The 144,179-nt window shown below is 39.5% G+C and overlaps 1 protein-coding gene and 1 pseudogene across 2 annotated transcripts; one reads left to right on the top strand and one right to left on the bottom strand.

Moving 5' to 3' along the window:
- Positions 1 to 24,952: 24,952 nt before the first annotated feature.
- RYK (receptor like tyrosine kinase) lies at positions 24,953 to 138,779 on the bottom strand. 2 transcript variants are annotated; one of them, XM_055569646.1, is made up of 15 exons: positions 138,350 to 138,779; positions 106,614 to 106,735; positions 95,007 to 95,106; positions 93,094 to 93,228; positions 90,024 to 90,077; positions 86,380 to 86,524; positions 79,343 to 79,443; positions 75,878 to 76,012; positions 73,523 to 73,609; positions 66,691 to 66,760; positions 59,071 to 59,203; positions 58,076 to 58,185; positions 57,751 to 57,910; positions 26,891 to 27,027; positions 24,953 to 25,384 (listed from the first exon to the last, which is right to left on the bottom strand). In XM_055569646.1, exons 1-15 carry the CDS (start codon positions 138,576 to 138,578, stop codon positions 25,273 to 25,275), a joined length of 1,830 nt encoding a protein of 609 aa, XP_055425621.1. In that variant the 5' UTR covers positions 138,579 to 138,779; the 3' UTR covers positions 24,953 to 25,272. The 2 variants fall into 2 exon arrangements, with proteins under 2 accessions (XP_055425621.1, XP_055425622.1); XM_055569647.1 differs by having other exon boundaries at positions 75,878 to 76,003.
- On the top strand, positions 43,527 to 45,977 carry LOC129642915 (geranylgeranyl transferase type-1 subunit beta-like; annotated as a pseudogene).
- Positions 138,780 to 144,179: the final 5,400 nt, after the last annotated feature.

Genomic DNA, 144,179 nt, shown 5'->3' with positions numbered 1-144,179 from the left:
AAAATGCCAGAAATGAAAAGCACTATTAACAGAAATGAAAAAATGCCTTTGATGGGCTCATCAGTAGATTGCACATGATTGAGGACAGAACTAGTGAGCTCAAAAATATTTGAATAAAAACTTCCTAAATTGAAAAGCAAGGAGGAAAGGAAGGAAGGAAGAATATCCAAGAATTGTGGGACAATTACAGAGGGTTAATGTAATAGCAATAACAGAAGGAGAAGAAAGAAAGGAATAGAAGTATTTGAAGTAAAAGGACATCCAGTCTCCTTACTTTGATTTCTAGATTCATGAATTCCCAATCAAAATGTTCAATAGGCTGGTTTTCTTTGTTTGTTTTTCTTTCTTTTAGTGAAACTGACAGGTTGATTCTAAAATACACGGGGCTAAGAGCCAAAGAATCTAAAGGAAAACAAAATGGAAAATCTTGCCCTATCAGGTATTTAAGACACTACAAAGAGATAGTAGTACAGACAGTGTGAACACAGTGCTCACAGGAAAAGGAGGACATCAAGGCTGTATATTGTCACCCTGCTTATTTAACTTATATGCAGAGTACATCATGAGAAACGCTGGACTGGAAGAAGCACAGGCTGGAATCAAGATTGCCAGGAGAAATATCAATAACCTCAGACATGCAGATGACACCACCCTTATGTCAGAAAGTAAAGAGGAACTAAAAAGCCTCTTGATGACAGTGAAAGGAAAGTGAAAAGGTTGGCTTAAAGCTCAACATTTAGAAAACTAAGATCATGGCATCTGGTCCCATCACTTCAGGGGAAATAGATGGGGAAACAGTGGAAACAGTGGCTGACTTTATTTTTCTGGGCTCCAAATCCAAAATCGCTGCAGATAAATGATTTTGGATTTGAAGCCCAGAAAAATAAAGTCAGCCACTGTTTCCCCATCTATTTCCCCTGAAGTGATGGGACCAGATGCCATGATTGCAGCCAGGAAATTAAAAGACACTTACTCCTTGGAAGGAAAGTTATGGCCAATCTAGACAGCATATTAAAAAGCAGAGACATTACTTTGCCAACAAAGGTCCATCTAGTCAAGGCCATGGTTTTCCCAGTGGTCATGTATGGATGTGAGAGTTGGACTGTGAAGAAAGCTGAGCACCGAAGAATTGATGCTTTTGAACTGTGGTGTTGGAGAAGACTCTTGAGAGTCCCTTGGACTGCAAGGAGATCCAACCAGTCCATCCTAAAGGAGACCAGTCCTGGGTGTCCATTGGAAGGACTGATGCTGAGGCTGAAACTCCAATACTTTGGCCACCTCATGCGAAGAGTTGACTCATTGGAAAAGACCCTGATGCTGGGAGGGATTGGAGGCAGGAGGAGAAGGGGACAACAGAGGATGAGATGGCTGGATGGCATCACCAACTCAATGCACATGAGTTTGGGTGAACTCTGGGAGTTGGTGATGGACAGGGAGGCCTGGCGTGCTGCGATTCATTGGGTCGCAAAGAGTCAGACATGACTGAGTGACTGAACTGAACTGAAACATAGATCAATAGGCTAGTTTCAAGACAAAGTTAGCACTCGAACAATGGAGAATGGCCTCTTTGATAAATTATTCTGGATTTATCTATAAAATACTCATATGAAACACAAATGAGGCTCAACTCCTATATCAAACCATGCACAAAAGTCAATTTCAGGTGGACTATAAACCTAGATGTAAAATGAAAACAACATATAAAGTTTTTAGGAAATAATAGGTGATACTAGTGGTTAAAAAAAAAATACCTACCTTACAGTGCAGGAGCCATAAGAGATTGGGTTGGATCCCTGGGTTGAGAAGATCCCCTGGAGGAGAAAATGGCAACCCACTCCAGTATTCTTGCCTGGAGAATCCCATGGACAGAGGAGCCTGGCGGGCTACAGTCCACAGGGTCACAAAGAGTTGGACACAACTGAAGTGACTTAGCATGCATGCACTGAGGAATCGTTTCTGTCGGATGAAGATTTTATTTTAGAATAAGGCACAGAAAGCACTACCACAAAAGCAAAGACTGACAAAATTTGACTACATTAATGAAAAGAATTTGGTTATCAAAAGATGCCCTTAAGGCAGTGAAAAGGAAAGTACAGAATAGGAGAAAATATTTGTAATATTTTCTGACAAAGGGCTTTATATCTGAGAAACAAAGGATTCCTACCATTCATTTATCTAATTAAAAAGTCAGACAAATAGAAACATGAGCTAAAGGGTTGAAGAGATATTTAAAAGAGAATATCCAAGTGACCAAAAAAGAGACAGTAAAGTGTTCATCCTCATTAGTAATCACCACAGTGAGACACGACTATACCCCATGTGACTGGTTGGAATGCAAAAATTTCACAAAACCAGAGTGATATAGACCACCAATGCATAGTGGAATATGAAAAGATCAAGTTGCAGAACAGGAGACATACCAAAGAAACAGTGATAACATGTGATGGGAAATATCAAGGCCATGCTGGTATAATTTATTGGCTTACAGCTAGTCTGCCTCACTGCAGAGCCATTATGCATGTGAGTGCAAATTCTAATGTAAACAGCACTTCAAGAAACTGGCCCAGGTCTTGGAATCAACATCTGAAGGCTAAGGTGGAGAGTCTGAAATTCCCTCCCATGAATTCTCCCAGAGCCCTTGATTCAGTCCCATGAAGAGTGTGGAAGTTCCCCTGACATGGGCACCAGGGGAGACCCCTTCGGTCTTCGCCCCAGGCACTGAGATGAGCGTTTCACAGTGGAGGGCCTTTCAGAACTAGGACAAGGTGAACGTGTATTGGGCTTCCCAGGTGGTGCTAATGTTAAAGAATCTGCCTGCAGATGCAGGAGATGCAGGTTCAATCCCTGGGTCAGGAAGATGCCCTGGAGAAGGAAATGGCAATCCACTCCAGTATTCTTGCCTGGGAAATCTCATGGACAGAAAAGCCTGACAGGCTGCAGTCCATGGGGTCACACAGAGTCAGACACGACTGAGCACACACATGCAAGTCTTTTATTAACTGATCAAAATCAATTTATTCTTTAAGCAATACTCCTCCTCAAAATGTGTGATGAGTTAATGATTGTTGTTAACTGGAGGATAATGAGAGAAGGGCTGGCTTTCATTCCTTTAGGTAGGCTGAGGCAATTTGTAAAGAAACCAAAGAAACCACTTGATTTGCACTTCAATCCAATCAAATATGCAACTTGCAATGTATCTGGTATATTCTTATCTCTTCCTAAAAGTGAGGTTTCAAAACTCTGCGGGAGGTTTCCTACTTTTGGAAACAAGGGATAAATGTGGACTTCCTGACAGGACCTGGACCAATAGGAGGCAAAGAATTCTATTAATAGCTTGGGTAAGAGAGCAGAGAAAGGCCAACTGAGGTTGGAGAGGACTTCCCACAGCATAGGATGTGATGGGCACTCAGGGAACGGTGGTGGTGGTGTTGGGATGGTGTGGATCGTTCTGAGGATGGCAGGGGGTGGTGGTGGTGGAATTGATATTGGTGATGGTTAATAGTGATAGTGGAGGACAACAAAGATGGTGGGGAAGGGCAAGTTGAGGCAGTGGAGGCAGGTGAGGATGCATGGTTGGTGATGATGGTGGTGCAATAGGCTTGATAGTGATGGAAAATCTTTGATCCCTCATAGAAGAATGTGACTGGGCCATCAAGGCCACACAGCTGGGACAAAGAAGCCAGGTTAGACTTACACTACCCTGCTAGGGCTGGGGAGCCAAATCCACGATGAGAAGCTTTATTCCAAGTAAAGGGCAAGCTGTGCAATGTAAAGTTAGTTATTCTGGTGAAGCGGATTGAGGCGCAGTGTCCTCAGGATTACTCAGAAAACTTTCTGGCCAAAAATAGATGAAGAAGAGAGGCTATTCCAATGCACACTGTCTCTCTTCTTTCATCCAATCAACCCCACGTCCTGAAGTTGCTCCCTCTTCCAGTCTTCCCAGTGACTCCATCCCACTTCAGGCCCTATCTTGCTCATAATGACACCCAATTCCCTCTGCTTCACAGTCTGTAGTCTTCCAGTCTGTGGCTTTCCACAGCCAGAAACCCAACTCTTTAAGTCCAGAGGCTTGTGGAAAGATCTAGAGAGGGAAAGGGACTCCTTGCGTGGGGGTCATAAGGCACTTGCTGGGGGAGAAATAGTACCTGGTGCCTATTCTGGGTCTCTCCATGAGTTACAAACCTCATAGCCCAAAGGACCTGAGCAGAAGCCTGGAGATTCTATGGTTTGACTGGGTCTGCCCCACAAGGCCATTGGCCTCTGAGCAAGCACACCTTCATATTAACTGAAATTGGCTCCTATGTGGCTCCCATGAACCTCTCTGGGCCACACAGAGCCAGCCTGTCTTCAAAGCATGTAGCTGCAGCTGAAAGGAACAGCAAGTTCAGTCCCAGGGCTCAATGGCTGGCGGATATGATAACATTCTTATCATCAGGAACTGGGATTGCCAGGTTCCCCTATGGTTCAGGTCCAGGGTGGTGAGGTGCATTGGCTCTGGGGAGGCTGGGAATTCCGGGTGGGAAGAAGGCGATCAGCAGCCTCCCTTAAGGTCTAGTTATGCCTCTCCAGGAAGCTTAACCCCTAGACATTTTGGTACTGACATAGATGGGGTCATTTTGGTTTTTGTCCTCAGAGAATTGCATATTTTCAGTGGTATTTATTAAGCATTATAATGAATTTACCTCTTACCTTGAACAAGTGAGACTAAAGAGAATAGAAGCAGAAAACACCTTTATTCCTGCCCCTAGTAAAATCTTCAGCAGGTCCCATGGCTTTCTGATCACTCTTGAATAATAAAAAGCTTGTAGTCTCAAGAATCCTATAATAAATACGACCATTACAGTGCAATAATCAAATCTTTCTCTTTACTGTCAGCTTCTCTGTCAGTGCATGGAAAACAGTGCTGATCCGTAAGTGCTTGTGGAATAGATTCTCTGAGCCCCAGTTTCCTGATCTGTGAGAGGTATTTCACACTGTGCTGCTTACCTTGTACAGCTGAGGTGTACAATAGCAGAATAAAGTGACCCCGTGGTGTCTCTAGAACTCTGCATACCATGCTCTCTCTGGCTGGTAAGACTCCTCCTAAATCCCCCTTCCTGGCCAGCTCTACTATTCCTCCTGACTTAGCTGCTGAGAAGCCTTAGCTCCTGGGATACCCCAGGCTGAATTTGGGGTTCCTCCTTCATGTTGCCCTCTCTTGGAGCTTGATCACACTGTTTGTGCTTGTGTGTTCTTATCTCCTCTTAGATCCACCACCACAGTCTGCAGTGGTGTTTGCTGAATACACAGAAAGAGAGGGGAAAGAGAGGAGTGTAATAGTCCCTGATTAATAGTGATGAGAACTTAGCAATGTGAGGCTGGTATCAGATCAGATCAGTCGCTCAGTCTTGTCCGACTCTTTGTGACCCCATGAATCGCAGCACACCAGGCCTCCCTGTCCATCACCAACTCCCGGAGTTCACTCAGACTCACGTCCATTGAGTCCGTGATGCCATCCAGCCATCTCATCCTCTGTCGTCCCCTTCTCCTCCTGCCCCCCATCCCTCCCAGCATCAGAGTCTTTTCCAATGAGTCAACTCTTCGCATGAGGTGGCCAAAGTACTGGAGTTTCAGCTTTAGTATCATTCCTTCCAAAGAGATCCCAGGGCTGATCTCCTTTAGAATGGACTGGTTGGATCTCCTTGCAGTCCAAGGGACTCTCAAGAGTCTTCTCCAACACCACAATCAGCAATAAATGAGAGAGAGGAGAGGTAAAGGATGAAAGCAGGAAGAAGAAAGAGGCAGGGTGGGAGAGAAAGGAGAGTGAGGACCAGAGACAGAGCAGCTACCAACTCACAGGCTTCCTGTGGTAGTTCAGGGGGCCAGGGGGTGGGGCCAGCTCATCCCCATCTCCTACTGAGCTGCTGGAGGAAGGAGAAGGTAACAGCGTTAGCTGGCTGCTTCCCTTTCCCTGCTCCCCACTCTAGCCCAGCCCTTCTACAGGTGGCCTGTAGGCAGGGGGAGGGGGTAGGATTTAGAATAAGATGGTCTCCAAAGAAATTCTCCCATCTTCCTTGCTCTTCCTTCATTTTCTTGAAACAGAACATTCCCTGGACATTTTCTTTCAAGTTTTGTGTGTGATGATCTGTCTCGGACTTGGTGGAATCTGATTGTCTATCACGTTGGTGACTCAGATAAACTGAAGAGTCCCGTTTTAACACTGATTACACTAGTTTAAAAAATGGCAAAAGGAAATATAAATTACAGCACTAAGAATGGGAGAGGGGCCACCAGAAGAGTTTGAAGAAAATCATATGGGACCATCCTGATGGGCAGAGCAGAGAGGCAGCCAGAGATGTAGATGCCTGGGAGGTGAGAACCGCTGCTCATGGGGACCTGGGAAAAGTCAGTGGTCAGAAGTACAGGTACAGAGGTCAGGAGACAGCAGTGAGGAGAAATCAGGGTGAGTCCTTTGCCCACCTGGAAAGAGTTGGGTCCAAGAGAACATCCACTGTATGCTTGCCCTCTGTATTGAAGGAAGAACAGTAGGCCAAGATGGTACCCACCCTAGGCCAAACCAGAGGGTGCCTTATAAAAGAAATTAGAATTTTGGGAGAAGGCTGGGAGCTCCTGCAGCCAGTGCCACCATCCCAGGAAAAGGCTTCCCCATTTTATTGGGGGCTGGGAGAGAAGTGGCCCTGGCCATGACCCTTAAATGGAATCTTGCCTGTTGATATGCCAAAGGTTCCAACTTGGAGGAGAGGGCTGTTGAAGAAATAGATTCTATGATGGTAGAGAAGATAAATACCAGCCACCTATATTAAAACACAAATCCTTCATTCACAGATATAAAGGTATAGCCAAGGATCCCCAGATCTTTGAGTAAAACCAACAACCCCTAAAAAAAGAGCCTAGATAAACAAACAGAACCATGAACCCAGAAGAAACAGAGATAGTGTAGGGAATAGAAAATAACTTAAAAAAAACCTACTTGGAATCCTCAGGGAGATTTTTAGGAGGTTTTTCTTTTATAGACAAAGAAAAAAAAGTCATCAGAAAATAGAAAACAATGAAAATGTTCTTGGAAATTAAAACTGGAATTTTCAAACTTAAAAAATGCAAAGAAGTAGAAGAAATACCTGCAAACGGTAGGTCTCAAAATGTGAAACCCGACTAGCAGCATCAGTATTACTGGGAAACTTTTTAACATGAAAGTTTCTGAGTTCCAGTCCAGACTTACTAAATCAGAAACTAGGGGTAGGGCCCAGCAATCTGTGTGTTTTCACAAGCCTTCCAGAAGATTGGGGTACACCTCAAGTTTGATAATCACTGTGACCTAAAACATAGGGAAAAAAACAGAGAGATGAGAAACATGAGAGAAAAATTAAAAGATCTAGAGACTGAATGGAGGAAGAGTCAACGAAAAAGAAAACAGATTTCTGGGGAGTACACAATCAAATACATAATTTCAGAGAATGTCCTTAAACCGAATAAAGATATAGAACTTTATATTTGAGAGTCTTCAGAGTTGTATCTTCTCAGAATTGCTGGGAAGATTAGAGCTAGTACATGTAAAGAATGTGTAACATCTCATAGCACAAAGCAAGCACTCAGTGGCTATTATTCCCTTCTCGTTCCTTGGTTACTTGCTATGTGCTCTTCCAGACCTCTCTCTACACCTTTATAGAGTTCTGCTTGTAGTTTATTTTTTTCATAGGTTCATCTTACTGTATATAGTGTTTTGCAACTTAGTCTTTTGTGTTTAACAAACAGGATGTTCTCCAAGGTCAGTTCCCCCAGATTTACTTCAATTACTAGGCAGTATCCACACTCCACCTGCCTCTTGTTGATAAGCTTATGTCTACCTTTTTACAGTTGTAAATAACGCTGTGCTAAGTTTCAGGTCTTTCAGTGAAGGTACCAATTTCCTTCATCAACACTTGATATTAAAAATGAGTTTAATTCTTGATACATGTTATTAAAAAGAAAAGATCTTCCTGCTGCATTTCACTGCATCTCCTTGACTTCAGAGGGGGTGACCTCTTTCTTGTGTTTGTTGAACATTTATGTTTTCTCTTCTATAAACTTTATGTTCATATTATTTGTCTAGTTTTTTTTCATATCAAGTTCTTTTATTTATTGTTTCATATAGTATGAAAATTAACTTTTTCTTCCAGGAGACCCCAGTTCAATTCCTGGGTTGGGGAGATCTGCTGGAGAAGGGATAGGCTACCCACGTCAATATTTTTGGGCTTCCCTTGAGACTCAGCTGATAACAAATCCACCTGAAATGCAGGAGACCCGGGTTTGATCCCTGGTTTGGGAAGACTCCCTGGAGAAGGGAAAAGCTACCCATTCCAGTATTCTGGCCTGGAGATTCCATGGACTGTATATTCCATGGGGTTGCAAAGAGTTGGACACAACTGAGCGACTTTTACTTTCACTTCATGTAACATATTTAAATTTACAGCACAAGGTTAATATTAATTTTTGAGGTTATAACTTTCTAATTTTATTTTTTTCATATAGATAATTTTTGAAAACTAGCGTTTGAATAGTTTTCTTATCCTAAGAAAATGTTGTTTAAATCATTCCCCCATTTTCACATGTAAATATGCCCATTTCGGGGCTCTCTATTCTGTTTCAGTGATACATTTTTCAAATCCTTAGTAATCTTCCCCACCCTAACCATCATCACTACTACCAATCTCCATAATCCTGTGTCTTTTTCAAAATATTCTTATCTATTCTTGAACATTTTTCTTTCAAATTTTAGAATGAGCATGTCAAGTTCATTTTATTTTACACTCACTCACTACTTTTTCAACATTCTCCCTCTGTGTAGATCCAAGTTTTTGACCTATATTATTTTCCTTCCCTCTAGAACTTCCTCAAATATTTCTTGTTTAAAAATGTCTACTGGGAACAAAGTTCCTGAATTTTTGTCAGAGAAAGTCTCTATTTCTCTTTCACTTTTGAAGGAAATTTTGCAAGGTAGGGAATTCTAGGTTGGTGAGTTTCTTTTTTTTTTTTTTTCTTGACACCTTAATTTCACTCCACTGCCTTTTTGTTTTGCATGTTTTCTGAGGTGAAGTCCGATGTTAATTTTTACCTTTGTTCCTCCGTAGGTAAGGTGTTTTCTTCTGTCTTCTTTCAGAATTTTTTTTTTTGATTTTCAATACTTTTAAAATGATATGCCTAGTCTTTCTTTTGTTTTTCCTTCCTTCCTTCCTTCCTTCTTTCTTTTTAGCATTTATCCTGCTTGATGTTCTCTGAGCTTCTTCCCAGGTCTGTGGTTTGGTGTCTGACAGTAACTAACAAACAAAAATGTTTGTAACACAAACAAAATTTTTCAGTAATTATTGCTTCAAGTGTTTCTTCTGTTCCTTACTTTCTTCTCCGCTGGTCCTCCCATTACAAGTATACTACACATTATTGTTGTCTCACAGACCTTGAATATTCTGCTCATTTTTGATTGATTGCTTTGTCTTTTAGTCTTCATTCTCTTTGCTTTTCAGTTTTGGAGGTTTCTATTGAGATATTCTCTAGCTCAGATTCTTCCCTCAGTTGCTCCAGTCTACTAAGCATCAAAGGAATTCTTTATTTCTGTCATGCTTCTTATCTCTAGCATTGGTTCCTCTGCTTACATTGCTCATCTGTTTTTGCATGTTGATACTCTATCCATTAGTTTCCTTAGCATATTAGTTGCTTTGAATTTATGGTCTCATAATTCTAATATCCTCCCCACTCCATGTCCAGTTCTGATGTTTGGCCTGTCTTTTCAAGCTGTTTTTTGTCTTTTAGTATACCTTGTAATGTTTCTTTTGAAATATCCAACTCTGGCCAGCTCTAGTCTTCCACAAGGGAGAAGGGAAATTCCCAACTCCAGCCCCCTCTACCCATTCTGTCCCACTAGAAGTGCCCCCCCAAATTCATTTAAAAAGCCCTTGTTTATAACTGCATTGAATCTATTAGTTAATTTGGGAAGAACTGACATGTTTATAATTCTGCATCTCTGTATCCAGGAACATGTTTAACATCTCCATTTATTCAGGGTTGCTTTTTAAAAAGTTCAGTAACTTCTATAATTCTTGATAGATTTTTGTATAAGTCTTGCACATTTTAAGACTTGCTTATTCCTATTTTGTATAATTGTTTATAAAGCTATTTTTATAAAACTCTTTTTAAAAAGTCAAGTACCCTGTTTAGGTATTGTTGGCTTCTTGAAATGTTAATGGTTTTAGTAAGCTATTCTATACTAGGCCTCTTTTTTTTTTTTTTTTTTTGGTTGTTTTTGCTTTTTTTCTTTACTTCTAATAGTTTGTCTAATAGCTTTATTAGTTCTAATTGTCAGCTGAGTCTCCTGCATTTTCTAGCTACTTGATGAAAAAACCTGGTGATGATTTTTGTCACCCTTCCTGCACCACCACCTGCCTTCCTATATTATTTCTTATTCATGTCTTACTGTATCATGAGATTTTGACAAATAAGGCCTGGAAGAACATGAAGTCACAATCCAAATTTATGGACCACACGAGAAAAGAAACCACCATAAATCAAAGTCAGCAAAAACATGAGCAGCTTGAGACTAAGAGATTTAAGAAATGGAATTAATAGATCCAGATTATTAAAAAGGAATGTGTAAAATGATTAAAGAAACAAAAGGTGTAATGAAAAACATAAGCAACTACTTACATAAAAAGAGATTTTTTTTTCCCAAAAAAAAGGATAACTTTGGGAAATGAAAAAAAAGAGACACTGAACTTTAAAACAAATTCCATTAGAGAGCAGAACAACTATAATTGAAAAAAAAACAAACTGGTAAATCAGAAGCTAGGTTACAAAAATCTACCCAGAATGCAGTGCAGAAAATTAAAACAAGGAAAAATTTTAAAGAGAGGTTAAGAAACATGAAAAGGGGAATGGGTAGGTAGGCAGATTTGGTAGCTCAGTCATGTCCGACTCTTGTGACCCCATGGACTGTAGACTGCCCAGCAGCCCCTCTGTCCATGGGAGTCTCCAGGCAAGAATACTGTAGTGGGTTGCCTTTTCCTTCTCCAGGGGATCTTCCCAACCAGAGATTGAACCTGGGTCTCCTGTATTGCAGGCAGACTCTTCATTGACTGAGCCACCAGGAAAGGGGAATAGGAAAAGATAAAATTAGACTTCAAGATATTTTTTTCCCCTCTTATTGTTAAGGATTAATCTAACACTATACTCTAGTCCTGTATCCACAACTTGGCATTTCCTCCCAGATAACAGGAAGTTAATCAAATGCTTACTGTAGCAAGTACATTTACACACAAACATATTTTCCTTAGATCTTCTAAAACAATTTCAAGGCTGCTTCCTGGTATCCTGTGCCTAGATGAGAAAGTATATTTGTAACAAAGGTACTGTGTGCTTTCTAATTTTGCTGCATAAATTTTTTAAAAATAAAAAAATAGATCAAGGAATCTAATTCCTGGGTATGAAGGAGTGAGGGAAGGCATTTGTCATGAAGTCACCATGGTGGTTGCTGGTGCCTCTCTTCCATGGTAGGTCAGCCAACCATGTCAACTCTTCAGGATGACATTCTAAGTGATGTTTGTGCTGGTGAATTAGAGCGGAGAGTGACGATGTCTAGGTCATGGGTCATTTCCTCAGTGGCTCACTACCACAGGCAGCAGCCCAACCCCAGTAGGCGCCTTGTGGTCTCAAGTCTGGGTCCAGAAGTCAGGGCCATTGGGCCGAGGTTGCTATCACTACTAGAAAAGCAGCTCCAGGGACTCTACCTGGACCGTGCACATGCTTAAATATAGGCTGAGTGAATGCATAAACATATGAGCCAGCATGATGCTATGCAGTGGAAAAGGGACCCCATCAGTGGGTCTCATGTAAAAACTTCGTACACATGACCATCTCGCCCAGTAGATTGCATTAAGTGCATTCCATTCTTCTGTTTCTTTCAGGAGGGTGTGTCTTAGAAAACAACCTTGTCTCTCACATACCTTCCTCCAAGGCTTTTGAATACATTTAGATTTTTTTCTGCCAGTAGGAACTCTTAGAATAATGAATTCCATATGTGCATATTTCTCAGTGGGAAGATTACCTTTATTTGGTCAGTAAAATTTACTCTTTGCTCCAATAAATCATTATATTTCATAAGCCCTAAGTGCTAGAAGAAGTTGCAGACAAGAGGGTGGAGTGATCCTTCATCGCTTAGGAAGCTTACAATGTAACAGACTCCAAAATATATATCTTTGCTATGCATCCATATTTGTTATTGGAAAACATTTCTCATACCAGTTTTTCAGAATGCTTGAAATAAATGCTTGAGTGATTTTCAAAAAAAAGAAAAAGAAGGTTAACTCTGGCAGCCAAGGTAAGAGTGGGAAGAAAATGGAGGGGGAGGGAGCAGAAGGTACAGGAAAGGTTGGCCTACAGACAAGACACTCTTAGGAGGATGGGGGCTGGAGCAGGCTTGGTCAGAGAGATCCAAAATTCTGCCCCTGGTTGACTCAGTAAGAACCACAAGAGAAGGAGTGAAAGTGGCTCCCTGGTCATGCCCTGATGGAGGACTGAAAATGAGGATAAGTTTTGTGTTGTCTGTGTTGGTTTGAGGTAGCTGAGTAACATCCATGTGGGAATGCCCAGGAAGAGATATTCAAAAAGGCCTGGATCAGAGCTCCAGGTGGGGGCGGGGGGTGGCTTGGCATGGAGCAGTTATCTGAGGATAGATGGAATCACAGAGTAAGACAATGGAGAGAGAAGGCTGGGCTAGGAGCCTCAGGAAGTTCCACATTTGAGTGAATGGGAGAGAAAGGAGCCTGAGTAGAAGACTAGAAGAAGAGGAAGAAAGGGCCCAAGAGAGAAGCACTGAGGGAACAGTGTTTTGAGCAGGGTGATGTGGCTGAGGGGTCAGGAGGAGGACACTGAGTCTTGCTGCTTCAGGAGCATTGGAACCTGCCGAGGGAGGCATCCCAGAGAATAGACACTGGTCACAGGTTGGGGTGCTGACACCTGAGCAAGCCATGAGATGGCCCAGGGGTGCTTGAGCAGCCTCTTCCTGTGATGCTACCCAGCAGGGGCCACTGAATGGAGAGCAGAGGGAAGTCTGGACAGAGGAGGGGCCATTAGAGATGGGAGAATCACAGGGGATGAAGACCACCCTGAGAGAGGACCCAGGGCGGGAGGGGACAATAGTGTTGGGAAGAGCGAGAGATGAGAAAGCTCTTCTGAGAAAGGGGAGGGGCACCTGAGGAACACGAGAAGGATTTTCTCCTAGGGCTAAGTCAGGGAGCTGCCGGGAAGGGTCAGCAGGAGGGAGAAGGTAAGATGAGATGGGAGGACAAGCAGGGCCAGAGGGAAGGCGAGGACAGTCGTGGGACACCAGCTGGACAGACCATACACAAAGTGGGTCCGGACAAGTGAGGGAGAGCTAGACTTCTGAGAGGTGCCCTGGCCTAGCCTGCAGCTTTGAAAAGGAGCCCAAGGTCATACCATGGTCAGTCTTCCTTTTTCCTGAGCCCCAGGGAACTCAAGGCTTCCAGGTGACCACCCAGACAGTGGTGGCTTCTTTTCTGGGAGCACTCCAGCCCAAAGGTCCTCTGTCTAGTGTAACCTGGCCTTGCTCTGTTTCCTGTGGTTTCCTCCCTTCACTCACAGCTTCCAGGGGAAGGAGGTGATACATCCTGTGCTATTCCTTCTGGAATTCCGACCCAGGCTTTTGGGGCCCACAGATGTTCTGGAGAATCAAGTTGTGCCATACTTGCCCACTGGGATGATCCAATGGGCCTTCAGCTCAGACAGCTGGGAGGACTATGGCCTGAAGTAGGGGAGGCTGGAGGGCAGCTTCGTTAGGAAGGGGTTGAAGTGTTCTAGCAGGAGTAATGGGGGCCTGGACAACAAGGTTGGTGAAGGAGTGGAGAAGTGGCGGCGGCGGAGTTGGGGAGGGGGGTGGGCATGGAGGGTGCAGGGGCACATTTTAGAAGGAGTGGATTGAGTACGGGGGTGAGAAAAAGAGAGGAACCAAGGCTGGTCTCTCGGACTAAGTGGCACTGAATGTTGTCATCTGACCAGCAGACTTCCTAGCAAGAAAGGTACTAATGAGTGCATGGCAGCCCAGAGGGTTTTCCACAAAAGAGCAGGGGTCTGTTTTCCTGAGAGGGCCAGAGGGTGGGCAGGGCCCATCGCTGAGGGCTTGAGAGGGGCCACTTCTCCTGCACAGTCATGCAGGGACTTCCCTGAAAGGTTCAGGGTCAAAGTCTCTGAGCCAGCTCCGGAGAGGCTGGGGGAGGTCCAGCCTCATGGGACCACCTCAGGCCTGTGCCCTCAACTTCTCCCAGTTCCTGCCCTGGGTGCAACCATGCTGTGTGGGCTGGGAGGCCAGGCTAGACTCCGCTCACCATCCTAGGAAGAGAACTGGCCTAACGTGATATAGCTTTCCACAAGATGGACATTTTTGGTTTTTATCTCTGGGAAATGGAGCATTTGTTTCGCAACAAACAGATTTTTGGATAGAAAGAACTGGATTTGCAAATAAAAGTTTTAATAAAAATGGGGGGAGTGGGGGAGGAGGTCAGCCAGACTATTTCTAGCTGATGTCATAAATGATCTCCTTACCGTGAGGATGAGGCTCAGCCTCAGGGTGTGTGTGCAAAACTGCAGTCAGACTCTGGGACCTCAGTGGTCTGAGCTACTGGGTTTAGAATATAGGCTCTCCTCACACCAGCCAGAAAACCAAACTCCAGGACAGAAGTGATGGCCACTCAGACGGACAAGGGCCATGCATGTCCATGTAACCCACACACTAGCCCTTAGCAGCATTCCGATCCCAAAGGAGTGGCTTGAGCAGTTCTCTCTTAGAACAGGAGCCACTGCCCCTCCTGGGATCACCCCACAACTCTGGAGATGCTGGCGATGCCCTCCCCTAGAGTTCAGGTTTTGCTGGTTTTACTGGGCCCTGGGGTAAGGCTCTGTGGGGCTGGAAACCTGGGGGTGCCTCAGCTTCAGAGCCTTTCCTCTCATATACACTGTACCATAACTGGCTGGTTATCTGCCCTGCACCCCCTCTTCTGTCCTCCCCTTCCACCCACACCAGACTGTGAGAACAAGATGTCTTCTTAGCCTTCTCCATTCCCAGGGACTGGCAGAGCTCCTCAGTGTTCTTGTGGAAGGAAGAGACCAACAACCCAATACTCAACCAGCTCATCCCATCCCTTTGGTACAATAAAAACTTTATTCCTAAAGTGAGGACAAACAACTTGTATCTCCCTAAAAGCCCCTCCTACACCCAAGGCCTGGCAGGACAATAAGGCAATGAGGAGCTTGCCTTTCTTCCCATTACTGTAACCACGGCCACAGCCGCAGCACTGAGCCCAGCACGAGAAACAGCTGGGCTAGCTGTGGGTCTCCTTCTGTTCTCCTGCACATGACTGGTTGGCTGATGGCAGGTAGCACACAAGTTAGCTACGGTGTGGCATGAAAAGATGAGATGGGCAGGGCCAAGCAGATGGCCTGTCTTGGAAATTTTTCATGAACATAAGCAAAGAAACCGCCAGTTAGTTACAGATATGCGGTGTGTACACAGAGGGCTGGAATGGCCAAACTGGCCATATGCAAGCTTCAGTCATAAACTATAAATAAGAGAGGAGGAAGCTAGCTGGTACCCAGACAGAAGCCAAGAGGAGGCTTTAAAATTCTAGGGTTCAAGAACAGCCTCTTGGATAAGAGAAACAAAAGCAAAAATAAAGAAATTGGACTACGTCGAACTAAAAGCTTTTACACAGCAAAGATTATGATTAACAAAACAAAAAGGCAGCCTGTGAATGGGAGAGGATATTTGTAAACCATAAGTATGATAAGGGGCTAATATCCAAAATATAAAAAGAACTCATACAAGTCAACATCCAAAAAACAACCCAATTACAAAATGGGCAGAGAACCTGAATAGACATTTTTCCAAAGACAAAGAAATGGTCAACGGAGACAAGAAAAGATGCTCAGCATCATTAACTGTCAGGGAGATGCAAACCAAAACTACAATGAGATAGTACCTCACACCTGTCAGAATGGCTATAATGAAAAAGATCACAACTACCAAGTGTTGGCAAGGATGTGGAAAAAAGGGACCCTTCATGCACTACTGGTGGGAATGTAAATTGGTGCAGCAGCTACTATGGAAAAGAGTACAGAGGTTCCTCAAAAAATTAAAATTGAACTACCATACAACCCAGCAATTCTACTTCTGGTATTTTTCCAAAGAAAACAGAAACACTAATTTGAAAACATATACGCATCCCTACGTTCACTGCAGCATTATTCACAATAGCCAAGATATGGGCGCAACTGAAATGTCCATCCATAGATGAATAAAGACGTGGCGTGTACACACACACACATGAATATTGTTCAGACATAAAAAAGAATATCTTGCCATTGCAGCAACATGGATTATACTATGTGAAAAAGGTCAGAAAAAGATAAATACTATGTGAATTCACTTACATGTGGAACCTGAAAAACAAACAAACAAACAAGAGAAACAAACTACAGATACAGAGGACAAACAGATGGTTGCCAGAGGGGCAGGCAGTGGGAGTGGTGAAAAAAAAAAAGGTGACTGAAGTAATAATGCATGCTAAGCCGCTTGACTGTGGTGATCATTTCAAAATGTATATTTATATGACACCATCAGATGTATACCTTAATCATATACAACTTTTGTCAACAAAACTGAAAAAAGATTTTAAAAATTAAATTTTAAAAGGACAGTCTCTTGGGAGAGATGAAATGTGTGGTGGTTTCTGCAAGTGAGGCTTTACCTAGATGGAAGGGAAGTATGGTGTGGTGCACATTTACAGGAAGGGAGAGAATGGGAGAAGTCACATAAAGGGTGTATGTGTAAGAACAACTGGCTTCGTGTGGGGGGTAGAAAGCAAGGGAAGGGAAGAAGGTGCATGTGAGCAGAGGGCAAGCCCAGATGGTGGAGGGTCCTGTGTGCTGGCTGCTGTGCAGGGTTGAATATGCTCTGGGTGGCCTCACCTCTGGGCACCACCATGTCACCATGTCCCCCTCCCAAAGCCATGGCTCCCCCATCCCCCAGAACTAAGCCACTTCTAGACCCAACATCAAGCCTACTCTACCCACAAAACACCAACTCCTATTCCAACCACTTACTACTTAATCTCACATCTACTCTGCAGCCTCTTTGACGCAAGGCTCCAGGCCCTTAATATCCTGGCCTAACTACTTTGCCCAGCTGGGACTCAGCTGACCATGTGAAATAGATCTCACCAACACCTGAAGCTTCCTCACACTGCTGCCCTTACACCTGTCCAGAAAAACTACAATCCTTCATCAACCCCACCTTCAGCCTTCTCTCCTGTGGTGGGCTCCGAGCTGGCCCCCAAATCTATTCTCTTCTCCCACGATAGTGGAGTTTCATTTGGGAATGGTGGAGTTTAGTTTAACTAGACCCATTTCCCAGAATTCCTTGCAGCCGGGTGTCTAAGGTCCCACCAATGGAATGTAAAGAGAAGTGATGTGCACAACTTCCCTCTCTCTTACCTGAAAGGAAACTATTTGCTTTCCACTTCTGCTCTCAGGAGCTGGAACACTGATGTGGCAAAGACCTGGCTGTGGCCACATTAGCAGTTGATGGAATGGTGGAACAAGACAGAAGGACTGAGGACCCTGAGAGGTTCTGGAAAATGAGTCACTCCACTCTCCTCCCTTTGGATTGCAACATGAGAGAAAATCAATGTTTATCGTATTTAACCCACTCCTTGTTATAGTAGATTCAAGTACAATCAAAAGTGAGCAGAACAATGCTGTAACGGATCAGGGCAGTCCTGTCTCCAGGCCTCAGCTAAGATCCACCTTCACTTGATTCTGATCAGCTCCCTTGCGAAATTTCCCATAGTAAAAGCTTCCAGCTCTCATGTTTATCAGGCCCCCATTCGACTTTCACTCTCAACAATCCTGTCCCTTATGCACGACAAATGTGGAGATGAGCAAGCAGGGTCCACCATGTCCCACGCACCCCTGCAATACTCTCCTCTATCCCAGTGGCTGGAGTCCTTTTCCCTGAGCTCCGATCAGACTCCCTGGATGGAATTCACAGCTCCACCACATACTACCTGTGCAACCCACCTCAGCATTCCTTTCCTCCACTGCAAAATGGAGATGACGGTACTACTTAATAGGAGATAACTGAGATAATGCCCGGTGTTAGTCAGCAATGGCCACCAGCCACTAAAACAAATGTGACCACACCAACTCTGATGGAGGCCTTTCACTGAATCTCCATCACCTACAAAACTCAGTCTAAACCTTGCAATAAATGAAGTCCTTCATGACACATTGGCCATTTAATGGCCTTCTTGCCATTTTTCCTTGAATGCTATGTTCCAAAAATACCAAAACTGCCCACAGATCTAAAAAAATAAAACATTCACTAACTAGACAGACAGATATTAAAATGCCCACTTTTGGAATATTAGTGACTACTTCAATATTAGTGTCTACTCCCCTTGCTGGAAAAAAACACCCACTCCCTAAAAATCACCATGAGAAAAAGCCTATTTTTTATCCTTTGTCTGGGATGTGATACTGAATTCAGTTTCCTAAAATAGAAGTTAGGATATTCGTTTTTCAGCTCTAAAGTGTGATCATCAGCTCTATGTTAAGATGACTTGGGGGTGGGGGAAGTAATCTTTACATCTACTTTTAAATCTTATTCTATTGTTTACATACATTTGAAATGTTGCCTCCTGTGGAAAGGGAAGGATGTTCCTTTCAGAGGGACATGACACATGCGTCTGATGTTGAGGCTGGCAGTAAGACGGCCAAGGTGGCCAGCAAGCACTGTGGGGATGGGGCAGGCCCTCAGGGCAGAGCCAGCCCCAGGTTTCCACAAAGCCCAGCGGTGCCTGGCTGCAGCCTTCTGTCTCTTCCTCTTCCTGCCTTCCCAGAAGAGGCTGGAAGGACCCCCTAGGGAGTACTTACCCCGAGACAAGAGTCTGATGAACTGACCAAGAATGCCTGGCAGGTCAAATAAAGCTGCCCTCCTTTCAGTCAGGTCATCTTGTGGGTATCTAAGGCGGGGGGAGAGCAAAGGCCAGAGGGACACTGCCTAGAGATTCCAACACAAAACTTAAAACACAGGTTTATCAAGACACTGCACTTCCTGATAAAGAGATTACGGTCAAGCCAAACCTATTTTGGCCTGAGCAAGTCAGAGTTAGATGAGCTTCATTCAGAATATGAAGTCCAGCACTTTTCTGGGGCCAGGGCCTATGACCAATTCCTCCTCAAGTCCACCAGTGTCCAGAATGTCCTGTTCTCTGAGTTATGCAGACAACATCTAAGATGTTCTTTAGATGTATATTAAGTAACACTGTCACCAAATACTTTCAATTCAAAATTAACAAACCTTACATGAATGCAAATAGTCTTAAAAAAGCATATAAAATATAGTCCAATAAATTCACGTGATATTTCATTAAATGAATAAACAAATGTTTAAGCTCTTTTACTAAGAATTTTAATGGACAGACAGCTAATCCCAAAGGCTCTAGGTAGTGAGACTGAAGCTAGAGGAAAGGCACCTGGTGGGAAATACTGCAGGCCAAACACTGAGAACAAAAATATCCCCACAAGGCCAAACCTATAAAGTGGCGGCAGAATTATGGACTGGTGGAAAATAGTAGGGCTGAGGCCAAAGGAACAGCAGTCATGATGGAATAGTAGGGTTTTCTGGATATAGAGGCTCAAATGTTAGGCAGTTGTCCAGATCTGGCTTTCTCAAATAACAGCAGTACTCACCAACCCAAAAACAAGCTGACTGGGCCGTCCTTACACTGGGCAAGGCTTCACAACCACTGTACCTCCTCTCATACTGACAGAACTCTGAAGCAGTGATGCTGCTGCTAAAGGAGCCCAGGGACCAGCCTCTTACCCCATTTCTGCACAGGGGCAGACATTGCTAGCTGCCCAACAGCCATCCCTACTTTCTTACCAATGGAAGGTACATCTTGTCAATGTATGTGCCCAAATGTGCATAAACTGATGAATAGTATATGTTTACATACATGCATGCATACATACACACATATATATTCATTACAATGAAAAATTTTGCATAAAAAGAAAGTGAATATGCTAACATATGCATGAACCCCCAAATGTTATGCTACATGAAAGAAGTTAGACGTAAAAAGTTAAATGTTATATGATACCATTTCCATCAGAGGTCTAGGACAGGCAAATCTAGAGAGACAGAAAACACACTTGTGGTTGCCGAGGGCAGGGTAGGAATGGAATTAGGAGTGACTGCTGATGGGTATGCGGTTTCTTTCTTTTTGCATTGGTAAAAATGAATTCAATTGTGGTGATGACACAAGTCTATGAATATACTGAAAATCAGGGTTGTACACTGGAAGGGTGATATGCAAATTAAATCTCAATACATCTTTGAAAAAAATCCAACAAAACTTTATTTCCCAAGATGCGGGACTGCTGGGGTGCCCATGTGCTCTGGCCAGTAAGATGCTGGTGGAAGTATACTACGGGTAAGTTGTCTCCTCAAGAAAAAGACTCAACTAACTCATGCCTTTTGCCTTTCATCCTTCTCTCATCTTTCTGCCTACTACAAATCTAGGCCTCGGGGGTCTCTTACAACAAAAACACGTTGAAGCTGACAGAGTAGCCAAAACGGAGGTAGTGGGTAATGGGTGATATCCTGGGATCCCTGCACCAGCTCTGGCTTCTCTCTCTCTCGAGTTATGTGAGAGAAATAAGCCTGTATTTCGTTAAGTGATTATAATCGTGTTTCGATCGCTTGCAGCCATATACTATTCCTAATGATGCATGCTAGCTAACATCAGCAGGACTGATTCGTGGAGCCAAGAAGGCAAAAAAAAAAAAAAAAAAAAAAGTTTAGAAAGACACAAAAAAGTGGATTCCAAATGGAACATTCAGATGCCATGCAGTGGGCCTTAATTTTTTTTTAAAGGGTAAATAGCTATTTTATTTTCAAACTATATGTGTTTTTCCCAGTTTTATATATCCCCATAAAGAAAAGGGTTAGAGTTAGGGTTAGGTGCTTACCCCTCTCCAAAAACAAATTGCCAAAAAATGTTTTAGTTTTGAAATATTGATAAACCAAATATGAACAAATGGCATACTATTATTTGCTCAGAGGAATAATTTTAAATATAATCAGTTTCCATCTTTTTTTAAAAGAATAATTCTACTCATTATTTGGCTGTACTGGGTCTTCGTTGCTGCAAGGACTTTTCTCCAGTTGCAGTGAGCGGGGCTCCTCTCCAGCTGTTGTGTGCGGGCTTCTCATTGCAATGTCTCCGCTTGTTGCAGAACACAGGCTCTAGGGCATGTGGGCTCAGGTTTTCACATGATGGAAATGTTAAAAGTTCTGTGCACCACTTCCCTTCACCCTCACATTCTTGCCCCCCTCCCGCCCCCCAGTAAAAACATAACCTTTACCACAAGGAAAGAGATTGGTGGCTAGAGAGGTTTTCATGGTTGCAGACCAAACGATACGAATGAAGAGGACTCCACACCCAAGGGATTTTTTCTCCCTCTGCTTAGTCATTCCCATGAACAGGGAAACGTTTCCTGATACTGTATCTTCACCTGGAAAACAAACATGCCCGTGCCCACTCCCCGCATCCGCTTGCCCCAATACTTCTCTGATCTCCTCTAATTACAGCGCCATTTCCCTTCACAGCAAAACATTCAAGTAAGGTCTCCACTTTCCCTCCTATTGTATTTACACTTCAACTTGCTCTAAGCCCTACTGCTTCTGACAGTAATTCCATAATGCCAAATCCCACACAGGTTTCTTCTTCCATTTTGAAATACTTTCTTTCCTTTTTCCTGTTTTTGTTGTTGTTGCTTTTTCCAAGTAGAGTGGTTTCTTCTCAGTCTTTTGTTATTTTTTCTTCTTTCACTAGACCATTACAAGTTGGAGTGCTCAGGACTCAGTCCCAGGATCTTCTCTCCATCTGTAACTGCTCCCAAAGCAAGTTCATCCAATGCCATGGCCTTAAATATGATCTACATGTTACACTCCTACATTTACATGTTCATTAAGACCTCCTCCCTGAGCTGCAGGTTCTCATCTATCTCCTTAACAATCTCCACTTAGATTACCAATTGGCATCTCAAACATGGCTTACACAGTTATTGATTTCCCCTGCCAAAGCATAATCCTGTTCTGAGGTTTTGTTTTTTTTCTCCATTTCAGTGTATAGTTTGGCCATACAGATTCAACTATACTTTCAAGTGTCAAATTATCATTCCTGATTGTGCTCTTTCTTTCTTCACCCTACCCTCCAACATCCAACAAATCAGGTCCAGTCTTTCCCTCCTGATTTCCTGCACTACTCAGATTAGTCCCAAACCACTATCTTGTCTCTCCTAAACTATACAACAGTTTTTTACAGTCTCATTACCTTCACCCTTGCCTCCCTACAGTCTAATGTTCACAAAAAGTTGGCATAATATTCTGTAAAAGCCGAGCAGACCATGTCACACCCTTATTTAAACACTCCTTGAATGAAATTCCATTGTATTTAGAATATAAATGTGTCGCCTGGCTTACAATCTACCCTCCCCACAGAGGTCTGTCTCTGCATCTCCTCTGCAGCCCTCTTCCCTAACAACATTCTGGCCACACTGACCTTTACTCTCTTCTTCCAGTGGCAGCAGCTGGAGAATGAACAGGGATGGCTGACACTGGAGGTCAGCTTGTTCCTGCTTTAAGGCTTCTAAGGATGTCCCTTCTGTCTGGATTGTCTCATAGCTGGCTTTTTGCCATTCAGATCTCAACTCAAATGCCAGCTGCCCAGAGAAGCCTGACTAAAGACATTTAAAGTTACTCTCTATGATACCACCCTGTATTTTTTTCTTTGATAACACTTACCAAAATCTTGCTTATGTTCATTATCTGAGTCTTCTAAATAGAACGTGAGACCTAAAATGGGAGGGACATCAATGTCTTATTCCCTGCATATCTTGAAGGCCAGATGTATAGTGGGCTCTCAATAAATACAAACTGAATGAATAACCCAAACTTACTTACTTTTAAAAAGAAAATTTTCTTACAATGGGGTTATTACAAGAAAGGAGAGAATGTAACAGTGCTCTTGGTCACTAGAGTCAGCTTATACCACATCAGCACTTTGCCAATTTGCTTCTTTCCTATAAAAATTACATTTTCTACAAAATCTATTCAGTAATATCCACAAACCACTGGAACGAGACCAGCCATGGAAATCTTACAACTGCTGTTTGCGTTGAAGTCAATGACTCCAAGCAGTTCAGCAAGAAAAACCTATCTAAGTCTTAAACCACCTCTAAAACAAATATACATACATAAAATAACTTATAAACAGAAATACGCTTAAAGGCACTACACATTCAAGCAAACTGAGAGCACCTCTTACTACATGCTAACTTAGGGTAGAAGTCAATGACAGCACTTTTTTTCTCTGTACTTTTTTCTCTTGTGTACCGAACTGTGATATCTAAACAACACACTATCCCGAACACTTAAAAACATGCACTGAATGTTAGAAGTGATGCCAGAGCTTAACCACTCACTTCATGTGCATAATGATACACAGTAAGTGCTATAAATATTTGTTGACTGAATGCCTTCCAAGATTGCAGGTTGTGAACCCAAACTTCTATGACTTACAAAGTTCAAAGAGCTTTAAAAGAGCTGGCCCTTTAGGGGGCTGAGTATTTCATAAAACCAAAGAACCAGTATTAAAAAGAAGCACACAGAGAGACCATGGTCTTGGCTGCTTGTAGCAGAGCACAAACCATGTGAGCTATTTTCCCAAATGAACTGCTGATTCATAAAGCTCCTTTTAACAGCAGCAAAAGCCTTCACCTGCTACGTACTCACTCTACTCTCTCGTGAGGATGGGAGCAGAGGCAGGCACCTGCAGGCCTAGCTATTAACATTTAAGAGGCCCATCCACCTCTGCCTTAGGCCAACTATAGCCAAGCATAAACACATATACCCTGAATTTAATGGCTCTGGAGAAAAGCTTTAGCGTTTTAATACTGTCCTGTAATAATAATCTCAACTTTTTATTAGAACCCGGTGGCTGAATAGAGTCAACTGCACTCGTGTTAGGGCTTGGGAGCCTGAGTGAGACATGCATGAAACAAAACAGGGTATCCAGCTGTTGTGGGTTCAGAGACTTATCAGACACAATCAATCATTCATTATGAAGAACATTTTCAATACTATCATAATATAAAACAAATATTTTAATTTTTCAAGTGTTTTCTTTAAAAAAAAAAAACATTTTATACTTAAGTCAGCCTTGAAAATAAGCACAAAATCTACCTGTTTACACTTTTTAACTCACAACAATTCAAGCACCCATTCTGTGCATAGCACTATTCTAGGTGCAAGAAAAGGGAGTCTTAACTATAAAAACAGGATTTCACTTTCTGGAATTCTGTTATCTCCTTTTCCAAAGAGTAAAAATAAATAAAATCACCATTGTTTACAGTTGACCTGCCCCCAAGCCCACTCCTGGTTCTCAGAAATGCTAGGTTCTGCCAAATTTGAGATGTTTCAATGAACTCAGTTCCTACTTCCCCCAAAATAAGAAAGCAGAACCCTTTTTCATTAAAAAAAAAATTTAAAAAGAAACAATTTTCCATGAAAGGCCAGTTTCTATTTCTAGTAAGTATTTTTCTTTTTTCCTCTCTAGCTTTTCTTTAAGTTTTCTTCCTCCAACATTAGGTTTTCCTGTACAAGGCAAACCAACATCTTTTTGTGTTTTTCTTTTCCTACGAAAAAGTACTGCATCTTGAAGACAAACCATTCCCAAGACTGGTGACATTAAAACAAACAAAAAACTTTAAAGGTGAATCACCTACATTGATGAAGTAAAAAAATAAAAAGCAGTTGGCACTAAGATAGCTATTCCAAATATCCATGTTTAAACAATTTTAAAAACTGTTTATTTATTTTGTAACAATGTACCCTAGTCCAAAGTTAACTATGTTTAAAAAAAATTTTGGCCAAAAAATTTACACAAACATTTTCAGTTCAATCTAATAAAAGTGATATCTAGAAAATATTCCGTATCATTAAGTCTGTCTTATAAAGTTCAAATTCTAAAGCATTCCTAAGGCACGGTGTTCTGGAAGACAAATGTGCTTCTGTGGCGCTGCGTGACGTATGTGGCATCCAAGATTGGCTCCAAGCAGGCCCGGCAGGCACCTTCCTCCTGACGCTGTGAGACTGTGACGGCAGAGTCAGACATAGGCCCCCAGGGCTGCATGGAACTCTGTGAGACACTGGACCAGCTGCTGGAACTTGGGCCTCTCCTCCGGATCTAAGGCCCAGCAACAAGCCATCACGGCAAATCTGCAGTGACAAAACCAGAAAATTTGCCTATTGACGATATACAGGGTTGGCCAAAAAGTTTGGGTTTTTCCACAAGGTGTTACTCTTAACCTTTTGATCAATATGATACCAGCTACGTTTTCAGTCTAAATGTGGGTGTGGAGAGGAAGACATATTAAAAATCAATCTCTTCGCAGAGCAAAAATGAGTTATCTGGACATTACATGTGGATTTCAATTCTGAAACATGTCAAAATATACCAGCAAGTAGAGATTTTATGTAACTATTTAAAACACAGTCAAAATAATAATCTGCTTTATCCTGCACAGTTAATTCTTGAAGAACACAGGGGTGAGGGGAGCTGACCCTCTGCACAAGTCAAAAATCTGCATATAACTTACAGTCAGCCATTCATATCCCCAGTTCCTCCACATCCACAGACTCAACCAGCCACAGGCTGTGTGACACTGCAACATTTATCACTGAAAAAAAATCTACATGGAAGTGGACCTGCAGAGCTCAAACCCACACTGTTCAAGGGTCAACTGTATGTAAGCTGTGAGAGAAAAAACTTGGAGGAAGAGGAAGCTGTAACTAAGCTGTAAGAACCCTGGATCTATAGTAAAATCTATACAAAGCTGCCCCCTCACCACAGTATAAAAACCTCAGGGGATTCTGGAACTGAGACTTAATCACTGTGCACTGCATCACCCCTGAAGAGCCTCCTGCCCACTCTGATCCCATTGTATGGGAAGACTAGCTATGTGGTAAAAGCGGGAGACAGGAGACATTTCACTCACTAGACCAGAATGTCTTCCTTACACGTATATCAATTCACACCAGCTGGCAAGGCCAGATGGCAAAGGGAAAGGCTCTATATAGAAGCAGAAGAGGGCATCAGAGGATGAGATGGTGGGACGGCATCACCAATGCAAAGGACGTGAACTTGGGCAAACTTTGGGAGATGGTGAAGGACAGAGTTCTGGCATGCTGCAGTCCATGGGGTTGCAAAGAGTTGGACATGACTGGGTGTCTGAATAACTAACAGCATGTTCAGTGTTTTCTCACTATGCAAATGAGTATCTTGGATTAATCACTACAAATATGACACAAAAAAGTCCTAATGTCAAATGCACTCAAGAGTGAATGAGTTTGGCTGACTTTGTGGTTTCTCTGTGTGCATGCTCACTTAGTCGTGTCCAAGTCTTTGTGACCCTTTGGACTGGAGCCCACCAGGCTCCTCTGTCTATGGGATTTTTCAGGCAAGAATACTGGAGTGGGTTATCATGTCCTCCTCTTCCTCACCGAAGGATTGAACCCGCATCTCCTGCATTACAGATGGATTCTTTACCACTGAGCCATCAGGGAAGCTTATGGTTTCTCTACAGGATTATAATTCAAGTCCAAAGAGGTATGATTCTCATAAGAGTAGTCTCTGTATTAGTATGGACACCTGTTCTTATTGCTTTCATCCAATCATTGTAAATGAAATCCAACCCATGTCTTCAAGCCCAGAAAGAAACTTACAGTTCATCAGGACAGTTGATTGGCTGGGCTATCCGGTAACCGTCTTTCAAGTATGCGGCCATCTCAAACGGGTCGATATCCACGTAGGGTGTCTGCCCCAGAGTCATGAGTTCCCACAGCGTCACTCCAAAGGCCCACTGAGAAGAAGGGCAGCAACACCATGAGGGGGTATTTAACACAGTTGTCAGAATGCTGCTACTTGTGGCCAGGTACGGATAAAAAATAACAAATCAATCAACTCTTGACACATCCAGTTAGTCGATTCTCTTGTTGAACAGAAAAGAACACTTCAATGAATGCATCCTTTAATATGAATATTATTATTGTATATTGTAAAGTAATTAGAGCCACTGGAAAGAATTATTGTTGATTACAAGCCCCACCACTCAAAATTGTTATTTCTAAAATTTTCCTAATATTTAAATGTGTTACTTTAAATACCATGGCTAGCCTGCATAGTTGAGAAGTAGAAAATGTAAATCGTGTAAAATACAATGTCATGGATTTTTACTATATTCAAATAATTTAAATTAACAGAAATTCAGGAAATTTCAGTATTCGGGAAGAATATCTTTCAACCTTGCTTGAGTAAAAGACCAGATTTATTTAAAATCAACACGTAAACTATTGGTAGGAGCAGAAATCATAAGCAGTGGCAACAGTGCTTAGTCATGGTCCAACCGGGCTCCTCAGTTCAGCTGCGGCTTCTGGGGAGGATGGAGGGCATATGGGGAGTGCCTGGCAGGAATATGTCTACATGCAGCTGCTGCCATGAGGCAGGGAAGGACTCAGACTGGGATACCCACTCATCTGCTACCACGCGTGAGCCTTGAGATCAGGAGAGCTGAAGGTGCATAAGGAGGATGATATCTGTGTACCATGCTATCATGTTTATGAATCCCTTCAAGCTCTAGACTTTCTTTTTTCATTTTTTCTCATTTTTTTCATTTTTCCTTCACAACAAACCTGGTAGCCTGATATTACAGATGAGGAAACAGGTTCAAAGAAATAACTTGCAAAAAATACACTTTTTATAAGTGATGGGGGGAAAAAAGGAAAGGAAAAAAGAGGAGAGGAAAACACAAGAACTGGTCTGTTTAAAACATTTAAGCACAATGCATTAAATTTTAAGCTATTTTTTTAAAAATAATAAAATCTAGAAATATTATCTAAAGTATACAGATTTTTAAAAGATATATTAGTGAACAATAGCTTTATTTCTTATTATAATCTAGACAAACAAGAAAACAGTAGAATGGTATCTTTTAGAGTATTTTTTAAATTGTCGAAGAATTCTATAGTAAGCAAAAATATACTTGAAACATGAAGACAAAATACAGGTTTTCAAACAAAAGCTGAGAGAATATGCCACTGGCAGACCTACACTGTGAGACACATGAGAATAGTTCTTCATGTGGAAAGAAAAAACACCGATGGGAATTTGGATCTAGTCAAAGCATGAAGAAGGCTGAAAACATATGAACCAGGTATTTTTTCCTCATTTAAAAATTTCCTTAATAGACTGTTTAAAGCAAAATCCCATGTACTGTGGGGTTTATAATAGAAATGGAAGTTTTAGGTTGATGCAAAAGTAACTGCGGTTTTTGCATTGCTGAAATTTACCATTTGATACTGGAATACACTGTTAAATAAATGTCGTTATGTCATACATCATTTTAACGTACACTTATTTATTTTTTTTGCTAATGACTTATTACTTGCTGTTTCATATTTATTTTAGACTAGGGAAATGATGTTAGATAAAAAGCAAATTCGAGGAGTTTTCTTATTCAAGTTCAAAATGGGTTGTAAAGCGGTAGAGATAACTCGCAACACCAACAACACTTGGCCCAGGAACTGCTAACAAATGTGCAGTGCAGTAGTGGTTCAAGAAGTTTTGCAAAGGAGACAAGAGGCTTGAAAATGAGAAGCGCAGTGGCCGGTCATCGTCAGTTGACAACTACATGAGAAGCTGCTGGAGAACTCAACATGGACCATTCCACAGTCATTTGGTATTTGAAGTAAATTGGAAAGGTGGAAAACTTGGTAAGTGGGTACCTCATGAGCTGACCAAAAATCAAAATAATTGTCATTTTGAAGTGTCATCTTCTCTTCCTCTATGCAACAATGAACCATTTCTCAATTAGATTGTGACATGCAATATAAAGTGGATTTTATACAAGAACCAGCGATGATCAACTCAGTGGTTGGACTAAGAAGCTCTAAAGCACTTCTCAAAGCCAAACTTGCACCAAAAGGTCACAGACATTGTTTGCTGGTCTGCTGCCTGTTTGATCCACGACAGCTTTCTGAATCCCAGCAAAACCATCACATCTGAGAAGCATGCTCAGCAAATCAATGAGATGCACCAAAAACTGCAATGCCTGCTGCTGGCACTGGTCAACACAAAGGGCCCAATTCTTCTCCATGACAACGCCAGACCTCACGTCACACCATCGATGCTTCAAAAGTTGAACGAATTGGGCTACAAAGTTTTGCCTCATCTGCCGTATTCACCTGACCTCTCACCAACCAACTACCACTTCTTCAAGCATCTCTACAACTTTTTGCAGGGAAAATGCTTCCATAACCAGCAGGAGGCAGAAAATGCTTTCCTGAGAGTTTGTTGAATCCCAAAGAATGGATTTTTACGTTATAGGAATAAACAAACTTATTTCTCACTGGCCAAAATGTGTTGATTGTAATGCTTCCTATTTTGATTAACAAAGATGTGTTTGTGTCTAGTTATAATGATTTAAAATTCATGGTCCGAAACCACAATTATGTTTGCATCAACCTAATAAAATGTATGTCCAGAACAGCATAAAGGATGGGTAGGGATGAGTGAAAACAATGTATTGTAAGCTGCTTATATTAAATATGAAGTAGCATAATATTTGAAAGCAGGATGTGTACATTGTAAATCCTAGAACAGGTTTCTTAACCTCAGCACTACTGACATTATGGAGTGACTGAATTTCCTTTGCAAGAGGCTGCCTTGTGCATGGCAGGATGTTTAGTTCAGCAGCATCCCTGGCCTTCAGCCACTAGATGCCCCAAGTAGTGATAACTGAAAATGCCTCTAGATACTGCCAAATGCCCAAACCCCCAGGACAGAGGGTACAAAATGGCCCCCAAGTGAGGAAACCCTAAGCTAGACTGATCAAAGAAAACAAAAAGATAGAACCAAAATGAGGAATAAAAAAGGAAACATCATTACAGACCCTACAGATGTCAAAAAATATTACAAGTAGCTCAACTTTATGCCAATAAATTCAACAACTTAGATGAAATGAACAAATTCCTGGATATACACAAATTACCAAAACAGACACCAAAAAAGAAAATATATATAGCTCAGTAATGTTTTTTAGAGAAACTGAATTCACAATTTAAAATGTTTCCACAAAGAAAACTCTATATCCAAACAATTTCACTGGGTGAGTTCTATTAAGCTTGAAAGAAAAGAATAATACAAGCCTATTATTCGTTTGCTAGGGATGCCATAAAAAGCACCACAAACCAGGTGACTTGAACAATGGTATTTATCTCACAGCTCTGGAGGCGAGAAGTCCAAAAGCAGGGTGTCAGCAGGGCTCTTCTCCCTCTGAAGCCTGTAGGGGTGAATCCTTCCTTGCCTCTTCCTCACATCTGGTGGTTTGCCAGCAATCCTAAGTGTTCCTCAGTTTGCAGCTGTAGTACTTCAATTCCTACCTCTATTTCACATATCATTCTCCCCTTGCAGGCCAGTGTCTCTTCTTATAATGACATCAGTCATACTGGATTAGGGTTTACCTTAATTATGACTTCATTTCAACATTATATCTCTAACAATTCCAAAAAGTCACATTTTGAGGTAAAGGGGTCAAGAGCTTCAATGCATCTTTTGGGGGAACACAACTGAAACCACAGCACCATCATATACAAACTCTTTCAGAAAACAGGGGCCGATGAAACACTTCTCAATTCTTATTTAGACCAGAGTTATCCTAAATAACCAAACCAAAGAGTTAAACTTTTTGGAACTTAATATCTTTTTCATTAATTGTTACCACTAGGTAGAGCAATGGCCATCCTTGAGATCTATACTTTGGGAGGAGGAAAGAGAACAGGATCAGATGCAGATGGGTCTGTATTTTTAAGATCTCCACAGAGACAGAGTCTATTGAAATTTCCATAAACTTACCAGTTTAAGAGTAATATTCTATTCTGCTTAAAAATGGAAAAATTATTTCAAATTAATAAAGTTAAAAGAAAGTGCCAGCTTACACACAGGTATTTGTCTGCCTTTAAACTTTATATGGCAAATAGATGGGGAAACAGTGGAAACAATGGCTGACTTTCTTTTTCTGGGCTCCAAAATCCCTGCAGATGGTGATTGCAGCCGTGAAATTAAAAGACGCTTACTCCTTGGAAGGAAAGTTATGACCAACCTAGACAGCATATTCAAAAGTAGAGACATCACTTTGCCAACAAAGGTCCATCTAGTCAAGGCTATGGTTTTTCCAGTGGTCATGTATGAATGTGAGAGTTGGACTATAAAGAAAGCTGAGCACCGAAGAATTGATGCTTTTGAACTGTGGTGTTGGAGAAGACTCTTGAGAGTCCCTTGGACTGCAAGGAGATCCAACCAGTCCATCCTAAAGGAGATCAGTCCTGGGTGTTCGTTGGATGGACTGATGTTGAAGCTGAAACTCCAATACTTTGGTCACCTGATGCGAAGAGCTGACTCATTTGAAAAGACCCTGATGCTGGGAAAGACTGAAGGCAGGAGGAGAAGGAGACAACAGAGGATGAGATGGTTGGATGGCATCACCGACTCGATGGACATGGGTTTGAGTGAACTCCGGGAGTTGGTGATGGACAGGGAGGCCTGTGTGCTGCGGTTCATGGGGTTGCAAAGAGTCTGACACGACTGAACGACTGGACTGAACTGAACTGAAACTTTATATAAACTCTATTAATAATGACAGTAATTAGTCAATGCAATGATTAATTTTTAAAGTAGTGTCCTATTTCCACAGGGAAAGTAGTTCACTACACAGATGGAGCAGAGCCCTTACAAGATGAGACAGATCTGTTATTCACTCATGGGGGCAGCAGCTGTGGGGAAGGAATAATCAATCCAAACAACCTTGGAGGAAGAAACAATGAGAATTGGTAAGAACTGGATGCTGCCACTTCAGTAACCCCATCCACTGACAAGAGAAGTTCTAACAACTTCTGACTGTAAGACAGTAATGCTGGTGGTATCTGTGACCTAGAGTGTACACAGGTAACAGTGTAACATATATAAGCTTTAACAAGTACTTCTTTCACATTGTTTTGTCCATATTATCACTAAGCACCATCTACAGTTCCTGTATTACAAATTGCAGCACTAATAAACACCAAAAAAAGAACAATAAAGCCAAATGGAAAGTTGCAGTTTCATTTCCTTAGAAGCTAACAACAACACAAAAAGTGATTAATGTTGGCTCACCAACCCTCTTTAAAAAAACAAAAAAAATCAAGACCAAATAGCACAAGGACGATTTGTGGAAAATTTGTTCTCTAAAGTCTTCTGATAACTGAACTATTTTAAATTTAGACAGACATTCTATAATTTCCACTTGTTTGATGTTGTTGGAAAGGGGGCAGTAAGAAGGTCAGGCTGTTTTCCCCCGAGTTTTATGTAAAATGTATTGCTATGTCCATTTAAGGAACATGTAGAGAGTAACAATGTTTTTCTATTTCTCTTAATCCTCTTCTCCAACTTGTGTTATTTTATAGCTTAATACACAAAAGATATAAAATACCTTTTCTCACTAATAACATGTGATGTTCACTAACACACTGATGTGACTTGTCAACAGGTATATAAATAAAATTCTTTTTTACTCTTTGATAGAATGTTCACTAATGTTGGGACTATTCAGAGATTTTCATTTTGTTACTTCAGGTATTTATAAAGCAAGGCTGATCTCAATATATTATATATGATGAGAAAAAAAATTTGTCCAATTCTGAATGATCTCATCTGACCACAGTAGAGCATCAAGTGTTCTATGGCTAAAAAGTCTGTTAACACTAGAAACTTAACATCCTTTTTTCATATATGGAAATAGGTTCAGATGACCAAAGTAGCATTAATTTAATCTGGGACAAGTGCTTTCCAAGCTTGAGTAATAAGAAGAGTCACCTGGAATGTTTGTTAAAAATACAGATTCCCCAGCCCCATCTTCATACTTTGGAGGCCTAGAAAGTCAACATTTTTAACAGATATTTAGACTCGTCTATCTTTAGACCTAGAGATCCTGCAAATTTAGGAAATAGTCTTAGATGAGGTAGCAGTGATGGTCAGACAGCAAAGACAGATGACAGTTTTTATTTTTACTGTAGTATGGCCAACATATAATAAACTGATTTGCTATATTCTCACACATGTATATTTATACCTCTGAAACAAGTCCCATAATCTAGACAATAAACAAATCCATCACTTCCAAAAGATTCTTACAGCTCTAATCCTTTCCCCCTCATCCTCTCCACTACCACCCCTACTATTTCCAAATAACAATCTGCTTTCTGTCATTAACATTAGTTTGCATTTTCTACTGCATGCATGCTAAGTCACTTTAGTAGTGTCCAACTCTTTGCAATCCTATGGACTGTAGCCTGCCAGGCTCCTCTGTCCATGGGATTCTTCAGGCAAGAATACTGGAGTCGGTTGTCATGCCCTCCTCCAGGTGGATCTTCTTGACCCAAGGACTACAGAATTTTACATAAATGGAATTATTCAAACTGTACACCTTTCCTAGCTTCTTTCACTCAGAATAACAATTCTGAGATTCATTCATGATTGTAGCATGTATCAACTTTTCATCGTTGAACAGGATATGAATAAAGCTGTTTTTACCTGTTGATAGACATTTGGATTATTTCCTGGTTTAGCTACAAAAACAAAGCTGCTATGGATATCTATGTACAAGTATTGGTAAGGACACATGCTTTCATTTACCTAGGAGCAAAATGACTCGATGTGGTATGTATATATTTAACTGTTTAAGTAACTGCCAAACTGCCTTCCAAAGTGAATGGACCATATTACATTCCCATCAGCAGTGTAAGAGAGCTACCATTTTTCCATATCCTTGCAAACACTTTGGTCTAGCCACAGTAACGGGTGTGTAATAGTATTTCATTGTAGTTTTAGTTTGTATTTTCCTAATGACTAATGTTAATCATATTTTCATATGCCTATTTGTCATCTATGTATCTTCACCGGTGAAGCATCTGTTTAGATATTTTGCCCCCCCCCCTTTTTTTTTTACATTGAGTTGCTTTTTTTTCCTTTTATATTTACTTATTTGGCCCTCCAGCCTGCATGTGTGATCTTAGTTCCCCAATCAGGGATGAAACCCAAAACCCCTGCATTGGAAGCACAGAATCTTAACCACTGGACTGCCAGGGAAATCCCTTAGGTTGCTTTTTTATTACAAGTTTCCCCTGCTGTCTTAAAGTAGAGCATTCCTATGAAACAGTTTATACACTGAAATGGTATAAAGTGAGGCAGTAATTACTTTAGGACCAGTTTACTAACACATACACAATATAAATCAAGATAAATCACAGATGTTCACAAACACAGTTAAGAGCTATGGTGGCTTGATGCTGATATGCTAAGTGTAGTGCCTGGGTAAGGAGCTTGGCAAGGCCACTCTTGGTTAGGGTAGTTAGGGTGAGAGATGCCTCTATAATTGCTGCTGCAAAACACTTGAAAGCTATTTTGATTTTTACCTTTTTTTGTAAAACCAAAATTCTCTTTGGATTTCTCTTGGTTTGTGAAAATCCGTATACTAACAAAGGTCTTTTGTAAAAGCAAAGTCACATAAAGCGAACTTCTGAAAAGTGGGGAATGCCTGTATTGAATGTCTAGAGTTCTTTATATATTCTGAAAATTTGTCCTTTACCATAGATATACGATTTGCAAACATATTCTAAGTGTGACTTGTCTTCTCATTCTCTCAACACAATTTCAAAAAGAACAAGTTTCAAATTTTGATAAAGTCTAATTTGTTCTTTTACAGATCTTTACTTGGTGTTTTATCTAAGAAATCTTTGCTTAATGAAAAGCCCCACAGATTTTCATCTACTGTTCTCTTCTAGGAGTTTTATAGTTTTAGGTCATGCATGCACTTAGGTCTGTGATTTACTTTGGGGTAACTTTCGTACATGGAACAAGTTATGAATTGACGTTCCTTTTTTTTTTTTTCCTGGTAGCTGGATATCCAGTTGCTCTAGGGCCATTTACTTAGAAGATAATCCTTTCTTCACTGACTTGCCTTAGCACTTCTGTTGCAAATTAACTGTCCATACATATGTAGGTCAAGTTTTAGACACTCTATTCTACTCCACTGAACTACCTATCTTAGTGCCAATACCAAACTGTTCTGATTATTGTAATTTGAAATCAAACCCATAATGTCCTTTTTTCAAAGTGTTCTGTGAAGTGAAAAGTTATCTTTTCATATCAATCTTATCAACTTCTACAGAAAACATTTAAAGTCTGCAAATATTTTCTTTGAAAATGTGTTGAATCTATAGATCAACTTGGAGAACATCTCAATATTGAGTTTTCTGGCCAAAAAACAAGGTACGGCACTCCATTTATGTAGGGTGTTAATTTCTCTCAACAATGTTTCCTAGTGTTCATCATAAAAATCTTTCCCAATTTTTGTCATATTTCTAAGAATTTCATACATTATGCTATTTTTTTTTCAAAAAACTCTAATATCTGATTTTTATTAGTATATAGAAATACAACTGATTTTTGAACACTGATCTTATATTTTTCTAAACTCATTTTTCTAAATTTTTCTAAACTCATTTACTCAATTTTCTTCATAGACAATTAAGTTGTCCACAAATAAAGTTCCTTTTTCTATCCAATCTTTTCTTGCCTTTTGTTTCCTTTTCTTGCCTCAGTACACCGGCTAGAACCTTGAGAACAATACTGACGAGAGTAGGCGTCCTTGTCTTGTTCCTGGTATTAGGTAAAACGAATTCAGCCTTTAAGCATTAAGTACAGTAATAGCTATAGTGTTTTGTTTTGTGTAGATGCCCTTTACCAGACTGAGGAATTTCTGTGTCTATTCCTAGACTGCTAGAAATTTTTATTAGAAATGAATTTTGGACTTTTTTCTAATACTTTTTCTGCATCTACTGAGATGATCATGTGTTTTTCTTTTTTTAGTATGTTAATATGGTATATTGCACTGCTTGATTTTTCAAACGATAAAAAAGCTTGTATTCTTGGGATAAAGTTTATGTGGTCATAATATTATTTTAAAATATACTTATGGAGTCTAAACTTTCAATTTTTACATTTGTGACCATGATAATGATATGTAGTCTTCTTCGGTGATGTTTCAAGGTACTGCTGACATCAGAGAATGAGTTATTAGCGTTAGTCGCTCAGTCATGTCAGACTCTTTGTGACCTCATGGACTATACAGTCCATGGAATTCTCCAGGCCAGAATACTGGAGTGGGTACCCTTTCCCTTCTCCAGGGGATGTTCCCAACCCAAGGATCAAACCCAGGTCTCCCGCAATGCAGGTGGATTCTTTACCAGCTGAGTGACAAGGGAAGCCCCAGCATGAATAGAAAAGTATTCTCTCAACTTTCTGAAGGAAATTGTATAGAATTTGTATTATTTCTTCCTTAAACGTTTCAAGGCATTCACCAGTGCCCCAGTTTAATACAGACCTAAAGTTTTCTTTTGGGGCAGCCTTTTAACTAAAAATTAAATTTTGGGGAAATTCCCTGGCAATCTAGTGGGTAAGACTCTTGAGCTTTCACTGTTGACGGCCTAGGTTCAAGACAGTGCAAGCCACACGGCATGGCCAAAAAAAAAAAAATCATCTTTTAAATAGATATGGGGTATTCAGATTATCATCTTTTAGGATTTTAAATAGCTCTGCTGGAATTCCATCACCTCCACTGGCAGTGGGGGAACTCTGTTTTAATTATTTTCCTTTAGCAGGTATTCCATATTTACAGAATTGAAGTTGATAATGTGTGTTTGTGCACACACATGGGCATGTGCCTTTGGGGGCATTTATTTATTTTTTTTTTTAAATTTTATTTTATTTTTAAACTTTACATAACTGTATTAGATTTGCCAAATAGGGGGCATTTATTTTAAGATCACTCACACCCAGCAGTGTTAGTCTTATCCTTGGAGAGCCGCATATATAAAAGGATCTCAGAAGGCCTCACACTGTCCTCTTCTACCCTCTATTTCCATGTTGAATCTTCCTATTTCTCTTTGTATTACTCGCTTTGTCAGACTTCCCTTCGGAGATCCCATCTGCTCCCTCGACTACAGTTGTTATTTATGAGTAAATGATTTATTAATTGACCTTTGTGGCCTAAGGTGTCCCTCTTAACTATTAGATACATTGCATAGATATCTACTGTGCTTTTGTACCCAGGGCCCATGTTTCTGAAAATGTCAGTATAATCTTTGCACTGTGAAGATGCAACTCAATTGACGACAACAAGTAGACTGTCTGGTTTGGGGAGAAAACATGATTGATTTGCTATAGGGCATGTTGAGTTCAAGATACTGATGGGTGGAGTGTAGGTCTGGACTTCTAGAAAGACACAGAAGCAGGATATTATAAATTGGGCATCAGCTTCATGAAAGTGGTGACTGAATAAACAGAGAGCTTATGGTTCTCAGAGGTATAAAGAAGCAAATAGAAAGAGAAGAAAGCCAAGAGAAGAACATAGGGAATGTTGACTTCTAGTTAGTGAGAAAGGAAAGATGAACAGTGAAATAAAGCAGAAAAGTAAGAAGAGAATCCAGAGAATGCTGTGTCTCAGAAACCAAGGAGGGAAATAATTTCAAGGAGATTCTAGTCTCTAAACATACCTGCAATGGTCAGAAAGGATGAAGAAATCATTGGGGGCTTTTAAACAAGCAGGTTTAGTAAATCAATAAAGATAGATATGATTGTCATGGCCCTGTGGGAGATGAGAAAGTAGAGACAATAAATAGATTACACTTTGAAGAAGTTCAGTTATGAGGAGGAGTGGAAGGATTGTACCTTAATGGGCTGGTAAGAGCGAGAGGTTTTATTGTGTTTTCTTTTATTGAGTTTGTTTGGGTTTTAGGCAAGGAAGCAATAGGAACAAAGAAACTGGACATATGATTACTGGAAGAGAGGTCCAAGCAATGATAGGTGAATGGGCCCAGAAATCCAGGTAAAGGTATAGTTTGGCATAGGAGGAGGTATACCTCGTCTGAGATGGGATTAGAGCAAGAGATAGGAGAGAGAAGGTACAGAAAATTCTTAAAGAAGGATCTCTCATTGACCTGTGGGACAACTTCAGGTTGCTGAATATATTTGTAAGTGGGGTCCTCAAAAACATGCAGTGGAGATATGGGGCAGGGAACAGTGGACAGAAAGAATGATGAAGAAATAGCAACTGAAATGTTTCCAAATTTGATTAAAATTATAAAGCAACAGATCTAAGAGCTCAACAACCCTCAAACACTATAAGCATGAATAAATTTACGGAATATATCAAATTGTTCAAAACTACTGATAAACAGAAAATCTTAAAAGCTGCCAGAAAAAAGAATGTTAATATACAGAGGAACCAAGATACTTTCTCAAAGGAAGCTATTCAAAGGGGAAGACAGGGAAGCAACATCTTTAAACATCTTCAACATCTACTGTAAGAAAAATATCCAGCTAAAATATCTTTCAAAAAATGAAGGAGAAATAAAGACTTTTCCAGAAATAAAAAAGCTGAAAGAATTTATCACAAGCAGATACACACTATAAGAACTGGTAAAGGAAGTCCAATAGGAACCAATAATGTCAAATGGATATATGGCTCTAAAAGAGGAACAAAGAGTACCAGACATAGTAACTGCATGGGTAAATATGTGCAACCTTTTTTTTTCATTGCTTAAATCCTTTAAAAAGATCATTGAACATATTCCCATGCCCTTTTTACAGTAATTGATAAAACAGAAAATCAGTAAGGATATAGATTTGAAAGACAGTATCAACCATCTCGATCTAACTAACAATTATAGAACATTCCATCCAACAACAACAGAATGTGTATTTTCAGGTCCACATGGAATATTTACTACTAAGGTGGACCATATTCTTGACCATGATGAAGTCAAAAAATTTAAAGGATTTAATTCATGCAAAGTAGGGTTTTGTGAATACAATGGAATTTAGAAATCAGAAACAGAAATCTAGAAAATCTTCAAATATTTAGAAACTAAATAATACATGTCATCCAAATAGCTCATGTGTCAAAGAATTAATCAAAAGGAAAATTACAGAGTACTTAGAACTGAATGAAAATAAAAACACATTTCAAAATTTGTGGGATGCTGCATGTATACTATTAAACATAAATATTAGAAAAGAAGAAAAGTCTTAAATTAGTGACTTTCATTTTCACCTGAAGAAACTAGAACAAGAAAAAATTAAAGTCCAAGTAAGTTGGTGAAAGGAAATAATGAAGATTAGATGGAAGTCAATGAAACATGAAACAGAAAAATTAGTGAAAACAATTCTTAACTCTGAGAATATCATTAATGATAAATCTTTTGCCAGATTAAAGGAAATAAATGTTATAAATTAACAATATAATGAATGAGAAAGGTGATAGCATTAAAGGTTCTTACAGGTGTTAAGTAGTAAGACAATATTATGAACTTTTTCTCAATAAGTTTAGACACTCAGATGAAATGGACAAATTCTTTGGAAGATAAGAATTCTCAAAGCTCAGTCAAGAAGCAGATAATCAGAATGTTGTTCAGCTGCCAAGTCATGTCCCTAAAGACTGCAGCACACCAGGCTTCCTTATCCCTCACCATCTCCTGGAGTTTGCCCAAGTTCATGTCCATTGCATTGATGATGCTGTCCAGCCATCTCATCCACTGTCGCCCTCTTCTCCTCCTGCCCTCAATTTTTGCCAGCATCAGGGTCTTTTCCAATGAGTCAGCTCTTCGCTTCAGGTGGCCAAAGTATTGGAGCTTCAGCTTCAGCATCAGTCCTTCTAATGAATATTCAGGGCTGATTTCCTTTAGGATTGACTGGTTTGATCTCCTTGCAGTTCAAGGGACTCTCAAGAGTCTTCTACCGCACCACAGTTTGAAAACATCAATTCTTTGGTGCTGAGCCTTCTTTATGGTCCAGCTCTCACAACTGTACGTGACTACTGGAAAGACCAGAGCCTTGACTATATGGATGTCTTCGCTTTTTAACATGCTGTCTAGGCCTGTCATAGCTTTCCTGCCAAGAAGCAGTCTTTGTCTAATTTCATGACTGCGTTCACCATACACGGGAGACCCAGGTTTGATCCCTGGGCTGAGAAGATCCCCTGGAGAAGGAAATGGCACCCCACTCCAGTATTCTTGCCTGGAAAATCCCATGGACGGAGGAACCTAGCAGGTGACCGTCCATGGGGTCGCAAAGAGTCAGACACGACTGAACAACTGAACTTCACTTCAGTCACCATATGCAGTGATTTTAAAGCCCAAGAGGAAATCTGTCACCACTTCTGCCTTTTCCCCCTTCTATTTGCCATGAGTGATGGGACTGGATGCTGTGATCTTAGCTTTTTAATATTGAGGTTTAAGCCAGCTCTTTCACTCTCCTCTTTCACTTTCATCGGGAGGCTCTTCAGATCCTCTTTGCTTTCTAACCATTAGAATCGGTATATCTGAGGCTGTTGGTATTTCTCCTGGCAAACTTGATTCCAGTTTGTAACTCATCCAGTCTGGCATTTCTCAGGATGTGCTCTGTGTACAAGTTAAATAAACAGGGTGACAATAAACAGCCTTGTACTCCTTTCTCAATCCTGAACCAGTTGTCCCATACAAGGTTCTCTAACTGTTGCTTCTTGTCTGGCATACAGGTTTCTCAGGAGAAAGGTAAGATGATCTGGTATTCCCATCTCTTTAAGAGTTTTCTACAGTTTGCTATGATCCACACAGTCAAAGGCTTTTAGCGTAGTTGATGAAACAAGAGGTAGATGTTATTCAGGAATTCCCTTGCTTTCTCTATGATTCAGCCAATGCAGGCAATCTTGACACCTGGTTCCTCTGCCTTATCTAAACCCAACTTAGACATCTGGAAGTTCTCAGTTCACATAATGCTGAAGCCTAGCATGCAGCATTTTGAGCATAACCTTACTGGTATGGGAGATGAGTGAAACTGTCCAGAGGTTTAAACATTCTTTAGAACTGCCCTTCTTGGGAACTGGAATGAGGATGGACTTTTTCAGTTCTGTGGCCACTACTGGGTTTTCCAAATTTGGAAAGCCTTCCAAAGGAGGCTTTACAAATAGCTGAAGAAAGGAGAGAATTAAAAGCAAGGGAGAAAGGGTAAGATATACACAACTAAATGTAGAGTTCCAGAAAATAGCAAGGAGAGAGAAGAAGGCCTTCTTCAGTGAACAATGCAAAGAAATAGAGGAAAACAACGGATCTCTTCAAGAAAACTGGAAATATCAAAGGAACATTTCATCCAAAGATGGGCACAATAAAGGACAGCAACAGTAAAGACCTAAAAGAAGCAGAAGAGATCAAGAAGAGATGGAAAGAATACACAGAAGTACTGTACAAAGATCAATATGCCAGCAGATTTGGAAAACTCAGCAGTGACAACCTGGAAAAGCTCAGTTTTCACTACAATCCCAACGAAGGACAATGTCAAAGAATGTTCAAACTTCCACATTATAGGGCTCATTTCACAGGCTAGCAAGGTAATGTTCAAAATCAAGCCAAGCTTCATCAGTATATGAACTGAGACCTTCCAGATGTACAAGCTGGATTTAGAAAAGGTAGAGGAACCAGAAATCAAATTGCCAACATCTGTTGGATCATAGGAAAAACAAGGGAATTCCAGAAAAATATCTACTTGTGTTTCACTGACTAATTAACAACTTTGTGTGGATCACAAAAAACTGTGGAAAATTCTAAACAGATGGAAATACCAGACCACCTTACCTGCCTCCTGAGAAACCTGTATGCAAGTCAGGAAGCAACAGTTAGAACCAGACATGGAACAACAGACTGGTTCCAAGTTGGGAAAGGAGTACATCAAGGCTATATACTGTCACCCTGCTTATTTAACTTATATGCAGAATACATCATGAGAAATGCCAGGCTAGATGAATCACAAGCTGGAATCAAGACTGCCAGGAGAAATATCAATAACCTCAGATATGCTGGGCTTCCCTGGTGGCTCAGATGAACTCAGTAAAGAGGAAAGAGTTCACCTGCGATGTGGGAGACCTGGGTTCCATCCCTGGGTTGGGAAGGTTCCCTGGAGAAGGGAATAGCTACCAACTCCAGTATTCTGGCCTGGAGAATTCCATGGACAGAGGAAATAGGCAGGCTACAGTCCATGGGGTCACACACGACTGAGCAACTTTCACCTTCACCTTCAGATATGCAGATGACATCACCCTCATGGCAGAAAGTGAAGAGAAACTAAAGAGCCTCTGGATAAGGGTGAAAGAGCAGAGTGGAAAAGCTGGCTTAAAATTCAACATTCAAAAAATGAAGACCATGGCCTCTGGTCCCATCATTTCATAGCAAATAGATGGGGAAAAAATAGAAACAGTGACAGACTTTACTTTCTTGGGCTCCAAATCACTGTGGATGGTGACTACAGCCAAGAAATTAAAGGACACTTGCTCCTGGGAAGAAAAAGTACAACAAACCTAAACAGCATATTTAAAAACAGATATCATTTTGCCAACAAAGATGCATATAGTCAAAGCTATGGTTTTTCTAGTAGTCATGTACAGATATAAGAGTTGGACCATAAAGAAGGCTGAGTGCCAAAGAATTGATGTTTTCAAACTGTGGTGCTGGAGAAGACTCTTGAGAGTCCCTTGGACAGCAACAAGATCAAACCGGTCAATCCTAAAAAGGTCAACCCTGAATATTCATTGGAAGGACTGATGCTGAAGCTGAACCTTCAATACTATGGCCACCTGATGCAAAGAGCGGACTCACGGGCAAAGACCTTGATGCTGGGGAAGACTGAGGGCAGAAGGAGAAGGGCTGACAGAAAATGAGATGACTGGATGGCATCATCGACTCAATGGACACAAGTTTGAGCAAGCTCTAGGAGGTAGAGGACAGGGAAGCCTGGCATGCTGCAATTCATGGGGTTACAAAGAGTGGGACACAACTGGGGGACTGAACAACAACAATAGATAAAACAAGAAGATAAGGGACAGGAAGTTCTGAAAACCACAGGGAAGGAGTTTGGATCTCTCTTTACCAGTTCTTTTAAGAGTTCACTCTGAAGATCAAAATATCATGAAGTAACATTCCTGGAAGTGGAGGCTTGAGTTAACTCAATTTTCATAGACATTAACTAAACAATTTTCACAAATTTCCAAAACTAACACTATGCTGTATTCAAGATATAGGTTTTATTAATATATACCCCTTTTTGAATATCCAATTTTTGAAGTTATAATATTCTACCAAGTTTAATTTTTCAGACATATTTTTAACCCCTTTCCAACTAACCACAGCTGAAACAAGTATCTATAGCATTGTGTTACTTTAAAAAAGCTTTACTGGCAGCAGCATGGCAGCCATGGAAGATGAGCGGCTGGATCTCCTATGGGACCAACACATGCAGTTCTTCCAGCGCTGCCTGCAGGAGGTAACTGGTGGCCACAGTGAGTGTGCAACATAGGTTGGTCCTGTGGAAAGGTGCTGTGGAGCCACGCAGCACCCTCAGGGGGGCTGCACAGCCACCCACCTGGCACTGTCTCTACTCCCTGCCAGCCTGAGGTCACCCATGCTCCCATGAGCTAAGGTGCAAGGGCTGAGGTGAGCAACTGACTATTGCATTTTTTGCACTCTCCATGCTTGAAACGTTGGACTCCTTGCATGTGGTGAACAGGGATGATATAATTGACTGGATTTACTCCCTGCAGGTCTTTCCCACAGAAGACAGATCAAATCTAAATCACTGTGGTTTCTGAGGCTCTTCGTATCTGGGTATTCATTCAATCCATCAAAGAATCCTTGAACAGTTCACCCTCACAATAGTGGCCACATAGCAATGACCTACATTGATCTTTCATTCCTAGTTATTCTTGGAGATTGACTTAAGGCAAGTAAATGAAGATGCTTGCTTAGCAGGTTAGAGAACCCTTCAGCTAAAAGATGAAAGTTTTTACCTGAAGGCAGTAAAAATGACATGTAATTTGTATACCCAGGCTTCAGCAATACGTGAACCGAGAACTTCCAGGTGTTCAAGCTGGATTTAGAAAAGGCAGAGGAACCAGAGATCAAATTGCCAACATCTGTTAAATCATAGAAAAAGCAAGAGAGTTCCAGAAAAACATCTATATCTGCTTCACTGACTACACCAAAGCCTTCGAGTGTGTGGATCACCACAAACTGGAAAATTATTAAAAAGAAGGGAATACCAGACCACCTTACCTGCCTCCTGAGAAATCTGTATGCAGGTCAAGAAGCAACAGTTAGAACCAGACATGGAACAATGGACTGGTTCAAAATCGTGAAAGGAGTACATCAAGGCTGAGTATTGTCATCCTGCTTATTTAACTTATATGCAGAGCATACCATGTGAAATGCCAGGCTGGATGAAGCAGAAGCTGGAATCAAGATTGCTGGAAGAAATATCAATAACCTCAGATATGGAGATGATGCCACGCTAATGGCAGAAAGTGAAGAGGAACTAAAAAGCCTCTTGATGAAAGTGAAAGAGGAGAGTGAAAAAGCTGGCTTAAAGCTCCATGTTCAAAAAACTAAAATCATGGTTTCTGGTCCTATCACTTCATGGCAAATAGATGGGGAAACAACGGAAACAGTGAGAGACTTTATTTTCTTGGGCTCCAAAATCACTGCAGATGGTGACTGCAGCCATGAAATTAAAAGACACTTGCTCTTTGGAAGAAAAGGTATGACAAGCCTAGACAGTATATTGAAAAGCAGAGACATTTCTTTGCTGACAAAGGTCTGTATAAGTCAAAGGTATGGTTTTTCCAGTAGTTATATACAGATATGAGAGTTGGACTATAAAGAAAGCTGAGTACCAAAGCATTGATGCTTTTGGATGTTGGAGAAGGCTCTTGCAAGTTTCTTGGACTGCAAGGAGATCAAACCAGTCAATTCTAAAAGAAATCAAACCTTAATATTCATTGGAAGAACTGATGCTGAAGCTGAAGCTCCATTACTTTGGCTACCTGATACGAAGAACTGACTCACTGGTAAAGACTCTGATGCTGGGAAAGATTGAAGGCAGGAGAAGGAGACAACAGAGGATGACATGGTTGGATGGCATCACTGACTCGATGGACATGAGTTTGAGCAAACTCCAGGAGATGGTGATGGATAGGGAGGCCTGGTGTGCTGTAGTCCATGAGGTCACAAAGTATCAGACACAACTGAGTAACTGAACTTAACTGTGCTTCTTGTATTTGCCATATACTCAACAATTGGTCTGGCATGGATATGAAAAAAGCCATCAACTATACTGAAAGTATGTCCTATGCAATGAGTTTGCACAGGGAGCTGGACTTAAATCTCATGGAGGGTCAACTTTTTGTGGCATTGCATCACTGTGCCTGATGGGTAAACTAGAAGCTTTTCCAGAAATAGCACTGAACAGGATGAAGAAGTGGTATATAATGAGACAACAAAATGGTTATCATGAAAGACCTAATAAGCCAAAAGATACCTTTTTTTTTTTTTTTTTGAGTGGGAGCAACTCAACTCTAAATTTCCAATATTCTAACTTTGAGGTAAACAAAAATTACATCTCATCAACTCAAGATCGACTCATAGGGGGATTTGTCAAGTGGCCAGATAATCATTTAGATGCTTTGCATGTACACTTTGGAATCTGTGGCCTGTCACTAATGGAGGAAAGTGGCATTCACAAAGTTCATCCTGGCCTGAATGTAAGCACACGGACTTCTGAGCGCCTTTGAGATCTCCATCAGAGCTAGAAAACCAAGGACTGTCTGAACAGTGCTCAGAGAATGTACACATCTCCACATGACTAACTTTGATTGGGAAACAGTGCTCAGAGAAGGTACACATCTCCACATGACTAACTCTGATTGGGGAACAGTGCTCAGAGAATATACACATCTCCACGTGATTAACTTTGGGGAACAGTGCTCAGAGAATGTACACATCTCCACATATTAATTCTGACTGGGGAACAGTGCTCAGAGAAGGTACACAGCTCCACATGACTAACTTCGATTGGGAGGGTAGGAAGGATTTGTAGCATAACTGTAGCTCAAGGCTAAAAACCATGTATAACCAAGTGTAGGGCTTCCCTGGTGGCTCAGTGGTAAGGAATCCACCTGCCATTGCAGGAAATGCACTTTCAGTTCCTGGGTTGGGCAGATCTGTTGGAGAAGCAAACGATAACCCACTCCAGTATTCTTGCCTGGGAAATCCCATGGACAGAGGAGCCTGGTGGGCAACAGTCCAAAGGGTCGCAGAAGAGTTGGACATGACTTAGCAACTGAGTAACAACATAACCAAGTGTGCTCTTTTTTAAAGAAGTAGAGTCTTACAACAGAATCTTGTGCTGATGTCACTCTGGAATATGGTCTTGAACCAGTAACCTCTGTACAGGTTCAAGAAAATCTCCATTCAAGTTGAACCACAGTGGACTCTTGTGGTTCTTAAATGTTTATACCGTATCTCTAAGTTCTGTGAGGCAAATTAACTATATGTACTGTAGGTTATCTTTAAAAAAAAAAAAATTCTTCAGTACAAAATTGTATCATATTATAAAATGTACACAAATCTTCAAAAGAAGTTAACAGTGTACACAGCATTGATAAACTTCACGTATTTGAATACTTAGTGATCATTTAAAAAGCCTGACTGCTTATGGTAGAACACTGATATAATGAACAAAGTATCTGGGACTGTTCTTTGAGAATGGAATATCCCATAATTTTTAAAAAGAAGAATGACTTACTTTGTTTTATTCTTGTGTAAAATGTGCCAATTAAACTTTTGTGGCCTATCAAATGAAACTAACTTCACAGCAAGAATAAAGAGCTTAACTAATACAATAATTTTCTAAAGGGAGATTTTTGTGCTGTGTGGTTCATGTATTTTTGATGCTGCTGGAGTAAATAATAGTTATATTGGATTATAGTTGCAAATTATTAGTTGCTTTTTTTCCCCTTTCTGCAGAGAAAACAGTCTTATCTAGAAGGAAAGATATTTAGTGGTTTTGTTTCTTTTACTGAGATAAATGATACTATAAATTGTACTTTTATAACTGAGTTATTTTTAGCCATTTGACTTTTTTAGTTTGTTACCCCTTTGTGTTAACTGCTCTAATTTCAAACTGATGGTTCTTTAATTTTTTCTAATTACATAAGTAAACATTTAAGTAAGAAAAAAAATGACACTACTCAAGTAAATTTAATGGTATAGCTCCATACACAGTCATTCATATATTTGTATATTTGGGTAAGCTGGAAGGAAATGTAACATTTAGAGGTTAAGGACTGGGGATTTGCTTTCCTTTGCTTTCTTCATTCAGTGACCTACTTGAATTGTAAGGAAGTTAATATAAAACTTACTTTTATTAGTAATCAGTTTATCAATAAATCACATCCATCACTGTTAAAACAAAAAATAAAAAAGCTTTACTGGATGCACAGTGGTGGCATGTTGAACAGAGAGAGGCAAAGGACAGAGGCAGGGATCTGATTAATAAATTTATGCAAGTGAGCTTTAAAGGGGTCTTTTTAATAACTCTTCAGTGTAAACTATCACCTAAAAATCTTAATAATCTTTATATGTATGCCACAATATTTTATATTATGGATATTATTCTACTACAGTTAAAAAAAATGTCCCCAAGTGTACAATGACTGTATATAAATTGCACTGACAAAAAATACACACTGACTGCAACACATCAAATTTAGTCCATGTTGTTAACTCAACTTCAAAAGTTAGCAATCTTTGGGCACAGAGTTTTGTTACACATGACTGAAAAGAGACCAAGTCTACCATAAATCTGTCCTCAGATCTAATACTGGATGCCTACCAAGCCATCACATATATCTGCTATAGACAGTACTTTCCTCCAGGGTATCAGATGCTTTGACATTGCTCCATCAGAACAATGGGGCCATTTGAAGGGAATATTAAATAGAACGATAAGGATAAGGCAGGAAAGGAAAGAGACATTCACAAGATCTCTTAAGGAAAATATATATTCTCAGCTCAGTTCAGTTCAGTCGCTCGGTCGTGTCTGACTCTTTGTGACCCCATGAGCCGCAGCATGCCAGGCCTCCCTGTCCAACACCTACTCCCAGAGCCTACCCAAACTCATGTCCATCGAGTCGGTGATGCCATCCAGCCATCTCATCCTCTGTCGTCCCCTTCTCCTCTTGCCCTCAATCTTTCCCAGCATCAGGGTCTTTTCCAATAAGTCAGCTCTTCGCATAAGGTGGTTAAAGTATTGGAGTTTCAGCTTCAACATCAGACCCTCCAATGAACACCCAGGACTGATCTCCTTTAGGATGGACTGGTTGGATCTCCTTGCAGTCCTAGGGACTCTCAAGAGTCTTCTCCAACACCACAGTTCAAAAGCATCAATTCTTCGGCGCTCAGGCTTCTTCATAGTCCAACTCTCACATCCATATACACCCACTGGAAAAACCATAGCCTTGACTAGATGGACCTTTGTTGGCAAAGTAATGTCTCTGCTTTTGAATATGCTGTCTAGGTTGGTCTTAACTTTCCTTCTAAGGAGTAAGCATCTTTTAATTTCATGGCTGCAATCACCATCTGCAGTGATTTTGGAGCCGAGAAAAATAAAGTCTCTCACTGTTTCCACTTTTTCCCCATCTATTTGCCATGAGGTGATGGGACCTGATGCCATGATCCTCGTTTTCTGAATGTTGAGCTTTAAGCCAACTTTTTCACTCTCCTCTTTCACTTTCATCAAGAGGTTCTTTAGTTCCTCTTCACTTTCCGCCATAAGGGTGGTGTCATCTGCATATCTGAGGTTATTGATATTTCTTCCGGCAATCTTGATTCCAGCTTGTGTTTCTTCCAGTCCAGCGTTTTTCATGCTGTACTCTGCATGTAAGTTAAATAAGCAGGGTGACAATATACAGCCTTGATGTACTCCTTTTCCTATTTGGAACCAGTCTGTTGTTCCATATCCAGTTCTAACTGTTGCTTCCAGACCTGCACATAGGTTTCTCAAGAGGCAGGTCAGGTGGTCCAGTATTACCATCTCTTTCAGAATTTTCCACAGTTTATTGTGATCCACACAGTTAAAGGCTTTGGTATAGTCAATAAAGCAGAAATAGATGTTTTTCTGGAACTCTCTTGCTTTTTCGATGATCCACCAGATGTTGGCAATTTGATCTCCGGTTCCTCTGCCTTTTCTAAAGCCAGCTTGAACATCTGGAGTTCACGGTTCACATACTGCTGAAGCCTGGCTTGGAGAATTTTGAGCATTACTTGACTAGCATGTGAGATGAGTGCAATTGTGCGGTAGCTTGAGCATCTTTGGCATTGCCTTTCTTTGGGACTGGAATGAAAATTGACTTTTTCCAGTCCTGTGACCACTGCTGAGTTTTCCAAATTTGCTGGTATATTGAGTGCAGCACTTTCACAGCATCATCTTTCAGGATTTGAAATAGCTCAACTGGAATTCCATCACCTCCACTAGCTTTGTTCGTAGTGATGCTTCCTAAGGCCCACTTGACTTCACATTCCAGGATGTCTGGCTCTAGGTCAGTGATCACACCATCGTGATGAACTGGGTTGTGAAGATCTTTTTTGTATAGTTCTGTGTATTCTTGCCACCTCTTCTTAATATCTTCTGCTTCTCTTAGGTCCATACCATTTCTGTCCTTTATTAAGCCCATCTTTGCATGAAATGTTCCTTTGGTATCTCTAATTTTCTTGAAGAGAGATCTAGTCTTTTCCATTCTATTGTTTTCCTCTATTTCTTTGCATTGATCGCTGAGATAGGCTTTCTTATCTCTCCTTGCTATTCTTTGGAACTCTGCATTCAAATGGATATATCTTTCCTTTTCTCCTTTGCTTTTCACTTCTCTTCTTTTCACAGCTATTTGTAAGGCCTCCTCAGACAGCCATTTTGCTTTTTTGTATTTCTTTTTCCTGGGGATGGTTTTGATCCCTGTCTCCTGTACAATGTCACGAACCTCTGTCCATAGTTCATCAGGCACTCCATCTATCAGATCTAGTCCTTTAAATCTATTTGTCACTTCCACTGTATAATAAGGGATTTGATTTAGGTCATACTTGAATGGTTTAGTAGAGAAATAATTTAATGGATTTAGTGGAGAAATCCACTGAATGGATCAGTGGAGAAATAACTTAAGAAAGAATGAAGGGATGGAGCCAAAGCAAAAACAACACCCGATTGTGGATGTAACTGGTGATAGAAGCAAGGTCCAATGCTGTAAAGAGCAATATTGCATAGGAACCTGGAATGTCAGGTCCATGAATCAAGGCAAATTGGAAGTGGTCAAACAGGAGATGGCAAGCGTGAACGCTGACATTCTAGGAATCAGCAAACTAAAATGGACTGGAATGGGTGAATTTAACTCAGATGACCATTTTATCTACTATTGTGGGCAGGAATCCCTTAGAAGAAATAGAGTAGCCATTATAGTCAACAAAAGAGTCTGAAATGCAGTACTTGGATGCAATCTCAAAAACGACAGAATGATCTCTGTTTGTTTCCAAGGCAAACCATTCAGTATCACGGTAATCCAAGTCTATGCCCCAACCAGTAACGCTGAAGAAGCTGAAGTTGAATGGTTCTATGAAGACCTACGAAACCTTTTAGGACTAACACCCAAAAAAGATGTCCTTTTCATTATAGGGGACCTGAATGCAAAAGTAGGAAGTCAGGAAACACCTGGAATGACAGGCAAATTCAGCCTTGGAGTACGGAATGAAGCAGGGCAAAGGCTAATCGAGTTTTGCCAAGAGAATGCACTCGTCATAGCAAACGCCCTCTTCCAACAACACAAGAGAAGACTCTACATATGGACATCACCAGATGGCCAACATCGAAATCAGATTGACTATATTATTTTCAGCCAAAGATGGAGAAGCTTTATACAGTCAGCAAAAACAAGACCGGGAGCTGACTATGGCTCAGATCATGAACTCCTTAATGCCAAATTCAGCCTTAAATAGAAGAAAGTGGGGAAAACCACTAAACCATTCAGGTATGACTTAAATCAAATCTAGTGTCAAGGAGAACCAAATACAGAAAATGTATCGAGGGCAACTACTTGATCACAAGACAAGAACTGGTCACTCTAAAACTAAATTAACTGTTCCCAAAGTAAATCCATGTATTCCTCTTTCTCAGGAAATATTAGGACTATTTCATAAAACTAAATAATATTTTTCTTAATGTTAATATTAAACTTTAAATCCTTATTTCCTACTGTCTCAATGATCTTTTCATTTCTCCAGCTTTTTCCTAACATATTTTAACCAATTCATCTTAATATAAATTTAATATTTAAATAATAAGTCCAGGATTTCCCTGGTGGTACAGTGGTTAAGAATCCACCTGCCAATGCAGAGGACACAGGTTCCATCCCTGGTCTGGAAAGATTTCACATGCGACAGAGCAACTAAGCTCGAGCGCCACAACTACTGAGCCCGTGTGCTGCAACTGCTAAAGACCATGCATCCTAGAGCCTGTTGTCTGCAACAAGAAAAGCCACCTTAGTGAGAAGCTTACACGGTGTGACTAGAGAACAGCCCCCGCTCACTGCAACTAAAGAAAACCTGTGCAAAGCAACGAAGATCCAGTGCAACCAAAAATAAATGAAAAATACGTCTATAAGATTGTTGATGTATAAAATGTCAACCATAATGGAAACAAAATAAGTAATGGGACTCTAATGGAAACAAAATAAGTAATGGGACTCTTAAGTATTATTTGAAAATTAATAATGAAGGAATAGCATAAAATGGAACATTTTCTGTTCTTTTAAAAATAATAAGCCTTCTCTGAAAACTACAGCTTTCTCTGTGATACCACAGTATCACAGCAGTTCAGAAGACCACTCTTCCTGGGCATGTTACGAACATGAGTTTCTCCTGCTTGCGTCTGTTCAGGATTGTGGCAGTGACTTTCCATGGCACTGGGCAAATAGGAGTAATAAGAAGCACTCTGCACCAAACAGAGTATCTGGATAACTTACAGATTTCTCTCCTTCTTCTAGAAATAATCTCTAACGTTCACAAAAAAAATTATGTCAATGAATACATTTTAATGTGTAAAAAGTGAAAGTGTTACTCACTCAGTCGTGTCCAACTCTTTGCAACCCATGGACTGTAGTCTGCCAGGCTCCTCTGGCCATGGGATTTTCCTGGCAAGAATACTGTTACCTTCCCCAGAGGATCTTCCCAACCCAGGGATCGAAGTCAGGTCTCTCATATTGCAGGCAGATTATTTACCATCTGAGCCACCAGGGAAGCCCACTTTTCATATGCCCTGCACCCTAAAAACTGTTCAAATACCTTAAAGGATCTCCTAATTTCCACAAACTACACTGCTAAGACTAGCATGGAAATCATTTCCTTGATTTGTTTTTTCCCAAGAAAATGCTTTTTAAACACTATGTAATACCACAAAGACAAGAAAACTACCATGAAAAACTCTTAATTGTGCATTCCTGATTGCATTTGTCTCTTAACAGAAGGTAGCCTCTTAGCAGAATTATGTTAGCTACTATAATTAGCTAAATAATTCAAAGATATAAATCAAGAAATCTGTTTTCAAATAAAGAAAAAGAAAGCCAAAAAAAAAAAAAAATCTGTGGCAGTACCACATCTGATGAAAACAGAATAAAAACAATATCCAGAAATTCTTAAGAATGGTTAGGATGACATCATATCTTAGAATAATATTAGAGATTTATAACTAGTCAAATCTAATTGTGCATATTTCCTACATTCAACAGTTAAAAGCTTATATTAACATTCTAAGAATGTCGACATAGTGAAATATTGAATCCTTCCAGTAAAAACTGGTAAACACAAGCCAGAAATGCAATGTATTATTTTTAAGATGGAAAACATTAATGTATTTACAAGGAGAACTTTTAAATATAAAGGAATGCAAAAATATTAAGGGTCTTTTAAAGGGCAGAGAAAATGTCACTTCCAAAGCAGTAATATCATTTGTTGCTGCTGCTGCTGCTGCTGCTAAGTCACTTCAGTCGTATCCGACTCTGTGAGATCCCATAGACGGCAGCCCACCAGGCTTCCCCATCCCTGAGATTCTCCAGGCAAGAACACTGGAGTGGGCATATCATTTGTTAGATGTTACATTAATAGCTAAAACAGGTATTTTACATGCATAGATATTCTGGTGGGAATGGAGGTTACATTATTTATTTTGCATTTGACTCTGAATGAAGTTTTACAGCCCAAAAGTAGACTGTTAAATTTAGTTTTTTAAAATCCCAACTCCAGGAGAAGGACACATGTATACGTATGGCTGAGTCCTTTTGCTGTCCACCTGAAATTATCACAACATTATTAAACGGCTATATGCCAATATAATACAAAAATTTTCAAAATTAAAAAACAAAACAAAAACAACTCCATCCATAAAGGAAAAGTGGGATCAGAATACATGATTATACATTTTCAATACCAAAGTTAAAAGGCAATTTAATACGTGTGCTTTAATATAAGCATTCAAAATATATTCAATCTCACCAAACTGAAAGGCTGGATTTTTACACTAAATAAGTCCCATCAGAGTCATAGGAAACAGAAAGGTATTTCCACTCCTTTCAATCTCAATTATCCAAGACAAAAGATACTTAAGGGAAAAATATATCTATCTTAAAAGAAATGACATTATAAGAATCTAAAGAAGAAAAATCTGAACCTTTTAGGATGTGACCATGTTAAATGTAAATTGACGGGTATGTTCACTATCATGTTCTAAATACTGCTCTGAAGAACTTGGGTCACACAGATATTTCAAGTTTATGCTGACACACTAAAAGTAGAGATGATTTTAAAGTAATCTTCCTGTTAAGCTTCTTACCAGTAAGACTGTGGTGATTTTTAAAAATAAAGCCATCAAGAGATCAAGTAACAGGGTATTTGGTATGACTATATCCTGACTGAAGGCAAGTTCTTATATATGAACTCCTGTAAAATTTGTAAAATATAGTAACACTAAGAATAACTGATCCTAACTATGACTGCAAGGAGATCCAACCAGTCCATTCTGAAGGAGATCAGCCTTGGGATTTCTTTGGAGGGAATGATGCTGAAGCTGAAACTCCAGTACTTTGGCCACCTCATGTGAAGAGTTGACTCATTGGAAAAGACTGTGATGCTGGGAAGGATTGGGGGCAGGAGGAGAAGGGGACGACAGAGGACGAGATGGCTGGATGGCATCAATGACTCGATGGACGTGAGTCTGAGTGAACTCCGGGAGTTGGTGATGGATAGGGAGGCCTGGCGTGCTGCGATTCATGGGGTCGCAAAGAGTCCAACACGACTGAGCGACTGAACTGGACTATGATTTTGAAATATTTGCTTAACTAAGCAATGTATGCTCTACATGGACTCTGCCAGCTAATGCAGCACAGTGTACCAAGCTGAAGAGATGTAGATCATATAGCCTAGAAATGTATTATTAACTGAAACCTCAGTAGTTGAACTGTATCATCTAATTTTTGCTCTGGAGTTCCTGTGAAATATGTGATAAGTGTTACTAAAAATATTTCCTTAAAAAATTTCCTAATATGGCTTAAATATACAACGGAATACTTACACAGAAATAAGCAGATACATTAAGTTAAGCATGCATATTTGGGGGTTTTCATTGTGCAACCAAGCAGTACCATCATGCATACCCCTCTGAAAATTTTTCTAAGAGAATAATCAAACAATCCCCAGTTCCTTGAAGTTATATGGCATTCCTGAAGATTGTAATCTCAAAAATATCTTCAGGTTTCCTGCCTGTTAGACTAGTTTTGAGTTCACCATGACTGCCACCTCATGTCTGCTAAGGCAACTATGCTATATTTCAATGAGTAATAAAATCATAAAATTTTAAAATCAACCATTGAAAAGAATATTAACATACGAAAGAGATGAATAAATTAATCTTTTAAATCAACTATGGAATGATATTTTAAAAGAAAATGTAAGGAAAGTTTCTTTTACTTTTCTGCATTCAAAAGTGTTCATATGTAGGCTTTCCTACTACAGGGGTGAATTTGAAAACCATACAGCTCTAATTCAACCAATATTATGTTTTAGAATTATGTTCTAATACCAAAGTTAAACTCAATTTTTGCCCCCATGAAAACAGTTTTGCTTAGTGTAGAAACTGGTATTTCATCTACTATTCACAACTTCTGAACATAGGTTTGGCAACCTGAAAAACAAGCACTTGAGTATAACTGGTCTTATGTCATTCAAGACAGCAGCTGTGTGCTGGCCTAAATTCTGCCTTCCTTTTTAAAAATATCATTTGAGAAACATAAACATAAAAAACAAAAAAGCCACCCCTCCTTCCCTGCAAAGAAGTCCAGGTTCTCTTTACGTAACTATGGAATTATGTAAGCTGCTTTGTGTATCTGTACTGCTTTACTTGGAATTTTAACTTTGTGACATTAATGTTAGAGAAGTTTTATTATCACAGCTCTGGAAGAACAGACTAGACCTAGTTCCCCACTGCATACAAGCTGAACCCTCAGGGCTCTGTATCTAAGAATCAACATTTATTTCTCCCACTTCCACCCATTCTCCAGCAGAACCCACGCCTCTGGCTGGGAAAGACTGTGGCAACATGAAGCTAGTTTCTATCCACTATTAACCTTAGCAGCTGCTCCATGAAGCAGAAAGCATCCTTCTTATCATCATCCATATTTTTTTTTAATATTTATTTTTATTTGGCTGCACTGGGTCTTAGTTGCATCATGGGGAATCTTGAGTGGTAGCCTGTGAACTGTTTGTTTTGCCATGTGGGATCTAGCTCCCTGACCAGGGATCAGAACTGGGCCCCTGCACTGGGAGCAAGAGTCTTAGCCACTGGACCACCAGGGAAGTCCCCATCATCTGTATTTACTCTGCCCATCTGACAAGTGTCAGAGAAGCTGTTTTACTTTATTTTTCCAGAGAGTAGCTGACTTTAAATTAAATTTAAAAAGAATTTTGTAGATATGCATAATGAAAGACCTTCATTTACAGGAGAAAAAAAAAAAACCTTTAAAAAGTACATATGTAAATTGTTCATTCATATCAAGTGAGTACATTTTATCAAGACACCTGGTTTGCAGAAAGGCACAATATATCAAATAGCCAACCTAACTTCTGACAAAGAAAAAACAAATTTTAAGTAAAAGATTATAATAAGAGAGGGTTTCTCCCCAAATAAATCATTCTCATTTCAAGGGTTTAAACTGGAATACCTGCTTTCAACAAGGAAATATTAAATAACTTCAATTACTGAGGGGTGGATTGAATAGTGGCAACAAAGATATGTCCACATTCTAATCCCTGAAACCTATAAATATCACCTTATATGACAAAAGATGTGATTAAATTAAGGACCTTGAGAGTAGTAACTTCTGGATTTTGAGGTGAGTCCTAAATGCAATCATATGTATCACTGTAAGAGAGATAGAGGGAGTTCTGAGAGACAAGCACGTGGAGGATAAGAGGATATGAACATGGAGCAGAGAGATGGAACCACAAGCCAAGGAATGCCAACAGCCACCAGAAGCTGGAAGAGGCAAGGAAAGTTTCTCCCTTAGGAGCTCTGGAGGGAGCATGGTCCCGCCTATACCCTGATTTCAAACATGTGACTTCCGGAATTCAATTGTGAGAGAATAAATCTCTGCTGTTTTACCACCAAGGGTGTAAACAACAGCAATCACAGGTCACTAATACACTGGAAAAAAGTGTGTATTAAATGAGAAGTCCTTAAATGACACAAACTTAGTAAAAGGGTAACCCTATATTATAAATAAATCGCTGAGACCCAGGATACAATGATATGGTGAGTCCGATTTTTACAGCTGAAACTTTGAAGCAAATTACCCTACAAAATTTTACATGCAACACTAACAGATCCCGGTTGATACAGGGGACTTGGAAGCAGAAGTTTTACCTAATCTCTAAATATTCAGCTATAATAATAAAGCACAATAAGTGATAGACAGAAAAATAATTTTCTAAATCAAACTAAAACGTGACAGAAATTAAAAATTAAAATATCTGCAAAATACACACCAATAAATGTGGCTTCTGAAACTACACATTGCTAAGTTTAAAGGATCCCACTATATGATCTCCTTGAATGAACAGAACCACCTAGACACTGAAAAGGGGGAAGAGAGTGACATCTGGGGAATTATAAATTATACAGGCCATAAAACCTGGAAGAGGTCATTTGAAAAAAAAAAGAAAACAATAAATCTTTACTATCTGACAGCCACTTGGTCCTCGGAGACTTAAATAGCCTATCTTCAATATCATTATCTTTAAAACTGGGATGGTGTCTACCTCTCGCTCACAGGTTATTGTGAGGATGGAATGAGATTACACACAGTGATGGTCCATGGTTTGGGTCGCAGCTTGTCTCCACAAATCAGCTGACAGGGAGCTAACTACACTTGCCTTCTGAATAAAAAATTTGGGGGAACAGATACTAGATTAAAAAAAGTGGAAGACACTCTAAAAGTGTTTGGAGCCTCTTCTATATTTTGCTGCTATATGGGCATCTCAGCACTTACCACATCACTAGCGCTGGAGAACTCATTATTAACCAGACTTTCAAGAGCCATCCACCGAACCGGCCTGTTTTCATTGTCTCCCAAACAGTGATAGTCCATGGGGAACAAGTCTCTAGAGAGGGCATTGTCTGTGATCTTAACCTGAAGTGTGTCATCAATGCTGAAAAGGAAAGACATGAACATCAAATACAATCAGCATATTGAAAAAAACTAAGGAGCACAGTCACTCTTAAATACAACACAATTCCCACTGTGACTCCTCGAGAGAACCCCAAATCCAGGGAGCGCTGAACATCAAACCACAGTGACAAGTCATGGCACCTACACGCAGTTCCTAGCAGCCAGGTCTTTGTGGATGACTTCCCTTCTGGCCAGATAGCTCATTCCACAGGCAATCTGAATAGCCATGTGGACCAGGTCTTGTTGAGAAATTGCCTGAGGTAACAGAAAATGACAATGCTTGTGGTTAGCACAAAAACATTAATGGTAGTTGTTTATTTTATCCCACATCTTACTCCATCCCCAAATACTTTCTTTATACCTGCACACTGAGTTTTAAAAAGCTACTTCTTGACTAAGAATATGTTCCCATAGCTTCTTATATCTACTCTAGTCCTTATTGTTGACCATTTAGTTTACTACCTCTCATTTGTTAGGCATATCACCCCAATATCCAGGATATACAGTAGTGGCTCAATAAATATCTGATCAATGAATGCTGAATTCTCCAGGTACTATTTCTAATGTTTATAATTCAATAACTTGTTATTTTATAGGAGGTTATCCCCTAGGGACCATTTTCAAACTAATGCAAGTTTACAGCTAACTCTGATGTGCTCTCTGAAGCCAGTGTGCCCGAATTGTAGGTTAAGGAATGAAATTTTTCCCCAGATGATGCTGAGGGACACAGCCTCCAACAACTTGTTGGAAATCCTGGTTATCACCTTATTCCCCACAATGTATACCTCTGGCTATCACCAGTTTTGGGGGGGAGTACGACCTCTGTAAGGTCTATTTTCATTTCTAGAAGGAAGATCTAGTGCAAGTACCTTCAAAGAATTATCAGGAAAATGACTGAGATGGTGATACAGAGGGTTTGAGGTGGTTATGAATAACACACAATGGGAAACCTTCAGCACCAGCCTCAAGACAAGATTCACAAACCATCCTCCTCTAAATCAACAAGTTAGCAACACCTTCTGGTTCAGTGTGAGTTTCTTTTTGCAGTCTTCTAAACAGTTTGTATGTTAACATCTACTTTCAAAGATATTATTTAGAAGCTACTGGCAAATAATTGGTATTTGGGCAAATTTTTCTCACCTGCGGATTATTGGCCTCTACTAATTTGCACTGCCGTAAAAACAATTTAAGATTCCCCCAATTCATGTAAGGCAATATCACCATGGGCTTTTCTCCTTCTTCTATACACACATTGGTAATAGGAAGAAGATTTCTATAAAATAATAAGAAATCAGGAGAACACAAGTGAAATCTGAAACTTCAGGGGGCTATTTTTAATTAAAAGTAGTAAAATAAAGATAACCTAAAAGAAAACAAGAAAAGCTCAAACTTATTTAAAGATATATAACCATTTAAATTGTAAAATTATAAAGCTCTTTTGGAATAGACTTTAATGCTTCCCATGTATCCACTTTCTTGATAGGGAAAAAACTCAAAAGCTATTTCCTGTGGACTAGATTCTTCTAAGATACTACTCTAGCCAGACTAAATCGTTACTCTAAAGGGTAATCAGAGAGAGACCCAAAAAATGACTTGATCATGAGCATATGATAATAGCTTACTTGGTTCATTAGCAACACTTAAAAAAAAAAGGGAACCAATGCAGTCTACAGAAAAGAATATGATAATCAAGAGCCTAAAACCATCTCACAAAGCCAAAGAGTTCTTAGCAGTTCACATGAGATTTCTAAATCCTAAATTTACCATTTACTGTCTGTGTGACCATCTTTCTTGGCCTTAGTTTCCACATCTCTAACACAGGGACACCCCCAACCATACAAAGTTGCTGTGATATGCAAAAAGCCAAGCATGTAATTTAAAAAAAAAAAAAAAAAAAAAACTTGTTCCTTTTAAAATCTCCAGGGCAGACATAACTACATACATCCTATGCCCAGTGACATCTCTTCCATTGGTACTGGAAATAATTTTTCCCAAAGTTACATAACTTTTTACATAATTATTAATACTTCATTTCCCCCACTAAGCTGAAAATTCCTAGATGGCAAAAACTAAAGTGAACTTTTTAAAATACCCAATGCTTTGTATTCTGTGCCACAGAAATAAGCATTTAATAAATATCTAAAAAATAACACCAAATGACAACCTTAAAAACACTTCTCCTCCTTAACTTAGAAAATTGTCTCTAAGCATATAAATAAGGAAACATTATTTAACATAAAGCTATATGAACAAGGATAGTTAATGCAGGATTATTACTTAAAAGTTGCAAACAACATGACTGTCCAAAAGTAAGAAAGTACAGCCAAATAATAGGCTAGTATACAAAACAAATAGTCACAAAGAGATGCTATAAGAATATGAGTAAAAGCTTACATTATAGGAAAGCAAGATACAAAATTCACACATTTGCAGGATAATTACAAATATAGTAGAAAAATAACAAAACTCTGCACAGAAATGTGCCAAGAGTTGTTGTCTGAGTTGTGGGACTTTAGATTATTCCTACCTTGCTTTTCTGTATTTCCTAAGTTGTTTCAATTGAGTATATATTTATTAAAACCGCAGTCACACAATTTTGGCCTAACAGTGCACAAGTGAAAGCTATGGGCCCCCCTTCTGCTGTGCAGGAGCTACTAAGACGGAAAGCACTGATCCTGAGGAGCCAGGAAAATGCAGACTAGATCAGTAAACTTGTATGTGGTAACCTCTCTGTAAGGCTTCTTGCTTGTATTACACCTGGGAGTGGCAGCGATGATTAGTTCCACTTCACAGAGGAGGTAATCCATGCAGGGGTAAGTGATAAGGTTATCTGCCAAGAACAACTGCAAGCACATGAAGGAAAAAGTCAAGTCTTCATCTGATTCTAAAACCCTGTTTTCCCCTGGATCACTGGATATTCCCTACCAGGGGAGCAAGACAGAGATTCTTTTCACACCAAGTCCCATACATCCTAAAATGACTGCAGCAGGAGGATTGGAGGGAGGTGATCCAAAGGCATGGACTTCTCATTATAAGTACTGAAGTGAAGTCACTCAGTCGTGTCCGACTCTTTGCGACCCCGTGGACTATATCCCACCAGGCTCCTCTGTCCATGGGATTCTCCAGGCAAGAATACTGGAGTGGGTTGCCATTTCCTTCTCCAGGGGATCTTCCCAACCCAGGGATCGAACTCAGGTCTCCTGCATTGCAGGCAGACACTTTACCCTCTGAGCCAACCTGATGACTACAGCTAACACTGCTGTAGAATGTATAGGAAAGTGGTTAAGAGAGTAAACCCAAGAGCTCTCATCACAAGGTGGAAACTTTTTTCCTTTATTCTTTCTTTCCCTTTTATTGTATCTATATAAGAAGATAATGCTAGCTGAATGTACTGCAGTAATCATTTCACAATATATATAAATCAAACCATCATGCTGTATGTTTGAAACTTATACAGTGATATGTCAATTATTTCTCAATACAAGTGGAAAAAATGATGAACAGGTGTGCACTCAGGTTTAAGTGAACCTACTATGACTTCAGAGGTATGTGAAGAGGTGTTCAATCTCTTTAACTTTCAAAATTATTTTTCTGCTCTTTTCCTCATGACTGAAATTCACTAAGCAGAGTTAAAGGAATCTGACTCAAGCACAGTAAGTTTGCTGGATGAGATCAAAGCATTTATTCTTTATTTAAAAGCCCTCCAGGAGAAATAACAGGCTGCACAAAATTCTTTCAAAGAACAGATGGCTGCTCTTCATTTTGCCCAGTTTATAAAGAGAAGGATGATAAAGAGGAAGGTCTGGGATCTATAAAACGAGTGGATGGAAGAAAAAAAAAAAAAAAAAGAGTGGATGGGAGCAGAAGCAGGTGTATAACGGAAAGGTAGGTTCCAGGGGAAGTCGAGACAAGAACTAGTACAACTCTCCATCCTGCCGAGTGGGCCTGCAGAGTGAGAGCCGAGAGGCATTCAGCAAAGTGCCTACCATCAGGCACTCTTGGGCCAATGGAGAGTCAAACCACAAGAAAAATAGCTCAAGTACTTTTTATGAAGCAGTCCTAATGGAATTTAAGTAAACCGATAGCTATCTTTTATTTATACAGCTATTTTAACTTACAATAAAAATTATTCTCAAAAATTCCACTGGAAAAAGGAGTGAACAGAATTTCAAAATGCTTTAAAATATTTCAGTCCTTTACAACTCTTAATCATAGAAGGTAAATAATGAAGTAAATATGATGAATTACACACCTAGTTTTTTAAAAAAGGTAAAATCAGAAACCAGGCGTCATCTGTTGCTGAGTATATTGAATCTGCTTGATAAATTCTATAATCTGATTACTGAAGATCATTATCTCATTTTTAACCCTCATGCCTGGCAGTGTTCCAAGTGCAAAATGGGCACTTAATACGGGAGAACAAAACAATGAATAAACAAATGCATACACATAGCCACGAGCAGTCTAGACAGTTCAGTTCAGTCGCTCAGTTGTGTCTGACTCTTTGCAATGCTATGGACTGCAGCACACCAAGATTCCCTGTCCATCACCAACTCCTGGAGTGCTCAAACTCATGTCCATCAAGTCGGTGATGCCATCCAACCATCTCATCCTCTGTCATCCCCTTCTCCTCCTGCCTTCAATCTTTCCCAGCATCAGTTCATCATTCCAATGAGTCAGTTCTTCACATCAGGTAGCCAAAGTATTGGAGCTTCAGCCTCAGCATCAGTCCTTCCAATGAACAACCAGGACTGATCTTCTTCAGGATGGACAGAACTGATCTCCTTCAGGATGGACTGGTTTGATCTCCTTGCAGTCCAAGGGACTCTCAAGAGTCTTCTACAACACCATAGTTTAAAAGCAATAATTCTTCGGTGCTCAGCTTTCTTTATAGTCCAACTCTCACATCCATACATGACTGCTAGAAAAACCATAGCTTTGCTAAACAGACCTTTGTCAGCAAGGTAATGTCTCTGCTTTTTAATATGCTGTCTAGGTTGGTGATAGCTTCTCCCAAGGAGCAAGTCTTTTAATTTCATGGCTGCAGTCACCATCTGCAGTGATTCTGGAGCCCAAGAAAATAAAGTCTGCCACTGTTTCCATTATTTCTCCATCTATTGGCCATGAAGTGATGGAACCAGATGCCATGATCTTCGTTTTCTGAATGTTGAGTTTCAAGCCAGCTTTTCCACTCTCCTCTTTCACTTTCATCAAGAGGCTCTTTAGTTCTTCTTCACTTTCTGCCATAAGGCTGGTGTCATCTGCATATCTGAGGTTATTGATATTTCTCTCGGCAATCTTGATTCCAGCTTGTGCTTCATCCAGCCCAGGATTTCGCATGATGCACTCTGCGTATAAGTTAAATAAGCAGGGTGACAATATACAGCCTTGACGTACTCCTTTTCCTATTTGGAACCAGTCTGTTGTTCCATGTCTGGTTCTAACTGTTGCTTCTTGACCTGCATACAGATTTCTCAGGAGGTAGGTCAGGTGGTCTGGTATTCCCATCTCTTGAAGAATTTTCCCAAGCTTGTTGTGATCTACATAGTCAAAGGCTTTGGTGTAATCAATGAAGCAAAAGTAGATGTTTTTCTGGAACTCTCTTGCTTTTTCGATGATCCAATGGATCTTGGCAATTTGATCTCTGGTTCCTCTGCCTTTTCTAAATCCAGCCTGAACATCTTGAAGTTCACGGTTCATGTACTGTTGATGACTGGCTTGGAGAATTTTGAGCATCACTTTGCTAGCGTGTGAGATGAGTGCAATTGTGCAGTAGTTTGAACATTCTTTGGCATTGCCATTCTTTGTGATTGGAATGAAAACTGACCTTTCCCAGTCCTGTGGCCACTGCTGAGTTTTCTCAGCATTCTCAGCATTGGACTTTGCATTCCAAGATGTCTGGCTCCAGGTGAATGATCACACCTTTGTGGTTATCTGAGTCATGAAGATCTTTTTTGTATAGTTCTTCTATGTATTCTTGCCACCTCTTAATATCTTCTGCTTCTGTTAGGTCCATGACATTTCTGTCCTTTATTGTGCCCATCTTTGCATGAAATGTTCCCTTGGTATCTCTAATTTAGGGGTCAAAAAGAAATGTAGACCCTAGTCCCCTTATAAATGAAATAAATTCCTACAATGAGTAGAAAGAACCATATACATTCTACATATTAACAATGTGTTTTGCTAATTTAAAACCTAGGAGTCCTGGTATCACTTTATGACTGGAAAGAAAAATTAATCAGGATCAAACCATAACCTATCTTTAGAAGACTGCTCCTAATCACTGAATGTGCAGTAACAAATAACACTAATTCAGTAAGTCATCCCATTCCACCATCTAAGGGTATCTTGCTAAGTCGCTTCAATCGTGTCCGACTCTGTGTGACCCCATGAACAGCAGCCCACCAGGCTCCTCCATCCACAGGATTCTCCAGGCAAGAATACTGGAATGGGGTGCCACTTCCTTCTCCAGAGGGTATCTTGTGGCTACTAATTCATCCTAGTCGGATGCTGGAAAATCCTGTAGCTTAAAGCTGCCTTAGAAAATGCTACAAATGCTTGCTCTGAACATTTTTCAGCCAAAGCACCTTTGGGCTACCATGGATATAAAACTGCTTCATGAGAAAATTCTAGCTTTGTCTATTTTTATCCCTGCCACCCACTTTTGTGCTGATGTGGTGTAGATCTTTCATCAGGGTTAGAATACTAGCTAAGCACCTAAGTATTAGGTTAATATTATACACTAGTATTTAACATTTTGCTTCTTCCTCCGAGGGTCAGCATGATAAATCAAGTACTCCCAACACTGTCAACAAGAACATTTCCCAGTTCATCATTACCCAGTTCTTATCTTGTTACTCAGAGGAAATAAAATGTAGCTTTTTTCAGAAAATATAATCTAAGGAATGAGTTATCTATCCATTCCTCTTCAAATGAGTTCTATTCTTAGACTAAATCAGTGAATCAGGCCAATGGAAGGTAATATTCTTAAAAGTACACAACTTTAATCCTTCAAAAGGACATTTTTAGCCCTTCATTACTGTGTGGTCAATTTTTTTCAAAAGTCTCTGGCTGCTTTATTTTCAATGTTCATTAACTTAATCAATGTCCCAAATATATGATAAACCTAATGAGACATTTGTCTCAGAGTATGAAGCCAGAAAATCTTTTCTCCACCAGGAAACATATACATTTCCTTCTCTTCTAATACTGAGATTTAACAAATTTTAATACTTCCTTCAGCCTTGCTTGCCCAGAAGCTAAGAGTTGCTTTGTCTCCTTATTGTTGGCTTTTCCAGCATCACAATGCCAAAAAACTCAGTTTCGTTTTCATTACCATTTTTTTGATCTTACTATAGCTGCCTTTTTAGGTCCTCAAATTCTTTTGAATATGAACTGAAGTATAAATAAAATTCAAAAATAAAACTGCACAGTCATTTTTTTTGCAGAACTCAAGTAACTGCTCAAAGTACACAGAAATTACACTGTATAATGCCTTTTGCACATATTACTTTATTTTTTCCTAGAAGTCTATAAATATCTTCCAATAAGGATGGTCACCCTCCCATTTTTCAAACATATGTGACCAAACTTCCAGTAGGCACACAAATTAAACTGACTCTGTACAGTGCTTTAAAACAACAAACACCTTGCCCAAACACTGATACCGCTACATAATGTGATAGTATAATTATGCCCTTTTTGGCTCAGAAGTTAGAATATCTTGTTATAGCTCTGGAAAAGGACTGCTATCAAGCTTTTAAAAAAATTTCTTCATATAATAGAACTATATGTATCTTTAAAAAAAATCATACTGAAAATTAATGATAAGAGTCTGGTTAAATAAAATTTGATGCACCATTTAATGAACTATAAGTAGTCTTTTTAAATATGGATATGAATCTATAGTTACTTACATGAAAAGTTAGATACATTGTTTTGCTATAACAAGAAGGATGCTAACCTTATTAAAGATAATAGTATTGTGATTTTGTAGGAAAATATTCTCAACGTTTTGGAAAAATGCATGCTGGAAATGCATTAAAAGTGCTGAGATATCCAATTTAGTTTAAAATATTTCCACAATCACAAATACCTATCTATCTATATCTATCTAAATAAATGAATGATACATACACACGCACAGCACAAACAGTAAAATGTAAACTATCAATGAATGTAAGCTGCGGGCTTACTGGTGTTTATATTCTGGTCTTTGGTACTCTACATTGGAGGTCCCCAACCTGTTTGGTACCAGGGACTGGATTTGTGAAAGACAATTTATCCACAGACGCGGCAGGGGCGGGGGGATTCAGGTGGTAAACCGAGCAATGGGGAGCGGGAGATGAAGCTTTGCTAGATTACCCACCATTCACTTCCTGCTGTGCAGCCCAGTTCCTAACAGGCCTGGGGACCCCTGCTCTATATGCGCAAAATTTCCTAACAAATTTTTTTTAGCATATGTATATCATTATCCTACTTTTTAAAGGGAGATATACACATAAATATAAGCCTTTTCCTGAAAGCTCAGCTATAATTATCTAGATGTGGGCTTATATACTCTTCTTTACATTTTATTATGTTTTTAAATTTTGTGCAATGAGCATGCATTTCATTTTTATATTTAGGAAAAAAATTAAGCTATTCCAAAAAGGCTTTCAATTAAGAAAACATTACAACATTTTTTAAAAAGTAGCATACTATGTTACAATATATTAAGTGTAATTTAATACTTAAATGCTGAGTGGTTTCTCCTCTCACCTGTGATGAAGACCTCGGAGCTTACAACTTTCAGTGAGCATCATTGTCACCTGAATTTCAGAAGCTTGATCTGTATATAAAGAAAAAAATATTGTCATATATGGTATGATAGTATTACCCTTGTGACACCAATATTTTCTGATATTAGTAAGGAACTATCTCAAAGAAGGCTGAGAGCCAAAGGACTGATGCTTTTGAATTGTGGTGCTAAAGAGGACTCTTGAGAGTCCCTTGGACTGCAAGGAGATCAAACCAGTCAATCCTAAAGGAAATTAACTCTGAATAATCACTGGAAGGACTGTTGCTGAAGCTGAAGCTCCAATACTTTGGCCACCTGATATGAAGAGCTGACTGACTGGAAAAGACCCTGATGCTGGGAAAGATTAAAGGCAAAAGAAGAAGGGGGCTGCAGAAGATGAGATGGTTGGATGGCATCACTGACCCAATGGACATGAATTTGAGCAAACTCTGGGAGATAATGAAGGACAGGGAAGCCTGTCGTGCTGCATTTCATGGTGTTGCAGAGTGTCAGACACAACAGAGCAACTGAACTGAACTGAATCTGTTCCATCGATCTTGTCTATATAACACTTTTCTTGATTAGTAGCTTTCTACATCTGAAAATCAAGTATAGTATAAATTGTCCAAATTTGTTTTCTTTCAAGATTATTCTAGCTGTTTTTCATCTTTAACATTTCCACATTGATTTTAGCATCAGTTTTTCTATTTCTATGAGAAAAACCTGCTGGAATTTTGATCAAGATGAATTTGAGCCAACTCCAGGAGAGAGTGGTACACAGAGGAGCCTGGCGCGCTATAGTCCATGGGGTCACAAAAAGTCAGACGTGACTTAGTGACTGAATAACAGACTATATGGTAAATTTTCATTAAAAGTTTCAGGTAAATCTAAACAGGTCTAGCCTAAAATTCTATTGTAGTACATAGAATCTCACTGACAAGGTTAACATTTACAAACGCCAGTAAGGATAAGCTTGACTACATAAAGTTGAAATGAAATAAGGTTTCAGAAACAAAGTAGAGAAAGTAATAGGCTGGATAAATATCTGTAACACATAAGGCATGCTGCTGCTGCTGCTGCTAAGTCGCTTCAGTCGTGTCCGACTCTGTGTCAATTTCCTCCCCTTAAGAGTTCATACAACAGGAAAAAAAACATTGAAAAATAGGCAAAGGATATAAACAGTTTACTTAAAAAAGAAACATAAAGAATCAGCAAAATTAAAAAAGGATTTTCTGCCTCATTCCTAAATAAAGAAATGCAAATTAAACTGTGAAAGTCGCTCAGTTGTGTGACTCTTTGCGATCCCACAGACTGTAGCCCGCCAGGCTCCTCTGTCCATGGAAATTCTCAAGGCAAGAATTCTCAAGGGAGTGGGTAGCCATTCCCTTCTCCAGGGGATCTGCCCAACCTAGGGATTGAACCCGGGTCTCCTGTATTGCAGGGGGATTCTTTACTGTCTGAGTCATCAGCAAATTAAACTAGGAGATGCCATTTTCCTCTTAAGATTGGAAGAGACAAAAAATCAGCTACCTGCCAGTTTGGGCAAGAGTGTAAGGAAACAGGCTCAAGATGAACAGCATCTTGGTTAGGTAGAGGAAGCAACATCTAACAAAATTTTTAAATACATATACTATGTACTATCATCAATCCCACTGCTAAAAGTCTACTCACAAAAACTCATCTATACATAACTTAACAAGAATACTGTTCAGTTGTAACAGCAAAAAACTCAAAACAACCAAAAACCAAAGTGCCCATCAACAGAGACCTCGTTAAATGTTAGCATGCAAGAACATTAGGCAGATATCTTAATTTTAAAAATCAGACTTATATGCACTGACACAGGAATATTTACAAGATACATTAAATTTTAAAAGCAAGGTAAAAAACTGTATTTATGTGATCAGCTATATTACAAAATCAAATTTATTTGGATGTCCATCAACAGAGGAATGGATAAAGATGTGGTACATATATACATGGAATATTACTCAGCCATAAAAAAGTATGAAATAACACCATTTGCAGCAATAAAGACGGACCTAGAGACAGTCATACAGAGTGAATTAAGTCAAACAGAGAAAGGCAAATATCACATGATAAGGTGGAATCTAAAAAAAATCATACAAATAAACCTCTTTACAAAACAGAAATAGAGTCACAGATGTAGAAAACAAACTTATGGTTACTAAGGAGAGAAGGGAAAGAGGGATAAACCATTGACTTACACACACTATTATATATAAAATAACTAATGAAAACTTACTGTATAGCACAGGGAACTCAAATCAGTACTGTGTAATGACCTACATATATGGGAAAAGAATCTAAAACGGTGGACATATGTGTATATATAACTAATTAACTCTGCTACACAGCAGAAACTAACACAACACTGTGAATCAACTATACTCCAATAAAAATTATTGTAAAAAATGGTTTTTGAAAATTAGATATATTTGGATGTTTTTCTTCTTACTGGTAAAGAGTCATAAGAAATTCTTTAGGGTGGCTACTTTTAGAAGTAGGAGAGCTACATTTTGTACTTTTCTGTGCTGTTTAAATTTCCTAACTTTACAAACAAACTAGAAAAAAATGACCACAGGAGACTGTGGTGCATTTTATTGTTTCCTTCTTACCTCTATGTAGCTAGACAAACAAAAAGAACTACCACTACATTAGTAGAAAAAGATTTTCATATAGTAGTCAAAATTAGTAGGATTATTCCATTTTATTTTTAGCTTCTGAACTCATGGTTTTCTCTCCAGGTAACAAACAGAACTAAAATTGGCTTTTAGTTCAATGTTTTAGAAATAAAACACAATAATGCAATTTATTAATATCTTTACACCTTCAAAAGAATCCAAAGCCATCAAATATTTGTACAAATCTATAAGGATTCCTCTATCTTAATAGAATAGAGGATGTTCTTTCCTGTTTGAAAAGAACATTTCCATTAAGTGAATAGTATATTTTCATTATGTAACTGAAAATGAATTTTAATTTTTTAAAATGGTTTTTAGATACTAAAAACTAAGTCAAGAGTATATCTTTAAAAATAATTTCAAAGAAACCAATAAGGTATGTCAACAGTAAAAAAAAATAATAATAATTTACACATCTTATGATCAATCCAGTAGGAGGGAGAAGAAGATACAAAGACTGGAAAAGCCAACATCCAGCTCCCAGTCCTACCTAGGAAAATGCTGAACCATCAATAAAATCCAGACCACTAAACACAAGCACCGTGATTACATACACATTCCTTAAAAGTGGAGCTGGCAAAGCTGAGAAATTATTAATTTCACTTACTTCCAAGACTAACCCATGGAATCACTCCAGATGGCTTCACTTAAAACTTTTGTAGGTATACAAAATGGGTAGACACAAACCCAAGGACTTGAAACACTTGCTACTTTGGAAAAATCACTTTACCCCAATGTCTGTTGAAATAAATTTTAGTTGTTTAGAAACTGTTTAAAATTTAGGATCATTCAGTAAATGGCAGAATATGTCTTTTTTACTCTTTTTGTAATATAAATAATTTTTAATGAAATTATGGTCAGAACTATCAGTATTTGGGGGCTGGAAGGATTTTTTAGAATTTAAAACTAGTAATAGTTGGAGGTCTGCACCTAATTAGTAAGAGTTTATCTTCCTGCCAGCTAGTACAGAGATCCAAGTAAAATAAGAAGTAAATTTCACAGTGTCATGTTTTGCATAATTTTTCAAGTTCTTAACTTTGATAAGCATGTTCTATTAAGCAAGGGACACTTGAGCTGGATAATGAGCTAAGAAAACTTTGAGGGAAAATAATTTTATACATTTAGTAAGAAAAACTACTTTCCTGGATTCTTTACCTAGTTTGGCCCTAGCCTTTTAACTTTAAATACTGAAAGGTCTAACTCAAAATGAATGTATTTGAAAAGAAGACTACACAATAATTTACATTCTAAAAGTTTCTAGAAAGAACAAAATGATTTTTAGAAAGCCTACTTATTTCTAAGAAGTTACAAAAGAAAATAATAACTTAATTAACCTCAAATTAATTCATTTATTTTATGGAATTCAATTTCACAATATTCAATGTGTGAAATTCAGATTCCTAATTTCAATCTCTGGAAATTTATATTAGCATATCCATTAAGTTTCTGTGAAAAATTATGAACTTTTTAAGAAGCCAAACTCCAATTTTGTGCTTATGCCTAAAGGAAAGGTCACTGATCTTTTAAAAACTAATTTTTGTATTTTTAGCTGTACTTCTAATTGTACAGCATGTAACAAAGCACACAGATTTGCGAGAGAACTTTGTCAGCTCTATGTGGCTTCAATTAAAAAATAAATATAACATTCCAAAAGAATAAATCTCAGAGACAATCATGTGGAGCTATAAAACAATTTTAAAGCAAATACTGTGGTCAGTACACTTCCTCTGTGTTTCCCACACAAACCATGACTGTATCTTGGCTAAGGACTCACTGTGCTTTCTCTGGTTTCCGTATAACTCAGAGAGAACATTATAATTACAGTGGTAAGATACAGAAACAAGCAAGTGACTACAATGCAAATGTATACAGACAGAGAAATCTTATCTTGTGAAACAGTCCCAGTATCTGCATTGTGTTTTCTTATCACTATTATTTCCTTCTTTCCCCTATTCCAATCCTAAATCAACCCAATTCTGTATTGAAACCTCTTTAGTTAATTCTACATTTATTCAGAACAAATTAATATTAGCTCAGGTCTAAATTATCCATAGAATATTTACAAACCTCAGAAGAAATATTAGAATTAAGGGGAAATGTTTCCTTTAAAAAGTGGAGAAAGTGTAACAAAAGACAGATGTTATTAAAATTAGGGCTCAAATTTTACATTTACAAAGAGTAATATGTAAAGTACCCTTCAACACTAGTCAGAAAACCTAGTGGGACCAAATTTAAATATCCATTTTTAAAAGTGTTTTACGGTTAGGAGAAGTGAATGAATAAATATTGAACGCAGTAAGTTAAATCATTTGTTTAGAAAAGAAAAGTCTAAGTTTGTGCTTGTAGCATCTTAAACAATTTTGCTAAATTAAAAGAAAGCAAATTCCTAAGATTTTTTTGGTTAGATTAGTACAATCCAACTTTTTAGAAATGATAAACATAAGCCCTTCATACTTTCCAAGAATTCCTTTAAGTAGATTTAAAACATAAATTCTTATAAATTAACATTAAACATAAGTTCTTATAAGTTAACGTTGTCAACTTCATAAAACTGTCAGCTCCTACTCATAAAACTGAATTTAGTTTTGCCCTTAATTTATGCATTTGAAATGCTAAATTTGTTTTTCTAAAATATTCTAGTTATCTCACCTTAGATCAGACACTGTCAGGCATTAAGCACTCTTTAAATTACCACATTTTTTCCTTCTCTTAGAATTAACAAATAGACTCAACTAAGAATTATTTTAGTTCAGTTCAGTTGCTCAGTCGTGTCTGACTCTTTGAGACCAACATGGACTGCAGCACGCCAGGCCTCCCTGTCCATCACCAACTCCCAGAGTTTACCCAAACTCATGTCCAGCAAGTCGGTGATGCCATCCAACCATCTCATCCTCTGTTGTCCCCTTCTTCTCCTGCCCTCAATCTTTCCCAGCATCAGGGTCTTTTCAAATGAGTCAGCTCTTTGCATCAGGTGGCCAAAGTATTGGAGTTTCAGCTTCAACATAAGTCCTTCGAATGAACACCCAGGACTGATCTCCTTTAGGATAGACTGGTTGGATCTCCTTGCAGTCCAAGGGACTTTTAAGCTTTTACAAATACCAATCATAAATCATTAAAATTTTAATATCATAAAAAGGTTTGCTAATTTACCAGTATTAGGCAATAAACCATATTAAAAATATTCTAGTATATTTTTATAGGGAATCTCTAACTGAAAATTTTATATAAATCAGTAAGTGAAAATCTAAGCAATATATTTCTCCAAAAGGTGAACATGTGAAAATAGATATTCTGTTCATGAAAATATAAACTAAGCACTACCTTTTAGAAAACAATCTGGCAACTATCAAAATTTTCAATGTAAATACCTCATGGGGCAGCAATTCTAACTATGGCTGTATCTGTAAAACTCTGCCAAGACAGAACACACACAAATGGATACTTTCTGCAAATTATATGTAATAGCAAAAAAAGGGGGTACTAGGAGTGAGAGGAAGGCAAATAACAGCTATTCACATAGGTACAGTGGTTCATCTTTTTCTTTACAATTCCTCAGTACTAAGGATAGGGGGTGCTGAGATGTTTTTTAAGAAGGAAAAACCAAATAATTGGAACCTAGGAAAAACATAATATTAGATACAGGAAAAAAGAAGTTAATTGGATGCAGTTTAACTGGAAGCCTGAGTACTATCTGGGGCTCCCCTTGTGATTCAGCTGGTAAAGAATCCACCTGCAATGCGGGAGACCTGGGTTAGATCCCTGGGTTGGGAAGATCCCCTGGAGAAGGGAAAGGCTACCCACTCCAGTATTCTGGCCTGGAGAATTCCATGGACAATATAGTCCATGGGGTCTCAAAGAGTCGGACATGACTGAATGACTTTCACTTCTGAGTACCATCTAACAAATGCATAATGTCTTAACTATTAGCTTCTATTTTCTATACCTTAATGAGAACAACACAAATCTCCTAAAAGTTAGTCTGTATGAACTAAATTAACATGGACTGACTGAAAGGTATGTCACACTTTGAATATCTGAAACAATTTCACTGGCATAAGCCACCTTAGACAGAAAAGTGTTATGGAGACAGGATGGGAACAAATCCTACCTTTAACTGTTTTCACAAATGCTTGTTTTTCTTTATTTGGATCTTTTTCATCTACTAAAATCCCATGGAAAATACGCCCAAAAGTACCTAGAAGGAAAAACAATAATTACTGAGATCATATGATAATGCTCATAAAATTATAAGTACAAAATTTTCTGGCACAATACAACTTAAATATAACAAGGCCAAATGTGATCAACATTACTCCAGCCCTAGCATAAAAAGACTCAAATCTTTATTTTTCTTCTTTTTAAACTACAAAACATCTTAACTGGTTTTTAGAAAAGATGTATTTAAACTATGAGAATTCATTCTGAAATAGCCTAAACAAACTAACGATACAGCTAGGAGCACTGGAGCTCAGTAATGGGCTGTCCACAGAGACATTTATGAGTTTCTAGACTTAGCCTCAGAGCAATGACAAAGGAGAAAAATGGACTCTACTTATACATTCAAAAACACACAAAAAAAACCTGCTTCCGTTAATGACTATTTGCCTCTGGGACAGTTCAAGCCCCTCCCTTAGCTGTGACTGACAAACAAGCACCTCTAACTGATAGATGAATTCAGAATGACTCACAGGCATCCAAAACACTTCAAACTGAGTTATGGAAGGGGAAAGTTACTGTCTATTGAACAACCTGAAGAGTTCAGTAAAGCATTTTATTATTAATTTCTGTCCTCTTCTTTCAGCATTGTCCCCAGTCAATACCCTGAAACTCAAAAAAGAAAGCAAGGACCAGCAAACAGGGAAGGGCAGGGTCTTATCTCTGAAACACTTATCATGTGTTACTTCATGTAATGTACATCAGTTCATCTAATCTTCCTGTCTAAAGTAGAAAACATAAGCCCATATTTACAGATAAGGAAACTAGCTATGGAAGACAGGAAATGATTTCTCTAAGGTCATCTAGGTAATAAACTGTGGGACTGAGACTGGAATTTGGGCATAACTCCAATACCAATGCATCTCCTTCTGCTGGAACCCCTATACTTTCCATCACAGAGAAAATTACTTAGAATGTTTCAAAAAGGCCTGTGAGCAAGTGATCATCTTTGGACAAGAACTAAACAGGAAATATCCTTTTAAAGGTGATAAACACTAATAATCATGCTTTAATATACTTGAATATCAAAATTGTTCCAAAGCTTAATAAGGCAAGTTAAAAATCTAAAGAAAGGGAAAATAAAGATCAGTTTTATAGAGGAAATAAACTGTGCACTGCTTTCTACCTGACCTGTCTCTTGAGAAACCTGTATGCAGGTCAGGAAGCAACAGTTAGCACTGGACATGGAACAACAGACTGGTACCAAATAGGAAAAGGAGTACATCAAGGCTGTATATTGTCACCCTGCTTATTTAACTTATATGCAGAGTACATCCTGAGAAACGCTGGACTGGAAGAAGCACAAGCTGGAATCAAGACTGCCAGGAGAAATATCAATAACCTCAGATATGCAGATGACACCACCCTTATGGCAGAAAGTAAAGGAGAACTAAAGAGCCTCTTGATGAAAGTGAAAGAGGAGAGTGAAAAAGCTGGCTTAAAACTCAACATTCAGAAAACTAGGATCATGGCATCCGGTCCCATCACTTCATGGGAAATAGATGGGGAAACAGTGGAAACAATGGCTGACTTACTTTTTCTGGGCTCCAAAATCACTGCAGATGGTGATTGCAGCCATGAAATTAAAAGACACTTACTCCTTGGAAGGAAAGTTATGACCAACCCAGACAGCATATTAAAAAGCAGAGACATTACTTTGCCAACAAAGGTCCGTCTCGTCAAGGCTATGGTTTTTTCAGAGATCATGTATGGATGTGAGAGTTGGACTATAAAGAAAGCTGAGTGCCAAAGAATTGATACTTTTGAACTGTGGTGTTGGAGAAGCCTCTTGAGAGCCCCTTGGACTGCAAGGAGACCCAACCAGTCCATCTTAAAAGGAGATCAGTCCTGGTGTTCATTGGAGGGTCTGATGTTGAAGCTGAAACTCCAATATTTGGCCACCTGATGCAAAGAGCTGACTCATTTGAAAAGACCCTGATGCTGGGAAAGATTGAGGGCAGGAGGAGAAGGGAACGACAGGGGATGAGATGGTTGGATGGCATCACCGACTCGATGGACATGGGTTTGGGTGGACTCTGGGAGTTGGTGATGGACAGGGAGGCCTGGGGTGCTGAGGTTCATGGGGTTGCTAAGAGTCGGACATGACTGAGCAACTGAACTGAACTGAACTGAACTGCTTTCTATCCTTAGGGATGAAATGAGATGAAATTCTTAAAATTTGAAACAAAAAAATATTTATACTAACAGTAAATCTTCCTTGAAAACCTGATTTTGAGAGAATAGGTACCTTCTTGGAGCACATCTTTTAGAGTTATCCTCTCCCTGGATATTGCGATATCCTTCACCTTAGCTTTTGCCTCCAAAAGAGTGACACTTCTCAGGTCGTTCTTCTCTATCCGCAAGGTAGGATAACCTGAGGAGCCAACAAAGCCAAACCAAGAAATATAAATACCTTCTTATGGCACCAGGATCAACTAGTTCAGTTAGAATCCCAGGAGGAGTCAAGTCACAGGAACAAATAAAGGTAAGAATCAAAAAGGGAAAAGGCACACACAGGGAGAATTATTTATGAAGGCCATACTAAATTTTAAAGAAACACTTTCCCACCTACCCCAAAACCTTAAAATGCAGAATTAAAACAAGAAATACTAAAAATAATATTTTATTAATACCACTTCAATTGCTTTTCTGCCAAATGAAACAAGCTTTGACTCATGGAATTACTCTAATCCCTTGAATGAACTGCTTTTTTCTCCAAAGATTTTCTAATATAGTCTCCTAACAAAAAAACTTCAAATGAAGAGATGTTTGCAAAAATAGCTTTTCTTAAAAAAAAAAATATATATATATATATATAATTGGTTTAATCATTCTAGCATCCATACAGCCAGTCATACCATTGTGAGATCCATATTCGTTTTTCAGTTCTCTTGATTCATATTCATTCTTAATATGATGCTAGCAAAACAAAATTTCTGGCCATAAATTAAAATTCTCATTGCAACAAAAAAAAGTTAGAATAAAAGGAAGATCTAGTGTTATTAGCAAGCAGAAATTGGAATGGTATTTTAGGGAAGAAAAATCCCGAAAGAAAGGGTGGACTCAGACAATGATTATCAGTGGCTGCTGGAAGAACCACATGAAAAGCTTTGAAAAACTTTATTATAAAAGGATGCATTAGGATGACAAAACCTTATCCCACTGATCAGCAATTTGACCATGATACATCTAGGTGTGTCTGTATGTCTAGTATATATGAGTGTGTAATCCTTCCTGGAGTTCTCTGAGTTTCTTCCCTCTGTATACTATTGTGTTTTGTTATTTTTGAAAACTCTTGGCTCTTTTATCCTCAAGTGTTTTTTTCTGCTCCTTTCACTTTTTTTTTATTTACAGGCAAATATATTTCTGTTGGTTTTTTAAAAAAAAAACACTATTTATTTTGTATCATACGAAGTATCTATCTCCTTAAGGTAATGTCTACAAAAACAAGTAAACTTATTGGTGGTAAACTTATAAATCTGTCAAAAAATAATTGTACTTCCACTGACTTTTTAAAATGCATTTTGCTTTTAGCATATATAATAATTTGCTTATCTACCTCTTTAAGGTTATATCCACAATCAAGAATGACTCTAATGAGCAAAGCTAAACATTTAAAGCAATGATGTGTTTCTTAGGAATAGTCTGAACTACCCTCACATCTATCATTTTATATCCTGAGGGACATACATCTTTCTTTCCTTGGTGGAGATGTTAACTGCTGCTATGATTTCCCTTAGATTTCTTTTAAGCTATAATGCCCACTTCTTTCCCCTTTCATTTTTCTTGCCACATCTTACTAAAGAACTAGATCAACTATCCTGGACAAAGTCCAGCATCTGACTCTTCCAGTGTCATCTAACTCATTCCTCTATCCCTGTAAACTGAAAGTCAGTCTTATAGCCTCGATTAGATCCAGGTTAACTCTCTGCAGGGGACGAAAACAAGAATATTCCACCTGGGAATACAAACTACCTAGCTATCCTACTTTTAATGATGCTAAGTTCCAGGAGCGGATTCAGGCAGTAACACTATGATCCCTCAAATGGTAAAGCTCCCTGCCTCCCTTTGTTCGTATAGTTTAAAACATGGACAATCCTTTCCTGAATCAAGTATTTTATTAGGGGATACAAGTATGATATTCTGATTCTATCATTCCTTCTGCATTTATTAGCTGGGATTTTTCTGTTAAAAAAAAAAAAGTTCCCTTCATAGCCAGCACTATCTGGTTACTGCAAAATAGTTTATGCTCAGCTGTCAGAGTAAGGTATTATTGGTGCCTCAGTTAACTCCCATAATGAACTTTTTAAAAAAAAGTATCACTACAAATTTGTGGATTTTTACACATTTCTACATTTTACTTTTATATCACTTCAATCTATTGCAGTCATTATTCTTTTTGATGCTCAATGGTTCCATTTTGGAAAGCTCTTGTCTTTAGTAGTTTCCTTGATTTTTGGCTCAACAAATGTCTGAGGTTATCTTACTTATTCCTGACCCAGTCCTGAGATCATCCATTTCTCCAAAGAATCCTGATTCTTCTAAATGAGAAACAATACTGAAAGACCATAGGAGGGCACTGGGTGAAGAATAGATATTCTTATTTTTTAAATAATGTTGTTTATCATTTTTTTTTAATTGACTTTACATTTTGCATTCACTCCTAGGATCATGTGTTTATTTGGGGGCTGTGCTGGGTCTTGATTGCTGTGCCTGGCCTTGTCTCTAGTTGTGGTGTGTGGGAGCTGCTCTCTAGATGCAGTGCACGGCTTCTCACTGTGGTGGCTTCTCTGGTTGCGGAGCACAGGCTCTAAGGCACGCGGGCTTCAGTATTTTGCAGCATGCAGGCTCAGTAGCTGTGGTCCACGGGCTTAGTCTCTTTGTAGCCTGTAGGATCTTCCCAGTCCAGGGATCAAACCTGTGTCCCCTGTACTGGCAGGCAGATTCTTAACCACTGGACCACAAGGGAAGTCCAAGAACAGATATTCTTAATTTTAGTTTACTAGAAAGTAAATGTCAGTCCAAGGGAGATAAAGATAAAGGTATCTTGCCTACAAGAACCTAATTAATCAATGGCACCAATGAGTTGAGTCCTGACTTATGGCCCACTGTCTATCCTGATGATTGTGTTGTTTCTTGTTTGGTGAATGATGTTTCTCAATCCTCATTATGTCTAAATTATACTCCAAGAATGATTATTTTCCCCTGAACAGCTACAGTATAAAAACTTTAATTAAAATCCTGTTCAAAATAAAGGAAATTAGATCTCCAATGGCAGCTCGTTTACCATCATGATCAGAAAACAATGTAAAGTCCTTACCACAGCCCATGAGACCATCAAATAATTCATTAAAATCCAAATCTCTGTCTTCATACAGTTCAGTAGCTTATTCTAACTACTTGAAAATCCTCCTTTTGAATCTGTACAGAAGTGATTCAGTAGCCCTTTTAACATAATCTATAGAAACCTCCCTAAAACTAATTCTAACAACTACACCTAAATTTTAATACTCTAATTTTGGAATGTTTCATTCAATGTTCTAGAAAACAAAAGTTTAAGCCTAATTCTGTACATGTTAGATTCTATGAATATAGCATGGCATATGTCCCATACATAATTAACCAAGGACAAGACAGACAGGACCAAAGACAGACAGACCATAAACAATTTTAGTAAATCATCTTTAACTTTTAGAATTAAATTAACTCTTACTGGTAATAGGAGTTGCATTGTTGGGTGTGTCGGCTCTCAGATACTGAGTCGTCTGGGTAGATGGCTGAGACAGCCCTTGGGAACTACTGCTGGCACTGATGCTGCAAATAATTTTTAGAAGAGAAATACTTGGCAAGTCAGCTTCAATGAGAAATTTCCTTTTTCAATACATACAAAATGCATGGAGCCATTATAACCGGCTTAAAACCTTAACAGAGATCACAATAATGCATGGATCTCCATCACAAATGCTTCATACTGAAATTTTACTCCACCTCATAATGCAGAGCTCTATTCTTTTTCTTTCCTTTCTATCTCCACAATTATCAGGCGATTCATCATATCAAAGTCATTCACAAAATGTAGCATTCTTCAAATACCATAGATAGCAGTCTTGAACCTCATACAATATGTTAAGGAACTGTGGACCAACACTTAGTCAAGAACTCATGCCACTCAATTTAGATCGCTTTTAGGAAAAGGAGTATAAAGACAGGATTCTTTTAATGATGGTCCATAACCACATGGCCTACAGATGATGGCATATGAAAGCAAATCAAACATGCTCAAAGCTTGGGAAGGGATATCCTACCTGGTTCAAGTCTGTTTAATCAAATACATTTTGCTTCTTCTACATCCCTAATCCCACCTTTTGGGAATTTATAGAATTTATTAGAAATTGTTAGCACTTGAAGCATTTTATTATTCCATATTTTTTAAGTAATCAAGAGACCCAGAAGATGGTAGGCTCAAATCACTTCATACTCAAGATTACTACAAGTCAACGTCCTTTCATTTTGTCAGTGCACAACCACCTTATCCCAGGTCACCCTCGACCACATTCTAATTACACTGCCTCAAGTCTAGTAATTCTGCAGCAGTGGAGAAGTAAAGCATAGAAATTCAGCATGAAGTGTGAAATCAAAGGCAAGATGTCATACCCTCAAGAAGGAAGGGCTACCTTCCATGTCTCCCTTAGCTGCAGGATCAGCAGAGTCCAATCTGAGACTCCGAACTTTCCTAAATATGAAAATCTTTGAATGACCACACCCTACATAATAGTTCTGTATTTTCAAAGCCCAATGATTAAAAATACACATAATGACAAAAATCTGCTACTCAAAAATTGATCTATATAGGTCTACATGTATAGTAGGTACAGGATAGCACAGTGAAGAGATGGAAAGTATAACCCTGAAATCCAAACTGCCAGCACCACCATTTATTAACTAGCTGTACGACCTTAGGCAAAATAGTGCTTTTGGAGCCTCAAATTCCTGATGGATAAAATGACTATACTACTACCTCCTGAAAAGGTTGCTAAAATAATTACATGAAAAATATAATCCTTTTAGGTCAGTGCCCTACCCTCAAATATACATTTATAAATTATCATTACTATTTATGTTCATTATTACTAATATTACCATCCCTAATCCTTAGAACCACAGAGCACCCGTTTTTGGAGTTTTGAGCACAACTCAAAGATCACATCAGAAATTAAAACTGTAGACGTCCAGGATTCAATAATGGGGAGGGAAGAGAAGCATTATCATTCCCAAAGATGGAGAAAATAATAGAATACAAATACTTACCCATAAAATGGGATTAAGAAAACCCACATCCCAGGATCTAGGGGAGGCTCAAGTTACATAATATATGTGGAAAGTACAATTTAAATATTCCCTGCAACCAGCACTGATGACTGAATAAATATGCACAGATCCCAAAGTATTTACTACTGTGTTTCTCTTCAGCTATTCAACAGTAGGTGGCACTCTTGTACCACCTCAGAATTTTTGAAAAGCCTGGGCATGCAACATTATGAGCATGTACATATTTAGTGGCTGAAAGTTATGACCAACCTAGATAGCATATTCAAAAGCAGAGACATTACTTTGCCCACAAAGGTCCGTCTAGTCAAGGCTATGGTTTTTCCAGTGGTCATGTATGGATGTGAGAGTTGGACTGTGAAGAAAGCTGAGCGCTGAAGATTTGATGCTTTTGAACTCTGGTGTTGGAGAAGACTTTTGAGAGTCCCTTGGACTGCAAGGAGATCCAAGCAGTCCATTCTAAAGGAGATCAGTCCTGGGTGTTCTTTGGAAGGAATGATGCTAAAGCTGAAACTCCAGTACTCTGGCCACCTCATGCGAAGAGCTGACTCACTGTAAAGACTCTGATGCTGGGAGGGATTGGGGGCAGGAGGAGAAGGGGACGACAGAGGATGAGATGGCTGGATGGCATCACTGACTCGATGGACGTGAGTTTGAGTGAACTCCGGGAGATGGTGATGGACAGGGAGGCCTGGCATGCTGTGATTCACGGGGTCGCAAAGAGTCGGACACAACTGAGCGACTGAACTGAACTGAACTGAACTGAATAATGAGCAAAGCACTATGTCAAGTGGCCAGAACAAACCTTTGAAATTCCAGATTTATGACAGAAAGATGGTGCATTTGAGGATCAACCCTTGTTACCTACTAAAATCAATATTTACATAGCTACAGCACATGAGGTAAAAAGTGAGATAAAAATTGTACACTTGCTTGCACTTAATAGTTTAATACCAGTCTAAATAAATTATCTCATTTAACTTTCATAAGCAAGTAAGATTAGCAGATATTAACTCTGCTATAGAGTTAAAGTTAGAATTTAGGGCAAAGATCATCATTTTCCTTCAGAGCACCTGTTATAATTTATATTTATATATCTAATTCATTTATTCATTCAACACTATTTACTAAGTGTAAATATATGCCAGATACTGTGCCAAGTGCTGGCGATATAGTAGTGAACACAATAAACAAAGATCCCTACTTTCATGAAGCCTACATTCTAGCAGGGGTTTCTGGTTTAATTTCTGGTTTAATATCTGTTACAGCAGACTATAAACTCCACGAAAGCAGGAACAATACATGTTTTTTTATGTATTTGTTATGAGAGCCTCCCACCACTCCTTCCTCCCCAACACTAAAGCCAGGGCCTGGCCCAAGAGGCCTCAAGTGAGCCTCAGCGAGAGCTCAATTAACACTTATTGGATCAATCAATAAATAAACAGAGAAAAACACTTTCTTCATATAGAAAGCTATATAAAGCACACAGAATGGTTGCTTCTGATAGGAGCTATTGATACGTATCAAAAGAGGCAAAGAATTACTGCTCTAACAGAATGGATTCCTGCCTCTCTCCACTCATTCTTTCTTCAATTAATTCTTCATGCAATATTCATTCAACGATAGCTATTAGACACCAGACACAGAAATGAATAAAGGGAAATAAAATGGCCTTGTCACCAGTAATGAGATAATGGAAAATGAAGATATTGTCAAACAACAAGTTCAAGCACCCCACAAAGGAATGAGTTCTCCTGTATTCAAGAGCCAACAGGGAGAGACTATGGGGCAGACAGGGCAGAGGCCAGTCCCTCTGTGCAAAGACTTCACAGAAGCTCTGATTTTCCAGCACACACTCCCCCAGCACAGCAGAGACAGAAAAGATGAGCTTGTACTGTCACGAGAGGGCAAGTCACACACATGGGCTCCAACTGCCCCCGGCATGAGCACCCCCTTAGGCAGTTTTGGTCTCTGCCTCTAAATAAGCTGTGTAGAACAGGACTCTGGCTCCTGAGTGTCAGGAATGGAAGAACTCCCTACCATCTCTGTGCAAGGAATTCTGTGCGGTCATGGGTTCCATCAAACCTCACAAGGCTGTTGTCAAGACTAAGGGAATTAATGGATATAAAGCACGTGGAACAGTGACTGGCATGTAACCAGTGAAAAAAGAAGTGAAAGTGTTAATTGCTCAGTTGTACCTGACCCTTTGTGATCCCACAGACTGTAGCCTGCCAGGCTCCTCTGTTCATGCAATTCTCCAGGCAAGAATACTGGAGTGGGTAGCCATTCCCTTCTCCAGGGGATCTTCCCAACCCAGGGATTGAACCTGGATCTCCTGCATTGCAGGCAGTTTCTTTACCATCTGAGCCATCAGGGAAACCAAATATAAGTGCTTTATACAATTACAATACTGAGTTATTACAATACATCTATTACAACAATTGGCCTTCCCATATGGCTCAGACAGTAAAGAATCTGCCTGCAATGCAGGAGACCAGAGTTTGATCCCCAGGTTGGGAAGATCCCCTAGAGGAGGAAATGGCAACTCACTCCAGTATTCTTGCCTGGAGAATTCCATGGACAGAGGAGCCTGGCGGGCTGCAGTCCATGGGGTCGCAAAGACTCAGACAAGACTGAGCGACTAACACTTTCACTTTCATTACAACAACAGTGAGTCCTTCCTGTTGCTCTGCTCTGGTTCTAGCAGCACAACCCTGAAGAAGTTATTTAATCTCTTCAAGTCTGTTTCTTCATCTTTAAAACAAGGACAGCATCATATCCATTAAGTGGCTGTGAGCATCAAATAAAATACTACACATATAGAGCCTGGTATAGTACTAGCAGACAACACTTGATGAAGTGGTAGTCATTGTTATCTCACAGGCCCCAGTGCAAAGAGAAGAAGCAAGTGCCTCAAATACTATTAGATTACTACATGGGAACTTTCTAGTCCCCACTATTAGCTTGCTGTCAAATAGTAAGTAACAGCTAGTAGAAAAGGCAGAGAAGGCAATGGCACCCTACTCCAGTACTCTTGCCTGGAAAATCCCATGGACGGAGGAGCCTGGAAGGCTGCAGTCCATGGGGTTGCTAGGAGTCAGACACGACTGAGCAACTTCACTTTCATGCATTGGAGAAGGAAATGGCAACCCACTCCAGTATTCTTGCCTGGAGAATCCCAGGGACGGGGGAGCCTGGGGGCTGCCGTCTATGGGGTTGCACAGAGTCGGAGATGACTGAAGCAACTTAGCAGCAGCAGAAGAACAGGCAAGAGTTGAAGAAGAAATCAATCCATTACTACCAGCACTGCAACTTTCTGAAAAGAAAAAGCCTAATAATGGCACTGACCATATGCAGGGCTTGTTCTAAGAGCCTACAGTTTTATTTCACTAGAACTTAACAACATGCTTACTAAGTATGTGCCATGATCATCTCTGCTTTAGAGATAAGGAGAACCAAGACATAAAGAGGCTACAAAACCTCCTCTGGGCCACAAAGTTAGCAAGTAGCACAACCAGAATTCAGAGGTGTGCTAGCTCCAGTCCGTGCTCTTAACCACTAGGCTGTACCCTGAAAACAAGTGATGATGAAAGATGCTTCTCATTGGGCATCGTTTGAAAATCTTTGTCAAAAAACTAGAGAGAACTGGAACACCAATTAACGGGTGGTAACGAATTATTTCAGCAGCAAAGGTATAAGCCCCACAAATTCTTAAGTTTTTGTACAACTCTGACCTGGTTGTACATGGTTCAGAGCCCTCACACACAAGCAAACCCTCAAAAACAATGTTTGTCAAGACTAACTCTGAAATGCCATGCCTCCCAGTGACCTTTAACTCTGCCATATCCTCTCGAGAGAATCCCATCAAAATGTTCCTGTTACCTCCTTAGCTCTTCTCTACAAAACCCAAATCTAATGAACACAATCATACACACAAAACACATTCTGAAACACCTCACCCATGTGTTTCTTTTCTTACTCTGACCTCCTTTCTCTTCTTTCTCTGCTCAGATAAAAAAAGTGTAACAGAGGGGACAGAGAATACTTAGGGGCAGGAATTAATCCAACCAGCCTCCCCCATTCCCTTGTGCTGTTTCTGCCGGACATATGCTTACCCACTATATGTGTGACACCACATAGGACTGGGCAGTCAGCAGTAAGATGCAATGCTTCCCAACTGGAAAAAGCTTACATTCGAGCAGGAAAGACAAGTACATAAGAAAAGGTACAGTAATTGCTACCAAACAGAGAGAAAAAGAGAAACAGGGAAGGAAAGATAGACAAAAAGAAGAGGGAGAAACTGATGGCTGGGGGGCTTAAAAAAGACTTCATGAAAGAGATGGCAACGGAGTTGAGATGTGAAGAATGGAGAGGGTTTGAATCCATGGCAAATATAGGGAACAAAAGAAAGCATGAACAAAAGTCCTGGAGGGCAAAGAGTAGAGCAAAGGTGAGGAACAAGTAATTATTTGACTGGAGCATAAGAGGCAAGTTCAAAGAGGAAGGGGTGCTTATCTCCACACTTTAAAGGAGGACACCTTGAAAGCCAAGTCACGAAGCTGAGAATGTCTTCAGTCAGCAAGCGGGAATCACTAAGGAGGGAAACGAGAACTGTGGACTAGGAAAATAAACTCATCTATCATTTCATCTCTACCTCTCACCCTATCCTGTCTACAATGTACTTCTAGTCATCCTGACTCACCCAGGCTGGGACAAGCTGCTATATTCCCACACTATAATACATATCATCAAATTTATAAACTTTTATAAATATGGTTAATGTCAAATATTAAATACTTGAAGCCATGATAGTACATCATTATTTTTTTATTCCTAGCACTTAGCATAATATCTACCAGTGTATCTCAAAGGCTACACATTAGAGTCACCAGGGAAGCTTTAATAAAAAAAAATACTGAATGCCCAAACACCACCCTAGACCAATAACATCAGAATTTTTGGAAGGGGTGTTGATATATAAGTTTACCCATGACTCTAATAGGCAACCAGGTTGAGAACTAATTATTTAAATCATAGCAGGTTCTCAATAAATGTTAATCAACTGGATGGATGAATGGACGAATGGACCGATAACAATGGAGGGACAAGCAAGGAGGAAAAAGCAGGGCTATTTCAAAAAGGCACTAGAAGTCTAGAAGACAGTCATATCAAAGGGGATAGAAAAAAAACTGATCTCTACTTTTTCACCAAATAATAAAACTGTAATTTATGACTTCACAAATTTTTTAAAAATAAAACTACAGAGAAACACAAAGATGGTATTTTTCATTTGGCCAGGGCTTAATCACTCTCCCCTTCTTCCCCTGCACCACTGTGCACCGCTGAGCATGGGTGTGGGTAGGCTCCCATGTATATGCAAATAACTGCTTTTATTTTTTTCCTTTCCCCAAAGATGTACGATACCTGTCATCCAGTTCAATCCTTTTCATACTATGAAGGTGCAAAACAGCTAATATTATTGCTACAAGAAATATTACTGCACAGCAAACCCCTACGCTGATATAAAACACACGCGTAGAAGTGGTTGGAGCTGCATGTACAGGATCATCTGAAATAAAAATGAATAGCACATTAAGCTTTTGAAACAAATGTCATCAATTGCTTTGTAACCCAATATACACAATGAGTATCCCGTTCTTTGTAAAAGAGATCTTCATTTCACGTGTCCTTTTTTTGATAAGATCGGTTACCAGTAGTGTGTTGCTATAAATTCACACAATTTAAAAAGTGTTTTTGTGTAGTTGAAAAAAGTGTTTTTAAATAGAACTTTTGGTTAATTAGTACAATTCACAAGTGGCATACACATACTAAACCATCTATCTATAGTCATGCTGTCCAACAAGGAAATGCCCTGCAGCATGCCATGCAGTACAGTAGTCACTGGCCACCTGTGGCTATTAAGCACTTGAAACGTAGCTAGTACAATGAAAGAACTGAAGTTTTAATTCTATTTCATTTCCATTAATTTAAATAGTCACATATGGCTAGTAATTACCATACTGGACAGCAAGCTCTACAGACCCTTCCTCAACAGTGGCATCTGGTGTGAGAGATGAGACATCTGTTTTGCCAATCACCACTCCCCAAAGGGGGAGGAATATACAGCACAGCAACCCATGAGGTAAAACAAACATTTTTCATCTTTTTCTCTTGAGAGTTAAATTATTTTGCTTATCTGTTTTTAAAAATAAAAGCAGGAAAACAAGACTCTACTCATGAAATAATATTCATGTTAATGTTACTCAAAAAGAAAGCCTCAGCAACAGAGGAAATAATTTAAAGACAGAGATACATGTGTACACATACACACAGGAGCAACAGAGAAAGACACAGAACCAAAGATCCACATGATAAGAGCAAGCAGAATGGAAGACAGAGAAACAGAAATAGAAACGATGTAACTGGAACTGGTATAACTGAAGATTAATGAGTACTCACATCAGCATTCTACTGAAGAATCTGAATTTTATCCTAATGATATGGAAAGTCACTGCAAGCCTTCAAGCAAAGGAATGGCACACATAACAATACTCGAAAAAAAACACCAAAGATGACTCTGCATGCTATAAAGAATACTGTGGGGAGGAGCAAGAGCAGAAGCAAGAACACGCCAAGAAAGAAACAGCCATGGCTTGGACAAGGATGTTATGGGGAAGGTAAGAAGTTCATGGACTGGGAAGCAGAGTCAACAGAGTTTGCTAAAAGGATTATGCCAGGACAGAAAGAAAAAGAGGAATCAAAGCTTTGGCTTAAAGAATTAGGTGGAAAAGGTACCTTTATAAAGAGGAAAAAGAAGCAGGTTGGGGAAAGAGAGAATTAAGAGTTTTGTTTTGTCTAAGAGCACCTGTACATGTCTATGTGGAGATGTCAAACTGACAGATATACAAATGCAGAGTTATGGGAATACGTCAGGACAAAAGATATAAAAGCGACAGCTTTCAAAAACTTTTTTTAAGATTGCTTTCTAAAATTTAAACTTTGAATCAACAAATAATGAACCGGCACAGATTGATGTAGAGAGACCAAATGGCTTCTAGAACAGCTATACTTGACTTGCAGCCTGAATGAAAGCAGGACTTTTCTTAAGAATGCTAGGGGTCATTCAATCTTGAAGGGCTGAGAAAGGAAGGTCCCAAAGGTTGATGTTGGCAGCATCCATCTCAGCACATTCTAGGGCAGAGGAGAGGACACTGCTCTGCTGGGCACATGCCCAAATGCATCCTGCCTGATTACCTTTAATTCCAGACTAGCGTATGCACTGTTTCCATTCCCTCATTGACATGTCACCTGCTACCTGGTCACCCTTCAGGTCTCAGATGAGACGCCACTTTTCCTCAGGAAGCTGCCCCACATTTCCTCACAGGAGGTTACATACCCTTCTCCTCAGGGTCCCAAAGCACCTGTGCTTGCCATGCCACAGCTTGCCACAGGATATTGTTATCACTGCTTATTGCCTATCCATTTCCTCTGGTGCATTAGAAGCCCCAGGGGGCTTACAAAGTCTATTTCATTCAAGGTTTAATCTTCTGCCTCAATCATACCACCTGGCGTGTCATAGTGTAAATGTTAGGTTGGTGAAAACAAAGAAAGGGAAGGGAGGGGAGAGGGAGCAAGAAGAGACCAAGGATAATCAACACTCTATTCTCCTTGTCAGAAATAATAATCCTAAGCATAAAAGGAATGGATAAAATCACCAGAATTTTAAAAGTAAGCTTGGGGAGCAGTGATATTTTAAAAAATAGTTTAATTTCTTCTCAAAGACAAATCCAAATGAAATATTTTTAAAAAGCAGATAAATGTCATATTATTTTCTCTTTAAAAAAGGTACACTTTGAAATATCCAGAACTATTCAATTTAACCAAGTACAAAATCTAACTACCAGTTTAGAAGAGAGAAAAACATGTTAAATGGCACCATTAAAATGCAGATGTGGAAAATTCTGTGAGACAAATGAGTCAATTTCTTCAATAAATAAATGACAGTGAAGGGAAAGGGGTGGTTTCTGATTAATACATGTCAACCACATACAGTGTAAGTTTGCTTCATTTGGATCCTGATTCAGGGAAGAAACTATACACAGACAGCTTTGAGACAATCAGGTTAATGGGAACATGGATTCGCTATTAGAAGACATTAAGGAGTTAGTTTTGTTACATGTGATAAATCAAATACAAGTAAAGAGGTGTTGGATGATTGTGGCTTGTTTACTAATGGCTTCTAAAAAGTTCTTTACACTGAAACATTTATAGGTGAAATGGCATGATGCCTAGGATGTGCTTTAAAAAATTCTACCCTTCCCTACCTACCACCTGTCTGAAAGAGGAAGGAATCAACAGTACAGGACTGGCAAATGTTGATGATTCCTAAGGAGGGTGATGGTCACATGGGGGTTGATCAAAACATTCCCTTGACTTCTCTATTTTTGAATTTCTCTTCCCCAATTTTTTTTTAGTTTACTTCCATAAAGAGAATCTAATAACATTTTAAGATGCTGCCATTAAAACTGCTTCAGGAAGAGTAAGACTTAATGATGCATCCATATCAGAATAGGAAAAAGAAGTCTAAGTTATACAATCTTACAGAACCATTACAAAAAAATAAAAACCTATGTTGAGTTTCTGCTCTGTAGGTTTAAATAACAGAAAACAACAAAGCTGTGGATCTTTCAGCTTGTATTTTCAGCTGGATGAAACTAGCTGAGAGCTGCATCCAGGCCATGAATTAGATTTTCTAACTTTCTGTTAAACAGACGAAGATCTTACACATATTTCACATTCATACTTTAATTATGGCCACTTGAAATGATAATATAAATTCTTGCTTATAAAAGTTTTTTAGAATTTTACTTTACAAATTTTCAATATTCAAATAGTTCCATCTAAATATACCATTCTACAAAACATCAGTTAAATAAGTAGCATGGCATCACTTAATCTTTTGGAAAACTGGAAACCACAAAACCTCCAAGCTTCATGAAATCAAGTCTATTTGCAATCAATTATTTTTCATCCCTAATGATGGAAAAAGATAATATAGTAACACTTACAAATAGTTCTGCTAGTGTTTTTGTCCAAGGCTGAAGTTTTTACTTCTTCAAGTTCTGAATTTAAAAGGAGATAAAAGATGATTTAGAAATTCTTTTCCATGAAAATCCTTATATATTGTAATTAAATTTTCTGAATTTTTTCTAACAGTTTTATATTCTAAAACACTGCCTAAACTAAGTTACAAGGTATTTGTTGCAAAATGATAAATGCTACATTACTATTCTGATAATCATCACTATACTCATCAATCAACAGTCTATGCCTATATTAGCCAATTACAGTCACTCATTGAAAAAGGGTTTCTGTGGTCAAGAAGTCTAGGAAAACCTACATACTATAACCTCTGTGGAGGCTAACAGTACACATTAGCAGAGTGTAAAGGCACTGAGGAGTTTCAGAGTGATGAAACTTGACTGAACCAAGTTTCCATCCTCATATGATAAAGGAAACTTTTCTTGCTGGTACCACCAATTAACATTCAATACAGTACATGCATGTTTTCTGTTGCAGACACTTTTCAAACAGTACTAAGCTTGAAAACCATGTAAATAAATATATTAAGATCACATACTAAAGTAAGAATCATGAATGTGAACTGGAAGATTAGGGTGGCCAGAAGTACAACCATCAAAAAAAAAAGACTGGTTCAATATTAAGTCTAAAACAGAATAGAAAACTACATCAACGGTCAGTTTTCATGTACATAATAAAGAAAATGGAGAGGGTATGAGATCATTCTGAACATCAGCTGAGCATTAAACCTCAGTGGGTTCTAGCACTGGTGTGCTCCACAGACTCCATCACACTTGGCCGTCATTCCGCCTTTAAGCACTAACAGTTGAAGCACCATTGTACAGGCAGCGCCACCTCCTTAGGGACCAGGAGCCACCTGTTCTGCACTCTGTATCTAAAGGCCACTTTGGCTTTAAAACTACATGAAAGTAAGTGTGTAACTGGATATGCAAGAACTGACAAATGTACCAAAACACTGAAGCTAAAATAGGGCTAACTTTTCAGTACAAAAATGTCTATTCTGGATAAAGAAGTGGTGAAAATACACACACACACACAATAAAATAAAAAAATAAGAAAATCCTACCATTTGTAACAACCAGATAGACTTTGGGGGCCTTATGCTAAGTGAAATAAGTCAGACAGAGAAAGACTATGAGATACTCCATGATCTCACTTATATTTTCAGAATCCAAGAATTAATTTCTTTTTTAATCATGAGAAGAGATTAGATTTGATATTATCAGAGGCCAGGTGTGAGGAAAGAGGAGGACCTAGAGGAGGTAGTCAAATGGTACAAACTTCCAGTTACAAGATAATTACTACAGATATAATGTATGCATGGCATACATTATGTGTTATTCAACACTATATGTTAACTGTATGATTATGTGAGAGTTGTTGAGAGAGTAAATCCTAATTTATTGAATTCTCATCACATGGAAAAAATTTTTTTCTTTTTTTGCTGTCTCTATATATTGGTAACTACATGAAATGATGAAGTAAAGTCGCTCAGTTGTGTTTGCAACCCCATGGACTGTAGCCTGCCAGGTTCCTCCATCCATGGGATTTTCCAAGCAAGGATACTGGAGTGGGTTGCCATTTCCTTCTCCAGGGATCTTCCTGACCCAGGGATCGAACCTGGGTCTCCTGTATTGCAGGCAGATTCTTTACCATCTGAGCCATTGGGGAAGCCCACATGAAATGATGGCTGCTAAGTAAACTTATTGTGATAATCATTTCACAATGTATGAAAATCAAACCATTATACTGTCACCTTAAACTTCTACAGTGATATGTGTCATTTATATCTCAATAAAACTGGGGAAAATATAGAGAGAGAGCAATTGTTTACTCTTAATTAAAAGATTAAATGAGAGCTAAAAAAAATGCCCATTCTAATGCAGTACCACTTTTTTGCTGGCACACATCTGGACATTAGCCATTTTAATGCTGGCCTCAGGCGTTCTCATAACACTCAGCAGTAACCCTGACTAGGAAATGTGTTAAGAGACAGTTTGACAATGAAGCAAAAGCACAGGTTTGCAACCCAGCTCCACCACTTAGTTATCCAGCCTTGGCAAGTTGGTTGAACTCTCTGAGCCTCAGCTTCCTCCTTAGAAACTGGAGATAATGAGAGAAGCTACTGCCTCAGGCTGCTATAAGCATTAAATGGGTTTAAATGTGTTTGTAAAGCACTTGGAACATGGCTGTCATACAGCAAAACCCAAACTCAGCAAGTTTTCTTTAGTATTTTTTTTTTCTACCTTACATACTAACCAGCTCCACCACTGTGATGGGTAAATTCAGGTCACTTTAATCTCTATGGAACTTAAAGTGAGTGGGTTGGATTAGATAACCTTTAAACAGAATTCTAAAATTCTTGCTCTATGAACTCGTGTGCTGAAGCTCTTTCATATCTGCTGCAATTTCTTGAGTAACAGATTATTCAAAGCCAAAACTACCAAAAATTAGTAAGTATCCACATATAGTATTTTAAGTTTCATGATAGTAGATTAATCTAAAATCAACCCACCTACCTCTTAAAACAGGTTATTATACCATTTTATAGATTGGAAAAAAAAAAAAACACCTGAAACTTAGGTTAATAAAAGGAAACCTATTCTAATACTCCACCAAGGGTAGAGTTATAACACGTTTTTCTGGGCCCAGGGCAATGTTTCTATATAAAGGTAATTCATAAAGGAAACACAGTTAACACCCCATTACTCAGGGGCCCCTATCTACAGTCTGTGATTTCTTTACCTCTTTGGCCTGATCAGCCCCGGCCATCAGTGCTATTTCACATTCTAAGGGAAAACATTCTTACCAGTTCTGACAAAAATTTTGAGAAAGCAGGGACTGAGTGGGGCCTAAATAAGATTCCTAGCTAGAAGCTATCATGGTGGTTATTTCAGAATTTCATCAGTTAGTGCTCTTTTCTTACTTGCAACTATAGTCAAGATTGGAACACAAATCTGTAAAAAGATGACAAAATCTATTTTTGATCTTCTCACATCTATATAAAATACATACTTTAGTAAATAAATTTCTTACTTTTATAGCACATTTTCCTTCGTTTAAAATTTAAGACTGTAAAGTTTTTTGAAGAATTTACTGTCAAGTTGAGCTGCATGAGTATCATAACCTCAGAATCTACTTTGCCAGTACAGGAAAGCTCGACCCGAAACACTGTTAAAAAAAATAAATAAATAAGAAAAAATATTTAAATTTTCTAAAAATCAACATTAATGTCCCATAATTTAGAATTTATTTCTATTGCAATAAAACTAAAAAATAATACATTTACATAAAATACTAAGCAAAAACTTGCAGAGAATTTATTTTTAGACTACACAGCTTTAAATATAAAGTACTATAAAAGTTAGCATTAAAGAACAAATCAAGACAAAGAAAGAGAATTATTTTCAAATTTGCTCATGATTTTTAATACATCAATCTGTCTCCTAAATTCTCTTATTACCATATAGTAAAGATACAAAACCATAAGGCAAACTCCACTATCTTACCAGTCACAATCAACAACAACAAAAATTACTTGATAAAAAGGAAAGACAATTTCACCATCAAAATGCAATTATGTATTGTTGTTAAGGAAGAGATTAAATATAAAGCTGTAAAGGAAACTGATAAATTCTCACCTATGCATTAAAAAAAAAAAAAAACCTTTCTAAGCAAAGACTGTTTTAATTAATTACTGCAGCAATGGAATAACAGACTTTCGTGCATTTTTTTTTTTCAATCTTTCAGTTTAAGACTCTTTCTACAAATTTAGAATGCATCATTCTACCATCGGTATCAGCGTATGAACAATATGGGCATTTCTGAATTTCTTTACTAGCCCATAAAAAGTAATCAGCCTTCTCATATTTTCTTAAAGCTTAGATTAACGTATGCTACCAGTAACAGTGAGTTAAGAAAGTTTCATAACACTGGGGCTTATACTTTCAAGTTTTAAAACTTTTCATTTTCTTTATATCTCACATCTTCAGGAGGCCTTCTCAAAAGACTGGCTCAAAACAAACTGGTATAAACATGATACATATCATTTACTCAGACGTGTCCTGAGAGCCTATCCTGTTTAGATGTTACGCTAGGCACCAAGGGTAGACAGCTGAAACAGACAGCTCCTGCCCTCAGGTGGCCACAGGCTAGCAAGTACAGACAAGGACAAAGAATTACAAAATAATGTGATCAATTTTAAACAGTTAAATAAAAGATCTTACAGGGCAGGAAGAATAGAAAGAGATAACAAATGGAGGCAGAAAAAAAAGAGTAAAGACTTTGAGTCTTGCAGAATATTTAATATGAACAGAAATTCAGATGCAGGAAAGATGAAAAGATGGTTTAAACACAGAGATCAGCATGGGCAAGGCTTGGCTCAGAATCACATGCAGCCTGGCACTGCTGGAGCACGGGGGCAGATCTAGCAACAGGCTAGACAGACAGGCAGGGACAGACGCTAAACACAGCACACCAGCTGGAGAGTCTGGAAGGTACTCAACAGGTGAGGGTGGGGCACTGAGGAAGTGATCATCCAGGCTGCAGTGTGGGAACTAATGGAAGAAAAACAGGATCAGACAGAGGGACTCGAGCCAGGGCCAACAATGCATAAAAGGAGACAAAAGAGCTGAGTGCACATCATTCTAGAGGAGATGGAAAAGAAGAAACTGTTTAAAAAGTTCAAATAATCCTTCTTTACAAAAATCACTTGTTAAAGAACTTATGCATCTTATACCTATGTCCTTTAAAGGTATGGGTGTGTGCGTTCATGCTAGGTTGCTTCAGTCGTATCCAATTCTTGTGTGACCCCATGGACTGCAGCCTGCTAGGCTCCTCTGTTCATGACATTCTCCAAGCAAGAATGCTGGAGTGGGTTGCCACGCCCTTCTCCAGGTACAGGGGATACAGTTAAAAACAGCATATTAAACTCTGTCACTGAGACTCACCTGATAAAGTGCGTGGAACTTCCCCCTGAGCAGAAATGTTGACCTGGGGCATGTCCATAGCCACAAAATTGTCTACTTGGAATCCCAGCTTATATTCAACCTATAATATGGAGAAATAAACAAACTGGACCTGTGATAACAGACAGGGCTTAGTATAGCTTGACCACACTGATTTTGGTCATTAACAAATAATCTAGCTATATTTTTAAAAGTCCAAGTTGTCAGAAACAGTCTTAGGAATGTTTCTTTATTTTAACAGTCAAAGACACCAAGCCAGGGAAGTTTAATATACACAAAGCAGCCAGAGTGAGAATCCAGATCTGCTGCGTCTAAGACGTTTCCCCACCAAACTGTGCTGCTTCTTACATGACTTATTAGATGACTGCCGAGGGGGTGTGTTTTGTTTGTTTATTCCAGTTTTATTGAGATATAATTGACATTTATCACTGTATAAAATGGTTTCAGCATAATGACTTACATACATGATGAAATGCTTCAGGTTTAGTGAACATCTATCATCTCATATAGATACAAAATTAAAGAAATAGAAAAAAAATTTTCCTTGTGATGAGAACTCAGGATTTACTCTCTTAACAACATTCATACATAGCATACAGCAGTTGATTATATTTATCAGCTTGTACATTGCATCCCTATCTTATAACTGGAAATCTGTAGTACCTTTTCATTATTTTCATCCAATTCCCCTCCTCCCCCTCCTCTGGTAACCAAATCTGATCTCATCTCTTTTTCTATGAGTTTGTTTGTACGTTTGTTTGTTTTTGAAGTATAACTGACCTACAACACTGTGTTAGTTCCTGTTATACAACAGTGATTTTTTTCCTATACATTTCAAAATGATCACAATCAGTAGTTATGATATGTCATCACAAAGATAATATTATTTAGTTATTGATTATACCCTCCACCCTGTGAATTTCATACCCTCGACTCTTTAATTTTGCTACTGGAAATTTGCACCTCTTAATTTCCCTCACCTATCTCTTCCCCTAACCCCTCCTCTGGTATGCACCTGCTTGTTCTCTATATTTATGACTCTGTTTCTGTTTTGTTACGCTTGTTCATTTGTTCCTGGGAATTTTCAATTGAATAAACATTCAGTCCAGTAAGCCACCCTCTATTTCATGCCCAGAACAGTACCACCACTCTCCTATACAACCTGCCATCTAGGATTCAGAATTCTGCTGAGGATCACAGTCACTGACAGAGAAGCCCTAGAGAGACAGATAGATATGAAGACCCAAGGAGTTGAGATGTATAATTTACAGACTATGACTAGTCACCAATGTCTTCTCTAGCTGATAAAAGCCAAGCTCTGAGGGCCTGTATGTGCTGGCAGATGAAGGTCTGATCTACATCAGATCCACTCACCTCACAAGTAGATTCCAAAGTACAAATTTCTCATAAAATATCTATGCTACATTCTCTGGTCTGGCTTTCACCACTAACAAAGTTAATGTTTGGATGTCCATCTAACCTCTGGATCTCAAGTGATTCAGAATCCAGCAAGGAAAAGAGATGACTAGAAAAATGTCCCTGGAACACCAATATTCTCTATCAATACCTGGCCTCTATAGGTGGCTTAATAGAACCAATCAGCATCAATCAATATCAAACATCAAACACACCCCTTTTGCTAGCAAGATGTTCATGAAAGAAACAGTTCAACCTGCAAAGTAATATCTGAAATTCAGAATGGATGCCATCTTCAAGACCCTCAACAAGGCCTTATATTTCCCGGTATTCTTTGTCCTGTCCTTGGAACTCAATGAGAAGGGCACCCCTCTCCCATTCAGTGGTCACAAGGCCTTCCAGCGAAGGCTGGGATTGGCAGAAGCCAAAGGACAGAGGGTTACGAAAACAGTAGTGGGAAAGAGGTTCAAGAAACCATCCTTCAAGAAACTTAACTAGAAAGAATGTAATTAGGTAATGGCAGAATAGACTCAAAGCCTATCTTTCTTCTTTTTTCAATGGGAGATACTCAAATGTGGTACACGCTAATGGAAAAAAACGACAAATAGGACATAACAAAGATGAAAGAAAACAGGGACAGAGGAGCATCCCAGAGTGTGAGAGAAAGGGTGGACACCTGGGCACTGACTGAGTCAGGAGGTGTTTAACCCACAAATGAGAAGGGATCAATCCAATGACTATAGCTCCCTCTCTCGGTTCCCCTTTTCACACTTTACTTGAAAGTTCCAGAACACTATTGCTGTTGTTCAGTTGCTCAGTCATGTCCAACTCTTTGTGACCCCATGGACTGCAGCATGCCAAGCTTCCCTGTCCTTCACCATCTCCTAGAGCTTGCTCAAACTCATGTCCACTGAGTTAGTGATGCCATCCGACCATCTTGTCCTCTGCTGTCCCCTTCTCCTCCTGCCTTCTTTCCCAGCATCAGGGTACTGGGCCATTCAGGTGTACCCAGAACGCTATAGGGATATGCAAGTATTAAAGTACTGCTTTACAGTTAAGATAGATATGCAAACAATTGTTAAAAGTTGTATTTGTTAAGTGCCATGTTCATAACAAAGGAAATGCTCTCGCTGCTGCACACCAGTGACTTGGTGGTTCCTTGGCTAGAAGTGTTCCCTCTCACCTTAGCATGCTGCAATACTTAGTCACTGCCACCAGGGGGTGTGAGAGAGCCACAGCCCAGCAAGTGTGGGCCAAGAATGAGCAGGCTTTCCAGCAATACTTACTAATATTAAGAAAATGAATTGACTATATTCCTATATCCATGCTATCTCTAAACAAAGCAATACATGAAAGGCAACTGCCTGAAAAAAAAATTCAGCACAGTCAGCAAGAACTGAATTGGAACCATGAGACTGTGTGACCATCAGATAATTTACTAACTTTTCCCAAGTTTCAGTTTTTATAAAATGCTGCTACTGCTGAGGATCAAATAAAATAATTAAATGACACACCTAACTGTCAGTCCGGTACAGGTCCCCTCTGATAAACGCCGACCCCAGTAGCATCAGCAGTCATTCCAGGGTCGCCACACTATGCCCCACTGCACTTCCCCATATTGGCCAGCCTGCTCCTGACCTCCAAGATTCTCACACAAGCCTTCCTGTCCCCTGCCAAGAGCAATCCTGAAGCCCTCTGTATTGTCCCCTATCTTGGGAACCCCACTAGACTAAATAGACTCTCACACTGTCGGCCTCTTCACAAGCGTCTTCCCTGCCTTTTCCTCCAGCCCGGCTTTTCTATCATTTGGTCCCTGTAACCCTCAACCCTCAGGGCACAGCAGGGTCAGCATTCCTTCAGGATCTTCAGGTCCTTTCTCTTCTTCCCTTCCTCAGGCAAAAGCCCCTGGACTCTGAAGCTCACAGCTTCTACTCACAATGGCTATTTCTCCCGCCATCATCATCAGTGTCACACAAGGACTTTACAGAGCCCATGGCACTCGGCTCGCTTTGTCTCCTGCCATCTTCCTGGTGGCTTTGATATTAATATTCAGCATTCCTACGTACTGAAGAATTACTTCATAACCAAAACAAATGTAAAAATCCCACTCTATCAAATATCCCATTACCACCTCTGATTCCTACAAAACCAGTTCTTTGTTTCCAACACTTTGATTCAACCACCATTTATGAAGCACATTTGTAAACCAAGGGCTGTGCTCATAGCTGGGATGTAATGGCCAGTGACGCTATTTCCATTCTCTCCAGCCTATCCGTCCAGGGACCTGGTTTCACTTTCCAGACTGTGCCCCAGAGAAGACTAGCTACCAACACCGTCTTTTTGCCATCAGAACGCTGACCACCTCTCACGCCACCCCTGCTGCCCAGCACAACCAGGGGAAACCACAGACCAGAAGAGAAAGCTGCTCTTACACAATGATGATCCCCATGTTCAGGGTAAGCCGTTAATCCTGGTCAGCAGTCCCTTCCCTACTCAGCCCCTTCTCCCTAGTCTTCTCACTCCAAACCTCATGGGATTCACAGCTTCACCACCTGCTGCCCACCCCACTTTCCTACTCTCAGACAATGCTCCTGTCCCCTTCACCTGGCACACAAGAACCTGCCCCCCCACTTTCTCCCTTTCTTTTCAGCTCCAGGCAGATTTGGTGGCTCAGATGGTAAAGCGTCTGCCTACAGTGCAGGAAGATCTCCTGGAGAAGGAAATGGCAACTCACTCCAGTATTCTTGCCTGGAAAATCCCATGGACGGAGGAACCTGGTAGGCCACAGTCCATGGGGTCGAAAAGCATCGGACACAACTGAGCTACTTCACTTTTCACTTTCCAGGCAGATCTGTTAGAGCACTCTTCCTTTGCACTCCAGTCCCAAGGAGAGATTTATTCTCCTCTCCAAATGATAAACCCTTCTCTCAGCATACTAGCCTTAGCCCGCAAGACCACTAATGGGATCCTGTATCATCAACTCGTCTCTCTCACTCTCCTACATCTTCATTCTTTCCCATATGCCCAATAACTTACTAGACATATGTGCCTAGTAATCTTACAGCTCTCAAACATAGCAGATTCAAAGCCAAATTTACTATGCTTCCCCACACTTGCTGTCTCCTTTACTCTAGGTCTCAATAATTGCAAGCAGAGGCACAGCCAGCCAGGGACCAGAACCCCCTGGGACAGTAGACAGAGCGAGCTGCAAACAAGGTTAAAGGCCCTAATTGTAGTCTGAGGGCAGGGACCAGACCAGCACTGGAGAGCCTCAGTGTGGCAGGGGGTGAGGGCAGAAGGCAGAAATGGGCTTGTGAATGGAGCTGGGTAGCATCAGAGGCATGTGGTGAAGGGGTTGAGCAGGATTTCTGAGAAGCCCAACCCTTTGGCCAGCAGCAGCCTGGAACACTAAGAAGTGTGAAGGCACGACGCCTGCCCTCTGCTGCCTCCCTTTTTGAGGGACTGCCTAAACATGAAAGGCATTCCAAAGCAGTTCTCTTCTCCCTCAGGAATCTTCAGAATATAAAATTTTAAATTGTAGTTTCTGGGGTTAGAAACTGCTTATTATTAAAGGGCAGTTTTTTCTATTTTGGCATGCCATCAATCTATATGGACTCTCACTAGCCAATAATCCTTTGAAGAAACAGATCTGCTCTAAAGCTAACATTTATAATCTACTGGAACAAAGAAAATCTGAAAATCAGTTGTTTATCAGAACAAAGAATGAGCCAAAATACTTCAGAAAAGAAATGAGAAAAAATATAAATATTTGAATAAGCTAAGAAATAAACATTTTTGGTAATCTTCCCTTACTTGGAAACAAATGGTAATTGCATATAGGCAGCTGCTGAGTAAAGCCACTTCCTCTTGGAACCCAGTACAGATTTAAAGTGAGTACACTTTGCCTGAAGCCCAACAGCCTTTCAATTTCTCTGAAATTATCAGAAGTGCTGCCTTTCTCACAGAAATCCCACCCTGCAGGGGATACAGCAGGCTGGCCCCCAGGGCTGCTGCAGGAACTCTGGACAAGTTCCCTGCAGACCCTCCTGACAATGATGAATTCCTGAAACCAGAGAACAGCTTATAGGATGGGACTGAGTAGTATAAGTATTCTGCTACCTTTTGGTATATTTTTGCCTTTCAGCTATCTAAAATATCTGACACTTAACAGATGCAATTGCAAGTTTTTTCCTGGATACTGGAGAATGTTCTGGAATGCAGAAGAAACTTATTATCTGTTAAAACCACCAGTAAGGGGACTGTGAAAGAAAAGCAACACCAGAGTTCTTACCCCATCTGGAAATGCAATTAACCCATTATATTTACCAACCACTGTCTAAGGCAGTGTGATACAATGTCAAGAGTAAGACACAGCTCCAGTCTCTGAGAAGACCACAAACCTGTTTGGCAAGATAAAACACAGTCACTGCAGAACACTATTATCAGAAGCTTTGATAATGTTAAAATATCTACAATGAAGTGACATACCAAGAAGACTGAAGATCTTTGGAGCAAGTATCTCATCCTCTGGTAATTCTTAAAAAGCAATAATTGCAAAGTGTTGGAGCCGAGGAGCCATGACCCTCCTTCTGAAAGTTCCTAACTGCATCCCAGAGGTAACAAGATCAGGTGAAGAACTCTTCATCATGTCTCTCCTGCCCCCTTGATGACTATCATTTCAAATATATATATATACACACACACACACACACACACACACATTCACATATCTAGATGCTTATCCATGTACAGACTATCTTTAGAAGGGGAGATCAGAATCAGGTAACAGTGGTTGCCAATGGAAGGGGAGTTAGGTGGCTAGATTGCTTGGGGATGATACTTAGAAAGGGCTAGGGGATTTATTTTTCACTATATACCCCTATGCCTTTCGCATTTTGTACCATATGCATAAACAAAATACTCAAAAGATTAACTTTTAAAATAGACAAACTTCAATTAAACAACTGTGCTAAAATCACAAAAGAAATTATGACCTAAAACTGGAACTAGGAGTTGCAATGGAGGTCAATATATACATTCCTTTGCTTTTTTACTATAAAACATCTTAAGACATGACTAGTACTTTCCTCTAAATTCTTATACCTTCTACAGATGAACTGTGAAATAGGCTTAGCTATATGTTCAAACTGAATTCAACTCATTCAAAAATGAATGAGTTACATTCATTTTTTTCAAATTTAAAACTGTATTTTTTCAAATTTAGAACTTTATTCACAGTAAAATATCAGCAAAATCCCAGGTGTGCAACTAGTTTGCCAAACAGTTTGTCAAGTATAGCCAACCCATGTTTTCACACTTCTAGATACAGGAATCCACTGCCTCTAAAGCAGCACATCCGAACTCTGAAAAGCTCCAACTGCTCAGAAGTTGCCCCTTTGCTGAGCTGTGCCCTGTGCATCTCTTCCATAGTCAGTTAAGGAGCACCTGTATCTAAGTACCAGGTGCTACACCAGGCACGAGGGACCCAGAGAAAGATGAAAAGAGGTCCCTACCCTTGACATGCTCAGCGCCTCAAAGGGAGAGAGAAGAAGATCAACTACAAAAATATTCTTAAGAGCATGATAAGGGCGTGAAAGGAAAGGGCACCTGACACAGATGAAAAAGAGGTGACACCAGGTCTAAGTTTCATTAGATAAACAAGAGTTAATGAAGTAAAGAATGGGGAAAGGGTATTTCTAGCACAGCCAGCACGGTAACAGAGTCCAGGGCATTCAAGAAACAAAAAAAGACATTAAACAATTAGCTGGAGGGCGGGCAGAAAACGAGAACGAGATCATGAAGGCTCCCTATGAAATAGAATTTTATTCTGGTGGCAACCGAGAGCCTTAGAGCAGCTTTGCAGGAGGTGCAGCAAGAAGTCAGTCCAGAGGCCAGGAGACCAGTTACTATTACTACTACTACTAAGTCGCTTCAGTCATGTCCGACTCTGTGCGACCCACAGACGGCAGCCCACCAGTTAGAAGGCTGCTATTTTTCCATAATCGAGTTAAGAAACATGAAAGCCTAAGTTAAGGAGGAGGCATTAGATCTCAAGAGAGATAAGAAACAAATTTAAGGTATAGTTATGAGAGAGAATCATCTGGATCATCTGGACTTGGAAGGTGTAGGAGGCGTCTAGGATCCCTTCTAGGCTTCTGCCTGAGACGAGTAAATAAATGGTGATGGCCTCCGGCAAGTCAGGGAACTTCTGACTTACAAAGACCATCATACCAGTAACGGCAGCCCAAATGTACACTAAGGATGGTGTTTAACACCTGCCACAGAAGTATCTTAGAAATTATGCTCTACAAGATAATGTGAAGAATGCAGAAGTACAGCAGAGCTATACCAAGGCTCCTCCTCACCCAACATGTACCCAGACCAACACTGCTTCCCATTCAAACATATACATTCATCTGAGCCCCTTCTTCTATCCATTCTCCCCCACTCCAATTTCCTCCTTGTCTACAGGTTTCTAAAACTCCTCAGGTACCCATAAGCAGCCAGATCCCTGAAACTCACTAAAAAAAAAAAAAAAAAAATTAGTGTATGTATATTTTTAAAAACAAATGAATAAGAGGTTTAATTCTGTTCAAGTCTAACTGCCACATCCCACATTGCCTTTTTATTCCTAAATCACTATCCATACTCTTGCCTGGGAAATATTCTCATGGTGGATATATATATATATATATATATATATATATATCTTTTTTCCCAAGTGGGCCCTAAAACAATCACATCCTGTTCAAAGTCAGTAGTTCACTCAGAATAGAATCTCTATATTTCATTAGATTTTTCACAACTTTAAAATATATGTATTATTTGTTTTTATATTCATCAACATTATAGATGGAAAAAGTAACAAAGGACTAACTGTCAATTTTTTGGAGAATATTAAAAGCTTCTCTACTTGAAACAATGGATCTCAGAGTTGCAAGGGAACCTAAAATTCAAGACCACCATTCCACAAATGTTTAAATTCCTTCTACAACACACCCACCAAATGGTTACCCAGTGCAGATCTGACCTCTTTCAGTAAGAGGAACAATCACAATGGCTAAAACTGAAACCGAGTTGTAAACACAGGTGCAAAAACTAGTGTTTGAAAGGCTGTTGAGTTACAGAATTTTAATATATAACTTCAAATTGTGCATGCATGTGCATGCTAAGTCACTTCAGTCATGTCTGACTCTTTGCAACCCTATGGACTATTGCCCACCAGGCTCCTCTGTCCCAGGGATTCTCCAGGCAAGAATACTGGAGTGGGTTGCCATGCCCTCCTACAAGGGATCTTCCCAACCCAGGGATCAAATCTGCATCTCTTATGTCTCCTGCATTAGCAGGTGAGTTTTTCTTTTACCACTGGCACCACCTAGGAAGCCCTAATTTCAAATTATGTCCCCACAATTACTTGTTCATTATAAAGCAGAGAACCTTACAGTGGAGAAATCTGGTGAACTGAGCGATCACAGTGACATCCACAGTAAAAGGACAAGCTGACATCACGTGCACAGGGGAGGACAGCGCTGCTGCGGTGTTACCACCGAGACGCTCGCGAGCCCAACCACGAGGAAACCTCAGGCAACGCAAACTGAGGCGGCAGTCCACCGGCCTATATGTTCCTAAATATCAAAGTCAAGAAACACAGAGAAAGGCCACAGGAGGGGGGAAAAAAGCCACAAAAAACATGATTGTGATTAACTGGTGAAGTGTGAGTTCTGGAGATTAGATAACAGTCTTGTGTCAGTGTTAAGTTTCCTGATTTTGACCGCTGTACTTTGGTTATATAAAGAACACTCCTATCCTTAGAAAATATACACCAATGTACTCAGGGGTAAAAGGGCATGAAACATGCCATTCACTTGCACACAGTTCAAGAGGAAAAAAGTCTGTGTGCATGAGAGTAGGGAGAATGAGAGAATGAATCATAAAATAAATGGGGCAAAACAGTAACAATTTGTGAATCTGGGTGAAGGATAAATGAGAATTCTTTGCACTGTTTTTGTAATTTTCTGTCTGAAATTACATAAAAATTAAAGGTTACTCCCCCAAATAATGATAAGGTCACCCAAGTAATAATAAAGTCACACATTAGTGAAAATGGATTAGGTTTGTCTCCTTGAAGAGTCCAGGTGCCTACTCATTCAAACTAACAGACCTCAGATTAAAATGTCTCAAGTGAACCTTTTCTGAGTGACCTATGTCATTTATGCTGGCACTTCAGCCTATCCAAGTTATCATCTACTAAATGTTCTTAGATCACATGAATCTTCTCCCTCTGTTTTTGCAGATTTCATCCTAAAGAGATCTAACCACTCCTAAAAGAACATCCCCTATTTGGATACCCCAAGGCAATAATGTTGGACTTAGGTGTTCTAGACAGCAAGGCACATACACTTTACCCAGGATCCAAGCTAATTGAACTTTAATCCAAACATTCCTGCAGGTGTATTTTAATGCACGTGTATGTGTACGTTTCTCTAATATACATGTGAGCATATATAAAAATGTGGATATATGCATATTTACATAATCATTTTTACTTACCTAATTGACAAACAAATATACTTAAAATATTTAGCATTAAGCAGTGAACTGAAATAAGCACCTTATTCACTTTGTAAGGAATGTTGGCTTATTAGTACCATCTTGGGAGAGGGATGGGAGAAAGAATTTGGCAATAGCAGTCAAAATTTTAATCATGAACACTCTCTGACCCAGTCATTTCACTTCCTGATCACAACGTACCATTGAGAAATAATGCCAAAAGTACACAAAAATTTCTGAACAAATTTAGACATTCTTAATATATATACACACACACATACCTATATACATACATACACATTCACACACATATTTTTTCTATGATTCTATATCATTAATAATAACGCTAGAAACAGCAACAAAAGATGACTACTACCAATTGTTTTTACCATCCCTTTACCATAAAGTTTTTCTGCCAAATGAATGAAACTATTTGTAACAGGGAAGGGAAATGTTACTAAAAATCCATATGTCAATGAAGCACCTAACCATACATCATACATCCATACAATATCATATTATAAAGCCATTAAAGAGACTGAGTTAAATCTGTAATTAGAGAAGTGGAAAGTTGCCAAGACATAGTATCAGGTAGGGAAAAAATACTGTACAACACATGTATCAGATAATCCCCTTTTAGTTTAAAAAGGAAAAAGAAGTACGGTTTCAAGTATACCAAATTATAAACAATAATTATTTTTCTTGGTTCAGATGTACAAAGTCTTAACAGTTCTTAAAACAACTCTGTAATAGTTGAATTTTCCCAATAACCATTATTGTTTTCTAAGAAGATAAAAAGATGTGAATCTGGGTGGGTCAGATTTAAATGACTTGCTTAAGAACAAACACCACTTTATAATAATTTTTAAAAAATAAACTCTACAATAGGTATTCTTATTTTAGTATAGCAAAAACTATTTTTCTTTCCCAAATAAAATCCTACTCAGAAGCTTATACATGAGGCTGACAAAAGAAACTGAAGTTGACCGGGGAAGGTGGACTCTACACTCAGCCTCTCACTCTTTGACTTAAGAGAAAACTTACCACGATAGAGGAGCCCAAACAGAGGAAATCTGAAGAATTCAGCAACAAGTAAACCAGGGAAGAAGTTTGTTACAGTTAAAGAAGCTTAGCCAGCGTCAACATGAGTGCTTACACCTCCTATACTTTACTTTCACTACTTCTCCATAACTGGGAGAACTGTATCCAAGACCTCAAACATGTCTAAACCACCCATCTTACCAGTTCCCCACCCCCGCATTCATATCTCTTCATCATAACAGCACAGTCCTCAGCAGGTCCACCTGTCCCCTCTTCCAGCTAGAGCTACATCCTTGTTTGAAAAGCCTGAAAAGAAGTGTTCTGTCATAAGCTAGTCTCATACATGACTAGCTTTCTTTTCATTTTCAAATGAAAGGCTACTTCCATTTTCAAGGATTTGAAAGTCTAGAGGAATGGGCTCAAGATTTAAAACACAAATCTGAAAAGACCTAGTACTGCTACAGCCCACCAGCCACTGACCCTCTTGTGCAGCTGGCAGCCCACCCCTCAGATCCAGCCTCTGCCTCAGCCTCTGGGCCTGGGTGGTCCTGTCTTGGCCTCTTTGGTGGACCGCTCTCTTACCTTGGACTTTGCATGCCAAGTGAAGTGCAGGAAGTTTGTCTCGCTGGGTACTAACAGGTTAAAGGATAGAGCGTAGTGACTAATAAGGTCATTTCTCACATAATAAAGTTCTGCATCAAGACCTAGGGAAAAAAAAAGAGAAAAAAATTAAATGCCCCAAATACCCTCAAAAGCATTAACCATCAATACTTCAAATACTGATCATAACAGAGTAAAAGCACATCCCACCTGTGCTGCCTTACGAAGCAGGAAGAAGACTGGATTTTATCATTGCCAACGAAGATGAAGAAACTGAGACTCGGAACAATTAAGCACAAGGGTGCTGGAGCCAGAACTCTGGTTCTAAGAACCACCAATGCAACACATTTCCTTTTGGACAAAGACCTTCTCAGATAAGTGCCTACAGACAAAAGCCCCTTTACCCTGCAAAACCGATGAGGATTTAGGAAAAGAGACAGGCACCCAGGGGAAAACGTGAGTGTGAGTCAGGCCTCGAGACCCTCGCCAGAGATGATCTTGGCCTCCTTCAGTATGACGCGCTGGCCACTTGGACAGCACGCTACCAAGGTACACTCGCCCACTGCCACAGACACACATCCTCTTCCAAATCTAAACTGCGAAGCAGAGAGCACTACACTTTTCATATTCTCAGGACAGTCTTCTACACAAAGCAGATGCTCGGTTAACTCTTGTTAGACAAGTTAGCACCACAGATAAAAGGAGAAAATATCAAGATGCCTAAGAAATGCTAGAGATTTCAAATTTCACTCATTTCCACACCACTTTCTTAGCCAAGGTTACATCCAACCTCTAACACATATCACATTACTCAATCTTGTGATAACCTCTTCATCCTACTTAAATATTTTCTTTAAATTAATTCAATTTTTAAATAAAAATTTAAAGGAAAGATTTAATCACCATCTTAAGTAGAAACCCAGTAATTACTGAGAACAAAATACAAGGTAACCAAAAAAAAAATCAATTAAAAGGGGAAAAAACCTACCTACTAAATGCTAGCTAAACACTATTGCCTACACCAAGGCAGTGAGCCTGAGCGCAGCTCACTGTTTACAAAAAGGGAAGAAGAGGGTAACAGCAAGTGCTTGAGAGAGGTAAAAATATCAGAAGTTTTCTCCACAATATAATCCAAAAGAACTGAAAGAATAAAAGCAGGGAATCAGAGCTCTCAATTGATTTACTATTATTTATAGTTGTGGCTAGGTGTCCCTCCAGTAACGGACGACACATAGTCCACACATAGGAGGAAAAAGGTACAGGGGAGGCCAACTGGAATGTAAATTTCCTATTGACTGAGCCTTATAACATGAGTTTAAAACACCTTGTGGTGTGCAGAGAGGTCCAGGTGAGGTTCTCATACCTCCTAAGATACCCACTCCAGGATTCTTGGCTGGGAAGCCCCATGGACAAAGAAGCCTGGCAGCTACAGTCCACGGGGTCAAAGAGTCTGACGTGACTGAGCAACTAACACTTTCACTTTTCACAACCTAGGTTAAACAAACATCTCTTGGACTGGCCACGCAAACCATGAATCCAAAGAGAAAAACTGATGAAATGGTCATCATTAAAATTAAAAACTTTGCTCCTCAAAAGATATTAAGAAAATAAAATATAAGTCACAAACTGGGAGAAAATATTCACAACACATCTACCAAAAGGACTTATTTTTAGAATATGTCAAGATCTCTTATGAACCAAAAATTAAAAGACAACACAATTAAATAAGAAGGGCAAAAGATGTGAACATACATTTTGTAAGAAAAGATATGTAAATAGACGATACGCATATAAAAAGGTGCTAAACATTATTAGTCATCAGTGAAACACACATTAAAACCACAATGAGATATCATTTCCACTCAGAAGAATGACTAAATGTTGGCCAGGATGTGGAGCAAATGCAGCTCTCACACATTGCTAAGAATGGGACAATGTTCAACTACTTTGGAAAACTGGCAGTTTTCTTATAAAGCAAAGTGTACGTCTACTCAGATTCAGTCATTCCACTCCTAGATAATTAACCAAAAGAAATTAAAACATATGATTCCACAAAAAAACTCGTATGTTAACATTGAGAGCACTCTTATTCAGAACAGCAAAAACTGAAAACAACAGAAATATCCCTCAGCAGATAGATGAATAACCAATTGTGTTATATTCATTCACACAATGGAATACTACTCAGCAATGAAAACAAACTGTTGAGACTTTGTAACAAGGGGTGACTCTAACAGACCATGAATCAAAGAAGCTGTACATCCTATATTAATTATTTTTATTTATTTTTTTTAATTTTATTTTATTTTTAAACTTTACATAATTGTATTAGTTTTGCCAAATATCAAAATGAATCTGCCACAGGTATACATGTGTTCCCCATCCTGAACCCTCCTCCCTCCTCCCTCCTCATTCCATCCCTCTGGGTCGTCCCAGTGCACCAGCCCCAAGCATCCAGTATTGTGCATCGAACCTGGACTGGCAACTCGTTTCATACATGATATTTTACATGTTTCAATGCCATTCTCCCAAATCTTCCCACCCTCTCCCTCTCTCACAGAGTCCATAAGACTGTTCTATACATCAGTGTCTCTTTTGCTGTCTCGTACACAGGGTTATTGTTACCATCTTTCTAAATTCCATATATATGCATTAGTATACTGTATTGGTGTTTTTCTTTCCAGCTTACTTCACTCTGTATAATAGGCTCCAGTTTCATCCACCTCATTAGAACTGATTCAAATGTATTCTTTTTAATGGCTGAGTAATACTCCATTGTGTATATGTACCACTGCTTTCTTATCCATTCATCTGCTGATGGGCATCTAGGTTGCTTCCATGTCCTGGCTATTATAAACAGTGCTGCGATGAACATTGGGGTACACGTGTCTCTTTCCCTTCTGGTTTCCTCAGTGTGTATGCCCAGCAGTGGGATTGCTGGATCATGAGGCAGTTCTATTTCCAGTTTTTTAAGGAATCTCCACACTGTTCTCCATAGTGGCTGTACTAGTTTGCATTCCCACCAACAGTGTAAGAGGGTTCCCTTTTCTCCACACCCTCTCCAGCATTTATTACTTGTAGACTTTTGGATCGCAGCCATTCTGACTGGTGTGAAATGGTACCTCATAGTGGTTTTGATTTGCATTTCTCTGATAATGAGTGATGTTGAGCATCTTTTCATGTGTTTGTTAGCCATCTGTATGTTTTCTTTGGAGAAATGTCTATTTAGTTCTTTGGCCCATTTTTTGATTGGGTCATTTATTTTTCTGGAGTTGAGCTGTAGGAGTTGCTTGTGTATTCTCGAGATTAGTTGTTTGTCAGTTGCTTCATTTGCGATTATCTTCTCCCATTCTGAAGGCTGTCTTTTCACCTTGCTAATAGTTTCCTTTGATGTGCAGAAGCTTTTAAGGTTAATTAGGTCCCATTTGTTTATTTTTGCTTTTATTTCCAATATTCTGGGAAGTGGGTCATAGAGGATCCTGCTGTGATGTATGTCAGAGAGTGTTTTGCCTATGTTCTCCTCTAGGAGTTTTATAGTTTCTGGTCTTACGTTTAGATCCTTAATCCATTTTGAGTTTATTTTTGTGTATGGTGTTAGGAAGTGTTCTAGTTTCATTCTTTTACAAGTGGTTGACCAGATTTCCCAGCACCACTTGTTAAAGAGATTGTCTTTAATCCATTGTATATTCTTGCCTCCTTTGTCAAAGATAAGGTGTCCATAGGTGCGTGGATTTATCTCTGGGCTTTCTATTTTGTTCCATTGATCTATAGTTCTGTCTTTGTGCCAGTACCATACTGTCTTGATAACTGTGGCTTTGTAGTAGAGCCTGAAGTCAGGTAGGTTGATTCCTCCAGTTCCATTCTTCTTTCTCAAGATCGCTTTGGCTATTCGAGGTTTTTTGTATTTCCATACAAATTGTGAAATTATTTGTTCTAGCTCCGTGAAGAATACCGTTGGTAGCTTGATAGGGATTGCATTGAATCTATAGATTGCTTTGGGTAGTATACTCATTTTCACTATATTGATTCTTCCAATCCATGAACATGGTATATCTCTCCATCTGTTAGTGTCCTCTTTGATTTCTTTCACCAGTGTTTTATAGTTTTCTATATATAGGTCTTTAGTTTCTTTAGGTAGATATATTCCTAAGTATTTTATTCTTTCTGTTGTAATGGTGAATGGAATTGTTTCCTTAATTTCTCTTTCTGTTTTCTCGTTATTAGTGTATAGGAATGCAAGGGATTTCTGTGTGTTGCTTTTATATCCTGCAACTTTACTATAGTCATTGATTAGTTCTAGTAATTTTCTGGTGGAGTCTTTAGGGTTTTCTATGTAGAGGATCATGTCATCTGCAAACAGTGAGAGTTTTACTTCTTCTTTTCCAATTTGGATTCCTTTTATTTCTTTTTCTGCTCTGATTGCTGTGGCCAAAACTTCCAAAACTATGTTGAATAGTAATGGTGAAAGTGGGCACCCTTGTCTTGTTCCTGACTTTAGAGGAAATGCTTTCAATTTTTCACCATTGAGGATAATGTTTGCTGTGGGTTTGTCATATATAGCTTTTATTATGTTGAGGTATGTGCCTTCTATTCCTGCTTTCTGGAGAGTTTTTATCATAAATGGATGTTGAATTTTGTCAAAGACTTTCTCTGCATCTATTGAGATAATCATATGGTTTTTATTTTTCAACTTGTTAATGTGGTGTATTACATTGATTGATTTGCAGATATTGAAGAATCCTTGCATCCCTGGGATAAAGCCCACTTGGTCATGGTGTATGATCTTTTTAATGTGTTGTTGGATTCTGATTGCTAGAATTTTGTTAAGGATTTTTGCATCTATGTTCATCAGTGATATTGGTCTGTAGTTTTCTTTTTTTGTGGGATCTTTGTCAGGTTTTGGTATTAGGGTGATGGTGGCCTCATAGAATGAGTTTGGAAGTTTACCTTCCTCTGCAATTTTCTGGAAGAGTTTGAGCAGGATAGGTGTTAACTCTTCTCTAAATTTTTGGTATAATTCAGCTGTGAAACCGTCTGGACCTGGGCTTTTGTCTGCTGGAAGATTTTTGATTACAGTTTCAATTTCCGTGCTTGTGATGGGTCTGTTAAGATTTTCTATTTCTTCCTGGTCGAGTTTTGGAAAGTTGTACTTTTCTAAGAATTTGTCCATTTCTTCCACGTTGTCCATTTTATTAGCATATAATTGTTGATAGTACTCCCTTATGATCCTTTGTATTTCTGTGTTGTCTGTTGTGATCTCTCCATTTTCATTTCTAATTTTATTGATTTGATTTTTCTCCCTTTGTTTCTTGATGAGTCTGGCTAATGGTTTGTCAATTTTATTTATCCTTTCAAAAAACCAGCTTTTGGTTTTGTTGATTTTTGCTATGATCTCTTTTGTTTCTTTTGCATTTATTTCTGCTCTAAGTTTTAAGATTTCTTTCCTTCTACTAACCCTGGGGTTCTTCATTTCTTCCTTTTCTAGTTGCTTTAGGTGTAGAGTTAGGTTATTTATTTGACTTTTTTCTTGTTTCTTGAGGTGTGCCTGTATTGCTATGAACTTTCCCCTTAGGACTGCTTTTACCGTGTCCCACAGGTTTTGGGTTGTTGTGTTTTCATTTTCATTCGTTTCTATGCAAATTTTGATTTCTTTTTTGATTTCTTCTGTGATTTGTTGGTTATTCAGCAGCGTGTTGTTCAGCCTCCATATGTTGGATTTTTTAATAGTTTTTCTCCTGTAATTGAGATCTAATCTTACTGCATTGTGGTCAGAAAAGATGCTTGGAATGATTTCTATTTTTTTGAATTTACCAAGGCTAGCTTTATGGCCCAGGATGTGATCTATCCTGGAGAAGGTTCCATGTGCGCTTGAGAAAAAGGTGAAATTCATTGTTTTGGGATGAAATGTCCTATAGATATCAATTAGGTCCAACTGGTCTATTGTATCGTTTAAAGTTTGTGTTTCCTTGTTAATTTTCTGTTTAGTTGATCTATCCATAGGTGTGAGTGGGGTATTAAAGTCTCCCACTATTATTGTGTTATTGTTAATTTCTCCTTTCATACTTGTTAGCATTTGTCTTACATACTGCGGTGCTCCCGTGTTGGGTGCATATATATTTATAATTGTTATATCTTCTTCTTGGATTGATCCTTTGATCATTATGTAGTGACCATCTTTGTCTCTTTTCACAGTCTTTGTTTTAAAGTCTATTTTATCTGATATGAGTATTGCTACTCCTGCTTTCTTTTGGTCCCTATTTGCATGGAAAATCTTTTTCCAGCCCTTCACTTTCAGTCTGTATGTGTCCCCTGTTTTGAGGTGGGTCTCTTGTAGACAACATATGTAGGGGTCTTGTTTTTGTATCCATTCAGCCAGTCTTTGTCTTTTGGTTGGGGCATTCAACCCATTTACGTTTAAGGTAATTACTGGTAAGTATGACCCCGTTGCCATTTACTTTATTGTTTTGGGTTCGAATTTATACACCGTTTTTGTGTTTCCTGTCTAGAGAATATCCTTTAGTATTTGTTGGAGAGCTGGTTTGGTGGTGCAGAATTCTCTCAGCTTTTGCTTGTCTGAAAAGCTTTTGATTTCTCCTTCATACTTGAATGAGATCCTTGCTGGGTACAATAATCTGGGCTGTAGGTTATTTTCTTTCATCATTTTAAGTATGTCTTGCCATTCCCTCCTGGCTTGAAGAGTTTCTATTGAAAGATCAGCTGTTATCCTTATGGGTATTCCCTTGTGTGTTATTTGTTGTTTTTCCCTTGCTGCTTTTAATATTTGTTCTTTGTGTTTGATCTTTGTTAATTTGATTAATATGTGTCTTGGGGTGTTTCGCCTTGGGTTTATCCTGTTTGGGACTCTCTGGGTTTCTTGGACTTGGGTGATTATTTCCTTCCCCATTTTAGGGAAGTTTTCAACTATTATCTCCTCAAGTATTTTCTCATGGTCTTTTTTTTTGTCTTCTTCTTCTGGGACCCCTATGATTCGAATGTTGTAGCGTTTAATATTGTCCTGGAGGTCTCTGAGATTGTCCTCATTTCTTTTAATTCGTTTTTCTTTTATCCTCTCTGATTCATTTATTTCTACCATTCTATCTTCTAATTCACTAATCCTATCTTCTGCCTCTGTTATTCTACTATTTGTTGCCTCCAGAGTGTTTTTAATTTCACTTATTGCATTATTCATTATATATTGACCCTTTTTTATTTCTTCTAAGTCCTTGTTAAATCTTTCTTGCATCTTCTCAATCCTTGCCTCCAGGCTATCTGTGATTCCATTTTAATTTCAAGATTTTGGATCAATTTCACTATCATTATTCGGAATTCTTTATCAGGTAGATTCCCTATCTCTTCCTCTTTTGTTTGGTTTGGTGGGCATTTATCCTGTTCCTTTATCTGCTGGGTATTCCCCTGTCTCTTCATCTTGTTTAAATTGCTGAGTTTGGGGTGTCCTTTCTGTATTCTGGCAGTTTGTGGAGTTCTCTTTATTGTGGCATTTCCTCACTGTGTGTGGGTTTGTACAGGTGGCTTGTCAAGGTTTCCTGGTTATGGAAGCTTGTGTCAATATTCTGGTGGATGGAGCTGTATTTCTTCTCTCTCCTTTCGAAGACTTGGGTTGCTTTTCTGGGTGCCTGATGTCCTCTGCCGGCATTCAGAAGTTGTTTTGTGGAATTTACTCGACGTTTAAATGCTCTTTTGATGAATTTGTGGGGGAGAAAGTGTTCTCCCCGTCCTACTCCTCCGCCATCTTGGCTCCTCCCCCCCCATATTAATTATTTTTAAAAAACGTTCTGTTGCTGCTGCTAAATCTCTTCAGTCGTGTCCGACTCTGTGCGACCCCATAGACGGCAGCCCACCAGGCTCCCCCGTCCCTGGGATTCTCCAGGCAAGAACACTGGAGTGGGTTGCCATTTCCTTCTCCAACACATGAAAGTGAAAAGTGAAAGTGAAGTCATTCAGTTGTGTCCGACCCTCAGTGATCCCATGGACTGCAGCCTACCAGGCTCCTCCGTCCATGGGATTTTCCAGGCAAGAGTACTGGAGCGGGGTGCCATTTAGGAGCAGGCAAAACTAATTTGTGATGATAGAAATCAAATCACTGTGTTATTAAGGGAATTTCCTGGGGTGATGGAAATGTTCTGTATCTAACTAGGGTTATGATTACATAGGTGTATGTATTTTTCAAAACTCAACCAACGGTACATTTAAGATCTGCATGTTTCATTATATATAAAGTTCATCTAAACTTTTTTAAAGACGGAGAAAAAAAGACTCAACAATAGTTTTTACCTCTCTTTTCTAATCTCAAAAAGTCTTCATACCACAGAAAGTTACTAGCACCAACATAAAGTTTTAGAAAAAAATAATCATAAGTGATCAACAACTTCCAAATTTAAATTTCAAACATCATTCACAGGGAAATAAAGAAATCTGTTCCTAACAAATAACAGTTATAATATAATTACTGGTAATAATAACAATGATGCGTAAATATTTGCGTTTTCCAGACACAGTTTAAAATGTTAAGAGCATCTAGTAAATTCAACTCCACACAAAGTTCCTTCCCAGTATCTTAGCTACCTCATTCACTGAGATACTGGAACCAGTTAATGAAATTTCTAAACACCCTTCTCCTGTGACATTATGCCAGACTCCCAATGTACGTGAGACTAACCCACTCTCAACGTGTTCTTCAATGTTCCTTTTATTCCCCAACTCCAATAACCTTTATCCATATCAAAGTAACCCATCTCTATGGACAGTGGGAATATATAAATTGCTTTACCTCCAAAATCTTGAACTGTAATTATCTCAGTACTTCAGTAGCTCTTCAGTTCCTTCCCTTTATTGTTACAACAGCTGTTCTCTGGGCTCATAATACCTCCAGGGTCCATAATCCTCTTGTTTCTCCCACTTGATTATAGCAATCATTTCCTTGTTTTTTTCTTACTGACCTCAACCCCAATTACTGCAATTACTTTCTTACCAGTACCCTCAACTTTCTCCCACAGCTAAGACATGCATACCCCATCCTGCACACACCCAATTTTGAACTGTTTTGACTCCCCTGTCCCTTGTCTTCTCTGGTGCTATAACTGAATGCTGCATAATCCTGGATGAAGGAATGCCCACCAATGAGAGTCACTATAAAACCATGCTTCTATGTTCAACAAATAAATATTTATAAGCTGTTGACAGTTTGGAGCCCTGTGATCCATATCTATAAACACTTAATGGCCATCAAAATAAAAACTGAAATGTTAAAATTCACTACCCTAGATTTAGGTATTGAAACTGTAATAGAGTAATACTGTAAAACTGTAATACAACTGCAAACAGAGTTGCTGTTTCCTGATTCGATTTTGACAGAATTTGTTTTGAAATAGCCATTCTTTACTAAGGTAGTTATTCCTAGTTTGAAAGGATTTGAATTTCTTCAAAGAAGCCATTAAAATGAAGTTCAAATTTTCACCCATCAAATTAGTAAATCTAGTTTATTCTGTCATAAAACATATTCCTAAACATCAGTTAGCATATCAGTGGTTAGGAAATTAAAATACCAGCACAACATGTTAATAGAAACTGTGTCACTTAACATTTGTATCTTCCCAGACATGGGGAACTAGAACAGCAGGTAAAGAACTATAACTTTCAGTGGAAAAGGAAAAGACCCTCACTCAGTTCAGCTACTGCCAGGCAGGAGTCCCTCTCGCCCTATTTTAAGTAAGCTAAAACAGTGAGAAAGGAAACTAAAAATAAGCACCCGCACAAAAGGTTCTCTCCTCAGAGGAGCACCAGCAGTCTCTGTGTGGTTCCTAGACCCAGGAAGCTGCACGCTCTCTTAGGCCCAACTCGATGGCAGCACCACCAGCTTAGAAAGCAGCTCTCATCCGCACTACCTCAAAACCACGCAAGCCAGTGATTTCCATCCTATTATTTTTTAACACCTTTAACTCTCTTCTGAAACTGCCTCAGCCACCCTAAGTGGTTTGACCAAGCTCTTCAAGTTATCCCATAAGGTACCAATTATGCTTTTATTAGTACTTGGTTTGAAAATTGCAGAGGTCTTGAATACTTTACCCTTAACCTTATTTTTCCCATAATTCCTGTTATTTTTAATGATTTCAAAATCTTAAAGGTTTTTGTTTGTTTGTTAGGAATGTATTTGATGTTGGAACAGAAATGCTTATATTCTTTCAATACAATACTGAATGTTAGATAGGGTGTGGCAAGCAAGCAATTTGTGAACATATATCAATGATTTATAAATGTTTATACTTTAACCCAGTAAATCCAATTCTAAAAACTCATCCTTAGAAGACCAAATATAGACACAAACATTTATGCACAGACATTAATCAAAATTATATTTAAAACTGAAGAAAAGTAACAATATAAATTACCACTAACAGAGCAAAGATCAATAAACTATAATCCATCCATAACAGAGAACAACAGTTTTCAACAATTTCTCTTTCTTTGGAGGAGAGAGATGGTGTTCCAAGCCACTGCACCCTTTAGTCAAATCTCTCCCTGCTCACCCACGAGACATACTGAAATTCCCTTTTGAAGACAGGTTTTAATGACTAAAAAAATTACTGGAAAAGACTATAAAGCCATCAATAAGACTATTATAAATAAATTTTAACAAATTGAGTTTTGCTTATAATAACATTAAATAAGGACAGGACTATGATTTACTATATATAGTAAATTTTAAATAATGTCTGTCATTTATAATGGGTCTCTTGCATAAAATAGATGTTCAATAAATGTCTGGTGAATTAAACTTAAACGTACATACTAATGCCATTTGCAGCAACATGGATGGACCTAGAGATTGGCATACTAAGTGAAGTAACTGAGAAAGAGAAGGAGAAATGACATCCCTTACATGTGGAATCTAAAAAGAAATGAGAAAAATGAGCTTAGCAAACAGAGATGCATAGACTTAGAAGACAAGCTTACTGGTTGCCTGTGTTGTTGTTTTAGTCACTAAGTTGTGTCTGACTCTTTGGATTAAGTGAGATAGAGTCTGACTCTTTGCGATTAAGTAAGTCAGATAGAGAAAGACAAATACTATATGGTATCACTTATATGTGAAATCTAAAAAAAATGATACAAAGGAACTTATTTACAAAACAGAAACAGACTCACAGATATAGAAAACCAGCTTCTGGTCACCAAAGGGGACAGTGTGTTTATGTGTCTGCGCACACTCAGTCGTGTCTGACTCTTGGCAACTCCCTGGACTGTCGCCCACCAGGCTCCCCCGTCCATGGGATTTTCCGGGCAAGAGTACTGGAGTGGGTTGCCATTTCCTCCTCCAGGGGATCTTCCCAACTCAGGGATCTAGCCCTCGCCTCCTGCATCTCCTGCACTGCACGCAGATTCTTCACCCATTGAGCCACCAGGGAAGTCAAAAAGTGGGCAGAGTACATCAGGAGTTTGGGATCAGCATATACACACTACTATATATAAGATACATAAACAAGGACCTACTGTATAGCACAGAGAAACTATATTCAATATCTTGTAATAACCTTTAATGGAAAGGGATCTAAAGGAATATATACAAATTCAGACTATATATTCAGTTATAACTGAATATATAATATATAACTGAATCACTTTGCTGTATACCTGAAACCAACATAACATGGTAAATTAACTATATTTCAATTTTAAAAAAGATTAAAAAAAAAAGAAGAGAACCTGCATTTTTTTAAAAACTAAATTTACATGCATAATGTGTGTGTTCCATTTCTCAAAAAAGAAAAGAAATACCAAAAAATATGAACAGTAGTTGATTTTAAATGGTAAATTATGGGTTATGCTTTTATCCTTTTTCTTTCATTTTTCATAAGAGTTAAGTTAAACTGGGAAAATTAAAAATTAGTTTTCAAAATCAGGTTTAAAGAAATATTCATTCAGCTGCAGCAATTCACTAAACAAAAACCCAATTACTGTCTAAAATAATACATGAAGGCCAGTAAAAGCTAGAGGAAAAAGCCCTCAAACGACAAAATTCAATTAAAAAATCACATTGGTAGAGATAATATCTTTGATATATTAAGATTAACATAGTAATAACAAATTGCTGCTGCTGCTGCTAAGTCGCTTCAGTCATGTCCGACTCTGTGCGACCCCAGAGACAGCAGCCCACCAGGCTCCCCTGTCCCTGGGATTCTCCAGGCAAGAACACTGGAGTGGGTTGCCATTTCCTTCTCCAATGCATGAAAGTGAAAAGTGAAAGTGAAGTCGCTCAGTCGTGTCCGACTCTTCGCGACCCCATGGACTGCAGCCCACCAGGCTCCTCCATCCATGGGATTTTCCAGGCAAGAGTACTGGAGTGGGTTGCCATTGCCTTCTCCAATAACAAATTACTAATGACTAAAACACCTTTCCTTCAACTTTCCCTTAAAATACCCAACCAAAAGGTTGTCATTGTTGTTGTTCAGTCGCTAAGTTGTGTCTAACTCTTTGTGACCCATAGACTGTAGCCCACCAGGCTCCCCTGTCCATGGGATTTCCCAGGTAAGAACACTGAAGTGGGTTGCCATTTCCTTCTCCAAGGGATCTTCCCAACTCAGGGATCAAACCCACATCTCCTGCATTGGCAGGCAGATTCTTTACCATTGAGCCACCAGCGAAGCCCCAACCAAAAGGTAAAATTTAGAAAAGCATTACAAACTGAAAAAGATCAAAGCTCAGAATTTCACCATTCAACAGTGACAATGGGGCTGAAATGAGAAGAAAATCCTTGAACCACCCAAGCTCACTGTCTGAATGAGGATAACCTGGGAAATCCCAAGATGATAGTTTCAGGGGAATCAGAAGTGCGCCAAGAATTATATTCCCAGAGAAATTCTCATCATGTGCAAAGACAACAGATTCTCAAAAAAATACCAATTATGTATCCTTCTCCATAACAGTCACTCCAAAACATACTGAGAAGTTAATAACACTTTTATTTTTAACATAAGATAATCATTTTATACTGAGAAAAGGTTTATCATGAGTAATAATTCTAGTATAATAACTATGAATATAGCTCTAAATCAAAATGTAGAATCCAAAAAATCCCTAAATATTAGAAATGCAAAAAGAACCCAATGTAATCAATTTTCCCAAAATAACAGAAATATGAGGAGAATCCAATATATGTTTAATCATGTTACAAAACTATCAGCCTATGACTGATCTTAGCATGTAGATGTGTGTATCTCCATCCACAATTAATATGGGGGAGTGGACACATAGACACTTCAAGACCATACTTTTAAAGGAAATTCAATTCTTCCAAAGCAACCATAAGAGATTTAGAAAAAAGTGATCAGCTATAAGGAAAAGCACAATCAGTTTGTAAAGTCCTACAGGCAAGGACACAGAGAGGGAGGGAAAATATAACATTATAGATTCTGATGTACCATCTATCTCAAAGAGTTACCTAGATTCTAAGATTTCAACTGCATAAAGAAAAATGAGAACATGGAAAAATGCTGGAAAGATATTTACCAAAGACTCCCAATGCATAGTTAAATAATGTGTACTTTTCTTCTTTTTTATAGTCCTGTATACTTTCCAAATGGCATGTGTTTTTATTCAGATAACCAGGCAATAGTCAGAAAAATAAAAAGAATTTTAAACAAACTGATTTTAGAAACAGATGAAATCTTTAAAGACTATCATACATGTATTCCTGAATGTAATCTTTATTCTTTCCTTCCATCCATCATGCTCAAAACAATTTTTAAGAAAGAAAAGTAATAGACAATTGAAGACAGAATCTAGATAATCTACTCCTTTCTAATTGCTACTGCTAATCGCTAGTGTTTCAAGTATGACCTAACAATTAAATGCAGTCTCAAAGCAGGGCCAGCAGATGGCAGGGTTTATCATTATCTGGGAGTGGTGCTGTAGGTTCTGCAGAGAAGTGGGCAGTGAAGCATGGTTAGAGAGGCAGTGAAGGAAACCATTTATTCAGTGATGCTTTACTTAGCCAGCTGTGCACAAGCCAGGGAAAGGGCAACTTTAAGAGTCCAGGAAACAGCCTGGTTCCAGTAGAAGGGAGTGACTAACAGCAGGTTGGGGTGCCCTGATCACAGCAAGGATGCTCCAAGGGCTGAGAAAAGGACCAAGTCCAAAGCGGCCATTTCAATGAGTGCCTACTTAGAAAAGCACCAGCAGAGTCACAAGTAACAAGTGAGGGGAAAAAACCATAGTAATGTTAATATTCTCTGGGATAAAGGGAGGGAAGTAATGAAAACAAGTCACTGAGGATCATCTTACAACTCAGTGACTCCAACAACCCTAACGGGTCAAAGGTCCTATAAGTAAATCTCATTAATATAAAAAGAGAAGAGGATGCTGAGTCACTGTCCTAGGGCAAAACAATCAAAAATCAAAGTAACAAATGAAGGATATAATGCATGATAAAAGCTGGTCCCCTAATGAACAACCCAAAAAGGAAATTAAGAAAACAACTCCAATCAATTAAATTAGGAGATGAAAGTTTTATACACTGAAAACTACAAAACTGCTGAAATTAAAGAAGACCTAAATAAATGGAAAGACATCCCATCTTCATGCATTGGAAGACTTATTATTACTATTTTTAAGGTAGCAATACTACCCAAAGGGATATATCAGTGCAATCCCTATCAAAGTTGTAACCGCCCTTTTTGCAGAAAACAGAAAAGCAGATTCTCAAATTAATATGGAAATGCAAGTGGCCTCCAACAGCCAAAAGAGTCTTGAAAAAGAACACAGTTGAGTTACGTTTTCCAACTGCAAAACTTACAACAAAGCCAGAGAAACCAAAACAGTGTGGTAATAACGTCATGACAAGTATCTAGACTGATGGAAGAAAACTGAGAGTCCAGAAATAAGCCTATATATTTCTAGCCAATTGACTTTTTTCCTTAGTTTTTTTTTTTTAATGGATTATAGTTGACTTACAATGCTTTGTTAGTTTCAGGTATATGACAGTAATTCAGTTATACATTCATTCTTTTTTAGATTCTTTTCTCATATAGATTATCTGAGAATACTGAGTAGAATTCCCCGTGCTTTACAGTAGGTCCTTGTTGCTATTCTATCTTTTTGATTAATTTTTACACAGCTTAAGTGCAATAGTTAAAATGTTTAAAGTTTTAAGGTTTTACACAATTGATGCAGGTATAATCAGGCCTTTGATACAAAATACTGTGCAACCAGAGATATCGGTCACTTAGCAGTTATTGCTTCTCCCCAGTCAGCATAAAAGACTTAGCCAATTAATGTAGAATTTAAGGAAACAGTAAAACACTAATTTTAAACAAACTACAAAAATATCTTGCAATGAAATTGGCAATGTTTCTCTATGCAACTTTTAAAAGGGAAAATGTGTTCTGTAGGGTAAATTTAGGTTTCTTGGCACAGTGTTTCAATCATGTATAAACATTGGCTCCATTAGCTAGTACTGGAACAGAACAAAACCCATAGTTATTTTAACCATCATCAAAAGTGGTACTCAATTCCTCAGGAACTATATGGTAAAGGACATACTATGATGCATGGCAAAGAAACAACAGACAGGAGAGAGTGGGGCACAAGGGCAGACCTGGGAAACCCTGCAAGGCCAAGGCTGTTCATGACCTCAACATCCACCTGCTATCCAAGTAGACATCTAGCCTACTGATTATTGGTAAGTGTGCCAAGACCGCTTAATGGGGAAAGAAGAGCCTCTTTAACAGATGCTGCTGCAACAATTGGATATCCATATGCAAAAAGAATGAAATTACCTCATCCATATATAAAGACTAACTCAAAATAAATCAACAACCTAAATATAACACCTAACCGCTGGATCATGGAAAAAGCAAGAGAGTTCCAGAAAAACATCGATTTCTGCTTTATAGACTATGCCAAAGCCTTTGACTGTGTGGTTCACAATAAACTGTGGAAAATTCTGAAAGAGATGGGAATACCAGACCACCTGATATGCCTCATGAGAAATTTGTATGCAGGTCAGGAAGCAACAGTTAGAACTGGATATGGAACAACAGACTGGTTCCAAATAGGAAAAGGAGTATGTCAAGGCTGTATATTGTCACCCTGCTTATTTAACTTCTATGCAGAGTACATCATGAGAAACGCTGGACTGGAAGAAGCACAAGCTGGAATCAAGATTGACGGGAGAAATATCAATAACCTCAGATATGCAGACACCACCCTTATGGCAGAAAGTGAAGAGGAACTAAAAAGCCTCTTGATGAAAGTGAAAGTGGAGACTGAAAAAGTTGGCTTAAAGCTCAACATTCAGAAAACGAAGATCATGGCATCTGGTCCCATCACTTCATGGGAAATAGATGGGGAAACAGTGGAAACAGTGTCAGACTTTATTTTTAGGGGCTCCAAAATCACTGCAGATGGTGATTGCAGCCATGAAATTAAAAGACACTTACTCCTTGGAAGGAAAGTTATGACCAACCTAGATCACATATTCAAAAGCAGAGACATTACTTTGCCAACAAAGGTTCGTCTAGTCAAGGCTATGATTTTTCCTGTGGTCATGTATGGATGTGCGAGTTGGACTGTGAGGAAGGCTGAGTGCCGAAGAATTGATGCTTTTGAACTGTGGTGTTGGAGAAGACTCTTGAGAGTCCCTTGGACTGCAAGGAGATCCAAGCAGTCCATTCTGAAGGAGATCAGCCCTGGGATTTCTTTGGAAGGAATGATGCTAAAGCTGAAACTCCAGTACTTTGGCCACCTCATGCAAAGAGTTGACTCATTGGAAAAGACTCTGATGCTGGGAGGGATTGGGGGCAGGAGGAGAAGGGGACGACAGAGGATGAGATGGTTAGATGGCATCACTGACTCGATGGACGTGAGTCTGAGTGAACTCCAGGAATTGGTGATGGATAGGGAGGCCTGGCGTGCTGCGATTCATGGGGTCGCAAAGAGTCTCGGACACGACTGAGCGACTGAACTGAACTGAACTGAACTGAACTGAAAACTATAAAACTCTTAGAAAAAAATATAGGGATAAAATTTTATGACCTTGGATTTAGCAATGGATTCTTAAATATGGCACTAAAAGCAAGAGTAACAGAAGAAAAATAGATAAATTGGACTTCATAAAACCCTCTGTACATCCAAAGCCATTATCAAGGTGAAGACAACCTAGAAAATGGAGTAAAATGTTGCAAATCATATATCTGATAAGGGTCTAGTATCCACAATATATAAAGAACTCTTACAACCCAACAACAAAAAGACAATTTAAAAATGGGTAAGGGGGACTTCCTTGGTAGTCCAGTGGTTGCAAATCCACCTTCTAACCAGAGGACGCTGGGTCGATTCCCAGTCAGAGAATTAAGATCCCACATAGGGTGGAACAGGCTTCCCTGGTGGCTCAGAGGGTAAAGCGTCTGCCTACAATGCAGAAGAACCGGGCTCGATCCCTGGGTCGGGAAGATCCCCTGGAGACGGAGATGGCACCCCACTCCAGTACTCTTGCCTGGAAAATCCCATAGACTGAGAAGCCTGGTAGGCTACAGTCCATGGGGTCGCAAAGAGTCAGACACGACTGAGCGACTTCAATTCATGGGGTGGGACAACTAAGCCCACACACCACAACTAGAGAGAAGCCTGCATGCCACAACAAAGATCCCTTGCCCCGCAACACAGATCCTGTGTGCTGCAACTGAGACTCCATGAAGCCAAATAAATAAATTTTTTTTTTAAATGGGCAGAGGACCTGAATAGACATTTCTCCAAAGAAAACACACAAACAGCCAACAAACATATGAATATCATTTGTCATGAGGGAAATACAGATTAAAACTACAATGAGGTATCCCTTTACACTCACTAGGATAGCTTTAATTACAAAACAAACAGAAAACTGCAAGCGTTAGCAAGGATATGGAGAAGTTGGAACTTTTGTACACTGTGATGGGGCCACAAAAAGGCTCAGTCACTGTAAAAAAAAAAAAAAAAGTTTGGTGGCTCTTCAAAAAGTTAAAACAGAATTACCACATAACCCACTCTCAGGTATACACCCAAAATTGAAAACAGATAATCAAGTACTTAACACACACGTTCACAGCAGCACTATTCACAAAAGTAAAGATGTGGCGACAGCCCAAATGTCCATCAAAATATGAATGAATAAACAAATTTTGGTATAGACACAGAATGGAATACTATTTGGTCATGGAAAGGAATGAAGGACTCATACATGCTACAATGTGAATGAACTCCCAAAACACAGTGCCAAAAAGAAGCCAGAGAGAAAATGCCTCATATTTTATTAGTCCATTTATATGAAATACCCAGCACAGATAAATCCACATAGATAAATGGAACACAAATTGGTGGCTGCAAGAGGCTGAAGAGAGAGGAAGATGGGAAAAGACTGCTTAATGGGTAAGGAGTTTTACTCTGGAGCAATGGGAATGTTTCAAAATTAGACAGGGTTGGTGGTTGCACAATATGACATATAAACTAAATGTCACTGAATTATTTCTTCACTTTACAAAGGTGAATTTTATGTCATGTGAACATCACCCAATAAATTATTATTTTTAAAAAAGAAAAGAAAAAAAGCCGACCCTTACCCCATAAATGCAAAGGGAGTGTACTAAAACTGTTTTCCAGCGACTGAAAGGATTCTGAGGAAAATTTCACTCACAAGAGGAAATCAGGTTTCAGTTAGGCTGAAGAGAAAAAGCAGCACTATGAAAGAGTCAGAGGAGACCTCAAAACAAAACTTGAGTTCCACAAGGTAAAAATGAACGGGCCAACAGAAAAGAGGACAGAACAGGCCAACAAGCAGATGGAAAGGGGAAAGAGACTGCTGGAAGGCAGACAGGAACAAGGGGGAACCATCATGGACTGAAAAGGTAGCATGCTATTCTTAAAATGTACAGAACTGTTCTCCTCTAAGATGAAGAACATTTCAGTTCTTCAACTATCATAACCAGACTTAAATTTCTCACTGCCAATTCTAGTACACTAGGAATGTTACTCTCTTGTTAGAAAATATGACATTTATTCGTAAGTTATTTTTAGATAACCCAAATTCCAAGCTGAAAAACCAAAGTTATTTCTGCAAAACGCTCAACATCCATCAAGGAAAATTCACTTTCCCCTAAACAATTTTAAGCTCAAGCTTAATTCAAGGCTTATGTTCTACATGACCTGGCCTGTGCAGCTTAAGTTCAAATAACATAACAGTTTAAAAATTATTCTAAATGATTTTAAAAGTTAACTACTGGTTTTCTAAGACCACAACAATGGTCGAACGATTAGTGCCAGTGACCAAACCATCTGTCTTCCCTGCTACCTCGCACACCTCTCAAGCAAGGCTGGAGTGTTAGTGTGCTTGTAGGCACTCAAATGTTAGATGCATGAATGGCTGGCTATTGATAGAAATCAACTACATCAAAGACGAACATGAGGAATCAGTTAAGGCAAAAAGCAAAAGTAATGTAGGAACAGAACTAAAGTGGAGTTTTTGCTAATGAGTAGCTGAGTGACCTTTGGCAATCAATTACTTAACCACCTTCTCCAGGCATCAATTTCCTCAACTATAAAACAAGGGAGTTAAACCAGACAAAGTTAAAGTCCCTCCTCAGCCACAAAATTCTATTATTCTATGATATCATGATGGTTTCAAAAAGTCAGCCAAAACTCTATTATTCTATGATATCATCCATGGTTTCCAAATGTTAGTCAAACTAAAGTTGAAAATTTAGTCAAGATACCCTTCTAGGTTCTGAGGACAGTATGGTATGCGAGCCAGAGGGAAAAAAAGGCTAAATCGTTTACTATGTCTGAAGCCACTAAATAGTCTGTATTTTAATCAATGTTCAAATTAAATAAATACAGAGCTCTTGTTTCAAATTTTCCTAGTTTATGGAAACTAACAAACTGAAATGGATACAATAAAGTAATAATTTGTCCACCAGAAGCTCATAAATCTAGCTATAGTCAAATTATACCTAGAAAATTAGCTGAGGCCTAATATTTAACTACATCATAAGAAGAGAATTTATAAATGTTACACTGTAGGAAAGGGGCATCTTTTCTTCAACTCCTATCTAAGGATAGTAAGTAACAAAAACATAACCCATAATCTCTAGCACTGTAACATAAAATACGAAGCATGCCCTGCCATAGTGCCAGAACGTTCTATCTGGTAAAATGATACTCTGAAAAACAATTTATCATTGACTCCTGCACTATTTAAAGAAGAAAATTATCTTACCAAGCTCATGCATGTATTGCGAGCACAGCTCTACAGTAGAGGTGAAGTAATTCACTCACAGTCTGACATAACCACCTTTCACTCTCTGTCAAGCCAATCCCTAACAGGAGCACACACACTCTTTCAGTCAGCTGTGCAGCCATTAGTAGCTCCGAGTTGGCTGTTACAGCCAGGGAATCAAAGACACAACAGAGAATTCACAAACATTCCTCCCTGCAAGCAACTCCAAGTGCAAATTTGGAGTCCTGTCCCAAAGTTACCTGAATTTTTTTTGCCCCAGGCAAGTCACTCAGCTCTCTGCTAAAAGTTAGTTGTATGAGGACAGGGATCTTTATCTGTTTTATTTCACCAAAACATGTCAAGCTTCTAAAATAACGTCTAGTGTAAACTCAGTAATTATTCAATGAGTGATAAATGTTGCTACCGAAGGCAATCAATCAAGCAGGTGATAATCTAAATGACCCCTTTAACATTCTATGATTTGAGTTTTTATCCAAAAACATACAAATCCCCCACCAATAACCAAAATAAATTATTCTGAGGATTATATGGCACTTTCATATACAGCAACTATGTAACAGACATCCTGTTATACACTGAAAAGCATCTCATATATGAGGAAACCAACACTCAGAAACATTAATTACTTGCCTGCCCACATGTAACAGAAGGAGAAGATAGATTTAAAACTCAAATATGCAGATTTCAAATCCAATATTATCCCACACCATATTATCTACTATAAACCCACATTTTTGCACATGTGCATACATGCACACATACACAAACTTTAGAAGTTTTTCTTGAAATTGGACTGAATTATCTTAACAAATAATCTAAGGAGTTAAACAACTTTTGAAAAAACGCAAACAATCAAAAAGATAATCGTCGGACATTTCCACTTCTGGGTGAGACAGAGTAACAGGACCAGATAAACTCTCTTGTCTGAAATAACCAAAACCAGACAAAATACATGAGTTCAGAAAGGCAAAGACAGCTAGAGTATGTAGGACAAATTTCCAGAGAAGAGAGAGCTGCATGGAGAGAGAACTTCCAAGATCTGCAGAGGGCTGCCCCTCCAGCCTTTGGTTGAGTACTGCTCAGAGCATGCATAAAGAAACTACCCAGAACAGAGCAAAAATAAAAGGTTAACAGAGGGTAAGACTTCACAGGTTCTGGAATATCACCTACTCACGTCTGCCAGCCTGGAAACCTCATGAGTCACAGGAGCAAGTACAAAGAAAGGTCTTGACTCAGAAACACTTAGACCTACACTGAGCCCGCTCCTGTCCTATATAACAAGTCTAAATACCTAGACCTGAAAAGATCAAACTGTTTCCAAGTAACTTAACTGAGTACCAGAATAAAACCTAAAAATATTTACAGAAATATAAAAATATCCAGGACCCAACAGGATAAAATTCATAATGCCTGTGTCTATTCATAAACTATCAGGCATGCAAAAAAGCAAAATAGATCAACTGAAACCAACGCAGAACTCGCAGATGTTAGAATCAGCTGACATTAAAACGACTGTAACTGTGCCCCCACAAAAAGTCAAGAACAGACATGGAAGACATGAAAAGACCCAAATCAAATTTCTAGAGATGAAAAAATACACTGGCTAGGGTTAACAGCAGATTAGCATTTCAGAAGATTAGAAATCTGTTTTCCAGCTTTTAATTATTTTGCCAGAATCTCTGTTGAATATTTTATATCCTTCAGCTGTAGTGTGGACCAGCAGTCTGCTGAGAGACAGCTGTGTGCCAAGCCACAAGGTAGCCTTAGTGAAGCAGGGCACTAGAGAATGTGATGGGCACAGTGACCACATGGTTTATACACGGCACAGAGCTATGGAAGCCAAGGCGGGGACATCTCACCCAGGGAGTGGGGTTCAGGGGAGAGAGAGTTGGGAAAATTAGGCGACTTCAAAGGAAGCTATTATAACTAATTTATTTAAACGTCCATTTGCAAGTTGAGTCCAATATCCTTTTGGATAATAACTAAGTGGGCAAAGGGAAATGATCAAAAGAATGAGAACTCCAGTAAGGCACAAGATGGCGAATTAAAAAAAAAAAGTATGATTCATTCACTAACTCATTCACTGAATTTTAACTAAACAGTACCTGACTATGTGCCAGGTACTGTTTCAGGTGCTGGGGATATAGAGTAAAACAGTATAAAAGGGTCGCCTGGTGGGCTGCCGTCTATGGGGTCGCACAGAGTCGGATACGACTGAAGCGACTTAGCAGCAGCAGCAGCAGCTATTCAAACAGAATTAACTTTCCTACAGAGGGAGATAGAAACAACAAAAGTCAAAGTGTTAGCCTCTCAGTCGTGTCTGAGTCTTTGGGACCCCTTGGGCTGTAGCTCGCAGGCTCCTCTGTCCATGGAATTCTCCAGGCAAGAATATTGGAATGGGTAGTCCCTTCTCTAGAGGATCTTCCTGACCCAGGGATTCAACCCAGGTCTCCGGCACTGCAAGCAGATTCTTCACCATCTGAGCCACCAGAGAATCCCACCTAAAAGCAAACAAAGTGACAGAACCGAGTGGCACTGAGGGTCAGCCCTAGAGAGGCAAAGCTCTCTGAGGAAGGAACACTAAGCTGAGATACAGAAGGCTCCAGCCCCGAAAAGATCTGCGTTAAGTACATAAGGCAGAGCGAGAGTTGACTGCAGACCCTACGGTGAGAAGAGCTTGGCACCAAAGGAACTAAACAGTGGTGTGGTGGGGAGCAGCGACAAGAGAAGAAACAGGTGGCAGGCAAGAGTCTCCATATAAACATCAATTTATAAAGCAGGAAGACGGAAGCCTAGATATATGATATTTATGAATCAATGTTCACTTCTTAGGTGTGATCTTGGTTATTATAAATTTTTAAGAGTCCTTATCTTTTAGACACACACACCAAAAAATATTTTATGCAATTTTCTGAGTTTGCTTCAAAATAATCCAAGCAGAAGATGGGGGGAAGTGATGACAAGGGAGTGGATTGCGAGTGGAGAGGTACAGACCAAACAAAACTGGCTCTGAGATGATAACTGTTGAAACTGGATAATGGATACATAGAATTTCATTATACTAGTCTGTCTACTCCTGAATGTTTGAAATTCTCCATAATAAATACATTTTTTAAAAGCAAACTTACTTAAAATATAAGTAAAAGTATTAATAAACATAAGTGCCCCCTTCACAGGGGAATTTTCAGGGCTGCAAAATTATTCTGTGTGATACTACAGTGGATGCATTTGTCAAAAGCCATGTAATTACAACAGAATAAGCCTTAATGTCTGCAAACTTTTTACAAATTCAGGGGGCAGGAGGAGTTGATGAAGGTAGTCAAAAAGCACAAACTTGCAGTTATAAGATAAATAAGTACTAGGGGTATAATGTATAACATGATAATTAATACTGCTATATGCTATATATGAATGCTGTTAAGTGAGTAAATCGAAGAATTCTCACCACAAGGAAAAAAACTTTTTTTTTTAATATTGCCTCTACATGAGATAATAGTGTTCACTAAACCTACTATGGTAGTTATTTCATGATGTATGTAAGTCAAATCATTATGCTGGCCATGTTAAACTTACACAGTGCTGTATGTCAATTATATCTGAATAAAACTGGAAGAAAAAAAATCACGTAGGAGGTCAGAGAATCTGACCTGATGATATACGGAATGTAACAGATGCTCCCTTCTAGAAGCAGCTTTTAAGGGGTTCAGATGTACCCATAAGCTTTCATCAAGAGGCCCTGCAAAACCCTCAAAGTCTAAGAACCCCCATCAGAGTACACAAAACTTAGTATATGTGGGATCCATACCTTTGTCTAGGGAAAGGCTCTAAGGCTTTCACAAAATACGTTGAGAACCACTGATAATTCTCTTGACAGCAACTTCCTAGCCGAAAAGCACGCTTCCATTGTTTTTAAACCTAATGCCATTTTGGCCTTCCCTGCAAGGACACTACTACATAGTCATTACCACAAATACGTTATCACCAGTGAATTTTACAATTCTGAAAGAAAGTTGTGACAGACACCCAAAAAACAAGAAAGGTGGCAAATTACGTCTAAGTCTCCTTTATAATTTCATCTTGTTAAAATACTGTATTTCATTTAGTCTAAATGCACCGTTATTTCTTGTGCCATTAAGAAAGAAAAAAGGCTGTCAATTACCTGATGACTCACCACTGATTATAAAACAATTCCAATTTCAGAGATGTTCAAATGTGAAAAAGCCGTACATCTGATAATTCATGAGACGTACTGTTCAAAAACCCCATTGGCTGGACCCCATCTCAGATCTCCTAAACAAATTGCTCAGAGCAGGTCTTTGAATCTGTATTTTGTTTAAGCCCCTCAGATGACTCTGGTTAGATAGAGACTATGTAAACTGTTAACTTTCAGAGGCAGCACAGTAGAGAAAGCACACACTTTAGAGTCATACAGCCCCAGACATCTCTGTGACCTCCAGCAAACTGTGTAATTCCCCAGAGTCTCAGCTTTATCTATTAAAAAATGCCAATGCCATCTACTGCCAATGGTTAATAAATAAAAGAAAGTAAGTGAAACTGATGACCTAGAGCAAGACATATTTATAAAAGAACATGTTCATTATTTATGAACAAGATACAACATACTCAAGAATGGGACGTCTGAAATTACTTTTCAAAAATAGTCTGCCACTCAGCACTATTACTTGCTGAACACAATTGAGGATTTTCAGTAAATGGTTTATTATGTAATTCAGCAATACACACATTTGTTTTGGCACATCACATTTTTAGAGGTCCTACATAAATGAAAGTTGTTTAATAACATCTTGATTAGAAAATATTATACTTGGTATACATCAACAATAACACAGGAAAAAACATACTTTTAAGCATAATACAATTTCAGAGTAGGTAATGGCTCTATTTCACGTCAAGTTTTTGTTTTGTTTTAGTATATATAGCTGGCAAGTCTTTTCAGAACACTGGCATAACTGTGTTAAAACCCCAAAAGTAGTCATGTGGAATTTCTCAATTCAGGATGCTCAAAAAAAAAAAAAAAAAAACCCACATTTCATTTGTTTCTAAAGTGACCCTTAAAGTCCAAACAGTATTTCAGGCAGCACCTTCAGAACAGACGAGTCACTCAGGATGTGACTCATAGGAGACAGGTTTAGCCATAACTGGACAGTTCTCCCACGTGTGTAGAATGAAGACTGGAAAAAAAAAATTCAAAACCCACAACTGCACAATGTCTCAGTCTTGCTCTCCCAATGAGAACACATGGATTCAAATTAACACTGTATCAATACCACCAACCCCACCCAAAACATCCAGGCTTCCGAGCATGCTGCAGCGTGCTAACCCACCTCCACCAGCACCACCTCCTCAGAGTCTGAGCAGTGGGAGGACAGGCCCCGCAGCAGCAGAAAGAACACGTTCACTGCTCCCCACCCCAAACACTTGGCTTGAGGTTGAAAAGGAAGAGAGGTGCTGGGAGAAAAATGGCTCATCTCATTTTTCTTTTCCTTCAACCATTATCAATAAGAAAAAGCTGCTCAAATCTGAAACTTTGATTCCTCTCTGCCTCCTCCCTTTTCTTAAGCCCTCTGTTCTCCCCACTAAGACTTCTCCAAACTCCCTGTGAATTCCTCATAAACCCATCCCATACCCTCAACTGCCCTGGCTGATCCCCTAGTGGCTCAGATGGTAAAGAATCTGCCTCCAACATGGGAGACCTGGGTTCAATCCCTAGGTTGGGAAGATCCCCTGGAGGAGGGCATGGCAACCCACTCCAGTATTCTTGCCTGGAGAATCCCCATGGAGAGGAGCCTGGCAGGCTACAGTCCACAGGGTGGCAAAGAGTCAGACACGACTGAGCGACTAAGCACTGCACAACAAGGCTAACTCTCTTCCATTCCCCAATCCATCTTTCCAGTCTGCAAGCCACCCTTTCACTGGGGCTGAAGCTGTCTTCTCTATAATCCTTATGTGTACTCTCCTTTCCTAAATTCAACAGTTTTGCATTACCTATAAAATAAAATTCAAATTCCTAATCCAATTTCAACCTACCTCTCAGCTTTATATTCTGCCACTCCCTGGTTTTACCAAATTTTCTCATCTTAGCCACATTAAATTGTTCCTACTCCTTGATTTCACACATACCTGCTTCCATACACCTATGGCTTTGTACTATTTTTTTTTTTTTGCCTAACATGAAACGCTCCTCTTTTCTGTCTTTCAAGCTCACCTATGGAGATGAGACTCAAATGTCCCCTTTCCTAGAAAAACCTTCCCTAACCCCCCTAAAACCCTCTACCCTTCTACAGTCAAAAGCAATCATTCCCACGATAACTTACATCAATCAGAAGTATAACTCTTATCTTAATGTGAGAGTTGTAGCTACAACTGTTAGTCTCTCCTATGAAATTTTGAGTTCCTTAAGAGAAGGAATTTAGTAACTTTGAATTGCCATTTTCTACCACAGTATGTGGTACTCGGTTGGGCTTCAAAAATTTTTACTGGACTGATTTGAGAAGCAATGATCTCAACTAGTGTTAAACTGATTTTAAATAAGATGTTAACAATGCTTAACTCTTCCAGAGGGTACTTTGTTTTAATGGAGAGGCGGTTATCCAGAGTGAATTCCTAATTGGTGGGAGGCGGAGTCTATTCTCGGAAGTCCCCTAGACTCCTACAGATGCCCTATCGCCAGCATCTCTGCTATCACGACCAGTTCATACCATACCCCACATCCATCAGCAACTTTTTCCCACACCCTAGCTCTGCCCCAGCCACAATTTTCACCAGCTCTTCAACAGTCAAAGCCCAACCCTAACTGCCATTTACACACAGTGAAGTGATCACTAGCCTTTAACCCCATCTTCCTAGGACTCCTCTAAAATGACAGTAATGAAATCACAAAGATATTAAACTACAAACAAAGGGAAAGTAGACAACAACACATCAGATATTTCAACAAACTTTTGCATGATGTGCTCATGTGTGCTTAGTCATGTCCAACTTTTTGTGACCCTATATGCAAGATGGGACACGGCTGAAGGAGTGGTCAGTGCTTCTCAGGACCCCTAGAGGGACTCAGCCCTGGATGCACCAAGGGCCACCAGCCTGAGGCTCTAGCCTGCCAAAGGGGGAGCCACTGATGAGGGGTATTCAAAGCTGTTGGGCCCCCAGGTCTGGCAGTTAACCCAAAGTTTTTCTCTGAAGAAACTGAACCACAAAGACAAGAGAGTTGTAAACAGGAGAAGTCAAAGTCTACAGCCTGAATAACGGCACCCTCCATCTCTCCCCAACCAGATAATCCAAACCCAGGCAGAGGATGTATCGCCAAGCACATCTGAGGCAGCAGAGTGGAGGTGTCTTCTCCACAGACGCTGACCAGTCCTAAAGAAGAGGTGAAGGCGCTGATATATGGGAGGAGGATCCCAATGAAAAGTCCACTCACACCCCACGAGAGGCCAGGAGACCTCTCACACACATACACACAGGCTTGCTCTCCCCTAATCAACTTTTCAGAATCTCACTCTTAATTAATTACAGACACGGGAGGATCAACAGGTATAATTTAAATGAACAGAAAAAGAACTCTGAAATAAACAGGCACATTGAAGGAAGCAGAAGAAATATTTTTAAAATATTAAACATACAGAAAAAATTAAAAACAACATACGCCTGAAAGATAAATGAAGATAATATATCCATAAAATTAGAATAAAATGAAATTGAAACAGAGAACAGAAGGAGTTCTAAAATTTAAAATCATCATTAAAATTTTAAAAATACGAGAGCTTAGAAGACAAAATTGAGAAAATTTCCCCCTCCTTCCACCTCCAAATATGAAGATATAAATAAGAGGCAACATAAGTTAAGGGTATCTGAAGATCAATTACAGGAGATTCAACAACCAAACCAATAGACATTTCGGAAGCAAACAAAAAGTGATGGACAGAAAATTATCAGAAGTAACAGGCATTCTTTAAAACTGAAGGATATGAGTCTCTAGATTGAAAGGCCTAAGACAAGAGGAACCACAGACAGGAGAAGGGGCGACAGAGCAGCTTATAAAATTACAGATTTCTTAAAGACAAAGACCTTAAGCTCAAACAACAAGGAAAAAAAGCATCAGAATGCCTTTGGATTTTTCATCAGAAACCCTTTAAGCCAGGTAACTATGAAAAATGCCACCAAAAGTAGCAAAAATATATGTATTTTTTTCTAATATGTAAATTCTGTCAAATCACCTAAAAGCATGAGGATAGGATAGACATCTCCAGACATACAAGGCCTGAAATAATTTACCTCCCATGCAACTCTTCTCAGGAGGCTACTGAGGATACACTTTAGTAACATGACGCAAACCAAAAAAAAAAAAGGCAGGAGATCCAGCAACAGAGGAAAAGGGTACAGAAGACAGAAAAGAAGGGTACAGAATCTGCAGAGAAAACAAGGCTACCGTTTTCTCCCTCCAAAACAAGGAGGCTCTAAGAGGAAAACAAGTGGAACTGATAGATGATTTGATGTGTTACTTGAAAAAAAAATATCAAAAGGCATTTAATATATTTCTTGGAGTGTATGAGAGAATGTAGCCATAGATACAGAATAGACTTATCAAAAAGTTTAAGTCTCTTATTTGCTCCAGGAAAAACAAAAGCGTTTTGGAAAAGAAAACATAACCATTTATGGGTCACCATTTAACTCAGAAGTGAATTTATATTTATGTGTGTGTGTGTATACATACATGTATACTTACAATAATGTATAATAAAAATGTATAATATAAATATATGCACAATAATGTAAATACAGACTGCTGGTTTTACTAAAAATGATGTAACTAAACAGGGGGGTTTGGGCATGAGAAGAGGGCAACTGCTCAGTTATTATACTAGGATATCTACACTGATTTCAAAATATGAAAAGTAAAAAAACAGGGAGGAAAAAAAGAGCTAGCTTGGGAAAGCAGCTTCCACTGGAAAGTAGGGCCTGGAAGATGAAAGGCCAAAAGCAGAAGACTATTGCTTTTTAAGTCTTTTAGCGTTATTGATTTTTTTTAAAATATGTGCATGTATGAACTGCATTAAAAAAAATTATTCTCATGTCAAAAACAATTAGTTCAATTTATGAAGTCACTACCAACTTCACTTATAAGTTTTGCACTTGGCAATGCAAATTCGTTGTCTTAGAAATATTATAGTGATGGTTAGTTTCTCAAATTAGCTTTTAGAAGGCACTTAAAAAACCATAATGATACAAAAACACGACACAAGCAGTCTTAATAAGAGTTCCTATGGGAAACTGCATTCTGAGAACCCAGTACGCCTGGTACACATCAGCCCCACCCACTTGCTCTTTCCCAGCCAGGAGTAGCCAAGGAATACTTTCAAGTTAAAATAGATAAAGGAAGACGAGGACCTGGATCTGTGCAGGATGGAGAGTCAAGAGACCCACTCTAACAGGTCAACTCTTTCTGTATTAAAGAAAATACTACAGGTCTCCCCTGTCCCAGAGGTGACTGAGGTTTTGATCAGCAAGGAAATTCTCTCTCCCTTCTTCCCAATGGCTCATTCCTGGGCATAAATTGGATGTTTATCAATCAGGTAACAAATACAACATTTCAAGTATTAAATAGCAATTATTCTTTTCCACCACATCATGATCAAACTTCTATTATAAATATCTTCATTTCATTCAATGAAACTTTGTGGTTTATGTCAACACTACGTTTGATTTTTTAAAAAAAGATTATTAAATGTGTAGCCTTGAACAAGTTACTTAGAAGTCTCACTTTCTTCATCTTTAAAATGGGAATAATAATATTCACCTCACTGGGTCACAAGAAAATTAAAGAAAATAACGTGTATAAAACATGGAGGAGCAAGTATATGGCAGGCACTCCATGTCAGCCTCTGGTTGTCCCGTCCCTTCCCTCAATCCAGTTCAGTTGCTCAGTCGAGTCCAACTCTTTGGGTCCCCATGACTGCAGCATGCCAAGCTTCCCTGTCCTTCTCCTGGAGATGATTTCTTACATATAAACAAAGCCACAAATTATATACACATTTTTTTAACCAAAAAATCTTTACAAAATCATGCACAATACATAGTATTTTTAAAATGAGTAAATTACTATTTTTAAAATATTATTTTTTAATTAATGTGATGGGTTGACTTATAAACAATATTTTTCCTAAACTTTAGTCTGGTTTCAAGCACTAATCCAATTCGCAATTTTCATTCAGCTAAACTAAATTCCGCTAATTCTGCTAGACTGCAGAGAGGATTTAGAATGGCAGGACATTACAAAAACACAGCATTCTTCTTTGGTTAAAAACTACAAGCCCATAAATGCAACAATGTCTCAACAGTCTGCTTAAAAGCAATTCCACTTTAACACTAAGTCGACTTGAACAGGCTTCAAGAAAGTCTTGACTTTTAAAGAACAGGATAAAATGATAGATAAAAGTAATTTTTCCCATCAAACACTCAGATGTACCACAAATCTGAGATGAAATAAAGACGGGGGGAAAAAAAAAAAAAAAAAACTGTGGCTCTTTGGCCCATAATACACAAAAGAAAGTGAATGTCTAGGTATCTGCAAGTACCAAAGACTTCCTATCTGGGGCCATTTCTATTAGACCTTCCTCTAAGGGGTTACTTCCAGAATCCACAAAGTCCTATTTTTCAAATTAATTCCCAAATAACAAAACTAATTAGGTAGAACAGAACCACCAGCTGACCCAAAGCCAAGTTCTCCTTTCCTTAGAAGGTATCAACGTAGAAGAGGGGCCCTGAAATACAGGACGAGTCCAAACTCCAACATATCCAAGACAAAAACCAAGGTACTGAAGAAGCTAAAAGGTCTGGTACCTGGAGGTTCATTCACTATTATAAAATACGCTTATCGTCCCTGATCTGGAGACTGCCTGGAACACGTAGCGCCCTTACAACCAATTTCTTTCATTTAAAGAAAATATAAACCTATGATAGCAGCAAAGTATCAGCACAGTAGTGTGGCCTCTACCAGGGCATCAGAATCACTGCAGTTCCTAAATAAAACGTGGATTTCGAGTACCCGAAGTCCAGGGCCCTAGAGCGACACGTATAGAGGAAGGGTCAAAGAAACTTGGAGCGGCGGGGAAGGGTGCCTCTAGGGAATAAGGCGAAAGGCTTTAGAGGCTGTAAGCAGGCTGGAATGGAGTAGCTCGCCGGCGGCCGAGGGGTCCCCGGGTCTTTAGGCGGCTTGGGGAGTAGGCCGGAAGGCTGGCCCGGCGTGGGGGGGCGGGCAGGGACCACACCTCCCGGCCAACACAGCAGGCAAACGCCGGGGCCCGGAGGCGACCCTGGAGCTGGGACCGAGCCGCCCGCGGTCCAGCGCGCGGGACTGGGCCGGAAGCACCCGGGCCCGGGCCGACCTGCCCGCCCTGGCGCAGGCGTCCCCACTCACCGATGAGCCGGCGCACCTCATCCTCGCTCAGGTAGAGGCTCACGCTGGGCCCCGCGGCCGCGGGCGGCAGCGCCGGGGGCCGCGAGGCCGGGGCGGCAGCGGCGCCAGGCGTGGGCAGCAGCGGCAACAGCGCGAGCAGGAGCAGCAGCGGCGGCGGCGGGGCCTTCAGGCCGCGGGTCCCCGGGAGGCGGCCCTGGCCCGGCGGCCCCGGTCCCGCCGTCCCGCGCATGGCCACCGCCGCCGCCGCTGAAGAGAAGCGTGGGCCGCCCGCTGCGCCGCCGCCGCCCACCCCCGGCCCCGAGCCCCTCACAGCCCCGAGCCGGGGGCGGCCGCCCAGCTCATCGCGCCGCCGGCCCGTGGCAGCCGGCCGCCGCTTCAGACCGCCGGAGCGCGCCGCCGCCGCCGCCGCCTCCTCCTCGGCGGCATCGTCCGCTGCGGGGAGCAGGTCGCGGTAGCGCGCGCGCGCGCCGCCGCCGCCCTGCGAGCGCGCACGCACGCACCGCCTCCTCTGTGCGGACCCCGAACCTCGCGAGGAGCCCTTTGCTTTCCTAGAAGCATTGCTGGCCTAGGACTCTCCGGTCACCCTCTAAAGGAGCCAGCCGTCGTCCCACGTTGTCACCAGCCTGATGTTTGCTTGCCTATTGTCTGTAACACACACACACCCGCCCAGGATGGAGGGTCGTGGCAGGCAGGCCCAGGCCGCGCCTGCAGCAGACCGGGCTCCCAAATCCAGGGAATTGCGTGGATGCAGCCGCGGATTGCAAAAGAGAAACATGCTTTTCGTTTGGAAAGAAGATGGAGACAAATAGAAATCACCTTTTATCCTACCAACAGAGGTCAACATTAACATTTCTGTGTCTGTCTTCATGGGTATATACTATATACTTTTACGAGATCTTGTTCAGCAAACTTTTTAACCTTATTTCTACATGTGACAAATTTTTATTTTTTTATAATCGTTCTGCATCTCTACAATCAATGTGCATCTCTATAATCAATAATTAACATATGGTCCATGCTGGACTTTGACAGCTCTCCCTGCCCCATATGAAATTGTGTGCAAAAGTGTGTTCTGTGTGTAGGCTTGAGCATACACAGAAGTGATAGGGACATCTCCTCAATTGTTGTAGGGAGTCCCTGTCCCTCAAAGAGGTTAAGAATCACAGATGCACCTGGTCTCTTTTTAAAGGCGATCCAGCGAGCTGGTGCACCTTGTGATGTACTGACATGTCGCAGTGAAGCCTGCTCCAGATGCTGCCTCTCTTCTGGAGGCTTCCAAGCATACTTGCCGGTCTGGGTCACCTAGTCCTTGTAGGCAGGTCTCTGCCTTGACCCCTCATGCTTCCCACCAGGCCTGTGCCCCTACAAACAGCTGCTCCCTGCCAGGCCCAGCTTCAGTGAGCAGTTGCTGCACCAGTGGTGAGCCCCTGAGAGGCTGCTATTTTTATCCTCTGGGGAGGGTGGGGGAAGACCTGGAACTTGGTATTCTTCTCTATGGAGAGGGATGGATTCCAATTAAACTGGCCTTGATAAAAGTTTTCCCAGATGGCCCTAGTGGTAAAGAACCCACCCACCAATGCAGGAGATGAGAGAGACATAGGTTCAATTCCTGGGTTGGGAAGGTCCCCTGGAAGAGGGCATGGCAACTCCCTCCAATATTCTTTCCTGGAGAATCCCATGAACAGAGGAGCTGTGCAGGCTACAGTCCATAGAGTCGCACAGAGTTGGGCACCACTTAAGTGACGTTAGAATGCACGTACACGCATGGCCTCAATTTGTCGAGCCTCAGCTCCCCAGCACAGAATACTGTGGCCATGGAGGCTGGGCAGAGGGTGGGGGTTGAGGAAGAGTGCTCCACCAGAAAACAATAAAGCCACAAAGGTCAGAAAAAATACTTCTCTTGGGTCAGCCACCGCTACCTGTTAAGGGACCAGGGCTGTGTCAAGAATGGTTTGGGGCTGGGAATGTTTTGTGTGAACAGGCTCTCAAATCAGATAGGCAAAGTTTTCTTAAAGGATGGCGTCTTCCCAGCATTTTTAAAAATGATTCACAGTCCCCAAGTAAGGAAACTCCAGTTCTCAAAACAGTCTCCTCTTATCAGTGACTTCTTGAGGTAGGGTGTGATGTAAACAAAGCACAGAACTCTCTGGCAGTCAGGCTTGGTTGGATTCTGGTACTTGACCTTGGGAAAATTACTTAAATTCGCTGAGCCTCTGGCTTCCTCATTCATAAAATAGAAGTGATAATGCCACACTCACAGGGCTTTTACAGGATTTAATTGGCCAAGATGTCAATAAAACACTTAAGCAGACACTGGAGTCGGTGGGTGTCACATCCATTGTTAGTGTTATTATAATTAATCTCTGCGCTCTAATGACCACTTCCTGGAAAGTTTCATCAACAGTTACCTTCAGCTATTCAAACCAGGGATCCTCAAGACCATTCAATGTAACACCACACCTACCCCAGAGCCAAGTTCAAGGCATTAATGCCAGGCATCACGCTTGGCCCAAGGACACCAGGGTGAGAAGGAGCTTCCTTGAGGATGTATTAGGATGATGCAAAAATAGTTGTGATTTTGGTTGGTGAATTTTAAATCATTATTACTAGACTCAAGCATAGCTTTATTAATCAAAATAGGAACCATCACAATCAACACATTATTGCCAATGAGAAATAAGTTTTTTATTCCTCAGTTCAGTTCAGTTCAGTCACTCAGTCGTGTCCGACTCTTTGCGACCCCATGAAACACAGCACGCCAGGTTCCCTGTCCATCACCAACTTCCACTGTCCACCCAAACCCATGTTCACTTAGTCGGTGATGCCATCTAACCATCTCATCCTCTGTCATCCCCTTCTCCTCTTTCCCTCAATCTTTCCCAGCATCAGGGTCTTTTCCAGTGAGTCAGCTCTTTGCATTAGGTGGCCAAAGTATTGGAGTTTCAGCTTCAGCATCAGTCTTTCCAATGAACACCCACGGCTGATCTCCTTTAGGATGGACTGGTTGAGAGTCCAAGGGACTCTCAAGAGTCTTCTCCAACACCACAGTTCAAAAGCATCAATTCTTTGGCGCTCAGCTTTCTTTATGGTCCAACTCTCACATCCATACATGACCACTGGAAAAACCATAGCCTTGACTAGATGGACCTTTGTTGACAAAGTAATGTCTCTGCTTTTCAATATGCTGTCTAGGTTGGTCATAACTTTCCTTCCAAGGGGTAAGCGTCTTTTAATTTCATGGCTGCAATCACCATCTGCAGTGATTTTGGAGCCCAAAATAATAAAGTCAGCCACTGTTTCCACTGTTTCCCCATCTATGTGCCATGAAGTAATGGGACTGGATGCCATGATCTTCATTTTCTGGATGTTGAGTTTTAAGTCAACTTTTTCACTCTCCTCTTTCACTTTCATCAAGAGGCTCTTTAGTTCCTCTTCACCTTCTGCCATAAGGGTGATGTCATCTGCATATCTGAGGTTATTGAGATTTCTCCCCGCAATCTTGATTCCAGCTTGTGCTTCTTCCAGCCCAGATGTACTCGGCATATAAATTAAATGTACTCTGCATATAAGTTAGATAAGCAGGGTAACAATATGCAGCCTTGAAGTACTCCTTTTCCTATTTGAAACCAGTCTGTTGTTCCATGTCCAGTTCTAACTGTTGCTTCCTGACCTGCATATAGGTTTCTCAAGAGGCAGGTCAGGTGGCCTGGTATGCCCATCTCTTGAAGAATTTTCCACAGTTTATTGTGATCCACACAGTCAAAGGCTTTGGCATAGTCAATAAAGCAGAAATAGATGTTTTTCTGGAACTCTCTTGCTTCTTCAATGATCCATTGGATGTTGGCAATTTGATCTCTTATAGTGTAAAAAATCTGTGCTTCAGAATTCGATGAACTCTTGGAAAGCATTTTCTGCCTTGTACAGGTTGTGGAAGCATTTTTCCTGCATAAAAGTTTCTGAGTTTCTTTAAGAAGTGGTAGTCGGATGGCAAGGGGTCAGATGAATATGGCAGATGAGGCAAAACTTCACAGCCCAGTTTGTTCAACTTTTGAAGTATTGGCTGTGCAACATGTGGTTGAGTGTTGTCCTGGCAAAGAATTGGGGCCTTTCTTTTGACCAATACCAGTTGCAGGCATTGCAGTTTTTGGTGCATCACATCGATTTGCTGGGCATATTTCTCAGATGTAATGGTTTCACCACGATTCAGAAAGCTGTAGTGGATCAGATATGGGCAGCAGACCACCAAACAGTGACCATTACCTTTTTTCAGTGCAAATTAGGCTTTGGGAAGTACTCTGGAGCTTCGTCTCAGTCCAACCACTGAGCTGGTATCACTGGTTGTCATATAAAATCCACTTTTCATCACATGTCACAATCCAACTGAGAAATGGTTCATTGTTGTCGAGTAGGATAAGAGAAAACAACACTTCAAAATTATTTTGGGGGGGGTGGTCAGCTCCTGAGGCACCCACTTATGGAGCTTTTTCAGCTTTCCAATTTGCTTCTAATGCCAAATAACCATAGAATGGTCGACATTGAGTTTTCAGCAACTTCTTTGTAGTTGTAAGAGTATCAGCTTCCATGATGGCTTTCAATTAGTCTTTGTCAACTTCGGATGGCTGGCCAATCTCAAGGCTCTCGTCTCCCTTGCAAAACTTCCTGAACCACCACTGTACTGTAAGTTCATTAACAGTTCCTAGGCCAAATCCATTGTTGATGTTGTGAGTTGTCTCCACTGCTTTATGACACATTTTGCACTTGAATAAAAAAAAGCAGTCCAGTTTGCTTTTTAACACCATTTTTATCATCTAAAATAAATATAAAATAAACAGCAAGTAATGTCATTAGCAAAAAACATAAAATGAGAAATGCACATTAAAATGATGTATCACATAGCCCACATTTATTTAAGAACGTGTCCCAGTATCAAATGGCAAATTCAACAATGCAAAACCCCAATTACTTTTGCACCAACCTAATATGATAAACATTTATTACACATTTTCATCAGCGCAAGAAAGAAAAAGCTAGTGGTTGTCAAAGTGTGGTTCCCAAACCAGTAGTTTCCATCTGGGACCTAGGGAAAATGCTCATCCCTCGGCCCCACCCCAAACTAACTGAAGAAGCAACTTCAGAGGGTAGCAACACAGAAGGAAGTGGTATGTACATTTCATCCGCAGCTGGGAGCGCTGCTCTGTCCTACTGTGGAGCAGTTGGCTTCTTAAACCTTCTCCCTCCATTTCGGTGTGAATAAGTCACGTGGCACTGAGGTCCTCAGAGGGAAATAGGAACATCCTCCTTGACACAAAAGTCATCACCCCTCTCCATCACCTCCCAGTTTGATGTATGTTCTTAGAGCCCTTTCTCTAGACACTTAGCTACATATATTAGACACACAACTATATGTGTGTGTGTGATTTCTTTCAGTTTTACAGAAATGGAGTATTGTTGACACTATTTGCTTTTTTCCCTGCTCAAAATGGACTGAGGTCTTGAGGGTGCTTGCTTGACAGGCTACAGAAGCATTTTAGTTGCAATGGTTGTCATTGTTGTTCAGTGGCCCATTTGTGTCTGACTCTTTGTGACCCCATGGGCTGCAGCATGCCAGGCCTCCCTGTCTCTCACCATCTGCAGGAGTTTGCCCAAGTTCATGCCCATTGCATTGGTGAATGCAATCTAGCATGTGATGGGCCATGCTAGATTTCGTAGCTCTGGTGATGGACCACATATCCTTTTACGTGCAACTCTGTGCACATATTCAGAAAGGAAGAGTCTCAGAAGTGGATGTGCTGAGTTAAAGGAGAGTTACCTTTTATTGTTGATAGATTCC

This window comes from Bubalus kerabau, chromosome 2 (genome assembly GCF_029407905.1).
Source record: "Bubalus kerabau isolate K-KA32 ecotype Philippines breed swamp buffalo chromosome 2, PCC_UOA_SB_1v2, whole genome shotgun sequence".
NCBI lineage: Eukaryota > Metazoa > Chordata > Mammalia > Artiodactyla > Bovidae > Bubalus > Bubalus kerabau.
This window is presented reverse-complemented; position numbering and strand designations above follow the sequence as displayed.

Bases quoted from the DNA above. Each gene is read 5' to 3' on its own strand.
- RYK (XM_055569646.1), bottom strand. From the start codon at position 138,578: ATGCGCGGGACGGCGGGACCGGGGCCGCCGGGCCAGGGCCGCCTCCCG. The intron at 79,444-86,379 runs GTATCGTACATC...AATTATTTGCAG, and splicing joins AGGATTGAACTGGATGACAG to CATCAGTGCCAGCAGTAGTT. The intron at 27,028-57,750 runs GTAAGTGCTGAG...CCTTCTTCTCAG, and splicing joins TCTCCAGCGCTAGTGATGTG to TGGGCCTTTGGAGTGACGCT.